Raw genomic sequence first — 144,179 nt, forward strand, 5'->3', positions numbered from 1 at the left:
AATGGCTTTGGTAACAATGAACAGGATATTTTACAGGGTGAATAGCCTGGAGCTAGGGAGACAAGCTAGGAATCTAAAGCAACCATCGAGGCCAGAGGGAAGAAATGTTGAATTCACATGCACTTGTGAAGTAAAATCTATAAGTCTTAGTAAATACTTAGGTGTGAGGGCAGGAGGAGAGAGTGAAGAAAGAGAGGGAATAATCTAACCTGAAAGACTAGATGAATAGCATAGTGCTAGTAAATGACATAATAGAATATAGGTAGAAATCCATGACTTATAAAATGAAAATCTGTTTTTTTCAAGGCAAATAAATAGGATTACTTTTGTATCTGTTGACTTTTTGGAGTCTACAGACCAACGGATTAGTGATGTCCAAAAGCCAGTTGAATGCATGACTCTGAAACTAAACAGAGAACTCAGAACTAAGTATGTAACTAAAAATATGGAAGTAAATCAGATTAGCACAACCCCAACAGTGTGTGAGAAAGTAGTAAAGTACTAAAAAAAAATCATGAGAGAAGAGCTGGGAGCACTTGAGAAGTCTGGGGAGTTGTGTGTCCCTCCTTCCCTTCAGTCCCTCACCATTCCCCAGATGAGTCTGTGGCTCAGATACACTGTTAAAATCAGTGAATATAAATAAACAAGGATAAATAATATTTAGCACTCACTCTGAGCTAACAAGACTATTCTAAGTACTTTATGTACATTGACTTATTTAATCCTCCTAACAACCATCTGTAGCATTTACTATGATTATTCCCAACATAAAGAAGAATCATAGCAAGACAAGTTACCAGACAGCAATCAGTGGAGCCAAATGAAAACAGAGATACTGGTGAGGTCTGGGGATAACAAGAGTCACATGATTGCAGTTAGTTCTTTTTAAGTTATGATTATTCCTCAGATTTTTAGAACCTCATTCCATTCCCATCTATCCCTGTTTGGGGGAGAAAAAGAAGGCTCATACACTTGTGTGGGTGACAATTCATACGTGAGTCAAACACTTGGCTGGATATAGAGAAGGCTATCAGGGTGAGTGTTCTAGCTTGCTAATGCTGCTGGACTGTAAAACACCAGAGATGGATTGGCTTTTATAAAAAGGGGGTTTATTTGGCTACACAGTTACAGTCTTAAGGCCATAAAGTGTCCAAGGTAACACATCAGTAATCGGGTACCTTCACTGGAGGATGGCCAATGGCGTCCGGAAAACCTCTGTTAGCTGGGAAGGCACGTTGCTGGCTTCTGCTCCAAAGTTCTGGTTTCAAAATGGCTTTCTCCCAGGACGTTCCTCTCTAGCAAGCTTACTCCTCTTCAAAACATCACTCACAGCTGCACTGAGTTCCTTCTCTTTGAGTCAGCGCATTCATACGGCTTCACTGATCAAGTCCCACCCTGAATGGGTGGGGCCATGCCTCCATGGGAATATCTCATCAGAGTCATCACCCACAGCTGGGTGGGGCTCATTCCAAGCAAATCTAATCAGCACCAAAACGTCTGCCCCACAAGACTACATCAAAGATAATGGCGTTTGGGGGACACAATACATTCAAACTGGCACAATGAGTATCTTTTTTTTTTGCATGATAGTATTGATGTTAATTCCTGAAAAGGATTCATTGAGTAAGGCTATTCATTTGAAATCTGAGAGAATGAACATCCAGGGACAAAAGTCTGTGAGTGTGTTTGGATGAGGATTTCTTCTCTTCAGCAAGTTCTAAGATTTAATCAGAACAGTTATGCCAGGGACATTTATGGACAAGGAGACCAAATTTTAATATTCCAATGGGTAATTTTGTGGCACAATTCCTTAAGTGTAGACATGCATTTATCATCACCAGATCAAAAAGAGCCATAGAGCTTATATATTGGGGCCAATGTAGAATTGATCTTAGGTGATTAAACCTGCAAGAAACAAAACAATCTCAGTTTCTCTCTCAAATAGTAGATGAAGGGCTGTAGGCCATTAGAGAAGAAATTGGCACAATGTCACAAAAACAGGATCAAAATTAAGTCTAATATATGATGCTAAGCTGTAGTAGAAACTACATTATAATGATTCTGTATCCATTCCACCTAATGCCTTGAAATTATGGTAAGTATTTTATGGATACACACACAAACATACATGCATACATTTTTCTGTGGGGAAGGTCCAATAGTATTGTGTTCTTAAAAGAGCGTTCAACTTTCAAAATGGCTAAGAACTATTCAACAAACTAGACAAAATAATACGTGTCCTCTATAATAGAACGGGTTAAAACTAAATGTAAAAAATTAAAATAAAACTCTGTTCATTTTCCATAAGGGACATGAAACATTTGTAACTACTCTAATTATTGCAAATGGTGAAATGAAAATAGTAAACACAAGATGTACAATGTGCAGAGAGGAGAAGCAAGAGGGATGGGAAAATACAAAAGGAAAGAGAGAGAGCAAAAAAGCAAAGTATGTAATAAAAAATGCATGCTCACACCCTTCATGTATACAGTGCTCTGGTTCAAGTCAAATGAAAGCTTATTTTCTTCTATTCTTCTGGTATTCCCTATGGATGATTTTCTGGGTCACCTTATTAGAAAGAACTCTACGGACTGGCTTGATCCTGGAACTTTTAGGCTTGTGGCGTTTCTATGTCTCTATCCTGAAACCAGTCAGGCTCTGTGCAAATAAACCCCCAAATTGGACCCCATTGATCTGCTGATCGTTTCTTCAGGCTCTAAAGCCTCCCACAGGAGTGAGTTTCAGAGTTTTATAGAGAGCTGTCCTGTTCCAAGGGACCGTATCCCCTGAAGTCTGCCTTGAGTGCCTACAGCTTAGGGGTTACATCATGTTCTCACTAGTTTGTAGAGATGAAAGTTTAATAAAATAATGGGACATAACCAATTAGTCCTTGTATACAAGGTGATGAAACTTTTGTCTAAGACTATTCTTGAGAAACAACCAGATACTGTGAAGAACATTCAATTGATCGTATCAACTGAAAATAGGCAATTCTACTTCGAAAATTTTTATTCCTGATATCAAAACTCACAATGATTAATTCCTCCTAAAACCAATCAGATGGTTCAGGATTTCTACATGTGCACCAGAGTATAATATTTCTTATACTAATTTTATTTACAGACACTCCTTATCCACCAAACATACTGTCCCTCTGACCCCTTTTCCCTATCCCCTGGTAAGCTCTACTCTTTTCTCTGTCCCTGTGGATTTTCTAATTATAGACATCTCTTATAGGAGACATCATACAATATTTGTCCTTTGTGCACTGCTTATTTCACTGAGAATAATTTGTTCAAGATTTTTCCATGTTACAGCATGTCTCAGAACTTCGTTAAAGCCAAATAATATTCCATAATGTGTATGTACCACATTTTGGTTATCCATTCATTTATTGATGGAGTCTTGAGTTGTTTCCAACATTTGGCTTTTGTGAATAATGCAGCTATAAATATTGGTGCACAAGTATCTGTGTGAGACCCTGTTTTCACTTTCTTTGGGGCTATAGCTAGAGTGGGATTGCTGGATCATATAGTAATTCTATATTTAACTTTTTGAGGATTCACCATATTGCTTTCAACAGTGGCTGCACCAATTTACATTCCACCAATATTGCATTAGAGTTCCAATTTCTCCTCATCCTCTCCAACACTTATTTTACATTTTTTTAAATGATCGCCCATCCTTGTGGGTGTGAAGTGGTATCTCAATGTGGTTTTGATTTGTACTTCCTTAATTGCTAATGATGTTGAGCATCTTTTCATATGCTTATTGGCCATCTGTATATCTTCTTTGGAAAAATGTCTACTCAAGTCCTTTGCCCATTTATAAATATAGGCTGTTTATCTTTTTGTTGTTGCATTGTAAAAGCTTATTATATATTTTGTTTATTAAGCCTTTACCCAATATGTGGCTTGCAACTATTTTCTCCCATTCTGTAGGTTGTCTTTTAACTTTCTTGATAATGTCCTTTGATGTACAAAAGTTTTTAATTTTGGTGAAGTCGAATTTGTCTATTGTTTCATTTTCTTTTGCTTGTGCTTTTGGTGTCATATCTAAGAATCCATTACCAGAGGATAGATTTTAAGTCATATGATCTTGGTTCAAATACTGACAATGCAATTAGTGATGTATGAGCATAGATAAGTTCCTTGAACTATCTGAGGATCATCAAATCTCTATCTATAAAATTGAGATGATATTACCTTTCACATAATGTTTTTATGAATTTGCAATGAGATACTATGCATGTAAAGAACTTTTTTGAAATATAAATCTCTGTAAATATGAGAAATTAATATTATTTTAATAGTTTTTATTTAATAGTAATTATTATTTTTTAAATGGCTGATAGACTATCTTGAAGAGACCTAGACAATTGATATAATATCAGCTCTATTGTGGTATAATTCACATACCATAAAACTCACCCTTTTAAATTGTACAATTCAATGATTTTTAGTAAATTTTCAAATCTGTGCACATTACTCAAGAGAACCACAACTGAATTTTAGAACATTTCCATTAATTAAAGAGAATCCCTCAACACCTTTGCAATCACCCTTGTTTCCACCCGAATTCCCAGGCATCCACAAATCTACTTTATGTCTTTATAGATTTGTCCTTTCTGGACATTACATATAAATGGAATCTTATAATATGTGATCTTTTGTGTCTGGCTTTGTTCATGTAACATAATGTTTTTCAAGGTTTTTACATCATGTGGCATATGTCAGTACTTCAGCCTGTTTTATGGTCAAATAGTATTCCATTGTATGGATATACTATATTCTGTTTAGTCCTTCATCAGGTGATGACATTTGGTTTGTTTCCACTTTTGGGTTATGAATAATGCTAATATGGACAATTTTGAAAGTTCTTCTGTGAGCATATGTCCTTAATTCCTTAATTCCCTTGGGTTTTATTCCTTGGAGTGGAGTTGCTAGATCTAAACTACTGGTATTTCAACTTGAATTACATAAAAAATTATTTTAAAAGAAAAATATTCATATATTTTTCTTATATTTTACTTTATTTACAAAAATAAGGCTACATGTAAACTCTTGTTTAGCTTTACTACAATAATAAAACAAAAATGGACTAAATGCAAAAAATATATAGAACCAACAAAATTCTAATAAACATTAATTTGTTCTTCCGAATTATATAGTTTTTCTGAAACCAAATAACTTATACTGACATTACTCAGAGAAACATTACTTATATTTATGAGTCTTAGGTTTACTTCTCAACATAATTTGTTAATTTGAAATGTATCCAACCATTTCATCATTCTTAACACAATTTCATCTTATTTTTTTTAAAAATGACCTTTTAAGTCATTATATATTATTTTACTGGCTAAATAATTAAATCGTGCAGTAATTGCAGCAATAATAATAACAGATAAAAGTTACTTTTTTAACTGTACTAAAGCTAATGAATTTTGGATTTTGCTATTCATTAGATGTGCATATGCTCTAATTATGCATAGTTATTGAACATTCTATCATAGTTTCTTTTAAATTTCACAGGCCTGCATTACAAGCCACATGACAACTCAATTTTTCTACCAATTTTCTTTATTTGATTACTTAGAAAACTCTTCATGTGTCATGTTCTGACAAGCATTTGGCATTTCCTAGTTTGACCAGATATTGGTACTAAATTTAAGAAGTTATTTCAGTTAGAAAGTAGCTATCTACATAATTTATACTACCATTATGTTATTCCTTAAGTTATCATCAAAATGAAATTTCCAAGTTCTCAGAGAAAATGTGGGCCCCAATTTTAAAAACACTGGCTACAATAAGAGTATTAGCATTTTGTTTCTTTGACTGAGTGGGCCTCTCATGAGTGTCAGTTTCTCTTAATTTAAGAAATGGACTTATAAATATGGTTGAATAACAATATCTTATAAATTTTAGAAAACTATATATGCTGAGTTGCAAATCAGTCAGGATGGACTGTTATGTGTGGTAATGAACATTTCAAAAATTGTAGTGCCTTTTAAACCCACACAGATATTTTTCCCCACTCATCCCTCATGGGCAGTGCTGGTGAGTGGGGTGGGGGTTGGGGTCACCTAGATACCTGGATTAACTGGGTCCCCATCTCAACAAGTGTTGCCATGGTCACCATGGCAGAAGGATGGGATATTGGGAGATGGTGAATTGTGCATTGGCTCTTTAGGGATTCTGCCCAGAAATAGCATATTATTTCTGCTTCCTTTCCGCTGGCCAAAACAAGCCTATGAACTTACCTAACTTTAAAGAGTAGAGAACTGAAAGTTAATAAACCAACTGAATGAATTTGAAAAAATAATGATAAAAAAAGGAAAAGAACACTTGAAAGAAAACAAAGAAAAGAAAACCTTAAAGGACAGTATATATATGCATATATATACTGCAATTAATATTTTTTGTGTGTCTGAGTGTTATTATCCAAAGTACATATTCAGTCTTCCATACTAAAGAATTGTGAAAACTTCTTTTATTGTTTTTAAACACTTTCATATTCTCCAAATGAAAATAAATACCGTAAGATATAAATTCACTCTCATTCTACTTCATATGTAAGAAGAAAATGGAAGATATTTAATTTTATCCATAACCAGGCTGAACTTTCCCAAGGCCTTTCATGTGCTGATTAACGAGGAAAATATTGGATTTGGTAAAATTCTACTTGAATCCCCAACACCCTGACTTCTCATTGGTAGTTATGAAGTCCTCATTTACAAGGGCTGAAGAAGGAATTCATAAGGATGTGTTAGAACAGCACATCACAATTCTGGATGCTTAAATTAAAAAACTCGACCAGATAAAGGACAGGAACGATAAGGTAAAAACACTAGCTGGGTAAGTTTTCCTTCTTTCCATGTTAAGTAAAACCTCTTGGCTGGGGGATAGGATGAGCTAAGAGGAGAGAAGGAGAAAAGAAGGATGAGGGCAGCTCATGTAAGCCCAATCAGTTTACAAGCACTGGCCTTATTGTTACTGTGAAGGTATTTCATGGATTTATGGCCGATTGCATTTATGGCTGATTACTTCTGCAATCAACAAAGGAGATTGCCTTCAGCAGTGAAAGGAATCACCGCATCCAATCAGTTAGAGACCTTAAAGCAAGAGCTGAGAATTTCAGCAAGCAGAAAGTATTTCTATCTCTACTTCTGCCAGCCACCTTCTCCTAGGAATTTCAATATCACTGAGTTCCCTAATTGTGGCTGCCCTATGAAATTCAGTCTTACCAATCCTCCGGGTCTCCAAACCAATTCCTGTAATAATAGTCTTTAAAATTGCATAGATAGATAGATAGATAGATGATAGATAGATACTGTTAATTCTGTTTTCCTTTAGAACACTAACTACACACTACACCTTCAATGAGTCTACAGGTGGGAAAAGAAAGTGACAGAACCATCCTCTAAGTTTAGGGATCCAAAGAAGAGGGAACCTGTGGCCCTTTTTCCATCTGCAACCCTGGGAACCAGAAGCCTTCCTGATATGTCCCAAGCCCAGTGTCATGGGTGGCAGCAGAGATGAAATATATAAGCAGACTGAACTTTCCCAAGGCCTTTAATGTGGTAATTAACAAGAAAAATATTGGATTTGGTAAAATCCTATTTGAAACCCAACACAGACAAGAAGTCAGGGAGGCCTTCAGGCAACCTTCCCAGGGTTTCATTGCCTGGGTTAATGTAGGAAAGCAGCAGAAATGTTCTTGTGTCATAAACAACGTACAGTGTTCCTGAGACAGACATCAATCCAAATAACAGGATAATGGTTAAGTGCTTCTCCAGGGGAGAGTGGTGGATGGATGACAATTTGGAGTCCATGGCAGAAATGGGTTAATCCCAGCAGATGTGGATGCAGGTATAGTTAACCAAGTGACAACAAGGGACATTGTGCTACCATAGGCGGGCAAAGGAAGGCCCAACAGTGGAGAAGTGGGCATTCCTCCCACCAGTGCTGTATTATTCAAGTTCTAGAGCTTTGAATCAATTCTAGGGAGATGGAGGATGAGGGGAGAAAGCTCAAAATTCACTGGGGTTATTTGATGAGTGTGATTATGTTAGTGTTTCCTACCATTTGGCAGAAACAGAAGCTTGAGACAATGGGGAAAAAGTCCAGATATGGAAAAATAAAGGAAGTTACATTTTGCACATCTGAGCTTGTGGCTTATGAAAAGTAGTTTACAATTATGTATCCTCTTATGTTTGAAATCATCTTAAATTGTGGTTCCCAAGAAGTACAACAGGGACATCAGTGATATATACATACCTGGGTGTGAATCAGGACCTGAGAATAAAATGGGTAGGAGTGGAATTCTGGGTGAAAACTAATAGACCTAATTACATTTAATGGACTTCAAAAATTATTTGCCCTTATGTTATTTCCCCTGTAACATTTTTCCTGACCGTGAAGCTTATACCTCATTACACGTGGCTCAGCTAACCAGCTTTGGCCTATTGCTGACTCACAGGGTCTTCTCTAGAAATGTCCCCATGGAAACCAGGTGCAGAGAGAAAGAAGAGGACAGAGAAATAGCCTAACAATTAATTTTAAGCCTGCTGTTTCCTTTTCTTCATAATAGAGCCAGTGCTTTTAGCAAAGCTTATGCCAATCAAATATAAATCTATACATAATACAGTATATGTTACTGAACATAAAAAAGCTAAAGAATAGAAAAGAAATTACAACGAATGGTATTTTTTTTCATTTTCTTGCCATTTATATATATTAGCTTCTCCTAGATCTTTCCACTAATTCCTACCCACGTTCCCAAACTTTCAAACCCTTTTAGCCAATAAGACTCAGTATATATGTCATCTCCTTCGTAAGACCTACCCTGGTATTCCCAGAGCCAGATCAAATTAACCTCAGTCAGGAACCACTTTAGATTTTAACTGTATCTTTCTTACAATAGGAATGTATAACCTATTTTATAGTTGCATAAATTCCTCTGTCTAAATTATCTTTTCATTCTCCATAGCAGCTAGTTAAGTGGCTTTGTAGATTCTCAGTGAATGCTTGCTACATTAATATGTCATTTAATTAGAATAGGAGGAAACCTACTAGGCCTCAGGTCCCTTGATGGAGAATAGAACTTCTAATTTCACACCCTCGTTTCCATGCCCTCATTGAGCTATGGAGACCTCTTTCCTCATTTTGTAGGGTCTATATGTATGAGTGATCATTGAGGTCTCTTCTAGATCAACGATTCTACTTAATAATCATGGTATAAAAGTAAAGTATGATTATGGTGCATTTAGATTAGCTTTTGTTGTGGGTCTGGTCTAAGTTTTCCCTTTAGTTCGTCTCACAATTGGCCTCCAAGGGCTTAGGCTCAGCTCTATAAATAACATCAGCTGAGGACTGCGGGCCACACTACATGAGGATTTCATTTACAAGGAGATGCACAATTCATTCCTACATATAAGTATAGAATTTCACCTATGTTCAGGCTCCCGTGCCTAAGGACTGAGGGGATATAAAGACAAAATTAGTAATAGAATATATATGGGGCATGCAATGCCTATAGTCAAGGAATTTGCAGTCTATGAAGTAGATAAGAAAAGTATGAAGATAATTATAAAACTTTATTCAAAAGCAGAAAAGATCAATACAAGTTTTAAATTCTGAATTAGATACCAATCCATTCCTTTGAACAGCAGTGAGCTTCATTTTGTACTCTGTGTAATTTTACATTTATAATTTGTCTTCTCTATGTCCTATTGTTTGTTCATATGTTAAATAAGGACATTGCTTTACATAACATTAAAGGTCCCATTCACCTCTAGCCCCTTTCATCTAAGCAGACATAAGCATTTCCCTCTTTATTTTGACAAAGATAGTTGGTTCATTGCTGACCTAAAAGAATTTTTATGATATTTAATTAAAAACAACAGATTTCATTCTACTGGTATAATATTAAAATCATCATTCTTCCTATTGACTATATGGTGGGTGTGTACCTGTCTATGTGTGTATTAAAGTGTTCAAAAATTCCTTAAGTCTCTGGAAATAACTAAGAAAGTATTTATTGCTTCTACATTTTGGGTTTCAGAGGGAGGGATGATATGAGTTATGGTAAGGCTTCACAACATGCACTGATGGAAAGAATCAGCAGGTATCTGGTTAATTTAAACCAAGAGGATCATCATGGGTGATAAATTGAACCCTCTGCATTCCCTCTTGAAATTCAGTGAGTCTCTAATTGCTTACCCTGGCCCTACTACTCTGTCCAACTGCCTGGTTTTTATCCTACTCTTCACCATGTGCGGGGCAAAGCCAGCTGTGAGCACTGAAATGGTACTGACAGATTGCGCTGATGCACCTTGGACAGTAAGAAATGAACACTCAGAATATGGAACCTTTTGAAGCCCTGACATGAAGTACTCCCTATTGTTGCTGTGCTCTCTTGTCAATTCCAGTCAAAGCTATTTAATTGCCCAGTGGCTGGTAAATGGCATTTTTAATACTAACTCTCACAAAACAGGTAGTTATAGGATCTGCTTTTACTTTGATGCAGTGATATAGGAAGAATCAGCCTTGTCTTGGAAACAATGGGAAAACTAAATGAAAATGTGCTTAAATATGTATGGGAAGGAGACTGTATGTTTGGAGGTGGGGTGGGGTAACACCCATGCTTAGTTTTGCCATGTGATAGCAATTGCAGAGAAAACACAAGACCATCGACATCTTAACAAGGCTTCTTGCATTGCCTAACCCAATTCCCAGTCTTATCAATTCACTTTGCCTGATGACACAGCTTACAAGTGACAATCAAAAATTAGGGCAGGGGGAAGTCAAAGTCTTAATGAGCATGAAAGACATCTCATAGGAATGAGTACCTTTGAGATTAATTAGCTAAAAGTTCTCTTCTCAATGGTTCCCTTAGAGACATCTTATAGATTGATATAAGTGGTAAGAAAAGTTTCTGTGATTGTGTCTCTTGCCTGGAGATTTCCATTACCTAATTAAAGAAACAAGGACCATTTTCTCAGTTTCAACAAATAGTGTTAACAGGAATGAAACTATTGTCAATAGACATGATAATTCATGTTATTATCATGAATAATATGTTGTTCGTGAGAAACATCATGGCAGAACTGGGGCTTGGGAATAAGACAAACATAGGGCTGACTGCTAACTGGACCACACATTACATGTGTGATTTTGAACAAGTTGCCTATACTCTTAATCTCATTTTTCTAATCTGTAAAATAGAGATAATAGCAATAAACACCTCACCATGTTATGATGATAATTAGTTTAGATAAGAATATAATGGACTTACTACAGTGCTTCGCATATGGCAAGAGCTTTATAAATCTTGGGTATTCACAAAAAAGTTTTACATTTTTTTTCATCTCAAACAATTTCCTAACGGTAGCTTTAGTAATTCCTTTTACAGATGCAGTTATAATGTCAATAAATTGATCAATTTGCTCTGCTAATCTAATTTCTTCTATTAAATCTAATATGCACTTTAATCTTGTATGTTTTGCCTCTTTAAATAGCTTTGACAAATTCTCAATGACTGGTAGTAATTACAAGTATCAGCATCACAATTTCTGATATTTCCTGAGAATTTTATTTCTTGTTCACTTCATTTGGGCAAATTGGTAACAGGGTCTTTTGTTCTGCTTATCCTCCTAACTAAACCTTTAATTGTGTCTGCCTATAATTTGTTAGTTATAGCTAAAACCTGAATAGATGTTGCATTAACATAAACTATAAACCCAACTGAATTTGAATATCTATCACTTTTGTGGGTCCGTATGTCCAAGGGGTCATCAGTTAGTGACTTTAGGTAAGTTATTAACACGTGAAGGAAAAGTAGTGAGAACTTAGGACAAGAGTCTTGCCCAATTTTGCTTCAATCCAACATATACAAAAGTATAAAATAATTTATAAAATGAATATGTTGAAATATTTTCTTATCAACAATTTTGGGTAACAGTTATTGACTCAAGCCCTGCACTAAGCTCTTTATGTATATAACAGCATTTAATCTTCAGAGTGACCATAAATATTAGGTTCCTTTTTCCTTTCCATAACAGATGTGAAAAAAAACTGCTTAGAGAACTTGCCCAAGGCCAGACAGATGGCAAGTGGCTGAGTAGGAACACAATCTGACTATAAAGTCCAGCACATTCTTACACACTGCTTTCTGCCACCAGTGTTCTTGAATGATATTTTCCAAATAAAAACTCTGGATGTTGAACACTACTTCTGTATGTGTTTCTTTTTTTTCTACTTAAAGAAAATGTGTTCCTTAAGAAAAAGAGAAGAGGGGAAGGTGACATATTTATCAGATCCCTATTATGTTCAAGATACAGGGTTGGGTACTTTAAAAGGGACTGTCTGAGTCAATCCTTACAAAAACCCATGAAATAGGTATAGATAGCTCTAATTTACCAATTAAAATATAGTGATTTAAATTAGCTAAGTAACTTGGTAAAAGCCATAGAACTCATATGTGAAGATCAAATTCAAACCCAATCGAATTTTTTTTACTTCTTGCAGCCTAATCTATTGCCATTCTTCTCAAAATAGAGTATACGCCTGTTCCTGGGAAATGCTTAATAGCATCTGACAAATGTGTAGACGGATGTCCTGGCCATCCATAAAATGTTATCCGGAAGTCATATTTTATTCATTCAAGAAATGAAAGGTGTAAGAACCCATCTGTTCTCTTTTCTTTACCTTCCCACGCCCAGTTAACTGTTACTCTTTGGAGTCCATTGCCAATCTTATTTGGACATAATGAAATGATGCTTTATGCTGTAGTGTAACATTTAAACACAGAGAAATAGGAACTTAATTTGGTCTGAGATAGAGAAATTTCACAAAGAAATTACTTTCAATTTGGATCTTGAAGAATGAGTAGGTGTTTATCCAGCAGAGGAATCAGGAAAGGGCATCCCAGGAAGAGAGAATAAAATTTTTAAAGGCATGGAATTGTGAATGATTCCATTTTAAAGTGTTTTAAAACTTTTTCCAACATCTGTGTAGGATTACTCATTTTGGCCTTCATCTTACTACTTTATATTTTATATATTTCCATTAAATATTCATTATATTGTGGGGTGGTTTGAAGCTGTATGTACCCCCAGAAAAGCATGTTCTTAGACATAAGCCATCCTGTGGGTGTGAACCCAATGTAAGTGGGACCCTTTCATGAGGTTACTTCAGTTAAGGTGTGGCTCACCTCAATCAGGATGGGTCTCAGTCCTATTACTGGGGTCCTTGATAGGAGAATGAACTTCAGACACAAAGAGAGAAAGCCGGAGGGAGCAGCTAGAAGCTGACCGTCAACAGAAGAGAAGGGAGAAACCAACAGACGCCAGCAGCCAGCCTTGGAACACGGGAGTCTTCAAGGAGAAAGCATCACCTTGATGATGACTTCATTTGGACTTCTGTCTTAACCTCAAAACCGTGAGCTAAGAAATTCCTATTGTTTAAGCTGACCCATTGCATGGTATTTGTTGAGCAGCCAAGGAAACAAAAACACCTTGTATTTTAATCATTTCTATATTTCCCTCCAGTACTTAATTATGAACTTCTTAAAGAAACATAGATCTTTATAAGCCAGTGCTGAGCATAGCAACTTACACATAGTAAGCACTCAATAAATAGTTGTTTATTGAAAGAAAGAGTTGATGACTAAATATAACCTGCAAATTGGTATCTTTAGGCAATGACAGGAAGGTCAATGTACCTAGATAGTAGATTATGTGTGAGAGAGATGTGGGTGTTCATGGGTGAGCATGAGGCTTTGCAGAGACTAACAAGGTAGGTTGAGTCTGATTAATAATTCCACCATACTATACTAAGTTACTGAGTTATTTTAATTCAATCTATGAACCACTATTTTTGAAGATCCTAAAGAAAGAGAGTAATATTATGTGGTTTGCATGTTGGAAAGGTACCAGCTTAGGAAGTGAATGGATTGTGACCGTAATATTTCTCAGGACACCTGTCCACATCCCCTCAGTCAACTCCAGCGCCCACCTACACAATGTCCTTATGTGCCGAAGGGTCCCCATGGCCTCTGGCTGAGTGTAGTCTCTGGCCAAGCAAGGTGGCTCAGGCTGCACAAATGGGGCTGGCTGAAAAACCTGGTAATTTATGCCCCCAAGAAAATCCACCAAACAATGAAGGACAGGAATTGGCAGAAAAGTACCCCAGCTCCCTTTGTACCCTAACTGGACATTTTGGAGGTTGTTACGCATTGTCTCTCAGAGGATCCCCAACAGGACCAAGACCCAGTTTTCCACAGTGGTGATCAGTTCTTTTACACCTGCTTAATTAGCTGTACATTATTGTTTCAATTTCCCACTCCTTTACCATGCCTCCTGGGATCATCCCCAAATACAAGCTATTGGGTAAATCCAAACTGAAATACAATTCTTTGTTTTCTCATTTCCATGGTAGAAGGAAGTCTTAAGAGGAAGCTGGCAATGATATCCTTGGGTGATATCTGTATATACTGATAGCTATGAAGAACCCAACAAACCACTGTGGCTGTTTAAAAAAAAAATATTTCTTACATTTTGGAAATTCGTACTTATGTATTTATAAAGAAAAATAGCAATAGCAAATAGATGTTGATATCTTCACACCCTAAATGTTACTGCACTTTGATAAGAGTACATTAATTTAATTTCAGATGCATGTGGTAACACGACTATCAAAAAAGAACATTTTAATGAAAAAAGCAAATTGCAATATATATTTTTCTAAGTACACAAACATATTAAATAAAATTCAGGGTGATGATAATTTTCAGTGGAAGTAAAGGAAATAGGATCAGGCTGGCTGGGGCCTAGAGAGAACTTCCAAGGCAAAAACACTACTCTTTTTCATTAAATGGGTAGTGGGATACAGGTGTTCATTGTATCACAGTTCTTTATACTTTACATTTCATTCCAAAATATTATTTTCTAACTTTATTACTTAACACAATTTTTTTAAAAGGCATCCAACAGGAGCAATGAAGGATGGATTTTTGATGTCATTATTGTAAGAAACTAATGGAATGAGCATTAAAATAATATTTTAAAACAATGGAATGTAAAATGAGTTGATAAATAATAGGCTAGACTATTTCTCACCAATTTGGCATTCCAGTAACCAAAGGCATCACCCTTCTTACTCTAGGTGAACTAGCACACCATATAACAATGCTATTATTCATTTAGCTTGGACAGTTATCTTTCTAAAGTCAGTATCCTGAAAAGAAAGTACAAATCAAGTGACTGAAGATATGAAATCATTTCAATCATTTTTTTTTAGAACAAATTCATAGGGTTCCAGGGAAAGCAGGGAAAAAGCAGCACAAGCCTCTATCCCTACGGAAACTCTTTGAAAACGTCTCTCCACGCTTCCCCCAAGCCAAGTCAGTAGTCATCATCTTCGGCTCCACCCATAGTGTCCATGTCCGAGGTGTCTGCCTCGGGGGCCCACATCATAGTTTCTCTCTCTGGGAGCTGTAGGGAAAACAAAATCCATAGGTAAAATTCAGAACAGGCATTGGTTAAGTGACAAAATTACGGAGGAATAAAAAGAAACAGTGACTAGAGACCACAATGGTATTTTACAGAAGTGTGGGGGTGAACAGAGAAGGCTTTAAAAAAATTAGAGTCCACCTGGGGTCAGGGCGAAGGTGCCCCTTCTCAACCATGCTTGAGGCCAGTGTCTCAGATGCTGCTGCTGCAGCTCACTCCACTCAAAACAAGCGCTGAACCTTGGCTTTAATGTTCTTGTGCTTGTCTGGCCTCCCTGCTCTCTGACCTTGATTCTCTGTTTTTACCCTGCTCCTATTCTGCTTGATGGTCTACCTGGTTTGGGTTTTCTCCCATAGACACTTTCTCTCAAATCTTCTTACACTGCCCCTTAAATTACAGAATCCAGAAAAGTCTTGTTCCACCATCAAGCCCAATCTGGCCTTCCACATCCTAGGCTAGACCAGACATTCTGGCCTCCTGTATAGGTGGAAAGAGAGCTCAGACTACCTAGAAATATAGGAACTTCCGGCACCTTTCAGAACTGCTGCTACAAGCAGAGAGGTTGGATTTTTCAAAGAGATAGAGGGTCCTTTTGGACATGGCATTCCTCCAATCCAGGAACAATGGGATGAGCTGGATAACAGAAGGTCAGGGGAATTTTGTTTTTCCAGGAACAATGGGATGAACTGGAGGAAGAAGCCTGGATAACAAAAGGTCGGGGGATTTTGATTTTCCTACAAACACAATCATTCATGGATGGCAGAGTTAAGTGATACCTACCTAAGAAATTTTCTTTCATCCCCAAACAAAAAAATTGAGGAACATGTTGCTTCTTCCTGGAAAACACTTCGTATCCCTTCCCACCTCTGTAAGGTCCCTCCTGTACACCACGAAAATGTGCTTCATAACTCCTGCCTTATTTCATACCTTGATGATATATTTATCATGATGTCCTGGTTAGTTGTGTGTCTGTTTATTTCCTCCAGAAGACTCTAAATTCCTTCCCAGATGAGGTCTATCTTCTTCATCTGTGTTTTCCTTATACCTAGCACAGAGTTATTCATCAAATGTCATCTGAATGAATGAAATGGAAGAGAATCGGATGCCATCTTTTATTCTTACAGTTATTCTATCTTGACCATCTGAGCAGCTACAGTCAGGAAACTGAGTGATGGGAAGAGAACTTCAGTGTGGACTCAGAGAAGTTTGGGAAAGTTTTGAGACATACCCAATTTGAAATATCTTGAGATATAATTCCAGATTCCCCTTTAGGCTCTGTCTTACTGAGAATCGTTTAGAAACAGCACCAACAGGCTCTTTAGGAGCTGAAGAGAAGTGATGCCACTCTAGGAACACGTGCCTGCTCACCCCACTGGCTGGAGGTGCGGACACAGGGACAAGATTACAACTGATCTCTGATTCTGAAAGGTCATACGGGAGAAAAAACTTGCTTCTGCCTTTCCCCTCCTCTTCCATTACCTTCTTCCCAGTGTCCTTCTCTCCCTCCATCTTTGTGGAAACAAACTACACAGCAGCTGAGTTCCCGAAATGTGATAGTGTTCTCAGTGCTAAATCATGAAAACAGTAGTTTACTGTATTGAGATAGCATGTTTCTTGTTCTTAGCCTATTTCACTCAAATGAATAGAGAAAGGTAGGAAGGAGCACCATTGTCAAACCACTGAGTAAACAGTGAAGTCAGAGACACAATACAATGCACATAAGCATCACAATACAGCCATATTGCCGTCAGGCTGAACGGAGCAATACAAGCCAAGTCCAGATTTTCTAGCACCAACTCACACAGCACAGTTACCTTCCACGGATTCGTCTTATCTGCCCTCTCCACATTCTCCTTCACATGCTGCCCTTGCACAGCCAGGGCTTCTTTTCAGGTATAAGCTCAAGAGACAAGACAGGTGGTGACAAAGCACATGAGTCCCTTTGCTCCATCCAAAGGAGATCTGCCACAGGAGCCGGTCAGAAGTCTCGCTCCTTTTTACAACTTCCTTATGGTCCATAAGTCACATCATGCTACTAGAAGCCATGGGGATGCACTGCTCCCTTTTGTTCACTAACTCCTAGACCAATCATGTGAGGTCTTATCCAATGCAGGTATGTGAGGAAATAATCACAGCACCCAAGATGAAGAAGTACCAGGGCAAAGGGGGACAGAGGAAGAGGGGATGCAGGAGGATAAAGAAAATAAATACTGAGAGGCATAAGGCCCAGGTCGTTCTGATGACTGGGAAAAGCCCCCTCTCCCTGAACACTTTGTGATATGCTCAAGAGATCACAGGTCCCAGAGTCAGAAGACCAGTGCTCAAGTCCTCACGCTGCCATTCTCACCTTATGTGTCCTTGGACAAGTCACTTTAGCTCTCCAAGTCTTAGTCCCCACCTTGTAAAATGGTGGTAATAATGTAACCTGTGCTTTCAAATTCAACCAAATGAAATTGCTTTATAAGCTATGATGTGCAGTTGAAGTGTTAGCTACTGCTCCCTCTGCAACTGCTCAGGAAGGAAGCCCAGGTGATGTAGGACCTTCCTCAAGGATGATTTCACCTCCTTATTCCTGAGGCTGTAGATCAAGGGGTTCAGCATGGGGGTGACCAGGTTGTTGAGGATCTGAACAGTTGCATCCAGCCAGGGACTGGGGGTTGGCCTTAGGTAGATGAGGACCACAGGCATACAGAAGAGGAGGATGGCTGTGAGGTGGGCACTGCAGGTGGAGAAGGCACGCCGGCGGCCCTCAGCCGAGTGGATCTGCAGGATGGAGTAGAGAATGCGACTGTAGGAGGTAAGGATGAGAAGGAAGCAACCGAGGGGCATGAGACCCACACTGATGAACCCCACCATGTCCAGGGCTGATGTGTCTGCACAAGCCAGCTTCAGCATCATTGGGATATCACAGAAGAAATAGTCCACCTCACTGGGGCCACAGTAGGGCAACTGGAAGGTGAGCGTGGTTAGAAAGGTGGCCTGAATACAGCCAAAAAATGAAGTCCCCATAGCCAGGAGGGCACACACTCTGTGGCTCATGGTAATCGTGTAGCGCAGAGGGAAACACATGGCAATGAAGCGGTCGTAGGCCATCACTGTGTACAGGAAACACTCAGTGCAGCCCAAGAAATGGTAGAAGAAGAGCTGGGACACACAGCCCACATAGGAGATGGCTCGGCTGTTCCCTGAGAGGTAGAGCAGCATCTTGGGGGAGCTCACAGAAGGGAAAAACATATCACACACAGACAGCTTGCACAGGAAGAAGTACATGGGAGTGTGAAGGAGTGTGGAGGAGACAATTGCCAGGAGAATGAGTAGGTTCCCCATGAGGGTGAAGATGTAGAAGGACAGAAAAAGGGCAAAGAGCAAGGTCTCCAGACCTTCTGTGTGCGGGATGCCCAGCAGGATAAATTCAGTCACCACTGAGAGATTCCTCATTTTGTGGTAAATCAGACCTTGAAAATGGACCCAAGTCATCAAAGTGGACACCTATCCCAAAGTGGACCCCTATATCAAATTATCAAGCTTCTTGCTGATGAGGGCATTGGCTATGTTTTTAACAAGCAAATACCAGATTTCTTATGCAGAGCCGGATCTAAAAAAATACATAAGATAATCTGAAATGATTATTTCAGAGCCACATCTATCCAAATCCTGGAAGGAATGTTTTGTAGACGTGGATTGTTCTCCTTTGTGACAAATTCAGAAAGTCAGAGACATATTCAAGACATTCTCATGTTAAGTTGGAGAACTTTGTATCGTTTAATTCATGGATTTATGTTCTTTGTGCATGTTTATATTTTCAACCCTCACTATCTGTTCAAATAACAATTCTCTCTATTCATTACCCTCTGAAAAATAACAGAAAAAAAAAATTGTATTAGAAATTTTAAAAACTCCTGATTTGAATCCTAGCCTTGCCACATATTAGCTATAGGAGTTACAACAATCTACAAATTGTCTTTCATAGACACAGTTTCATCATCTACAAAATGGAAATCATAATGGTTATAATATCAACAATTTTGGCAACAAAAATATCATTCAATTATGTGGTAAAGTGTATGAATCATCTGGGAAAGAAGTGTCTGGCAAAACTACAAATCATCATGAAAAGTGTTCCTATACTATATGTATTTCAAACTTAGTTTTTTGAGTGTCTTATTTTAATATCAGTATTCTATAATTGTTAGCAAATAAGCATTTTATTAATTCATTATTGAGTAGACTTAGACCATGTCCTCTTCAGATTACATCCTTCCGGACTGCGGAGTTTTAATATGCCCAACTCTATCAGGAGATGCTGCTCCGGTCCTTCTAGTTCTTTTAATATTTTCTAAATGGACTTGAGGGGACTCTGAAATATTAAGCAGAAGAAACCACAGGTAAAGCATCAAATTCATGTTATTGTGCTGCAGTAAAGAATACAGTGACCCATGCAGAAGAAAGGCAAAGAACAGGACTAAGTAGTTGTACAATTCAAGAACAGGGAATGACACCTGGAGGACCCACAGAACACTTCCTCTCATTACTCACACTAACAACAACAGTAATAGATATCATTTGGTGATTATTCACTGTATTCCGAGGACTAGGCTTGGCACTTTTGAAATACGATTTATTTTTTTAAATGAACTTATGAGGAGGCACTATCATGACTATTCTCATTTACAGATCAGGAAAATAAAGCTTAGGAAAAGTAAGTAAATTGCCCAAGGTCACAAAGCTAGTTTATGACAGAGCCAATGCAGAACTGTTTCATTCCACTGCCCATGCCCTTATTTTTTTCTTTTTTTTTTATGTTCATGATCATCCATCCATATCTCACATTATCACTTGTACAATCCTCATCATTCTCCATTTTAAACAATTTTCATAACTCAAAACACCCCATAGCTCTTCTCAACCCTTAATTATTTTGTCCCTAGTATTTGTGTGGTACTAGTAAGGTATTCCTATTAATTATAGTCTCTAGTATGCAATAGATAGAGTTTCCCATATACTGTTCTTTTGTCAACTCTCTGTACTAGTGTCATGCCTTAGAAGTATATCATGCAAGCACCTATCTATATTTGTAGTGGTGATCTGTGGGATACATGCCTTTAAACAACCTTTCAATCCTGTTCATCTTCAGTACAGCTCTGATACTTATAATCCCATCAAACAATCATCACCCCTATCTACTCCCATACTTTTGAATTCACCCTCATTAACATATCTGAACATATTAGATTATCATTCCCCTTCACTAGCTTCTGTCTATCACTAGGTCCACAATAGTCTACATTATAAGACATTGATTTTACTGTGTTCAGAGAGTTCATAGAAGTGCTTAAGATACAATGTATCTCCTTTTGTGTCTGACTTATTTCACTCAGCATTATATCTCAAGGTCCATGCCCTTATTTATTAGAAAAAACAGCTCGTGTTTACCTCTGCTTTCTTAGACTGCCTGGTCCACTGCCAGGCAATGGTGAACAACAGAAACCATTCAGGATGGGTTCATATCATTGTTCTGTAATAAGGTGGGAAAAGTCTTCATGTCTTAATCTTCCTGGTTGTTTCCCTTCTTGACTTTAGCACCACACCTGCTTAATATGTTAGTTAGTGTTAGAGATCATGTAACTGGCTTTTTCCATCACTTTGTCAATGGACCTCAGTGTCATGTCTAACATAGGAGCTTTCAAGTTCTAGAGCTGCATGTAAGAGTTACATTCCAATCACAGTTTATGGCAAGTGTCATTCGAAAACATCTCTAAAGAGAATGATCAAGTCAGAATGGGTCACCCACATACCACACAGGAAGAACTGTGTAGAAATGAAGATAGCAAAGAGAAAAACAGCAGCATACTGGCAGGGGCAATGCTGCTAACAGCCCACTCTTTATGACTAGTTCTAACCACACCTGCAGAGTCATTCTGAGCTACTCACATTTCTGTGAGCCCTGGATGCCCTGCCTTTGTCAGCAAAGACTCTCAGAGGTCTTGGCTCCTTGCCTACGTCAGACATCATGATATTCTGTGATTATGCAATCATGTTGGATTTTTAAGTCCATTTCAGAATAAAGACATCCCTGACCAGGAGGTCATTAGTGTGTAAAGGGCAAAGGCTAACAGGGAAACATGGGCAGAAGTTCAAATACTCACAGAGTCCCCTGGGAGCAAGGTTGGGTTTTCCAAGGCGTTATAACAAGACCTCACGTTTACTGTTTCCAGGCAGAGCACAGTGAGCTCCAGCCAAAAGATCTTTGATTCTTCTCCTACTGATAAAGAATTAAAACTCCTAGGGTTTTTAAATCAAGACCTGTACACACTCACTCTCCTGATTGCTTCCTTGCAACTTTCTTCCCATCCCCTGAAGCCCTTTTTGGGACTCAGTGATAGCTCTGAGGGAGCAATTAGTTTGTAAACCTTTTTCATCATCCAAAATGAAAAAAAATAGTAATCAGATCATTGGAAAAGAGTGCTTTGAAGTGGGAAACAACTGCACTCCTCCAAGACCAAGACCTCATGTATGATAGATTAGCACCAATTCTTACCCTAAGGTTACCTGCTCTGTTGTCCCTTTGTTTGCTTGCTTTTCAAACATCAAGCCTTTGCTTGTAATATCATTTGCCTCATCACTTTTTAAATTACCCCTACATTTCTGGGCCATATAATTACCTCTAATAGACACCACCATTCAGCACAGAAACCTAATCAGTTGGTGTGAAGGTTTGAAGTTGTATGTGCCCCAGAAAAGATTATGTTCTTCAAGCTAATCCATTCCTGTGAGTGTAGACCTATTGTAAGTAGGATCTTTTGGTGAGTACGATCTTTTTTTAACATAATTTTATTGAGATATAGTATATGCCATACAATCCATCCAAAGTATACGATTAACGGTTCACAGTGTCATCACATATTTGTGTATTCATCACCATGATCATTTTTAGGATATCTGCATTACTCCAGAAAATGAAATATAGAGAAAAAGGAAGACACCAAACATCCCATACCTCTTACCCTTCTGTCTTATTGATCACTATTATTGCACTCTACCCAATTTTAAGACTTACAATGGAGGTAGGTTAATTAAGGCAGTGTAGTATTGTCAGAGATATAGATCAGTGGAACAGAATATAATGAATCAGTATTGGCAGTCATTTGTTAAATCCAAATTTCTCAGTTATACTTTCTTCCTCTCATTTGAACTTTCTCTCAATCTTCGGGGATATCTGGGCAATGACCATTTTAACTTCTTCAGGCTAGAAAGGGGTATTGACCTTATGGGGTAGAGGCATGAAACTGATTGCTATTCTTCGAGTGATGGGTACCTCTGGGTTTCAGCACTTATCTGGCAGAGGATCAATCTGGAGGCCTTAAGTTTCTGAAAAAAAATCTTACTAAGAAAAACTTTTATAGAGACTTAGACAGAGCCCAGTGCACTCCCTAGGGTTTTCAGGAATACTGTTGGTTGGGGTTTGGCACACTGTGGTAGTTTGCAATATCTGGCTAAAGCTTGCTTAAGAGTAACCTCCAAAATGACCTCTTGACTCTATTTTAAATCTCTTTGCTGCTGAAATTTTATTTTGTTCCATTTATTTTCCCCCTTTTGGTCGAAAAGGCATTTTCAATCCCACAATGCCAAGGCCAGGCTCACCGTGGGAATTATGTCCCATGTAGGGGGGAGTATAGTGAGTTTATTTGCAGAGTTGGCTTGAAGAGAGGCCACATCTGAGTGAAAAAAGAGGCCCTCTGGGGGTAAATCTTAGGCATAATTACATGCAGACCTAGCTTTGCCATCACAGAAATAAGCTTTGTAAAGGCTAGCCTCAAGATCAAGGGATTGGCTTAAGCAATTGTGAGTCTCTAGTGCCTAAGTGAATATCAGGAATTCTCCAGGTGGGGAAGTCTAATATTTCCACATTTTCCCCTAGTCCCTCAAGTAGACTTTGCAAATACTTTTTTATTTTCTGCCCCAAATACTCCGGAATGTATCAGGGGTATTAACTTAACCTGTACAGAATAATAGGACCTCATTCCCTATTCTAGTTCCATGTATTTGGGTTGTTTAAATAAACTGAGCAGACAGGATAAATTAGATAGTGTGCCTCAGTAAATTTAAATTTTGGACCAAGTAAACATCTCTTCCTTTGGTCTCACACAGAAGTTGAAGTTTTAAAATATAGACAATATCATCCTTTACCCTGTATTCTGATTTACGTTAGTCTTAACAAGGTCTGTTTCATTCATATCTCTAATTGGAGTCTGATCTCTTATTCAGCTTCTTTAACAGTTGCTGTATGGAATAATGCTGACATTCAGAGCTGCAGAATTCTAACTCTGAGTCTCAGGTGTCACACAGATACCCAATGTTTCAGGGAATGGCCAGGTTATACACAAACAGCACAGCATCTCAGAATTTAGAAATAACAGTTAACACTCGGGAATAGATGGGACTACACTAAGAGCTTACAATCTAGGAACCTTTACAATGAGCCTCGTTTGAACATTCTGTACTCCTTAATCATCAATTGCCCATTCTCTGCCCATTCTCTATCCCCTGATAACCTGTGCACTCGAATTCAACTCTCAGAGTTTACTCATTATAGTTAGTTTCTATTAGTGGGACCATACATTATTTTTCCTTTTGTTTCTGGTTTATTTCACTCAACATAATGTCCTCAAGGTTCTTTCACCTTGCTGCATGCCACACGACTTCATTCCTTCCTGCTGCCACTCAATATTCTGCTGTATGTATACACCACAATTCATCTTCCAGTCATCAGGCAAAGTCTGTTAGGCCACCCCCATCCATTGCAAATCATGAATGCTCCTGCCATAAACACTAGTGTGCAAATGCCTACTCATGTCACTGCTTTTAGTTCTTCTACATATATACCAAATAACAGGGTTTCAGGATCATGTGGCAACCCTATACTTAGCTTCCTGTGGTACCACCACACTGCCCTCCACAGGGGCTGCACCATTTCACTCCCCACCCCTCAAAGTGAATCTCCCTCCACATATCTCTCTCCACATCTTCTCCAGTACTTGTATCCGTCTGTTTATTTTTTAAAGAATTTTTTTCACACATCATACAATCCATCCTAAGTGTACAATCTATGGTTCCTGGTATAATCACATAGTTATTCATTCACCACCACAATCTATTTGAGAACATTTCCATTTATTCTACAAGGAATGAAAAAGAAGAGAAAATAGAAAAAATAGACACAAACAACAAGAAGAATCCCCACACCTCTCCTTTAAGTCCCCCTCATACTGACACTTAGCTTTGGTAAATTGCCTTTGTCACAATTAATGAAAGAATGCTACAATGTTACTGTTAACTGTAGACCTTAGTTTTCATTAAATGTAGTTTTTCCATCTACCTTCCCATTTTAAATACCTTGCCATGGTTACATGCAATTGTTCTCCCTCAAGTCGGTGAGTAGGATCTTAAGTTGAGATTTGTCTCACCTCATTAGGGGTGGGTCTTAATTCACTTACTAGAGTCCTTTTGAAGAGGATAAAAGACAGAGTGAAGACACAGAAAAAAGCCCCAGAGAAGCTCAGAGAGAAAAGCCAGAAAACAGAGAAGAAGACACTGAAGCCAGAAGCTGGCAGCAGTGAACCTGGGAGAGAAGGGCGGGACTTGCAGATGTCACCATGCACTTGGCCATGGGACAGAGAAGTTGAGGATCAACAGTAGCCAGTCTTCGCGGAGAAAACATTGCCTGTTGATACCTTGATTTGGACATTTTCACGGCCTCAGAACTGTAAGTTGTAGGTTAATAAATCCCCATTGTAAAAACCAGTCCCTTTCTGGTATATTGCATTTCGTCAGCTTTAGCAAACCAAAATAGTTTGGTAAATATTTATTTTTCTATCTACTATCATCATGTATCCTTCAGGTCTGTATTCCTAAAAAGAAACATTGATATACTGGGTACATTCATCAGACTATGACAAGTTTAAATAAAAGGACTGCGAACTATCTCAGAAGAAAAGTAAATGACTAAAATAATAGTTAATATAATAGTGAAAAATTCATTGAAACTACCCTGTGCTAAGGGTTACACCAAATTCTTAAATTCCTTATTACATTTAATCTCCAAAAGAATCTTTATAAGTAAATCGGTATTATTTGACAGGCAAAGAAACTGAAATAGCTAAAATAACTTGAAGATTACGTGACTAGAAAGAGCTGGTATTCTTTCAAAGCCAATGCTTATTAACTGCAGTATAATAACTTCCAGCAATTTGGACTTTCCACCCAAAGAATAGAAACAGACATACTGTTGTCTTCATTGCTTGCAGGGCTGGTAGGTGGACATGTTCCATGCAGGAGACCCAGAAACACGGGCAGAAGTGATAGACCGCTACATGTTCAATGAAGAAAGGGACTGCTCAATGATTAGCAAGTGTCCATGTATGATATAAACAACCTTATGAGGTAATTAGTTCCTTGTCAATGGAAGTGATCAAGAAGATGTAAAGAGGACCATTTTTTCAGGTATGCCATGGAGGAGATTCTCTATTTGAATGAGTTGCTTGTTACTTAAAGTTCTTTCTAATTCTGAAATGTCCGGCGCTTCTCCGCCCCGCCTCGAGTCCTCGGTCGGCCGGCGATGGGGACCAGAGAGATAAGGGGAGAGAGGGTGCGGACAACGTCTTACCCGGAGCACTTGTGATCACTCAGGACTCGCGGTGGTAAAGCAGATAAACTTTTAATGGGACTAGGCAATCATCATCTTTACAGGTTCCACCCGGGGCGAGACACCTCGGGGGAGAACAACCTCGATGCGGCCGTCAGGTACGGCTCCTTGTGGGCTGTCTCCCCGAGCTTTGCCCGGGAACTTTCTTATAAACCTTGCGTGTATCCAATGGGCTAACGCCACGCACACAAGCATGATTGGTGAATACAGCGGGTGGTTACATACATCAGAAGCCGGAAGCAGGATGTGGGCGCCATCTTGGCACCACTCGATGGGCGGGGGGAACTCAAGGGCAGGCTGCAGCTTGTCTACTAGGCCAAATCCGGAAGGTGGCTGCTCACATCTCCCCCTTTTTTGTTTTTTATGCCCCAGTGTCTCCAGTGATGAATGTGCTCCCGTGGACCAAGATGGCCCACAACGTATTTTTTGGTGCTTTGGGGAGTCTGGACTAGGTCCCGGCCATACCAAGGTGGGACCTCTGGCACCGACCAGAATGCTCACTTCATATAGAGACCGGAGAACCCGTGAGCCGGAAACCACGTGGCCCTCCTTGCAGTACTCAGTCTCGCAACTGGGGGACAGGAGGATTAGGAGAAGGTAGCCAGTGCCGAGGGCGTCACTAGGAGCCTCTGTGCAAACGCCAAGGGTCCCGTCTGGCCACAACTAGGACTCTGCGTAAGAGGTCCACCTGAGACAAAAATTAGGGCCACTGGTACCGAATGTTTATATACGAGATTTTTTCATATACTTAGCTGCGAACCTTACCCCCGAATGCCCAGCTTCGAGTGGTTGGGATGGGTGCTGGGCAGAGGGACTATAGTTATCAGGAGGGTTACAGGCAGAGGACATGGCCATCATGGCGGTAACACGTAATTGCTGTTGTCTTTGAAACAAACGCTCCAGCAAACTCTTAACAATGATCAAACCTACTAATAACCCCACAGCAAGAAGAACCCAGTTGGTCAGATTAGGCCAAGAGAACCAGGAGGGAAAAAAGGTCAATATTCCTGGCCCTCTTTCCGGTCTGCTGGGGAGTGGTCGACACCGTCGACATCATTTGACCGCTCATCACGCGAGTTGAGGACTGGATCCAACAGGTCACGTTGGGGGTTTAACGACCCGTCAGGCTGCAGTTCTTTGGTGTTCTCAGGCGACTGCACGGTTCTCACCAATCTCTCCGGTACCCACACTGGTTGGCGTCCTGGTTCCTGGGGAAAGACACAAACAGAGCCTCTGGCCCAGCTGAGCACTGGGTCAGGACCTTTCCATTGCCCCGACAGAACATCCCTCCAACGGACCAGGCCTCTATGCGGAGGACCTGGGGTGGTATGTTGTAGGGCAGGCGTCATGGTTGATGCGTTTTCATTTAAATAATTGTATGTAAATAGGGCGGCAGACAATTGGGCCCTGGGGGACAGACCATGACCTATTCCCTCCTTTTGCTTTTGCAATAGTTCTTTAATGGTCCTATGCGCTCTCTCGATGACACCCTGCCCCTGAGGGTTGTATGGGATGCCGTGTTTTAGGTTAACTTCCATAACATCACAAAACTTTTGAAAAGCTTTGCTAACGTAAGCCGGGCCGTTGTCTGTCTTAAAGCAAATTTTGAGGCATCCTCAGGGTGAAGTGGGATAGAAAAGAAGCAATCTCTAATGTCTATGACAACAACAGGCCACCGCTCCGGCAGAGTTGAGAGAAGGGGCAACCCCATCTGGACAGGTCCTAGAGGCTCCATGCAACTATTTATGGCCCTCAAATCATGTAAAAGCCTCCACGCACCTGATTTCTTTTTGATGACGAAGATAGGGGTGTTCCAGGGTGACGTGGAAGGGACGATGTGCCCCCTCTCCAACTGATCTGACACCAAAGCATGCAATGCTGAAAGTTTTTCCTGAGGTAAGGGCCACTGAGGTACCCAGACTGGAGCCTTAACTTTCCATGTTAACTTTATAGGTGTAGGCGGGTATGCACCCTCAGTGGCCCCTAGGAAAAACCCAGGCCTTGTCTACCGGGGTTAGAGTCAGCCTGAATGGGCTTCACGCGCCCTTGCAAGGAGGCTCCCAGCCCCCTGCCCGGGACATATCCCATTCTATTCAGCAACTGTTTAGAAGTTGGAGAGTAACCAGTGGTTAAAGTCACGTCCATTTGAGCTAGAATATCTCTTCCCCATAACGAAACAGGCAGGGCCAGCACATAAGGCTGAAAACTGCCTTGATGCCCTTCCTCATCCTCCCAATGGAGAGTAATGGCGCTCACCATGGGCGCTGAGATTTGGCCGATCCCTCTGATGGTGTCTTCCGCTTGGTTCGTTGGCCAAGCGGGGGGCCAATCTTGCTGTCTTATAATCGACCTATCGGCTCCAGTATCTAACAGACCTAGGAAGGCTCGGCCTTGTACTTTAAGAGTCAGCATGGGTCGAGACTCTAGGGACATCTGAAGACCCTCAAAAACTTCTCCGGAGGACCCAAATCTTTTATTCCCCCTCTGTCCTGGCTTGCTTGGAAAGACTGAATGCAGGCTGGGCAAGAGCAGAAGCTGTGCCAACCTATCGCCCTCTGCAATGACCAGAGTGCCCTGCAGAGACTGCACCATAACCTGGACATTACCCGTGAAATCTGAGTCTACAACACCTGGCACAATTGTTAATCCTCTTAACGCTATGGATGCTCTCCCTAATATAAGCCCCACGGTTCCTACTGGAAGGGGCCCCCTGAAAGAGGTCCCCACCAATTGGACTCCCATAGCTGGGGTTAGCACGAGCCCGGAGGTGGCACGGAGGTCCAATCCTGCTGATCCGGGAGATGCGCGGGTCTGGATGGGGGCCGCATCGTCCGTTGGTGTGTTTGGGGGCCCACCGCAAGGGTGGACCCCCCCTGCCCGTTTTTTGAATCTTGCTCAGGACGACCAGAAAGGCGTACTCCTTGCGCATTGAAGACTGACTTACAGTCCTCGGCGCGGTGAGGCCCCTTGTGGCAGCGGCCACACAGCCTAGTGACTGCACGTGGCCCGTGGAGATGCTGAACGGCAGGCGGTTGATCTTTATTGGGGCAGTCTCTCTTAAAATGCCCAGACTGGCCACAGCCATAGCATCTTTTTGGCTTTACCTCTAAAGCTCTGGGGTCCTTTGTGTTTACTTGTAAGGAGCTGGCTAACATAGCAGCCAGCCCCGCATTAGTTAACGGGCTGCCAGCGTCCCTGCAAAGCCGAACCCACTCTGTCAAGCTCTTTCCCTTATTCTGTGCCAGGATAACCTTGCACTCCTTATTGCATTGCTCAAAAATCATCTGCTTAACCACAGTTTCTGCAACCATTGGATCTGAGAAAATCCTCTCAGCCGCAGTCTGCATTTTCGCTACAAAATCTACAAAAGGTTCTGTGGGACCCTGGTGTATGCCGCTAAGCGAAGCCTGCGCCTCTCCTTCCCCTGTCAATTTTTTCCAAGCCCCTATGAAACAGCGAAAAATTTGGGCATAAACCTCCTGGGGGTATCCTGTCTGATTCTGGGCGTGAGCACCTTTCCCTAAAAGCATATCCGCATTCCACCCGCCGTGCCTTGCCACAGCGTTTCTTGCGGCTTGTTCCTCAGCTAACTCCTCAAACCACGCCTTCCAATCGATAAACCTGCCAGGAGGCAAGCAAGAGCGAGCCAGCTGAAGGATATCTGCAGGTGTATGATTTAGGGCGGAGAGGTTTTCAACCATATTCAGGGTGTAAGGGGCGTTAGGGCCGTACTGATGGACGGCTTGCCTCAGCTCCTTCAAGAGCTTGTAATCATAGGGTTCATGATTACGAGCTTGCTGATTGATAATGACTGGGAACATCTCGGAGGCTGGTTCGGGTTCATTGAGCAGCGGTCGGTAGCCGCCAAGAACGCCAAAAGGTCTGAATGTGGTAAAAGGGCTCCACCTCCAAAAATGCCTCCTATTGGGTGAAGGGTGCGGAGGGTCCGCGTAGTCGGGTGGGGATTCTGGGCATTGCGCGGGAAGGTTAGGGTATGTACTCGGCATGTCCGCCAGAGGGAGCCCTCTATAAGGGCCCTTTACGGAACCGCTGAAACCATCCACCGGATGCAGGTGCATCCTCTGAGGCGCAGCAGCCGTTGCTGGTGGGGCGGAGGGCCGCGTGGGTGAGACAGGAGGCGGGAGCCCTCCGCAGATGAAACAGACTGAGCCTCTTGGAGTGCATGTCGCGCCTGCAACAAGGCGGTAGGCGTAGTTAGGCCTGTGGCTGATTCTAACTCAAGTACTGCACGAACAGTCTCCCATATAAGGACTAGAATCGGGTCCAAACAGACACCCGTTTGGCGCGCTCGGTCTATATCACGACCAAGTTTCATCCAAGAGGGCAGATTAAGGCTGCCAGAACAAGGAAACCAGGGGGCAAAAGTGGCCACATCATCAAAAAATCGCTGGAGAGAGCTTCTCTTAACTGAGATACCCCACTGTTTCAAAAGGGTCTTTAAGGGGGTTAGTAGGGGTGAACTCCCGGACTGCCCCATGCTTGCAGCCGGCACTGTCTTGTAATCACTCGGAGAGCTCTTCCGAGTCCCCGGGGCTACCTGAACGCCCACGGGCCCTAGTCCTCGTATGGAAAGGGGGTGCTTACCTTCTTGCGGTGATCAGTCGCGGAGGTCAAACCACGGATCCCGGGAGCACGTCTCCGTCGGGGCGAGGGGAACGCAAATGAGGTTGCGGGTTCGAAGTTCCCCGTACGGGCCACCACTTGTCCGGCGCTTCTCCGCCCCGCCTCGAGTCCTCGGTCGGCCGGCGATGGGGACCAGAGAGATAAGGGGAGAGAGGGTGCGGACAACGTCTTACCCGGAGCACTTGTGATCACTCAGGACTCGCGGTGGTAAAGCAGATAAACTTTTAATGGGACTAGGCAATCATCATCTTTACAGGTTCCACCCGGGGCGAGACACCTCGGGGGAGAACAACCTCGATGCGGCCGTCAGGTACGGCTCCTTGTGGGCTGTCTCCCCGAGCTTTGCCCGGGAACTTTCTTATAAACCTTGCGTGTATCCAATGGGCTAACGCCACGCACACAAGCATGATTGGTGAATACAGCGGGTGGTTACATACATCAGAAGCCGGAAGCAGGATGTGGGCGCCATCTTGGCACCACTCGATGGGCGGGGGGAACTCAAGGGCAGGCTGCAGCTTGTCTACTAGGCCAAATCTGGAAGGTGGCTGCTCACACTGAAATGCTTTGTTCTTATTTATGCCCTAAAACTTTTCAGGTGATACTGACCTAACACAAGTGGAAATCTAATTTAGTGATGAGAATTCTATTAACCCCATAGCCAAAACAATTATGAATATGGAGATAGTAGTTACAAAACTAATTATTGTGATACCAAACTCTTTTTTTTTTAATCATCATTTTATTGAGATATATTCACATACCACACAGTCATACAAAACAAATTGTACTTTCGATTGTTTACAGTACCATTACATAGTTGTACATTCATCACCTAAATCAATCCCTGACACCTTCATTAGCACACACACAAAAATAACAAGAATAATAATTAGAGTGAAAAAGAGCAATTGAAGTAAAAAAGAACACTGGGTACCTTTGTCTGTTTGTTTGCTTCCCCTACTTTTCTACACATCCATCCATAAACTAGACAAAGTGGAGTTTGGTCCTTATGGCATTCCCAATCCCACTGTCACCCCTCATAAGCTACATTTTTATACAACTGTCTTCGAGATTCATGGGTTCTGGGTTGTAGTTTAATAGTTTCAGGTATCCACCACCAGCTACCCCAATTCTTTAGAACCTAAAAAAGGTTGTCTAAAGTGTGCGTAAGAGTGCCCACCAGAGTGATCTCTCGGCTCGGTTTGGAATCTCTCTGCCACTGAAGCTTATTTCATTTCCTTTCACATCCCCCTTTTGGTCAAGAAGATGTTCTCCATCCCACGATGCCGGGTCTACATTCCTCCCCGGGAGTCATATTCCACGTTGCCAGGGAGATTCACTTCCCTGGGTGTCTGATCCCACGTAGGGGGGAGGGCAGTGATTTCACCTTTCAAGTTGGCTTAGCCAGAGAGAGAGGGCCACATATGAGCAACAAAGAGGCATTCAGGAGGAGACTCTTAGGCACAAATACAGGGAGGCCTAGCCTCTCCTTTGCAGCAACCGTCTTCCCAAGGGTAAAACTTATGGTAGAGGGCTCAACCCATCAAACCACCAGTCCCCTATGTCTGTGGATACCAAACTCTTGATAAAACATTTTTAAAGAGGAGAGGCACATGCCATGAAAGTAGTTCAAATGCTCTTTAAACAAGATCTCTGTAGCCTGTTGGTATGTCCTAGTGAATAGACCACAGTTTTAATAATAGCCGGCATTTGCTAGGCATCTCCTATATACTGGAATTCTGCTGGGTGCTGTAATGTATTATCTCTTTCAGTTCTCACCAGACATCTCAAGCATGTATTTTGCCCCTTTTTCAGTAGAAAATTTTCACTCCGAGAGTTGAAGCAACATAACCACAGTAATGCATTTGGTGGATATTATGACTCCTGTCTGAGTTATAAAGAAACAAATTTATTACTCATTCTGACTTTCAAATATTCATTCATTATTAATTTCACCTCACACTTGGGGTTGCCTTAGTTTTCTGATGCCCTTTTATGTTCTTTTAATTAATTATCACAAGAGCTTGGTAAGGTGGCTTTTATTAATCCCTTTTTGCAAATAAGGGCATTGGAACTCAAAGCAGTTGTGATTTTCCCAAAGTTAGACAGCAGAAGATCCAAGCATTCCCAAGCTTAGCTCTCTTTCCACTGCATCATCACTGCTTCCCTAAGAGATGCCATAGAAAAAGCAGCTGTCGCTGTGTGAGGGGAGAATTATTAATAGATTCATTTTAGAGATTTGGAGAAATGCACTTTACACCCTTATAGTTAGTCATTCCTGCCTGTACCTCATATTCCATGATGAGATCATGGCCTCAAAGTACAAACTAGGGAGAGAGAGACAGAAAGAGAGAGAGAAACCTGCTCAGCTCAGCTCATGTTCTGTTTCAGAGGGAATGAATCACAGAGCTGCAAAGAAAGTTATGTAGATAACTCTCAAGAGAGCTCTCTTCTATGGTATAATTTAAGGGGAAATTTGCCTTATATTTTCATCATCTTTGTTTCAATTAGATGAAACAGCCTGCCTCGTTTAACTCATTTTTCTCTCCTCCAGGTATTCAAGTTACTGGCATATTCCAGCAGCAATAGCCATCTGGTTTCTTAACTAATCTCTCAGCAGAACTTTCTGATTATAAATAGCAGGGCTAAGTCTGGGCAATTTTGATCCAGTGACAGGCGCTTTATTGTTTGTTGGCAGGGCTGTAGCCTGGGGCAGCGACCCACCAAACATAAATTCCTTCCTTTTATCTGCAATAATTCAGCAGGGGGAGAAATGGACTGTAAGCCCAAAATGGGAGAGAGTAGGGTGTTTATTTTCTGGGCAACAAATTTCTTAAGCTGCCATTTTATTTTGTTTTATTTTATTTTATTATCTTTCTTTCCTTCTTTTTTTCTTTCTTTTCCTTCCTTCCTTCCTCCCTCCCTCCCTCCCTTCCTTCCTTCTTTCCTTCCCTCCCTCCCTCCCTCCCTTCCTTCCTTCCTTCCTTCCTTTTGTTCTGGTTGGAATGTGCTCAGTTACATGGCTTCCTGAAAATTTAATAGTTTCTTTGGAAGATGTGCATTCCACATATGGAGGAGTTAAAGTAATAAAAACAGAAATAAAACCTATGAAACACGTATTTTCTGCATTTTTCCTAGGGTGAGATGGAATGAAAGAAATATCAGAAGCTTGAATCCCTGGAAATCCTCTTGAGTGACTTGGTATCCTCCATCAACACCCACTTCTACGTGAGCTCTCATCTGGTACCCACCCCCACTTTCCAAGTCTATAATCTGCTGGGATATGGCTCAGGTAACCACAGAAGAGTAGAATACAGGGGGTAGCAGCCCCTGGAATCCGATCTACTCACCAGAGCAGACCAAGTACCAGTGGAAAAAGCACCAACATAGCAGTTCTCAGATACAGTCCAGTCTGTCAAGCAAACTACAATATCCAATTTATACGGTACAAGCAGATCAAGGTCTGGGAAAAATAAAACTTTTTGTGTAAGCAACAGATATTCTAGAAGATGTAATTAGAGCATCCCTAGGAAATTAAAAACCATGCATTATATATATTTTTATAAATCACCATAAGACAGAGCATGGGAATGCCTCCTCTGAACTTAGATCCGGGGATGAGACGCAGGACTCCATAAAGGAGGACTGAAAAGGGTAAACAGAACCCAATTCTAGGAGGACCAAGGTCATGACCAGGTGACCCAAGGAGAGACTTGGGCCCAGACAACAATGGTAGGGCCCTAATACCAGAACTGCAAGTACAAGGAGAGAGTAATATAGCAGCAATGGAGACTTGAACCAAGGCCAGAAAAAGGAGCTTTAAAGCCCACTTAAGGTTGCTTTAATGTTTTCTCCCAAAAGATAGGATGGGTTCTCAAAACTGAGGCAGGGCTCGCCCTACCAAAACTGCTCCAAGAGATCCATCAGGGGCAAGAAGAAGGAAGCAGTTTGAGAATCAGAGTCAAAAATATGATGGAGCCCTAAGTGGAGTCTGTCCTGCTCCATTTTACTCCATTGAACTGAAGAGTAAATTCACCTTTGAAAGAAGTACTTCTGGAAAGCTATAAAATTAAAAATGACTATAATTATAACAGTAGCTAATCATTATTTATAAACTATATAACAATAAGATAGAATGTTATTATACCAATATGGGATGTCACAAGTGGTGATTATAATAAGATATAACATCTACCTATTAATAGATACTCATAATTTTGATGAATACTGTTAAGTTTGAAAATCATTTGAAATTACTTTATGCAAACCGATAAAATTGGAAAGAGATTAGAAAGAGGACTGCCTTTTAGTTTTTTGGCATTTTTTATCACCCTACCATTATACCATAAGTTCTTGATGTTCCAATCTATTTATAATTCCAAAATTCTTCATACTGTCTTACACCTTCTTGCCATTGCTCATCTTTTCTCCTCTACTGAAAATGTTTTCCTGCCATGATTTTGCCATAACTCTAGTCTAATTCAGGTATAATTTTCTTTGAATCCTTTTCTCCCCAAATGGATTGGGTAGACTAAATAATCTTTTTAGCATTGTGTTACCACCCTGTCCATAAGTGATGCAAATAATTTCCATGAAAAACTAGAATCATCTATTTCCTATTAATTACTGTACCTTTAACATCTTACATGATGCATTGTATATAGAAGTGTTTAATAACAGTAGTAAAAGAGTTCTCTTTTTATATAAAGCCTGTTTCCCAATATTTCTGGTTGTACTCTTTGCAAGTGCAAGGGAAGATTGCACTTACCTGCTCCTTGAAAGTGTGGCCATGTTTCGGCCGATGATGTAATAAAAATGGCATATATTCACTTCTAGGTGAAGGCATTGAAGCACCAGAATGAAACTCCCTATGCTCTCGCTTCCCCTGCATTGGTCGTCTTGATGTGTGTGTTATATTGGAGATCCCATTCCGTTTGAAGCAGCCTGCAAGGCTGACCATCACCAAGACCTACAAGGGTCATTGTGTGAGTGAGAATTAATCCTTTGGCACCTTAACCTTTGAGGCGTTTTGTGGTGGTGGTGGTGGTTGTTTAAACTGCAGCATAACCCAGCTTACCCTGTCTAAGACACAGTTCTCAGAGTTAGGTGGTAGAGATATTCAGGTGAACAAAACAAATTAAGTCCCTACTCTCACAGATATTAAAATCAGTGGGAAATATGAACTAGTTTATAGGAAATTAAAATTTAGTATAATAAGTTTTAAGATAAGTGCAATATGCTGTTCGGAGAAGGCTGTTCGGAGTAAAAAAACAAAAGACAAAAAGCAAAAACTCTAAGCTAAAAACTGAAGGATATTAGCCAGGACTAAATATATCCAACCCCAGCTAAATTAAATTTCCTCCTACTCTCCTCCTGCATTCAAGCAACTGAACACAGCTGGAAAAAAAGCCCAACTATGGTGATTGGTCTTAGTTTAAATTTTTGACCCCTAACAAGGGAGTGCTTGGCACTGCACCAAACTCACCTTTCCATGTCCACTCACACATTCATTCTCCTTTACAACCACTTCACCCTTTCAGTTTGTTCCTTAAGGCTCTAACATATCCTCCTCTGTCCTCTTTGCCTTGCTCCTACTTCACTGGAAAAATAGAAGTAGTCAGAGAAGAAGCTCTTGCCTCCACATCTTTCAACCTGCCCACATCTGCAGCCATGCCTTTCTTCTTGCTACTGGGAATGAATTTTGCATGCTCTTCTCCAAGGCCAGCCCCTTCACCTTGTGTACTCACTAAGTTGATTTAAAGTTGACCTGATAGTGATTTAACCAGAGTTTGATTTATAATAATTTAGCAGACCTCCACCAATAGCCACATGCCTTAATTCCATTTTTCCTAATGTAATTTTCTTTAGAGTTCTTATCATCATCTTGCATATTATCTATTTAGTTTTTATTTGCTTTTGTTTCCTCCTACTAGCAAGGAAGCTCCAGGAGGATAAGGGACATTTGTCTGTTTAGTTCACTATAGTTTCTTCCCCTTCTTAGACCAATGCCAGGTACAGGGTAAGTTCTTAAAAGATTGTTTAATTAATTAATTAATAAAAATGGGATGGACTAGATAGTATTTTCAAGGAAAAGGATATTATCCAAAGTTTCAGAGGAAAAGAAAACCAAACTTCATTCTAGGAACTTAAATTAGTTCTGAATAGCTAGAGAAAAGAGCATAGATCTCGAGTGGCATTTACAAAGCTGAGAAACAAAGCAGAGGATAAAACAATAATCATCTTGTAAAGCCTGGTTAGGAATTTCTCTCTGGATTTTTTTTCATAAGCGCTAAAGGGAAGCACTGATACTACATGATAGTATTTATTTTATTTATATACATAAAATTCAATGGTCACCATTATGTTTGGCTCTTTGATAACTGTTCCCACACACATAGCTTCAGGAATTTGAGTCAAAATTTGAGGTTAAGTCTAGAATTTGTTGGCTTAAAATATAAGTGGTGTGAGGTACTCAAAAGTCACTTTGGAAGTCATATTGGGATATCAATTTTTTTATCTTTCATCACAATTTAGATGAACGTGCTGTTAAAGATTCTGGGTAGTTGAGTTCATAAATTTACATTGTAAAGTTTCCCATTGTGTTATGGATCCAAATCATTGCTAATTTTCTAAGTATTAGAATCTGGTTGCATTTTCACCTTGGGCTACATCTGTTATCCCAGATAAAATGTGATCCTGAAGATGAAAATATTTGACCTAATCAGCAAGAGCTAGAAAATAAAATTTTGAGAGAATTAAAACATTGGTGTTAAAGGGATAATGCAGTCTAATAGAATATTGTGAAAGAGTATGTGTCTATGCTGTAGATAAAGCTGATTCTCCTGAACTACAACTTAGAGATCATACAAAATGCTCAATCAAACCAGAGAAGGTAAAGGGAAAAAAAAAGAGGGAAAATAGAGACAAAGAACAAAGGCAACAAATAGAAAACAGTTAACAAACACAGTAGATATTAATTCAACTATATCAATAACTACTTTAAATGTGCATGGTCTAAATACATCAAGTAAAAGAGATTTTGCATGGATAAAACAACAAGAAGCAACTCTATATGTTGTCTGAAAGAAACTCACTTTAAACATGAAGACTCAGATAGGTTAAAAGTGAAGGAGTAGAGAAAGATATACCACCTTAACACTAATCAAAAGAAAGCTAGAGTAGCTATATTAATTTCAGACAAAGCAGACTCAAAAACAAGGAAAATTATCAGGGATAAATGTTGGCATTACATAATGATAAAGGAATCAATTTTCCAAGAAGACATAAACCTAAATGTGTACGCACCTAAGAGGAGAACATCAACTTATATGAGGCAAAAACTGATAGAACTGAAGGAGAAGCAGAATAAATACATGGAGTTAGCTTTTGCCTGGGTTTTTTCTTGGTTTTCTTCTGGTCAATCAGATGGTTCAAGCAGATGGACTGTTTTAAGGAAGCCATTGACTGAGTTGGTAGCTTAATACCAGATGCTAAAAGAAACCGTAGTAACTGTTGGGGATAATAGGAAACGGGTTTTGTGACTAAGTCTGTCTGAACACCCTCCCCTGCAGGGCCTAGGCTCAGTTTGAGTGGAAAAATACTGAGGCAGGGTACCTTCCATCCTTCCTGTGGGCAAGTCGGCAACAACCAGGAAATAACTGCAAAGGGAGGACTATCCACGAGAAGTTGAAAGCAGCTTTTCTCCTGGGCTCCTTGCCCAGATCAATAGCTCCTGGGAACACAGATGGTGCTTTACATTTTACTAGAACACTGAAGTACCAGCCTTGAAAAGGGTGAATGAAATGTGTGAAAACACTAGTACACTCCAAAGTTGATTATGAAGACTGGCACTTGTTTAGATTTGAGGAATTTAGTTTGACACAACATTTCATTGCATGGAAACTCAAACGGAAAATTAAAACCATATTGGTTTAAAACTGTGTCTGTTTCTGCATTTTAAGGGAAGAAACCAAAGTAAGGCTGCTTTTTTTGCTTTAGAAGGCCCTGCACTGAGTCCCCAACCATATTCTAGTCTGGAAGCTGAAGGGTGAGAAAAAGGAGATGGAATAATAACTGCAAGAATTAATGCCCTGTATAATAAACATAAACGGCCATCTGCTTGGGGGAGTGGGTAGTTTTACAAGTTTCATGATTTTCAGGAAGCTGTCTCCTCCTGTTCCCTTTTTGATTGTTTTCTGTTATTCTAGGATATCATCACAATGAGTACTTTTTCAGATAGACGGTGGAGTAGGACAGTACTTCTCCTTGGCTAAAGTTAGCTACAGGTAATCAGATACTCTGCAAATTTCACTGTACTTTATTTTAAATACTTTATTTAAAAACCTTTGTTCTTTGAATTTAGAACTCTTTGAAAATCATGCCATCTCAACTAAACTACTGTATATCAAGAAAATATCTACCCCTCCTTCCTTTGCCTTTGGTCAGAGTTTTAAAGGGGAAATAGTATGATAGCAGCAGTGGGGTCAGGAAGATAGAATCCAAGGACAACTTTACAGTCAGGGGAAAAGGGCCTAGGGATTTTCCATTCAGCCATAAAGACCAAATTTTGGCACACATCAGAATCACCTGGAGGGCTTGTTAAAACACACCTTGCTGCCCTCGCAGTTGCTGATCCAGTAGGTTCAGGGTAGAGCCTGTAAATTTGCATTTCCAGTATGTTCCCAGGTGATATCAGGCAATTCTGCTTGTCCTGGGGCTATTCTTTGAGAGCCACTATTTTATTTTATTTGAAAAAATAATTAAAGAAGTTGTAGATTTATAGAAAGATCATGCACAAAATAGAGTTCCCATAAACCCACCCCCATTTTGAACATTTTGCTTTGACATGGTACCTTGTTTAAATTGATGAAAATATTATTCTAATGTACTCTTAGCTATAATCCATAGTTTACATTAGGGTTCACTGTTTGTGTTGTACAGTCCTATGTTTGTTTGTTTGTTGTTGTTCTAGCAACATATAAACCACTGAAAATTTCCCCTTTTAACAACTTTCAGATACATAACTTAGTGGTTTTAATTGCATTCACAATGCTGTTACCATCACCACTATACATTACCAAAACATATACACTCCAGAGACTCCACCAATTAAGAATTAACACCCCATTCCCTACCCCTGCCCCCGCCCCTGGTGACCTGAATTCTAGTTTCTGGCTCTATGAGTTAGTTTATTCTAATTATTTCATATCAGTGAGATCACACAATATTTGTCCTTTTGTGTCTGGCTAATTTTGCTCAACATGGTGTCTTCAGGGCTCATCCATGTTGTCACATGATTCAATGGAGCCGATCTAGCTGGCAGAGACTAGGTGTAAGCCTATTCACAGAAAGACTAAGTCTGTGCTTTAATATGCACACCAGCCACCTGGGGGCCTTGTTACAATGCAGATTCTAAGGCAGTTCTTGGGGTTGCCTAGAATTCTGCATTTCTAACAAGCTCCCAGGCGATGCCACAGCTCTGTTCCACAGGTTACATTCAGCCATAAACAAACTCAGAAGGAAGAAACTGGAGTCCGGGGAGGTTAGTTTCCACTGTGTGGAGAAAATCCTCCTGAACGCCAGCCAGAAAGCTCCGCAGCTTGAAGGAGCTCAAGGCCAGGCCATCTCCACCAGGTATTGAGTATGTTTTACTTGAGTGTTCAAAATTCTTGAGCATTTATGCTGAAATGGGTAACAGAGCTCTAATTCAACCCCAAATTTTGTTTCATAGATGGGTTAAACCATTTGCCCACCATCACATAACTATTAAGGTTTAGGACCAGGATTCTAATAGTGGTTTTCTGACTAGGGCTCTTTGCATGCCTCACATAAAAAAGGAAACCAGCGTACAACAGATTTGGGGTCAGGATACAGTGTGAGCAGTGGGGGCACGAGGAAAGTTGTGATGGAATATGAGGGATGATAAACCCAATGCAGGCTCAATGAATGAATCTATAAAAGACCAGATTTAACAAGGTGCAGTAGGGATAGTCATTTTTATATTGATACATCGTATTCTAGGGATTTTCATTAGGATACAATACATGGGACATAAGGGCCAGAAGAGTTCAGGAACGAAGAGCTCCTTTCTTCCAGATGGGGTGTGTGATCCAGCTTCAGCTCTCGGACAAAGCTGCATTTAAACTCATTCTCTTTATTTTGCTAGATCAGTCAGGCTTAGAGGATTCAGAAACTCTGGCTAGGCCTGAGGATACCATTATAGCCCCCTTACTGTGATGTTTACTGATTAAGAAGAAACATCTGTTGCCAACAGCTGTAACTCCACTCAACATGAGGAAAATCATATGGTTTAGGCTACGAAAGCCCACGTCAATACAGCCAAGAAGATCCTAAAAAGAGCCAGCTCTCACCATGGACCCCTTGAGTCTCTTTCCTCATGATCTTGAGTTCATATTGATCCTGATATTTGCTTTCAACCTCTCCTCCAAATTCTCCCTCTATTTAAAAATGGAAAACTTCAGGGATAGCCAGTCTGGTCTTGGTAAGTATTTAAGATAAACAGTAACTAGATAAATATGCCACAGAGAGTCCTCTAATTCAGGCATCCCCTAACATCTGTGCTGCTGCCTTCACTCTGGTGTCCCTGTCACCTGTTATGTCTCTTGTCACTCTGAAAAACCCAGGAGGAACATCACTGTCGATGAATGCTCTGAACTCCTCCAAGAAAGGGAACATATTCTGGGACCACTGACGCTGGCCTGAGGGGAATGCTTGGGGACAGGAAGAGAGGACAGAGAAGGAACGTCACTGGGCATCTTTTACATTCATGACAGAAAATTGATAGAATAGGTGTGAAACAAAAAAACACATCACAACAGAAGAGAGAGTAAAAGAAGGGTCAGAAGCAGAGAAGAGGCACTTGTGTTTCTGGAGGACATCCTCAGAGTCCAAGGATGGAGGGGTCCACAGTTGTCTTCAGGAGATCAATACCAGCTTTCACAAGCTCCCTCAGGGGGGTACCTTGAAGTGGGGGAAACAACGAATTAGGAGCTGAGGGGCAGCCATGAGAGGAGAGATCGTCCCTCCGTCTCCCTCACACCACCCTGACCGTCTCCCTCAAGTCCTGCCTCTATCTTTCCTCAATACCCCTGATTTTTCTCTTTCTCCTGCCCAGATTCTCTGACTCAGAAACACTCAGCAGCAGGGAGTTAATAAGCATCCAAGAAGTGAGTGCTCCAAGCCCAGTCTTCTATTTACCTAAGTACTGAGATGGTAAGGAGAATAAATTATATTGCTTGTCCTTCTCACAATTCACACCACCCATCTAAGCCCCTTTCCCTCTTTACTCACCCCCCAATTCTAAAATTTCACTCTCACACCCATGCCTGCCAAGGAACAAAGTGGCTCAGAGACCCAGAGAGCTCCCAAGCAGGATGGTGGTCGGGAGGTGTCTTTGGGGGGCTCTTTCTCCCGGTCACTCTCCCCCAGGCCTGGAGGCTCCATGGCTGGGAGCAGGGCCAGATTCCTAAAAGGGAAAGCATGGGGGTCTCAGGATTGTGCCCCCTACCTGCATGGATGCGAATCCAGTTCACAGCCTTCTGTTGCAGCAGCTCCCACTCACACTTCAGGTCCTCACCATTGGCATGCAGCCAGAGCACAGCCAGGATGGTGGCCCAGATTGAGGAATCATAATTCTGTACAGTCGGGAGAGAATTCCCTGAAGCCTCCAAGTTGGAGTTAGAAGCCCCTCAAGCTGATGCAGAAAGCCCCACTCCCTCCTCACTCACTGCCCCCTCCACCTACTAAATGAATCCCCTGGGGTCTCTTTACCTCCATCTACTGCTTGCAAGCATAAAGCCAGGCCCTGAACCTCAGGAAATGGTTCGTTAAGTCTTAGGGTAGAGAGACCTTAAGTATCAAATCCAGTGTTACTACTAGGACAGTGCTTGAAACCCCTTGAAACCTCTCAGCAAGTGGTTACCCAGCTGTGATAAGAAAAACATATGCACAGTTGCTTTATATTTTATAAGGTGCTTTCAAGGTTTTTCATTTGAACCCTAGCCAAACAACAACAAAAACAAACCAAAAAAAAAAAAAAAACAAAAAAAAACAATTCCATTAGGAATATCAACAACTACATTTTTTTTTTAAGAGAGAAAACAGATTCATACAGCAATGAAATGATTTGATTTGTCCAAAGACAACTTTCTAGCAAATGATGGAGCTGGGAATAGAGCCCAAATATTCTGAATCTAAAGTTTACATTACAATATTGCTCAATAGAAAGTCTCAGCCATAGAGCAGAAAACTGTCTCCTGTGAGTTTTCACCCTTTGCTCCTGGCTTCAGATTTTAGAATCAAATGTATTAAGGAAAATTCCTCTTTCATTTCATAGCCTTTAAAATTTGGAAATAGCTATCATATTCTCTCTGAGTAGTCTTTGTTCAGATAATTTTTCTTAATTCTTTCAATCCTTCCTCTTTTGTCTAAGTGGTAAGAATCCCCATGCTTGTTTTTCCAGTCTAAAAACAAATGTCACAGTGATTTTTTTTTCTAAATTGCCACATTTAGAAGCAAATGTACTTAAGAAATTCTATGACCACAGCCCAAGAATACAGCTTTTCAGACAATTTTGTTACTTTCTACTAATAAAGTTTCAAATTTGTTGATTGATACTAAGTTTGTATTCATATGAAAACTCTGGTTTTCACTTAACAACCGCTGTTATGTCATTTCACTTCTATTTTCTACTTTTATAGTTAGGAATTTAGAACCATAAAAAGGACTTTATTTTTATTCCTATTGAGTTTTTTATTTTCATGGAAAATTACAATTCATTTTTCAGAGGTCTTTTGGGATCCTGATTCTTTTGTCCAATGTTCTATCTTCCAGTTTTGTCACCCTGCAAATGGGAAATCATTGATCTATATCTTCTTCTAAAACTTCAAAGAAAATGTAGACCTCCAGAGAGATCAGGGCCTGATGGGTCTAAAAATCTGTTTCAGATTATAAATCACTTCATTATTTAGTGGTATGGGTTTTCAACTACTTGGTATGCAGTCAGTGTACTCATTGTTTTTTTAAAAAAAAAATCAAATTCTTTATTGAAATTCAGATACACCACGTCTCTCGATTCCCTTGATTTACTGGCCTGGTTATTACATCAAAGAAGAAAATGTTAGTCTGACATGTTTTGTCTCGGTAAATCAAAACTAGCGCTTCATGATTCTTGTGTCCTCTTCTGTCTTTACAAATTGTCCTTTTACTTTTTTGGTCTAGAACAGCATTGTCCAAAAGAAATATAATGCAAGGCACATAAATAATTTTTAATTTTCTAGAAGCTAGGTTTAAAAATATAAAAATAAAAAGGTGAAATTATTTTTGTAACATTTTATTTAACCCAAAATATTAAAAATATTATCATTTTAACATGTAATTAATATAAAAATAATTACTGAAATATTTTACATTTTTAAACTACTTGAAATTAGTACGTATTTTACACTTAACAGTACACTTCAATTCAATTAAAAATTTAGTTCCTCTGTTGCATTACCCACATTTCACACACTCAGTAGTCACATGTGACTAGTAGTTATTGTTAGACAACACAGTTTTAGAGTATCTGGAATTTATTTAATCACCTTCTTCCACATTTTAAAAATTCAGAATGACTCTTGTCCTTCAGACTTTTGGCACCTGTCCTATATTTAATAATTTCTCAGTGATTATTAGACAAAAGTTTTAGCAAGCTACCTAGAAATTCTGAAATGTAATGTTTCCTTATCAGCAGACTTCAACACATTTAAAATAACTAGGAGGTCCCTATTAATACTTCACCTCACCCGGCTTCAATTAATTTTTGATAATGCCAACATCACATTCTTTGGTACGAAGAGGAATAATAACATGGGCTCCGAAGAGAGTCCTAGATTTTCCAGCTTTGTCACACCAATAGTATCTACCTCATTTAATTGTTATGAGGATTAAAGATGATCTTCAGTGCCAAGGGCTTAGCACAGTGCCTGCCACAGAGTAACAGCTCAATAAATATTAACTCTTATAACAAGGATGATTGACAGGGGATATAAGTGGAAGACGGTTTTTGCTTTCTCTTTGTCATCCATCAACCCTAAACCATCAACTCATACTAACTGCCCATTAATTCCTTGTTCTTTCTTCTCTAATATAACTAGAAAAACCTTCAACCTCTATTTACCAGAAATTAATTTAGTCTATGACCCCCTATATTCTCTTCCCTCAGGTGGGTCTTGATTCATCCCCAATTCTCATTACTGACCCCACCCCTCAGAAACATACACACTCCTTTTTCTTCTTGGAACCACACCTTGAATGGAACTGCAGCCAGGAGGTCTTCCATGCTCCTACCTAGGACCAAGGCCAGACCTTCATTCAGATCCCAGGAACCATCTGCCTTTTGGAGGGAAATCAGCTGCACAAGATGATGCTCTCCAAAGACTTTGGGGAGAAAAGAGAGAAAGAATGGGAAGTCGTGAATCTACTGCTCCCTTAGCATACTTGAGAAAGGCTGCAGAATTCAGAGACAAGCTGTAGCAAGAGTGCAGCGCTAAGCCAATCCTACCAAGATCTCCTTCATTCCTTCCCCTAGAAGATCTGCATTTTCTCTGTGACAATGTAGGTAACCCAAGTGATGTACTGACTCCAAGGGAGCTGCACTTCAAAATGCAGCAATAAGGGAAAGCTATGGGATGCTATGGATATTCAAGGACCCACAGGATGATGCTGTGAAAAAGTCTTAGCCAGTTTATATAGGTTTTAAAACTTTATTTTATATTTAAAAATTCTAGACAAATAGAGATTGAGTCTAAATTATTAAAAATTTCAAAAGAAAGCAGACATAAAGGAAGCAGGCTTCCTCGGCAAGTAGTTTAGTGTCTAATCCTGGTGGTATGAACACTGCTTAAAGATCACATAATTCTCTAAGGAAGTATTTTGTATTTAACTATCACATGGGTGATGAAATCAGAGCAACTTAGAAATTAGTAGGCAAGATAAACTATAACTAAAGAAACTAAGGCTCTGAATTTCAACAATCTTAATTTGAATCTCAGTTCTGCTAACTTACTTGGAGTGTGAAGAAAATATTTAACCAATGGAAACTTCAGTGTCCTCATCCATAAATTAGAGACAATAAAGCCTAATGCGTGTGAAAGCATGTAAAGTACCTAGAAAAGAGGTTGGCCCCTTACAGGCTCTCTACAAATAGTAGTTGCTATTATTAATTCACAAAAATCAGCAGAAAATAATACTGCTGGTAACTTTTCTTTCTATGTTGCTGAGAGAAGAGAGGATTTATAAGTGAGAAGTCTCAGAGCAGGAATCTTCTGAGTTGCAGGGATATCAACACAGGGTAGAAAACCAACACAAATGAAGAAACTAATCTGTGGGCAAGAGTGTGAAGTTTCGCATGACAATGCTAGTTGGTGAGGAGCTGCATAGTTGAGGGAACTCAGCCTCTGAGAAGTGAATTAAATTGTCTGAACTCACAAAGTTAGTGGTAGCACAGAGAGCTGAATCTACCTTAGACCTTGAGCCCTCTCCTTAACTAGCAACCTGAAGGATGAATGAGTAAATCAAGGGTAAGCAGCAAAGAAAATTTTAAACAAGTAACAATTGTACACCACAAACTCTTGCTACAATGATCAGAGAAACCAGAAATAAGTTGCCTAAATGTAAGCCCATTTTAATAGACCAGGCCCCCATTAGTAGTGAAATGTACTTTCACAGTTTAGCATGCACGTAAGAAGCTTGGCTGCTTAGCACACAATGCAGGGACCAAGGACTAGCCTTTGCTGACCAAGTCATCAGACTGCATCATGACACTCCACCCTCAAACTCAACCTGTAAAAGGACGGCCAATGAGACAAGGCCCAATAAGGCAACAACAGAGTCCTGCAGGGGAAGGGCCCCAGTCTACAGGCACACTGCCTGAAGAAAGACAGCATAAGTGGCTGGTTTAACTAGTTCTCAACCCAGATTCCCCTGGGATCACAAGTTTCAGGGTCCTATACCATAGACTAATTAAGTTGGGCTGTCCCTGGCAAATTTAGGGCTGGAAATCTCACCCTCTGCCAGATGCACTTCAAATGAATTACCTCCTGGGTAGAGAAAGTCGCAAGAACAGCAGAAGGCTGCAGATTGGTTCTTCAGTCCCCACAGGTCAGAGAAGCAAATTCAGGACGCGCTCACCTGTATGGGGAGTTTCCAAGTCGGTCTCGTCCATGGAAGAATGAGTCCTTCCCATCTCTGGGGAGGTCTCTTTGGGAGACATGCATTTCTTCTTTTGTCTGACACCACGAGCATGGGGTGTGCCTACTCCTATGTGTGTGACAGACAAACACGGGTGAGAAAAGGCTGTTGGAAAGATGCTCACCTAGAGTGTATAGGTCCCTGTTACTCATCAGCCTACAACGAGCAGTTAAGTCTCCATCGTCACTCGGCGGGTAGATTTTTGGGGGAATAAGGAGTGCACCTCATGGGCTGTCCTGTAGGCAGAGAGTAGGTGAATGAGGCTTTTGCATAAGCTGAAAGACACCAGTACAGACACTGATACCGAAGCACCCCCTGCTCTCTGGAGTAGACAAAGAGCCCTGATAATCTGAGACACATACTCTCCTGTCCACATCTGCCTCATCACCACCCTTACTGTGTCATTCTTCTTCTCCCATCCACCAACCTCCTACATAACGACCTCACCCTCTGAGCTCCTTCTTCTGGAACCCTTGACATAAGCTAAACAATCTTCTCTGCCTCTTCAGTCTCATCATAGAATGCTTCTTACAGCTATTTGTCTTAAATATAACTTGTCCTCCAAAGAACTGTTCTCCCTATATTCCTTTCAAACTGTTGTTGCCCGATTTACCACATTCCAAATTCTCAGGACTGAGAGGTGGGGTTGGCAACCTCTTCTGTCCCTGCCCCACCCTCACCTGGGTTACCTCCCACGTCTTCACTGCTGTCACCTCCCTTTCTCTGTTACTTCCCATCATGCACTGAAGCATCTGAAAGCCCCACTGTAAGGCCTGTCATTGTCTTGAGTGATCTCAAGACTAAATCTAATCCCCATGCCTTTCCTTCATTTCCTGGCACGAGTGGGAAAATGTCACTCATCCTATTGAAGGCTAATCCCTCCAGTACTGCCTGAGATCTCATCCTCTCCACTTCAACAAATACTCTTCTCAATTGACTGTTATTTTCCCCCAATATTTTCAGTTCTCTCTGCTGGCACTTTCCAGTTAGCATTACGACTTACTCATATCTCTCCCATTCTGAATATTTTAAGAGAGAGAGAGAGACAGAGAGACGGAGAGGGAGAGAGAGAAAGAGAAGGAGATGGAGAGGGATAGGGAGACAGCAAGAGAGAGAGAGGGAGAGAGGGAGGGAGGGAAAGACATAGAGATAGAGAGAAAGAGAGAGAGAGAGAGAAATAACATGCAAAAACCCACCTCAACTCCGCAATCTCCTCTGTAGATACCACCCTCTATCCTTCCCGCTTTTGGGCCAAACATTTTTCTAAAGTGCCTGTGTAAGCTGTTCCCTCTCTCTCCACCCCATTTTCCTGCCTACCATTTACTCTTTAACATTCTCTAATGTGGATTCTCTGCTGACCACTATACAATGAAATTTCTCTTGATAAGATCCGTAAGGACTTCTTTCGTACTTAACCCAATAGTCCTTTCACAGTTTTTACTTTGACTTTTCTGCAATGTCTGATATTTTGATAACCCTCTTTGTTGTACCAGTTTCCTTTGGTTTTGAATATGTATTTCCTTCTTTTCTTCCTATGTCACTCCTTTTTTTCTTGTTTGTGGACTGCTCTGCTGCCCATCCCTCAGACACACTCTTCGTGGACTTCAAGCTTTTCTTCTCACTTTATGCATGCCCTCTGAATAATCTTACCCATTCTCCTGGCTTTAGTTATTACATCATGCTAATGATTGCTAGACACATCTCTTGATACGCGGTCTCTCTTCTGAACACCAGACACATCTATCTCCCTTCTATCAGACGTCTTCATGTGGACACTCCACAGGCATCCCAAGAACAAAATGCTTTAAAAAGAACTCAGTGTTCTCCCTCCTGAACTAGCTCCTCTTCTGTTGTTCTCCATTGAAATAAATGGTTTTGTCGTTCACCCAGTTGTCCAAACCACAAATCGGGGCATCATCCTTCATGACTTCCATCTCCACAATGAATCAGTCACTAAATCAACCTCCTTATAATCTGTCAAACATGGTCCTTTCTTTGTATATTCACTGATAGTGCCTCGGTTTAGACCACTTCTTCTTTCCCCAGTTTTATGTAGTAACTTGCTATCTAGTTTCCCTGGAAGTCTTGCTCCTTCAATCCATTCTTAACATTGGTACAGGAGTAATGCTTATAAAATACATTAATGACATCAATTCCCTGCTGATATTCACTCAGACTTCACCAAAATATGGCTCAAATTCTTTAGTACAGTTAAGTGTAAAATAGAGATAATGACTTTAACTAAAATATATTGTTGTTGTGACATGTAGTTAACTTAAGATATATAAAGTACATAGAACAAGGCCTGGCCATAGTAAGCCTACACAGTGTTAACTATCTTCATTTCATCAGCATCATTTACCAACCTCTTGGTCTTTTCTCACCATTCACTTAAGATTGTGACACCTGGCTCATGGGGCTTCTTCCAAAATCTCACTATCATTTTGAGTCCAGCATCCACATGGATGATCCTGTCAACATCTAACACACTGTTTGTCCACTGAACTCCTCATTTTCCAAAATCTAGTCCCTGCTTTCCTTCCGTTCCCTTTCCTCTTGCTCCATTTTGCATTGCAAAGGCAAATTAAAATTAAAACTAAACACCAGCCAAACTAAAACACCTACATCACCTATATCACTCCTTATTCTTTCTTATATCTGGTTTTTGCACATGCTGAGTCTGATATTTAACATTCTTTTGTTCTCCACTCCTTGCCAGGATAATCTATCTAAACTTCAGGTCTCAGTACAGATGTCACCTACTCTGGGAAGAATTCTTTGCTTTCCACTCCACTCTCCTATCTGCTCTTGCACATCCTGGTCTTACCTATATTATGGTACTTTTTATACTTCGTTGAAAATCTGTTCCTCTGTTTGCAGTCCTCTCCCTTCCTCCTCCACCCTCAGATTATAATATTTTGGGGGACAGGAATTGTATTTTTTTCACCACTGCATCTCCAATGAACAAGCATAGTAATTCATATATAATTGGTGCTAAAATAGTTAAATGTAATAAAATGAACATTGCATGAATGACATGGGACTCGTCCTGAAGCACCATTGTATATCTTCCCTCCAGCTGTGGAATCCCATCCAGAGAATTGCTTCACCTGATCCCAAACCTCTTCACCTGACCCCAAATCTCAATAATCAAGCCTGCTTGGCTTATGCCTGGGACAGTCCTGGCTGTCAGCACCCATCCATTCTCTACCCCTCTCGTGGTTCAAAGGCCATTGCATGATCCTTAACTGTCTTCATCCAGAGGATGCATCAGCTTCAGATATAGACTACTCAATGTTTATGTTCACTTTCTATGTTTTAATGTTTCCTTGTCTCTTCCTTTGGATTATTTTGAATCTCCTTGACAATGGGATATATTCTAGTTCCCTAGGATAGAACATTTTCTTAATACCAACCAGAAATCTTAGATGTGGAAGAACAAGGGGGGAAAAAAACAATGTAAGGACTTTTCAAAGCCTTTTCCTTTAAGTAATGTGCTTCAATATCCAGGCCCCCTTACTCATTTCACATGAGTTTGAATGGGATAAAACTCACCAGTTCCATAACATCTTGGTGTTGCACTGACAGAACCCAACAGAATTGGCCTCGGAATGTCCCTGCGAGCCATGGGACCCTGAACTGGCTGGTTGAGGGTGTTGTTGATGGCAATGAAAGCTGTGTGAGCACTTATAACTCCACACTCCATGCTGATATTCAACACTTCTTTTTTATCTTTTGCTGGAGTCTCCCTTAAGCCCATGTCCTTGACTTGGAGCAAGGACTTGGCAGCAAGGCGGTGAATGGTGAAGCTGAAATTAAAAAAAAAAAAAATCCTCTGACTTATGGAAAAATGCCCATGTGCCAGTCACCCAGGTTCCTCAAAAGTTATGGATGGCACAGGGGGAAAAAGCCAAGTAAGGGGAGAGATAAGACTTGGGTGGGTTAGAAGGGAGATGTGATGGTAGGGAAACAAGTAAGCCCAGAATTAAGAAAAGGAAACCAACCCTCTAGGACGGAAAGGAGGGTGGAGAAGGAAGGAGAAGGGAAGAGAAGAGAAGAAGAGGAGAGAAGAGAAGAGAAGAGAAGAGAAAATAAAGAAAGATGGAAGGAAGGAAGGAGGAAAGAAAGGAAGGAAGGGAAGGAGGGAAGAAGGAAGGAAATAGCAAAAGAAAACTGTAAATTCTCACTTGGCATCATGCTTGGGATGTAGGTAAAATGTCACCTTATTCTCATAACTCTTCTCCTGGAGTGTGTATCTGAGGCATACTTGTCCTGTTGCCTCTTCTGGCTACAAATTAAGGAAGAGTAAAAGTGACAGAAGGGCGAGTTCTCCAAGAGAAGAGTCAGACTAGACCTGCCCCCCCCCCAACCCTACCCATTAAAAATTCTGGCTAGGAATCTGGTATCCCAGAAAGTCAGAGATCTGAAATGATGGGGAAAGGGACAGGCTGGCTACCCCTGGAAAGTGTGATCCCTTGATGAGATCCAAATCCACTTATCAGATCTACTTAAATTGTCTGGGGTGGGGCTTGGGGGCAGCGGCTACTCTGACTAGAGAACAGACACAAATGGGAACTCACCGGCATTGTCCTGGTCAACTGGGCATAGATGATTAACCTCTGACCCTTAAAGATGACAGTCTGTTCTGGGGAAAGCCTTTGAGCAGACAGACCTTGAGGCAAAGCCCAGCTCAAAGAGACATTCTCTACCACAGGCTGTAGAGAACGCTTCAGGGCCAAAAGAGCCTGGCGGGGAGAGAGAAAAGGATAACCATAAAAACATTAATAGCAAAGATAACTACTATTGATTGACTTTTTATTATGAACCAGGTGCTAAGTGACACCATAAATCTCATGCATGACACTTAGTATAATCTAGGAGCTAGACATTATTACCCTTACTTTACACATGAAGAAGCTAAGGCTGAACACATAGTAACATAAATGTGAATGGAAGAAGTGTCTGAGACCCCTGGAGAAGTAAGGAAAAGAGATGGCATCAACTGGGAAGATGAACTTAGAAACATAACCAGAGGTGGAAGGTGCCTTCCTCTTGTGGTTACTGTTCACATGGACCATTGATTTCCCACCTCTTCCAATCTATTGAAACATACCACAATAGTTCTTTCTCTTTATCTTCATATCCTTGGCATGGAGAATAGGATATGGAACTGAAAGAGGTCCTAAAACTCAGCCCTGGAGTCTCAATTGTGACATTCAAAACTCTTAGCTTTTCTGTCTCTGGTCTAAAACAAAAAGCCACCACCCTCAATCAGCATTTCATCTCTGGGCTCCCAGCTACTAGAACCAGATACCGTTTCTCCAGAAACCACACTGGGCCCTTTTACATAAGGGCAACAATAGCCCCACTAAGTATACAGTCCAAGAGCCTGGGGATATACAAAATGAATCTTGGAGGCGCACTGTTGCTAGTGCCCTTGCCACCCTGCAAGGGTGGACAGACTCCCCTGGACACGGCCTGTCCCTCACCTTGGACTGCATCCTGTTCCTGCTGCTGATAAATTCTGAAGCGCCCCCGGCGACCCGGGCAATGCCTTTTATTAGGCTGGTGGAGGCACCTTCTCCAATTCCAAATGAGAAACATCTGCAATTATAAGAGGTTAGAGGCTAGAGATAGGCACTAAAGCGTGAAGTTATAAAATTAATGCATCATGTTAAAAAATGCATAATAGTCCAAAATACATAAAGACGTAGTCTACTTTCTTGACCAAAAGTTTAATAACTACCATTTACTGAGCAGATCCTATATTCCAGGAATTATGCTAACCATCTTAATGATATAATTTATCACAAGACTCCTAAGAGGCAGGCTTATGTCTCATTTGGCAAATAAAGAACAGAAGCCCAGAGAATTGAAGTAATCTGTCCAACATCACACATGCACTAAGTTTTACAGAGGGTGTTGTCTGTCTCACCACAGGAACCCCCTAGAAAACCACTGTATGTCTGATGACTTTAATGCTACATTTAAGGGGGGAAAAAAGGAAATAATAATAATAATAAAATAAATAATAATAAAAAAGTAATAATATAACTAAAAAAAAAATTTCAAGTGTACAATGTTGTTAATTACATTCGCAATAGCTTTTTTTTTTAATTCAGTTTTATTGAAATATATTCATAAACCATACAGTCATCCATTGTATACAATCAACTGTTCACAGTATGATCATATAGTTATGCGTTCATCACCACAATCTATTTCTGAACATTTTCCTTACATCAGAAAGAATCAGAATAAGAATAAAAAATAAAAGTGAAAAGAGAATACCCAAACCATCCCCCCATCCCACCCTATTTGTCATTTAGTTTTTACTCCCATTTTTCTACTGATTTTTTTTCAATTTTTTAACTTTGTTTATCAAAAAATTAAAAACAAACAAGCAAACAACAACCAAAAAAACCCCACAACATTTCAAACAAAGCAATGGATTAAGGAAAACAAATAACCTAAAATAACTACTTTGCTTCCAATATGTTCCTACCATACCCCAAGAAAATTAATAAACCATGTCCAAACAGAGGAGTAAGAAAAACAAATAATCTAAAATAACTACATTGCTTCCAACATGTTCCTACCATACCCCAAGAAAATTAACAACCCCTAAGAAAACAATGGAATAAGAGAAAAAAAAAACCTAAAATAACTCTATTGCTTCCAACATGATCTTACTATATCCAAGAAAGTTTACAAACCATAATCACGCAATAGCTTTTTGATCACAAGTTGGCTTCCAAAATAGAAATGTTTAAAAACAGAGAATGTGCTGTAAAACTAAAACCAGCATTTTAGAGGGTTTACAGGGAAATTTACAATTTCTCACTGAAAATTAATACACTGGAATTCTGGCTTACGCATTGGCCTCTTTTGGATTGGGTTAGTTTGAGTCACCCTCCCCAAGTCTAGCGACACCTGCATTAGGACTGATTCTCCAAACTTGTAGGTCTAAGGACCCAACATTCAACTGCAGTGACTGAACTGTGATCATGCTCTCTAAAGACCCCAGTCTGCCAGCAACTTGACACCACTATCTTGAAATTTCCAACACTATCGTTGAATGGTAGCTTATGTTCTTTATTGCTTACAAAGGGCATTTTTTTTTGCATATTTATAAATGTTTTTATATCTAAATACAAAACTAAACAATATTTACTAATTATTAAGTATATCCCTTGAGCTCACTTAAGTGCTTCATGTGGATGCTGACAATAAAGATAACAATTACAGTAACAGCAAAAATATATATAGCATTTATATTGTGTCAAGCACATTTCCTAATACTTTACATAAGTATGCTCTTTTAACCCTCATAGTAAATCTATAAGGTAAGAACTATTATTATCCCCATTTTCAAATGAGAAATTGAGGCTTAGAGAGTTCAGGAGATTTGATGAAACGCTGGCAAGCAGAAGAACTGGGACTGAAACGTAAGACCTCTAACTTAAAATAGAAAACCCTAGGGGAGTTCTGTTCACAGCAATGGCAGAGTAATTGTTTCAAATCAGTTGAGAACTAGAAGAGCTGTACACAATTTTCTAATAATCTGTTTAAAAATAGCAATGGGCTATCAAGACAATAAGGATCTATGGCTCAAGACGTGGGAGAGGAGGGAAGTCAAGAGAGTGAAACTGGCATTTGGTGTCCCTTTTCCCCATGAAGCAAGTGCTAAGTACAAAACAGATGATTGAAAGGTGGAAATGTCTTAAATTTAGTAGTTTTATTGTGGTTATTTAGCAAAAAGTCCTTTGTTCTTAGAAAATAAATGTGTAAGTAATGATAGATGAAGGGTTTTGATAGCTGTGGCTTGCTCTCAAAAGTTTCCGACAAAAAAAATAGTGATAAAATGTCAACTGGTAGACCTGGGTGAAGAGTATATCTGAGTATTAATTGTGCTATTCTTTCAAATTCTCTATAGGTTTAAATTTTTAAAATAAAATCCTGGGAACAAACATTATTTAGAGAAGACCTAATAAATGGAAGGATATATCATGTAAATAGATTGGAATATTCAGTACATCAGTACTGAATTTTTCCAAAATTGATCTATAAAATCAATGCAATTCTAATCAAAATCCCAACAGATTTTTTTTTCGTAGAAATTGACAAGCTATTTCTAAAATACCAATACCAAGAACCGAGAATAACTAAGGCAGTCTTGCAAAAGAACAGAGTTGAAGACTTACACTATTGTAAATCAAGATTTATCATCGAGCTACACTAATTTAGATGGTGTTTGTGGTAGTTTGGCACTGCTAGGTACCCCAGAAAAGGCCATGTTCTTTTAATCCATTCCTGTGGGGACAGACCTACTATGGGTGAGACCTTTTGATTAGGTTGTTTCAATTGAGATGTGACCCACCCAATTCAAGGTGGGTCTGAATCCTTTACTGGGGCCCTTTATGAAAGGATAAAAGCAGAAATACTGAGAGAGCTTGGAGAGAGAGAAACGCCCTGGAGATGCTAAGACAGAACCCATAAACACTCAGAGAGAAAGCCACTGCCACTGGAATTACAAGCTGAAAGCAACGAAACCCAGGAGCAAAGGACCAGCAGATGCTAGCCATGTATCTGGCTATCTGACAGTGGAACCCCAAATGCCAGCAGCCTTTCTTCAGAGAAGGTATCCTCTTGCTGGTGCCTTCATTTGGACATTTTCACAGCTTTAGATTGTAACTTGTAACTTAATAAATCTGCATTCTTAAAAGTCAAACCATTTCTAGCATATTGCATTCCAGAAGCTTTAGCAAACCGAAACAGTATTGTTCTGGCATAAGGCTAGATAAAGAAACCAAAGGAATGGACAGAGGATCCAAAAACAATCCACACAGGTACAAATGCTTATTTGTGACAAAAATGGCACTGCACATTAGTGAGGAAAGAACAAAGTTATCAATAATGGCACAGGGCCAATTTGATATCGAAAAGGAAAAGATAAATGAAAGCTAACCTCTACCTCACATGATGCACAGAAGTCAATTCCAGATGCACTGTGTATCACAATATAAAAGAAAAAATAACAAAACTTCTAGAACATAACAAAATAAACTATCTGCATGACCTCAGGTAGGGAAAGATTTTTCTATAGAACACAAAAAACACTAACCATAAAGGAAAAGATGTGGATAAGATTAAAATTAAGCATGACTATTAATAAAGAGGTACCATTTTGAAGATGAAAAGGCCAGTCATAGAATAGGAAAATATATTTCTGGCACATATAGTCAACAAAGTGATTGTATCTGGAATGAATTAAAATCAGTTAAAAAAAAAAATCAGTCTAACAGAAAAAAAAATAGGAAAGAGACTTGAAGGTGTATTACAAAAGAGTATCTCCAAATGTCCAATAAATATCAAAAGATGCCCAAATTCATTAGTTATCAGGAAAATACAAATTGAAACCATAATGAGATACTACTATACACCCATTGGGTTGACTACAATTTTAAAATACAAATAAAACCAAATTTTGCACAGGAAATGCGTCAACTGGAACCCTCATAAATGCTGGTATGAATTAAATTAGTATAATAACTTGGAAAACTGACATTCCCCAGAAACTCCACGACTATCAACAATTTCAACACAAAATAAATTCATATATATGCCAAAAATACATGTACCAGGATGTTCACAGCAGCATTATCCTTAACAGCCAAACCAAATGTCCATCAGCTATAGAATGGATAAATTATCATATAGACATTTGCTGGAATGCTATACAGCAATGAAAATTAACCATGGCTACATGCAAATATGTATGACTGAATATATTACCAAAGGAAGGAAGAGATACAGGAAAACAAATACTCTGTAACTCATTTATTTAATTTCAAAAATAAGCAAAAATAATCCAAGATGTTACAAATCAGGAAAGTCATTTCCTTTAGAGAGGAAGAAATAGGTAATGATTGGAGAGGAGTGTGATGCAAAGGGTTAGAGACAGAGGGTATAAGTAACTTTCTATTTCTTGAATTGTGTAGTGGTTTCACATGTGTGTTCACTCTGTGATAATCCTTGATCTGTATACGTATGGTTTGCTTAGTTCTCATACATTGTACTTTTATTAAAATATTGGTAGAAAAAAAGAAAAATCTGAAAACTTACATTCAATTCTTGTTTCCCTTGTGGTTTAGAGAGAATAAGAGGACAATGATTTTGCATTGTGTTGTTGATGTTACTTAGAAAATTGCTTTTATATTTTAGTAATGAGGGAAAAAATGGTATAAAAAATTTGTCAACTGGTAAAAACTAAAATTCTTGAATTATTCTGTCCTCTGCAAAGAATGTCAACACTGGTATAAAGACCACAAATGGCATTATATCTCTCTCTTGGGTCCAGTCACCCAGAAGCCACATTCTCTTCATACCTGTGCCTCTCTCTGTTGCTCCTCACTTCTTTAATGACAGTAAATGTATCAGTAACTTCTCCATCTGTGAAGACAAACAGCTGTAGAAAGAAAGGAGGCATTCATCAAGTTCATTTTTAAGATGCCAGGGTTTGCTCATAAAAAAACCCAACTAACTCATTCCGGAGGCTCTGTCTCCACTTCAGACAGGCATCAGAGCCCCTAAAGTGCCACTGTCATTTGGGCCATGTTCTTACATGTTCTGTTCTGAACCATCTTCCCTCTTAGCTTAATCCGAGTCCTCTATGGCACTCTATGAGGAACTTTCATTGACCATGGAACTCAAGACGCAGAATTCCATTAAATACCTCTTGTCCTTTTTCTTTACTATGTGATAGAAGGTTCTCTAAAGTAAATACCATATTTCAATACTCTAGCAATGAAGTTCAGGGCCATAGATTCTTGAGCAGAGATCTTCTGTATTCCTGTTCCAGTTCTTACCTGCAGGGGGTGGCCTGGGATGGGGGGTCCATTGAAAATGGTCTGGAGCGGTGACAAGATTTCAGTGCCCCCTAGGTTTGCCTGCATAACCTTCACTTTCCTCAAGGCCTCCTCCATCGTATCCTGGGTGTACCTCACACTATCGCTGAGGAAAACACATGCATCCAGTTACAAGAAGACTACTCAACATCACCCAGTACCAAGCCCCTGCATGGTAGTAATTGGCATTACTACACATATTTTTATCACAGTTAATCAACCTTATCTGAAATCCCCAATGCTGAAGTCAAGTCTGCAGTCAACAGTTGAACAAGCTAGTCCCCTTCTTTAAATTACCTTTTTGGGCTTTCTATGGCCTTTCTAGAAACTCACTGAAAGAATGCTTCATATTTAGATCCAAATCCAAAGATGTTGAAATAACAGCCTAAAGGCAAACTCTTCAGCAGCAAAACCAGTGTTTCCTGAAGGTAAGAGATCACGAGGAGACAGAGTGAGAGAGGATCCTCTCAGACACACAGACGCAGAGAAATCTAACTCTTGAGGGGATGATCCTTGACCTTCCTCCCTTGTGCCTTGAGGTCCTTCCACTCCAAGGCTAGCCTGAGACTGCCCACAGCTTCTGAGAAACCCTAACTCAACCTCTGAGATTCCTCCACACTTGAGCATGCGACCCTGAGGAAGAAAGAAACTAGTTGTACCTTGGCAATATCCATGCGCGTCCTTCCTTTCTCCCGTTTACTCATGGAGCACTGCATGCTTCCCGAGCAGTCCATGAGGAAGATGAATTCGCCACACGTAATTGGTGGCTGGGCTTCTGGGATGTTGGGATAGAAACTCACCATTGCAGATGGATCTCCCATCAAAGACTCTACTCAGAAAGGATAAGGACACTGTAAGACCAAAAGAACTCAAGAATCCTCAAGGCCCTCAAGAATTAACTGTAGTGAGTTGAATAGGGAGCTGAGAAAGATCTCAAATCTGAAACACCAAGTGTGATCCTTACACCAAATCTGCTTGCAAAGGGTTTGAAGGGAGTGGTAAACCTAAGTAAAAGTGGGCCGTAGGGAAAGATGCAGAATTGATATGAAAGAAGAAAGATGGAAGAGGTTACCAGGCACGAGCAATGATTAAAATGCTGTAACTGGCTGCTAGTTTTAACATTGTTTCTGGCAGCCAGGCAAATGCATGAAACACCTTAGGTTAAGTTTCCAGCACTTGCCAAAAGAATCAGGCAAATTTATTTGCAGAGACAGACTTTCTCTTCAAATCAACGCAAGAGAAAATTCACCACATGGGTCCTTGTTTAAGTCTTTAATTACAGGTTTGAAAAAGTGAGGCTCAGGGACAATTCTTATGTTGAAAAGTTACACGAGCTGAGAGTACAACAAGTGTCATAGAGCGTGTGGTTAATTCCATTTGTTTGGGAATGAAGCACTCACTGATACTGTCCAGAAAAAAGAAAGGGAAACATGGGGATGCAGGTTGGACCCCAATGCCACCATCCACACCACTGTAGAGAGACGGGCCTTTGTGGCAAAGTTATCAAATATTTAAATTTGTGATTTTAACTTGGTGAGCAAGTAAAAGCTGAGACAGGAATTGAAATGTTAGTGTTGAGAGCAAGAGATGAAATGAGAATGGCTGGGTTATATCAACTCTAGTTTTACATTTCAGAAAACATATGAGGATATAGAATTAAATTCCAATGCCCTAATTTTACAATTGATTCCAAGATTATAAGACCAAACTCTAGGCAGCTCTAGGATTCAGTGTGACCGCAGGATCTGGCTGCGTTAAATCTCTTATCCATGGGATACTCCAATAATGAAACTGTTTTCCAAATAAAATGGGTGTGGCCCAGCAAATATTTGATGGAATACTGATTCAAAAATAACTTTTATGCAACCCAGATGTCTGGATATGCAATGGAAGCGTAGTATTTTTTAATGGACAAGATAAATTTCTTTCCATTTTGAGAGACAGATGATTATAGTAAAAATGGCACTGAACTAGGAAGTCAGAAGGATTGCTATGAGAATTATGTGAGTTGATATAGTTAAACAATTTAGAATAGTATCAGGTACATGGTAAACATTATATATTGTATTATCTTCTATTATTCTCTAGACCTGGCTCAAATTATTTTCACCTCCACGAGTCTCAGCATCCTCATTTGTAAATGGACGTGTTTCAAATCTGAGCAATTCTGCTTTCCAGCTTCAGTTTCGTCATCTGAATTATCAAGGTAGTAACAGATGAAGTGATCTTATGCACATAAGGAACTCCGTTTAGGGTTTAATACAGATTAAGTTCTCAAAAATAATTTTTTAAATGAGTAATAAAATTTAATTTTTATAAAATGATTTTATTAAATTATAAATTTAATTTTTAAAAAATTAAACATATTCTTGATGTAATAAGAACTTTCTAAGTTTTTAAAACATAATATTTTGCATTTGCATCATGGAGTGGTATACCTCATTTGGCAAAAGTTAAAATGATTTTAGTGAGTGAACCTGCTTCTTAGAGTTGTCAGTTACTTCTCTGTGTAAATGGGAACAGTGAGTCATCTTGACCAAATATGTGTTCTGGGAAGCCAGACATGAGTGGCCCTTCTTGGAGACAATGTTGAAAGGGATTCAGAAGATGATGTAAAGGCTGCCCCTGTTGACCTCCTTTGGTCATGGGGAATAGAAGACAAAAATCTGCATAGCACCCCTTCCATGAGGGTCTCTTCAAAGAATAGGGGCCAGTTATAGCAAACCTGTGGTAGAAACTAGAAGCCCCTCTAACCTTAGCATGGGCAGCTTGCCCTGAGGAAAAATCACTGAACATGTGAAAGCAAACCTAAGAGTTCCATTCTGTGAGCTCGAATATGAAGCTACCTTGGCCAGACATTAATATGAGAGAGTGGACTGGCCTCCTATCAAGGACCAACTATAGGGATCTGTCTCTGCAACAGCTGTAGTGACAGACAAGCCTAACTCAAGCCAGGCAACTCTGAACATGACTGTCACCAAGGTACTTCCATTTCACCAATGTAGACAATGCTCCAGAAGTGGCAGCACCCTCAGGCCTGCGTCATGGGCTCTGCAATCTGGTGACACCAAAGCACTGGAAGGCCGGAAGAGAGCAGCAGACTGACATGGGTTATCCCAATTGTAATTATAAGAAAAAATGCATCTGTATTAGGGAAAATTTAGAAAATAAGGGAAATACTTGCAAATGAAACTAAACTTAGTCTTGATCTAATAACAATTATTGCTTACACACTTCCTATGTTTTAAAATCTTTTTTTTTTTCCTAATAGATGGGTTATTTTATACTGGCAACCAGTCTGTTTAACTTATTTTTCTTTTACTTAACATTTTTAGGAAGACTTTTTTCCATATTAGTTCAATTTTTCAATGTCTATTATTTTAGTAGCTGCATAGTAACTCATTAAGTATGCCTTCAATAGTGAATTTAGCCACTATAAGACATTTTGATTGCTTATTGATCCTTGATAACACTAACTGGCATGGAACATCTTGGTGGATGTTTTTCTATATATTTAGATTTCTTTCCTTAGCTAAGATTCCCAATACCAAATCATTTTGCCTCAAGCAATCTATGAAGCAGACTCATCTTTTAAAACATGAAGCAAAATCAGATTTGAAAATCTTTGATAATTTGAAAGGTAAAACTAGTACCTGATGATTTTTATTTGTGTTTCTGTCAAGACTGATCATTGCTGCACATGCTTGTAAACTGTTTCCTCTTGTGACTTATTTGTTCGTATCCTTTTCCCAGTTATCCACTGATGCACTTAAATTTGCCTCTAAGTAATAATGACATGATGTTCATTAAACCTAACCATTTCTGCTTGCCCTTGTGTAAGTGACCTTAATGTTTCACACTGATATGTTTTCTCTGCTTCTGGATGGGGGAAAGAAAAGTAATTTGAGGGGAAACCTTTGAATTACCTTCTGGATGACTACCAGCGGAGAAGGAGAATACCTGGCTTTGCTTTTGGTTTTCCCATCTCCACGGCCACACTGGGCTTGTGCACCTCACAGTAGTAGATCAGGAGCTCCACATCGCAATCAAACTTGTGTCCATCAGCCAGAGAAACCTGAGGAGAGGCGAGCAAAGGAGACAGGTCAGAACCATCCCTGCTTGCTGCCTGAGGCTGAGGTCAGGGCAGAGGGCAACAGGCCTCTTCCCCGAGGGAGCACGGTCAGAGCAGGGGTGAGAATGAAGAGAAGGTGCTGGACATTAAATGGGGATAAAGAGGGAGCAGCATGACTCCTGAGTTAACAGGGAAAATTAAAGAACAATTAGGAAGGGATAGGAATGGGGCACCAGCAACAATAGTGCTCTCTTTCTTATCACCTGAACTTTGGTCTTCTTATCTCCAAGGTACTCAAGAGGACTCAAGGAGCAGTTGGATTTCACCTTCTCGATGCCATGCTGGGAGCTGATGGTGGCGACCAGGCTGAGTGCGTAGGGCAGGCCCTTCAGAGGAACTACAGGAGTCTTCATTTGAAGGCAACTTCTCATAGACTGCCCTGCAAAAAGTTACCTTACTTCTGTTTTCCTTCCCGTACGTTTTAGCACCCCCGCAAGTTCAAGCAGGTTTCCCCAAATAAAAGTCACCCACCACGAGTATTCCAAAGGGGAAGATTCCTCACCAAAGAGATTATACCGAGGATTCAGGATAGCTGGGAGCACATAGCGCAGGGCCCCATTGGCTTGCAGGGGCAGCTCCTGCACGTAGTGCAGGGTGAGTGCCACCTTGGACCCTGGGTGGAGGTTTCCCACATTGCAACAGAAGACATCCCTGGAGCTGATGTCCTCCTCCAGGAGGAAGGCCTGGTGGCCCTGGGAAATGGCAGTCTCATAGTTGGTGTGAGCCTAAAGAGAACGGGGTGAGGGACAGGAAGGAAAGGTGACATCAAAGCTAATGGGTGATGAAGAGACGAGTGGTGCAGAAAAGAAAGACGGGTGGGAGGGATTGGAATCGGTCGTGCCAAGTTCCCAGCCATACTCTGAGTATCTCTGAATGAGTTCCCAAAATGGTTTTAGGAAAATAGCAGCTAGAAAGGAATGGAGGAACTTTCCAACATCAGCATTTTCAGTGATGTTCCCTTTGATGGTGATCCTAATGAGTATGTGGTAAGGAAATGAGCCAGGAGGAAGTACCTTCATCTTATCCTGTAATTCAGCCACAATTTTCTTCCCATCCACCAGGGCCTCGAAGCTATAGACAGCTGAGTCTTCATCCATCGGGAACACAAAGAAGGCCTCCATGGGAACGATATCCTCATTCTCATAGTTTAAAGTTGCAGACACACCAGCCACAAACTCACATATGGACAAGTTCACAGAGATGCTCTTCAGTGGCACTGGGGATAGACCAGAGATCAAAGAGTTCAAAAAAGCTTAACAGGATGCCTCCTGCAGGCCAGACATTGTGCTAGATGCCAAAGATACACCGGCAGGTGTAATTAGGTAACCAGGCTTACCTGGCTCCTCTCGGCAGGTGAGAAGGCCACAGGGGCGCACCATGGTGGCACAGGGTTTCTGTGGAAATGACACATCAAGAACACAGTGACATTTTGGGGAACATCTATTCAAACACCATTATCTTCTGTGTTGCTCTCTGGCATTAAGAATAGATTCAGGGAGCTAATAATGGAGGTAGGAGGCAAACAGAAGCCTGGAAAGAAAGAGACAAAGATTCTGATAGTAAGGTTTGTTCTAAATGCCAGCTCAGATGGAGAAGCTGTAATATGCCAAAGTACCCACTAAAGAGGAAATCTCTGAAACACCCTAAGGCTGGTTCAAATACTGGCTCAACTTTTTTCAAAGGCAAATTTAATACACCACTCCTTAAGTGTATTGCATAAGTGTAATCAACTTCACCCATCTGAACCTCGGGATTCTCTTTCTAACATGAGAACCACAAGCTCTATGCTTCGTATTGATTTAATATATGTATAGTCCCTGGCCTACATATGTGTAGTGCCTGGCCCATAGGAGGCATTTAACCAGTGATGGTAACCATGAGTATGGTTCTCGTTATGGTTATTGTTAAATAAAGCTCTGCTGCTACTCAGAAACCTCTGCAACTTAGATCATTATGACTTTTCAGTTGGGGCTCATAATTGAAACCACAGTTTGTTCTCTCTGATGAAGATACTCTGATATTTACAAATATCATATATGCAGCATGTCCTCTATTTTAAAGCAGACCCTCCTAAACACAGCTTCCAATTTTATTATAAGCTGGACAACCATTTTGTGGGATTTGGTAACAAAGAAAGAGATGAAGTTTCCATATCTAGATTATGCTTTACATTGATTCTTTTACCCAGAGAGTCAACAGGTGAGTTTGGGCCGAGTCTTCTGCCTTAGCACCCCTGGAAGCTGGTTTCAGACCATTCTGAACCAGATTGATCCAAGCTGGCCCCTCCCTGTGCTGTTAGTGTGGCCTGAGCTGCCATCGCCAACGAACAAGGGAGCTTCTCCCTAAAAACACACCTTAAGGAGCAAAAATGGCATTGCCTCCTGTGTAGAGAAGGCTGACGAGAAATGAACCCAAGTTGCTTGTTCAGATGCCCAGAGATGGATAAGACAAGGAGAACTTCAGCCTTCTCTAAGGAACTTACAGGCGGGTGAACTCTGAGGTTCACTGTAACAACCATCACCTCAATGATTCTACAGCCTTTGGCAGGACTATTTCCAGGCCTTTGACACCCACTAAATAAAACATCACACCCTACTGCATCCATCTGATATCCACAGTGTTTGTTATATACCCTGCCCCACTCCCACAAATCAGTGCCATTAAATTAGGCTTTGTGTTCCATATCTATTTTTATGTTGAGCAGTTGTGTAGTAAAATGGTTCACAATGTGACAGAAACACAGAGGGCAGTCACGGCTGCGGAGAGAGGAGAGAATGGTCAGGAAAAGGGCTTCCAGGCGGATTCCTTGATGGGGCGAGTTCTCTGGGAAAACAAGCTGGGCCTGGGGGAGGGAGGAATTTTTCATAATAAGAGGAGGAAGTGGAGTAAGGCAGGAGACTCACACAGGGGGTAAAACAGCTGGGGGAATTGTTAGGCAACCAAGGCTCACCAGCTATGCGTACTCACCAAGGGTGGCTGCCAGAGGAAGAGAGAGAAGCAGGTTTCTTCTACAAAGAAACCACCTTATTTCCTCATTCTTATTCTCATTCCGGGATCTCCCAGATCAAATCCCTCATTCAGAGAAATCTGCTGTACTCCACCCCTCTACTTCTACTCTTCCCCTTCAAAACTGCTCTGCCAGAATTAATTCTGTCCCTCGGGAGGGCACTTCAGAAATGCACCTAGCAACAGGTTTGCAAAGAGGGGCCACATCAGCTGACCAAGGTCAAAGACCTGAATCTCAGGCAGCTGAGAGAAGAGGCGCCATCTCGCAGACCCAGGGGGTCCCCGCACTGCCGGGCAGAGGCGGTAAAGCCGACAAGAAGCTGGCTGGCTCGGCGCTGGGGCAGCGGCCGCACCCCTCCCGCCTGTTGCAGCGCAGGAGCTGGGAAGCCGGACCCAGCCAAGGAGACCTGAGGGTGGGATGCAGAGGGGGGTTGCACAGAAACGGAGAGTGATTTAACCTTTATATTCCCAGTCTTAAATTTTCAGTCTTGAGGCATTTTCTGTTGAAGGGCTTAGGGGCTGCAACCCAATCGGGGACAGGGGAAGTGGGTTTTGAAGCTGCATTTTCACAGGATAAAATTACATAAAATTGAGAAAGCGCCTATTGTCCATATCAAAGAACGGGAATACATAAAGTGGGGAGGAAAAGGAAAAAAAAGGAAAGAAGGAACAGAAGAACAGGGCTCTTGACATGGCTAAATACCTCCCCCCCTCCCAAACCCCACAAGAGTCCCCAAAAGTGCCAAACCTGCAGAAACTCCCCTGGGATCGCACATTAGGACTAAATTCCCCATCCCTTGGGCTGACAGTTAAACAAGCCCCAACAGATTAGGGGCCAGGAGGAAAGGGAGTTAGAAGGGCAGGTCACCTACCTGCTCCAGCAGAAGAGATTCTCTCAGAGTCTCTGGAGAAAGGAAACAAGCACAGTCAAAATTTCCAAGAAGCCACGCCCCCTTCTAGGCACCGATGATAAAGAAGCGACCACATGATTAAGGGATCGACGGAAAATTCTTAAACACTCGAGCATTAGTTTTTCTCTACATCAAGGGAAAACTCTTAAACCCTGGGACATTTGCTTTTTTTCCTTTGCCTGCTCTTCGCTAAGGCACAATCAAAGGATCGACAAAGGGAAGAGAGTTGCGTTTATTTTGTTTTCAAATGAAAATGATGCACCAGTAACATCAACAAAGTGTTGCTCTAACCAAGGGTTTACTAAGCTGTTCGACAAGCATTCCTAATAAGGAGATGTTAGGCATTATATCACTGAATTTTACTTTCTACTTTAAATCATTTGTTTCAAGATGTTATCCTCCGCATATCTTGGAGTTGGGGGCGGGGAGCGGAGTAGATGGGGAGGTGGGAGAACTAGGAACCAGAGTGGCAGGCAGTGCACACACTTCTGCCTTAATGAGAGAATCTCAAGTCACTGAGAGTCAAGTTTCCTCAGGTATCACTAGTGGATATTTCATTAGGATCATAAAATCAAAATTATGGTTTAACAATCTAAGTAACTGAGACTATCCGGCTCATTTTCCTGGCTAAGGGCAGGAAGTGGCAAGGTTCCTGTGTTTTCTCTATTTCAGAATGAACCTATTAAATCTGAGGTTTAAAAAATAAGTCTTTATTCTCACTGTTGAGAGTCCATGCAGAGTAAGTATAAAATGCGGTGTCAAAGGCTCACCTTGATTTCAGTCTGTGACATGTTTGCTATGAGACGTTTGCTCTCCCTGAGTTTATTCTCTTGTCTGTAAAGTGGGAACGATGACAAACTCACCTCCCTAGGCTGTTGTGAACATCCAGAGGATCCTAGTGGATGTGAAAGAACTTTATATTATATATAGAAAAGCCAAATTATATCTGTCAGAACCACATCCTTTATTTACATGCATCAACCTGAAAGTGAGATTGTGAGAAGGAATGATCCTTTTGTCTGGGCAGAAATCACAGCTGCTAAATTTTTTCTTGGCTGTGTCTTTATTCTGTTGATTTAGTATTTGAGCAACAACAGGGAGAAGCTGAAAAAGTGGGCAGAATTTACCATCTGATCCAGGCTGGTCTAAAGACCAGATATGGCAGCTTGACTGGAAGGAACCGAATAAGGAAATGCATGTATGATGACGGTTATTGGAAAAGGATAATTACATTAAAAGTCCCTGAACCTAACACAATATACACAATTAAACAGATCTTTATAGCTATTTTAAAATATGAATATGTTTTATTTTGTTTAAACACAACTAGTAATTTCATTATTTTCATATAAAATATTTAATGAGTCCAATGATGAAACTTGAAAGAAAAATATGTAATTCATTATTTTATTCAACATACACTTGTTGAGCTTCTACTCTATTAAAGGCACTATTCTAGACATTGGCATTATGCAATAAGCAAGACAGAAAAAATCCTTTTCCCCATACAGCTATTTTGTAAAGGGAGGAGCTATTCAATAAACAAATAAGCAAATAAGTAAACAATATTTGGTAGTGAAAGTGCTTAAAGAAAACAAAATATGTAGTATAATAGAGGACAAACAGAGGCTAATGTCACAGGATAATATCTCTACTGAAGAATTTGATAATGAGGACACTGACTCCTCTCTATGCTGCTCTCATACACCACCTGATGCTTTCTATACTGATAGTGAAGAACTAATTATCCCTTCTGCTATAGAAGCATGTTTAACAGAACTTTTACCCCAGAGCACTCAAGCACAATTTCCAAATGATAAAAAGTGGAAAGGCCTTCCTATAATAACTGGGATAGATAATTCATATCCTTCAAGTCTGATATTAAAAGCTTACACTGAAGGAGAAGCTGAACAGTTAAAAACTGAAAATATTTTCAAGAAAGCAGAAATCCCTTCTCAACCTTTTTAGAGCTAGACAACATGTAATTATCTGGTCCTCTGTGTAAAAAACAGGACGGGGCTGTAACTTCAATCATAGATAAGTCATAAGTAATGTAACAAGGCTAAATACAGTTTTAATCAAATGTATGCTTATCAACATGATGTAATGGCTAAACGAATTATAGAATGAAATAAAAACTATATTAATAAGCTAGACATAAATAATAATCTCTTTTCTAATTTTTAGTTTTTCTGTAAGTAAAAAAGTATGTTATATTCCTCTTACAGAAGTCATAGCTTAATTTGTATTAATTAGTAGAAATATTTTCAATAGAGTTTTGCAGGCATTCATGGTTAGGTCTCTGAAAATGCTGCGGATACTCTCCTTTGATTTTTTTTTTAATTTTTATTTTGAAATAATTTCAAACATATAGGACTGTTGCAAATACAATACAAACCCCATACTGAGAACTCCAACACCTACCCCCACCCCAGATAGCCGTATCTACCAATTTTACATTTTGCTACTTTTGCAGTACCTTTCTTTCTCTTTCCTTCCTTCCTTCCTCTCTCCTTCCTTCCTTCCTCTCTCCCTTCCCCCTCTTTCAACTATATCCATTACCTTTCTATCAATATCTATCTACCCATTTATTATCTTCTGAACATTTGAGAGCAGGTTGCATATATCATACTCCTTGAACTCAACTCTTACATGTACATTTCCTATGAACAAAGATATTCACTTATGTCATTAAATTAACTGCAGTTAATTCAAGAAAATTAATATGGGTATAAAGCTTAAATTCTATATTCCAATTTTTCCTTATGCCCCCTTTGAGCTTTTCTCCTCCATTCTTAGATCCACTCCAGTATCACATATTGCATTGATTGTCATTAACTCTTAACTCTTATTTTTAATTAACTATATAAAAAAATTTCTTTTAAAAAAAGATATACTATTAAAAAAAGCATTTCAAACAAACCATAACAAGGGAGTAAGAAAAAGACAACTAACCTAAAATAACTACTTTACTTCCAACATGTTCCTACTCTACCCAAGAAAATAACCTAATATAGCAACATTTCTGTGAACTTGTTCCTACCGTACTTATCAGAAATTAACAAACCATAGTCATTCCTGGGCATTCCCAGAACATTAAATTTACCCATGATAGCTTATCTGTCCTTATTGGGTTATCATTCCCCCTTCATTTATTGCTCTCTATCGCTAGTTCCCCTACATTCTACATTATAAACCATTTATTTTAGGAGTGTGTTGTTTAACCTCCAGGTGTTTGTGAATTTTCTAAGTCTCTGGTGGTTATTGACTTCTAATTGTATTCCATTTTGGTCGGAGAATGTGCTTTGAATAATTTCAATTTTTTAAAATTTATTGAGGCTTGTTTTATGTCACAGCATATGGTCTATTCTGGAGAAAGTTCTGTCATCACTAGAGAAGAATGTGTATCCTGGTGATTTGGGATGTGATTTTCTATATATGTCTGTTAAATCAAATTCATTTATCAGCTTGTTTAGGTTTTCAATTTCCTTATTGGTCTTCTGTCTGGTTGATCTCTCTATAGGAGAGAGTGATGTGTTGAACTCTCCCACAATTATTGTGGAAACATCCATTGCTTCCTTTAGTTTTGCCAGTGTTCATCTCATGTATTTTGTGGCACCATGACTGGGTGCATAAACATTTATGATTCTTATTTCTTCTTGTTGAATTGCCTCTTTTATTAGTATATAGTGGCCTTCTTTGTCTCTCCCAACATCCTTGCATTTAAAGTCTATTTTATCTGAGATTAATATTGCTACTCCTGCTTTCTTTTGGCTGTAGCTTGCATGAAATATTTTTTTCCATCCTTTCACTTTCAATTTCTTTGTGTCCGTGTGTCTAAGATGAGTCTTTTGTAGGCAACATATTGATGGTTTGTTTTTTTTGATCCATTCTGCGAATCTATATCTTTTAATTCGGGAGTTAAATCCATTTACATTCAACGTTACAACTGTGAAGGCATTTCTTGAATCAGCCATTCTATCCTTTGGTTTATGTTTGTCAGATATATTTTTTCCTTCCCTCTTAATGTCCTGTAATGAACCAATATTGAATCTCTTTAGTACTGAACCTTTCTCCATATCTCTCTCTCCCTTCTTTGTCTCTCTGTTGGTAGGGCTCCCTTTAGTACCTGAAGTGGGGCAGGACTTTTATTAGCAAAATCTCTCAGCATTTGTTTGTGAAAGATTTAAGCTCTCCCTCAAATTTGAAGGAGAGCTTTGCTGGATAAAGTATTCTTGGTTGGAAATTTTTCTCTCTCAGAATTTTAAATATGTCATGGCACTGCCTTCTCACCTCCATGGTGGCTGCTGAGTAGTCACTACTTAGTCTTATGTTGTTTCCTTTGTATGTGATGAATTGCTTCTCTTGCTGCTTTCAGAACTTGCTCCTTCTCTTCAGTATTTGACAGTCTGATCAGAATTTGTCTTGGAGTGGGTTTATTTGGATTTATTCTATTTGGAGGTCGCTGGGCATTTATGCTTTGTGTATTCATATTGTGTAGAAGGTTTGGGAAGTTTTCCCCAACAATTTCTTTGAATACAGTTTCTGGACCTTTACCCTTCTCTTCCTCTTCTGGGACAGCAATGAGTCTTATATTTGAACGTTTTATTTTATCTATCATATCCCTAAGGTCGATTTTGATTTTTTCAATTTTTTTCCCCATACTTTCTTTTGTTCTTTCATTTTCTGTTCTGTGGTCCTTGAGGTCACTGATTCACTGTTCAGCTTCCACTAGTCTTGTACTGAGTATCCAGAATCTTTTTAATTTGGTCAACAGTTTCTTTTATTTCCATAAGATCATCTATTTTTTTATTTACTCTTGCAATTTCTTCTTTATGCTCTTCTAGGGTCTTCTTCATGTCCTTTATATCCTGTGCCATGCTCTCTTTGTTTGTCTTTAGTTCTTTGATTAATTGCTCCAAGTACTGTGTCTCCTCTGATCTTTTGATCTGGGTGTTTGGGTTTGGGTTATCCATATCGTCTGGTTTTATCATACGCTTTAAAATTTCTGTTGTTTTTGGCCTCTTGGCATTAGCTTTAGTAGATAGTGTTCTTTTAGGATATGTAGGATTATTCAAAGACGAATCTCTAATTTGTCAAATCTACAGCTTGGTGGCATATGCTTTCTCTAACTAACCAGCAGATGGCGTCCGTGAGTCACCTATTCCCTTCAAGTCAGTTCTCCCCAACTTTGTCTTTGTGGTGTATGGGGTCTGGTTCTTGTGGGATCCAATTGGTGCACCAAGTTTGGGTGTGTTGGTGGTGCTGTCCGCTCTGAATGTGGGGCATGTATCTGAGTGGTTAGGGAGGGAGGGTGGCTTTAATAATCAAACCTCCCAGGTGTTCCTGGAGATTTAAGGCTGTTGCAAGAGTCTAAACTTTCATTCCGGTCTCACCACAGATTGTCTCTGCCACTGACCCACAAGTCTTTGGTATTGGCATATGGTCCCTGGGATTTCCGAGTGGGTCCCTCTTCCAAGCCATGCCCTTCTAGGGCCTCTGCTGAGGGAAGGCTGTGCTATGTCACAAGTGCGCACCATCCTTCAAGGGAAGTTCTGGGCCACCGGACCATGTGGGGGTGTTCCCAGCCTGCTGTAAGGATGGCTGTATGGGGTGTGTTAATTTCCCCCTTTTCGCACAGCTCTGCATTCCCAGCTCTGGGACAATTAGCTGTGGGTGCGTGAAAGGCTATTGTCCATGCCTGATATTGTGGCATGTGTGCGTGTTGCTGGAAACACTTCCTGTCACATTGGGCTGTGGCTCCGGTGCTGGGCAGGAGCGTTCCCAGCCCGCTGGGAAGATGGCTGCAAGAGCCATGGTTTTTTTGCCCCTTTTGGCTAACCTCTGTCGTCCTTGCTCTGAGACAATTAGCAGCAGGTGCATGAAAGGCTATCTTCCATGCCAGATATTGAGGCCTTTGCACAGCCCGTTCCTGCTGTGCTTCACTGTGCGGTTCTCGCTGCTGTATCTGCAGACACTTTTGGGTTTTTTTAAAAAAGAACTAGTCCACCTCCAAACGCCAATCCTTGGTTTCCCCACACCACAGCGTGGCTGCCAGATATTCAGCAGGCTCACTCACTTGTTTCAGAATGCAGACTCCCAGTTTCACCAAGTGCATGGTCCCTGTGGATTTAGCAGAACTTGTCCAGCTGGTGCATCGCTGGAACTGGTGTTCTGGGTCACTTTCTGGCTTTTATCTAGTATTTTTCACAGAGGTGTTTTTTTTTGCCCTGTATCTCCTAGTCGCCATCTTCTCTCCTTTGATCTTGATTCACCCGTTCACCACACATCATTCGCCACTTGTAGTTCAAATATTAAAATAGAATATGACTTAACTGGATGTGCCTTAAATCAAAAGCTCTATAAATACTCTATAACTTTGACAGGAGGGGTCTTCTGATCTCATATCCAACTACATCTGTAAGGGATAGCAGTTCCCAGCCTTAGTAACATATTAATTTATTTTTACATTGTAAACATTCCTTTTACCTTAAGTGCTCCTTTAGTAAAAATGTGTTCAAGTTAAATTCTTGTCTTAAGTGCTCTTTACTTTTAAACTGTTGTCTGTCCCTATGCTCTTAATTAAATGGAAAATTACTTAATGAATTCCAAAGTAACTGAACCATGAACTGATAAGGCTCAGGCCTTTTCTAACAGAGATCACAGGTTTGAGGTATAAAAGTCAAACCCTTAACACTACTTTAGATTAGCTGTCTCCTGCCAAAAGCCTATCCTGGTGACTTAGTGTGGCTAGGTGTCCACCCAATATCCATTTTCACCCTCTTTTTCATAGTAACTGGAACCCAGAGTTTAGCCAGGTCTATGGCCATTCATAATACAGACATACCCCAGCCTCCCTGAAAGCTCGGTGTGACCTTGTGACCAAATTCTGGCCACTGGATACAGGAACTGCTGTGTGTCATGTCAGGATCAGGCCCTTTCAAAGAAAGGGTATGTCTTGCTCTTTGCTGTCTCCTCTACCTGCTCTCTGGTCAGAATGCAGATATATTCTAAGCCATCCTGGGCCATGAGGACCAGGGAAAAACACACAGGAACAGAGAAGCAACAGCATAGAAGGGTCTTAAATCCATGATGCATTTATAAAGCAGAACAACCATATCAGCTCAGACTTTTATATGAAAGAGTAATGAATTTCTCTGTGGTTTAGGAAAGTCACTTGGGTTCTGTGCCAGAGAACCCCTCCCTATCCTAACAATATTCTTGCTTATGACAAATGCAGAGTGAAGTTTTAAGGAAACTATCCTCTTTTGAATATGAAAAGCACAGCTGCATAAAATGGAAAGAGATAATCTGTGAATTGTGAGAACACTGTCCAATTCATTGCCATATCCTCCAATGTAACACGTGGGTCCTGAATTATGCTGGTGCAAGTTGATCATAACTTGCTGCTTATTTTCATCTAGTTCTTCTAGAGTCATTATCCATGTCAGAAATAAGAACTGTTTGTCTTACCATACAGGTAAGACTTCGATAAGTTGTTTTGTTCATCATCTCATTTCCTGTTGTTCTCTTTCTTCAATGTCCTCTGTCTATCTTTGTCACCACGAAGCTTCATTTCATTCCCCTTTTCTGTTTATTCTCTCTTCACTGATGCTATTAGGAATTCAACTAAGATTTTCTATTGTTCTCATCAATACTAGAGCCATTTATGTGCTCATACAACTTATAAACCTTTAAGTAAATAAATTCAATTCTTTGATAAAGGAACAAATATATAGGAATGCTGACAGTTGTATAAACATACTTAGGATCTGTGTCAATTTTTAAAAAGTGAATGCTTCCCACTGTAAGACAGATTTCAAAATGATCAAATGAAAAAATGCTCAGAAGTGTACACATGTCTTATAAGCATCTATTGCCTGACTTATTAGCAATAACAGTTACAATCAGTAGGTGTAGTCTTCATATGACTACTGGAAACTTGCAAATTTAGTGGTTGGAGACATCACATGAAAACTGCATCCAGCAGAAACTTATTGCAGATGGATCAGCAGATGGGTACATGGAAAAAAAAATACAGATCTAGGTACTACGTATTGAGTCCCCATTATAAACCAGGGTTCAGTTATTTTACATAGTAAGACAAGTGACTTTAATTTCAGACAGGAAAAAGAGTATCATCACAAAACCACTTAGTTGTTAATCAGAAATTCCTTAGAAGATGCTGATCATTGCTGAAGAGTATCATTTGTCCACAAATTACAATAAAATATGCTTTGAGCAAGCCAAAAGCACAAATAATTGTCCAAGGGGTAAGTATAGTTAGGAGGTGAAGACAAGCTCCAAGTATATTGTGTGAAGGATATACCGTGCCCATCCAGAAGATCAAAAATCTGAAGATAAAATCAGGAAGCAGATTTTATGCATTAAAAACATCTTGGATCTCCTTCAGAAGTAAGTCTGAGTGCTTTAGATTCAGATGGTCTGGGGATTGATTCCTACCCCTACTGTGTACAAATTGCGTAATTTTGGGAAAACAGTTTAATACTCTGAGTCCATGTCATCATTTGTAAGGTGGAACTGGTAATAACTGCCTCACACGAATTTGTACAAATTCAATAAAATAAGACTCTTTAAAGCATCCGTCACATTTTGGCACTCTCTATGTGTTAGTTCCACTTTCCCTTTATTGGGTTGGCCTGGATGACTCCAAGGAATCCAGAAAACCATGCGCCATATAGATTTCTATTGTTATTAAAAGGATCCTGTGATTTCTTGTATTTTTCTAACTCTAATAACATTATTTTTGCTATCATTATTTATTTCCTTGTAGTTGCTAGCAGTTAAAACAAACAAAACTAAAGAAAAAAAAAAAGAGAAAGTTTCTAGCAATGAACTTAAGAAGATGAGAAATCTAGGTTCCATCCAATCTTGAGAAATATAAAAATCATAGGAGGACATAGTATGTGCCAGGATGTTTATGAATATTTTCTCATTTAATCTTCACAACCAGCTTATGAAACACTATTATTACCCCATTTTACAAATAGCAATATTAAATTTCTTACAGAGGAGCATTTACTGCTCAAGGACGTGTAATAATAAGAAACAGACTGTTCTTCAGACCCAGAACTTTCTGCTTCAGGGTGGGTACTCTTTTCATTATGTTATAATTTCTTCCGTAACAATGAGAAGTAAGAGAATAGATAGAAACTAGAAAGATGAAAGATGAGCAGGCCAAATCCCTGAGGTCAACAGAGGAGAAGTGAAGCAAAGACTGAGATGATGTCTAACAAAAGGAGTCTATGGCACGTCCATCCAAAACAAACAAACAAAAAAAAACAGGGTTACCAGGAGGCAGCCGCAAGCGCTTTGATTCCTAATGCCTTTAAAGATTATCTTCACTATTATCTATTATTTCCTAATTGCTAAATTCCCTCAACATCTGCATTTAATTTCTCCCTGTGCTCTGAGATCCCCTGCTCCCTGAATCTCAGGATACCTCGTGGAAAGGATTCAGGAGGGACTATGAAACCATTTAAAAACCTACAAGGGTGGGAAATACTTTCACTTCTGCTGACTCTGCAGAAGTCACCTTAGGTGATATGGCAGCCATGTGATAAGAAGCATCCTCTCCATGTGTGCATCTAAATGAAAAAGACCTTTGGGGTCCTTGGCTAGAGAAGCCCGGCCCAATCCCATGGACCCTGAGGAAGAAAGAAGTTTGAGATGAAGAGACCACAATTCCATAGAACAAATTGAAGATAAAAGGGAGGAAAACCAACATTTGCTTTCCTTAGCTGAGCCTGTCATAAGCTTTTGACCACGTAAGTGCTCAGAGTTAATCCCTATTTTTCTCAATTTTTATTTTTTACACTCACTCGAGAGACCGAGGTAGCAAGAATTGTTGGAAGCCATCACCTTTAAAAGCATACTTCTCATTTTTGTAATGACCACAGTCCTTTCCTGCACTCAGCATCTATCACGTACCAAGCACCACACAGTTGCTTAGAATTCAAAAATCAGTTGTTATATTCCCTGATATGGAGAACATTATTCCTACGACATTGGGAAAATAATAATCTCTGTGAAGGAAAGTATATAAAATACATCCTCCTGGTTCTCTTCCTAATTCTCTGAAGAATATTGATAGAAATATAAATCTATAGCTTCTTAAATAGCTCCTTTTCCTTCTCCTTTTCTTAAAATGCAGTATTTCTCAAGATTTGACCTTCAGTCCTATTTGTTCTTATTTTATCTTCTGTCTCCTAGTGATCTCATACAGGCTCAAGACATAAACTATCATCACTATACAAATAACTTCCAAAATTCTTTTCAGCATTGAGCTCCCTATAGCAAAACTGTTAATAACGAACCATTATAGAGCATCTTATTATGAAAACCTTTCATAAGCACCATCATATTTGACCTTTACAGAAATTCTGAGATAAAAAATATCTCAGTTAATAAAAACTACATTATTGGGTACTCATTATATATCAATCACAATTATAAGAACATCCCACATTTTCAAAGATCATAATTATAGTGGTGGATGTCAAAGTACAGATTGTAGGACACAAATGAGGCGATTAATCAGTGGTTTGCCAAGAACTTTCCTATTTTATCCCTTTGTCCTGCCTTAATTATTAATAATGCCCCCGATCACTCTCAAATGTGTCCTAGTTGGAATGGTAAATTTTAACTTATTAGAGTTGAGGCTGCTGGTACAGATTTGAAATGTTTTTCACTACTTTACAGATGAGAAGCTCATGTTCAGAGAATGAAAGGTACTTGCCTAGAGTCACACCACCAAAAATCAGAACCTGAACTTGGGGCTTTAAACTTCTAATCAAGTTGTTTCTCATATACCACGTTGGTTTTTTCCTAGACAAATGTTAGACTCTGAGTTGAATCTTTCAGGAAAGCTGTATCTATTTATATTCATGGGTGCAACTCCCATGATCATTCCCAGTTCCATGTGTGCCTTTGATGCCTACAAACCCATCCAGTTATAGCTCTAGAAACAGTGAGCAGCTTGAATATTTAAGACATTTTAAAAATAATATTATGAGGTTACAAGAACAAACATTAAAAAGGAAAAAAAAAAACATGATAGAGAATAAGAAAGATTTCTCATAGCTTTTCATTGTTTTCCATTTTTATCTTAAAGAAAATAATGTTTATACTGCTTTAAAACCAACAGAAATGATATTTAGAAATATCATGATTCTGGATGAATAGAAAAATAGGGGAAGGAAACAAACAAACAGACAAAGGTACCCAGTGTTCTTTTTTACTTCAATTGCTCTTTTTCACTTTAATTATTATTCTTGTTATTTTTGTGTGTGTGCTAATGAAGGTGTCAGGGATTGATTTAGGTGATGAATGTACAACTATGTAATGGTACTGTAAACAATCGAATGTACGATTTGTTTTGTATTACTGCATGGTATGTGAATATATCTCAATAAAATGAAGATTAAAAAAAAAAGAAATATCATGATTCACCTTATATATCCTTGGCTTGATATATTAGCATGATTTATATTTTACTGTGTTTTGACTAGTTTGGAGGGGTGTTTGTGTGAGGGGATGAAGTAAATACTTGGGCCATGGTTTTCAATCTTCTCCACATGTTTTATTTTTATACCTCAGCATCATTCTGTGGAAACCTCCATGGGTATCCATGGGTAGGTTCTAAACAATTTCCCCAAATTTTGAATTATTTAGCATTAGCTATATTCATGCTAAATGAAGCCAGTATATTACAAGAGGGCTTTCACTCTTACCTGGCTACCTGTTATATGTCAGGAACCATATTAGAAGCCTGATATTACACTGTCCAATTTAATTCACTGAACAGTGCTTAGGAGATAATATCATGTCTACTTTGCAGGTAAGTCAGCTGAGGCATAGCAAGGTAAGGTGACTTAGCCTATATCACAAAATTAGTAAATAATAGAACCTGGATTTAAAACCAAATCTGTCTGACTCAAAAATCTTGCCTTTCTTTGTCACTTATCTCCCCATAGTCTCATTCCCTCCTCCAGACAGACAGCGAGAGAGTTCTCCATTTTTCCCACGGTTGCATTGCAGCAATATCTTCCCATTCACTTGATCTTGCTTGTCAACATCTAACCCCTTTTTCATGTTACATTCCATTTATTTTGAAATCTACTATGTTAAAGTAGTCTTTAAAAGTCTTTTCCTCGGAATGTGTTAAAATACCTTCAGAGCCATTATACTGTTAGCCTTCTCTGATCTTTGAGTCTAATTCCAGTTGTGAGAAACACACAGGGACCCTATGTAAAGCAGTGTGGGGTGGGGGACACCCCGCAGCCCTCACTCTTTCTTCAACAACTTCAGCACAAGCTTAAACTGGTTCCAGAGACTTCAGGACCATGTGCCCTTCCCTGAAGTCTGAAAAAAAAAGTGAAAAATACTAACTTTCCTCCAAAAAGATACCCCAAAGGATGGAAAGACTCAAAGATCACAATACAATAAATAGAATCTCTATAGACTTGATACCACAAAACAATAATGGCAAAGAAAATTAGTTGCAATGAGATTTTGTGACAATGTTCTTCCAGTTCTAGCTACTACATAAGCAGCCGAGAGGTGCTGTCTAAATCTAGTTTCTAGTTCCTATGGTTGAGTAATTAATGTTTGTGCTATTCCAGCATGTTACACTAATTCCTTCTTTCATCCTTTGTTACTGTTATGGAATTTTCCATCTCAGGGAGGTCCTACAGCAGCCCTCTCCCCTAACCCTCTCCCCTAAGTCCCATTTCAATTCTTCCTCCCAGGAAGAGGCATTTAGCAGATACCGGCAACTATGACGATGTTCAAGGCTCATCCTGTCTTTCCTAGTTCAGGAATTACTCTACCTTTCCATGAACATCTGAATTCTTTTCATTAGGCATGGAATCTCCAGCTAAAAGTATGCTCACTGCAAATATTGCTTTTGTATAAAAATCAAATGACTTAAAACAATTTAAGGGCAAAAGGAATCATTTCAAATCATTCGACATTCAATTCAAATAAAAAATTTACTGGGCATCATTATTTCCTAAATTCTATAGATATACTGGTGAACAAAACCAAACATGTTCTCTTCATGGAACTTACAGTCCAAGCATATCTATAATTGAATATCCAACTTTTCATATATTCATGCATTCATTCATTCATTCATTCATTCAACAAATATTTAAATGTCTTCTCTTCAAAGGCACAGTGTAAATGCTGCAAATTCAATGACAAAATTATAGAGTCTTTGTTCTCCAGGAACTTACTCAATTCCATCAGAATTTCTTGTGTGCATAGAGTTTATAAGTAAAATTATCAATCAGTAACCATATAAATCAAAGGAAGGTTCACAGAAATTCAGTAGGAACTACAATTAAAGCAAGGCAATTATAATTAGACAATTTTCATATACTTTGGATCTCAAAAAAACAGATCGACTGTAAGAGGAAAAAGAAAATGAAAATATCATCTCTTCTAGATGGAAGATTTACAAGTCTTTCAACTCTAGCATTGTAACAAAAAGCTCCACAGCGTATCCTAGTGGCAGTTTCATGTTCTTAGCCTATTCACTTCATATAATTTCATAGTCATTTTCTTTTCTTTAAAAGCTGTAAAATAAATAAATAAATAATTTTAAAAGTTTTGAAATAAAATGAAAGCAGGAAACATATCAAACAAACCGCATAATAAGAATATTTTAGTTCCACTGCTTTAAGGATTCAAACATACCAATTGTTAGCAAGGATTAAATGTACTATATCTGCATCTTTAAATTTGCACATGGGGTTTCATCACTAAAACCTACAACCTACATAATACAACTTAAGTGCTGACTTCTAAGTAACTTAAAATCCCAGGATGTTAACCAAATTTGTCACTGTTAGTTTATTTACACTTAAAGGAAAGCCTCTAAATAAGAAAATGGAAAAACTAAGGAAAATATCCATTCAAATGATATTACTACTACCCTAATCCTAAAGTTCTCTGCACTATGTAATAATCCGTGGTCCCGATCCTCGTTGGGGGCCCAAATTGCTCTTTCACGAGTGTTTCGAGTACTTGACCACATACTTCAGTAACTGCAGAAATGCTCAAAAAAAGGAGTCCAGTGAATTAGGCTGGTCTATTTTAGGGCATTCATTGTTGCAATTGGTTGTTGACATTAATTAGATAATGTTCACCTGGTTGGTATTGAAATCTATGGTCTCTTAGACAATCCAGTGCTTCACCATGCAAATGTGTCATGTTGCTTCATATCCAAGAACATTCCTGAAAGAGCAAGTTATCTCCAGATACAAGGGGCAAATTTCATTTACCAGTTGCTATGAGCCTTTGGTAGAATGTTGTCATCATGTTTAGCTTGAAGTATTCTTCTTGGGTCCATCATGATTGACACCCCGCCCCCCATGTTCACATTTTCACGACTTCTCTCTACCCAGATCACCCTTTAAGAACATGAGGAGAGGGAGGTGGGGCAAGATGGCAGACTGGTGAGCTGTAAGTTTTAGTTACTCCTCCAGGAAAGTAGGTAAAAAGCCAGGAACTGCGTGGACTGGACACCACAGAGCAATCTGTCTTTGGGCATACTTCATACAACACTCATGAAAATGTTGAACTGCTGAGATCAGCGAAATCTGTAAGTTTTTGCAGCCAGGGGACCTGCGCCCCTCCCTGCCAGGCTCAGTCCCGTGGGAGGAGGGGCTGCCAGCTCCGGGAAGGAGAAGGGAAAACTGCAGTGGTAGCCCTTCTCGGAAACTCATTCTACTGATCCATACTCCAACCATAGATAGACTGAGACCAGACACCAGAGAATATGAGAGCTGCCAGCCCAGCAGAGAGGACACAGGCATAGAAAAAAAAAAATAACACGAAAAACTCCAAAATAAAAGCAGAGGATTTTTGGAGTTCTGGTGAACACAGAAAGGGGAAGGGCGGAGCTCAGGCCTTGAGGCGCATATGCAAATCCCGAAGAAAAGCTGATCTCTCTACCCTGAGGACCTTTCCTTAATGGCCCTGGTTGCTTTGTCTATTAGCATTTCAATAACCCATTAGATCTCTGAGGAGGGCCCTTTTTTTTTTTTAATCCTTTTTCCTTTTTCTAAAACAATTACTCTAAGAAGCCCAATACAGAAAGCTTCAAGGAATTGCAATCTGGGGATGTCAAGTCAAGAGCAGAACTAAGAGAGCTCTGAGACAAGAGGCAATAATCCAGTGGCTGAGAAAATTCACTAAACACCACAACTTCCCAAGAAAAGGGGGGTGTCCGCTCACAGCCACCATCCTGGTGGACAGGAAACACTCCTGCCCATCTCCAGCCCCATAGCCCAGAGCTGCCCCAGACAACCCAGTGTGACGGAAGTGCTTCAAATAACAGGCACACACAACAAAACTGGGCGTGGACATTAGCCTTCCCTGCAACCTCAGCTGATTGTCCCAGAGCTGGGAAGGTGGAGCAGTGTGAATTAACAAAGCCCCATTCAGCCATCATTTCAGCAGACTGGGAGCCTCCCTACACAGCCCAGCAGCCCAGAACTGCCCTGGGGGGACGGCACTCACCTGTGACATAGCACAGTCATCCCTCAACAGAGGACCCGGGGTGCACAGCCTGGAAGAGGGGCCCACTTGCAAGTCTCAGGAGCCATACGCCAATACCAAAGACTTGTGGGTCAGTGGCAGAGACAAACTGTGGCAGGACTGAACTGAAGGATTAGAATATTGCAGCGGCTTTAAAACTCTAGGATCATCAGGGAGATTTGATTGTTAGGGCCACCCCCCCTCCCCGACTGCCCAGAAACACGCCCCACATACAGGGCAGGCAACACCAACTACACACGCAAGCTTGGTACACCAATTGGACCCCACAAGACTCACTCCCCCACTCACCAAAAAGGCTAAGCAGGGGAGAACTGGCTTGTGGAGAACAGGTGGCTCGTGCACGCCACCTGCTGGTTAGTTAGAGAAACTGTACTCCACGAAGCTGTAGATCTGAGAAATTAGAGATAAGGACTTCAATAGGTCTACAAACCCTAAAAGAACCCTATCAAGTTCAGCAAATGCCACGAGGCCAAAAACAACAGAAAATTATAAAGCATATTAAAAAACCAGATGATATGGATAACCCAAGCCCAAGCACCCAAATCAAAAGACCAGAAGAGACACAGCACCTAGAGCAGCTACTCAAAGAACTAAAGATGAACAATGAGACCATAGTACGGGATATGAAGGAAATCAAGAAGACTCTAGAAGAGCATAAAGAAGACATTGCAAGACTAAATAAAAAAAATGGATGATCTTATGGAAATTAAAGAAACTGTTGACCAAATTAAAAAGATTCTGGACACTCATACTACAAGACTAGAGGAAGTTGAACAACGAATCAGTGACCTGGAAGATGACAGAATGGAAAATGAAAGCATAAAAGAAAGAATGGGGAAAAAAATTGAAAAAATCGAAATGGACCTCAGGGATATGATAGATAATATGAAACGTCCAAATATAAGACTCATTGGTGTCCCAGAAGGGGAAGAAAAGGGTAAAGGTCTAGGAAGAGTATTCAAAGAAATTGTTGGGGAAAACTTCCCAAATCTTCAAAACAACATAAATACACAAATCATAAATGCTCAGCGAACTCCAAATAGAATAAATCCAAATAAACCCACTCCGAGACATATACTGATCACACTGTCAAACACAGAAGAGAAGGAGCAAGTTCTGAAAGCAGCAAGAGAAAAGCAATTCACCACATACAAAGGAAACAGCATAAGACTAAGTAATGACTACTCAGCAGCCACCATGGAGGCGAGAAGGCAGTGGCACGATATATTTAAAATTCTGAGTGAGAAAAATTTCCAGCCAAGAATACTTTATCCAGCAAAGCTCTCCTTCAAATTTGAGGGAGAGCTTAAATTTTTCACAGACAAAGAAATGCTGAGAGAATTTGCTAACAAGAGACCTGCCCTACTGGAGATACTAAAGGGAGCCCTACAGACAGAGAAACAAAGACAGGACAGAGAGACTTGGAGAAAGGTTCAGTACTAAAGAGATTCGGTATGGGTACAATAAAGGATATTAATAGAGAGAGGGAAAAATATGGCAAACATAAACCAAAGGACAAGATGGCCGATTCAAGAAATGCCTTCACGCTTATAACGTTGAATGTAAATGTATTAAACTCCCCAATTAAAAGATATAGATTCGCAGAATGGATAAAAAAAAATGAACCATCAATATGTTGCATACAAGAGACTCATCTTAGACACAGGGACACAAAGAAACTGAAAGTGAAAGGATGGAAAAAAATATTTCATGCAAGCTACAGCCAAAAGAAAGCAGGTGTAGCAATATTAATCTCAGATAAAATAGACTTCAAATGCAGGGATGTTTTGAGAGACAAAGAAGGCCACTACATACTAATAAAAGGGGCAATTCAGCAAGAAGAAATAACAATCGTAAATGTCTATGCACCCAATCAAGGTGCCACAAAATACATGAGAGAAACACTGGAAAAACTAAAGGAAGCAATTGATGTTTCCACAATAATTGTGGGAGACTTGAACACATCACTCTCTCCTATAGATAGATCAACCAGACAGAAGACCAATAAGGAAATTGAAAACCTAAACAATCTGATAAATGAATTAGATTTAACAGACATATACAGGACATTACATCCCAAATCACCAGGATACACATACTTTTCTAGTGCTCATGGAACTTTCTCCAGAATAGATCATATGCTGGGACATAAAACAAGCCTCAATAAATTTAAAAAGATTGAAATTATTCAAAGCACATTCTCTGACCACAATGGAATACAATTAGAAGTCAATAACCATCAGAGACTTAGAAAATTCACAAATACCTGGAGGTTAAACAACACACTCCTAAACAATCAGTGGGTAAAAGAAGAAATAGCAAGAGAAATTGCTAAATATATAGAGACGAATGAAAATGAGAACACAACATACCAAAACCTATGGGATGCAGCAAAAGCAGTGCTAAGGGGGAAATTTATAGCACTAAACGCATATATTAAAAAGGAAGAAAGAGCCAAAATCAAAGAACTAATGGATCAACTGAAGAAGCTAGAAAATGAACAGCAAACCAATCCTAAACCAAGTAGAAGAAAAGAAATAACAAGGATTAAAGCAGAAATAAATGACACAGAGAACAAAAAAACAATAGAGAGGATAAATATCACCAAAAGTTGGTTCTTTGAGAAGATCAACAAGATTGACAAGCCCCTAGCTAGACTGACAAAATCAAAAAGAGAGAAGACCCATATAAACAAAATAATGAATGAAAAAGGTGACATAACTGCAGATCCTGAAGAAATTAAAAAAATTGTAAGAGGATATTATGAACAACTGTATGGCAACAAACTGGATAATGTAGAAGAAATGGACAATTTCCTGGAAACATATGAACAACCTAGACTGACCAGAGAAGAAATAGAAGACCTCAACCAACCCATCACAAGCAAAGAGATCCAATCAGTCATCAAAAATCTTCCCACAAATAAATGCCCAGGGCCAGATGGCTTCACAGGGGAATTCTACCAAACTTTCCAGAAAGAACTGACACCAATCTTACTCAAACTCTTTCAAAACATTGAAAAAAATGGAACACTACCTAACTCATTTTATGAAGCTAACATCAATCTAATACCAAAACCAGGCAAAGATGCTACAAAAAAGGAAAACTACCGGCCAATCTCCCTAATGAATATAGATGCAAAAATTCTCAACAAAATACTTGCAAATCGAATCCAAAGACACATTAAAAAAATCATACACCATGACCAAGTGGGGTTCATTCCAGGCATGCAAGGATGGTTCAACGTAAGAAAATCAATCAATGTATTACAACACATTAACAAGTCAAAAGGGAAAAATCAATTGATCATCTCAATAGATGCTGAAAAAGCGTTTGACAAAATCCAACATCCCTTTTTGATAAAAACACTTCAAAAGGTAGGAATTGAAGGAAACTTCCTCAACATGATAAAGAGCATATATGAAAAACCCACAGCCAGCATAGTACTCAATGGTGAGAGACTGAAAGCCTTCCCTCTAAGATCAGGGACAAGACAAGGATGCACGCTGTCACCACTGTTATTCAACATTGTGCTGGAAGTGCTAGCCAGGGCAATCCGGCAAGACAAAGAAATAAAAGGCATCCAAATTGGAAAAGAAGAAGTAAAACTGTCAATGTTTGCAGATGGTATGATCTTATATCTAGAAAACCCTGAGAAATCAACGATACACCTACTAGAGCTAATAAACAAATTTAGCAAAGTAGCGGGATACAAGATTAATGCACATAAGTCAGTAATGTTTCTATATGCTAGAAATGAACAAACTGAAGAGACACTCAAGAAAACGATACCATTTTCAATAGCAACTAAAAAAATCAAGTACCTAGGAATAAACTTAACCAAAGATGTAAAAGACCTATACAAAGAAAACTACATAACTCTACTAAAAGAAATAGAAGGGGACCTTAAAAGATGGAAAAATATTCCATGTTCATGGATAGGAAGGCTAAATGTCATTAAGATGTCAATTCTACCCAAACTCATCTACAGATTCAATGCAATCCCAATCAAAATTCCAACAACCTACTTTGCAGACTTGGAAAAGCTAGTTATCAAATTTATTTGGAAAGGGAAGATGCCTCGAATTGCTAAAGACACTCTAAAAAAGAAAAACGAAGTGGGAGGACTTACACTCCCTGACTTTGAAGCTTATTATAAAGCCACAGTTGCCAAAACAGCATGGTACTGGCACAAAGATAGACATATAGATCAATGGAATCGAATTGAGAATTCAGAGATAGACCCTCAGATCTATGGCCGACTGATCTTTGATAAGGCCCCCAAAGTCACTGAACTGAGCCATAATGGTCTTTTCAACAAATGGGGCTGGGAGAGTTGGATATCCATATCCAAAAGAATGAAATAGGACCCCTACCTCACCCCCTACACAAAAATTAACTCAAAATGGACCAAAGATCTCAATATAAAAGAAAGTACCATAAAACTCCTAGAAGATAATGTAGGAAAACATCTTCAAGACCTTGTATTAGGCGGCCACTTCCTAGACTTTACACCCAAAGCACAAGCAACAAAAGAGAAAATAGATAAATGGGAACTCCTCAAGCTTAGAAGTTTCTGCACCTCAAAGGAATTTCTCAAAAAGGTAAAGAGGCAGCCAACTCAATGGGAAAAAATTTTTGGAAACCACGTATCTGACAAAAGACTGATATCTTGCATATACAAAGAAATCCTACAACTCAATGACAATAGTACAGATGGCCCAATTATAAAATGGGCAAAAGATATGAAAAGACAGTTCTCTGAAGAAGAAATACAAATGGCCAAGAAACACTTGAAAAAATGTTCAGCTTCACTAGCTATTAGAGAGATGCAAATTAAGACCACAATGAGATACCATCTAACACCGGTTAGAATGGCTGCCATTAAACAAACAGGAAACTACAAATGCTGGAGGGGATGTGGAGAAATTGGAACTCTTATTCATTGTTGGTGGGACTGTATAATGGTTCAGCCACTCTGGAAGTCAGTCTGGCAGTTCCTTAGAAAACTAGATATAGAGCTACCATTCGATCCAGCGATTGCACTTCTCGGTATATACCCGGAAGATCGGAAAGCAGTGACACGAACAGATATCTGCATGCCAATGTTCATAGCAGCATTATTCACCATTGCCAAGAGATGGAAACAACCCAAATGTCCTTCAACAGATGAGTGGATGAATAAAATGTGGTATATACACACGATGGAATACTACGCGGCAGTAAGAAGGAACGATCTGGTGAAACATATGACAACATGGATGAACCTTGAAGACATAATGCTGAGCGAAATAAGCCAGGCACAAAAAGAGAAATATTATATGCTACCACTAATGTGAACTTTGAAAAATGTAAAACAAATGGTTTATAATGTAGAATGTAGGGCAACTAGCAGTAGAGAGCAATTAAGGAAGGGGGAACAATAATCCAAGAAGAACAGATAAGCTATTTAACGTTCTGGGGATGCCCAGAAATGACTATGGTCTGTTAATTTCTGATGGATATAGTAGGAACAAGTTCACTGAAATGTTGCTATATTATGTAACTTTCTTGGGGTAAAGTAGGAACATGTTGGAAGTTAAGCAGTTATCTTAGGTTAGTTGTCTTTTTCTTACTCCATTGTTATGGTCTCTTTGAAATGTTCTTTTATTGTATGTTTGTTTTCTTTTTAACTTTTTTTTTCATACAGTTGATTTAAAAAAGAAGGGAAAGTTAAAAAAAAAAAAAAGAAAAACAAGGAAAAAAAAAAGATGTAGTGCCCCCTTGAGGAGCCTGTGGAGAATGCAGGGGTATTCGCCTACCCCACCTCCATGGTTGCTAACATGACCACAGACATAGGGGACTGGTGGTTTGATGGGTTGAGCCCTCTACCATAAGTTTAACCCTTGGGAAGACGGTTGCTGCAAAGGAGAGGCTAGGCCTCCCTATATTTGTGCCTAAGAGTCTCCTCCTGAATTCCTCTTTGTTGCTCAGATGTGGCCCTCTCTCTCTCTGGCTAAGCCAACTTGAAAGGTGAAATCACTGCCCTCCCCCCTATGTGGGATCAGACACCCAGGGGAGTGAATCTCCCTGGCAAAGTGGAATATGACTCCCGGGGAGGAATGTAGACCTGGCATCGTGGGACGGAGAACATCTTCTTGACCAAAAGGGGGATGTGAAAGGAAATGAAATAAGCTTCAGTGGCAGAGAGATTCCAAAACGAGCCGAGAGATCACTCTGGTGGGCACTCTTATGCACACTTTAGACAACCCTTTTTAGGTTCTAAAGAATTGGGGTAGCTGGTGGTGGATACCTGAAACTATCAAACTACAACCCAGAACCCATGAATCTCGAAGACAGTTGTATAAAAATGTAGCTTATGAGGGGTGACAAGGGGATTGGGAAAGCCATAAGGACCACACTCCACTTTGTCTAGTTTATGGATGGATGTGTAGAAAAGTAGGGGAAGGAAACAAACAGACAAAGGTACCCAGTGTTCTTTTTTACTTCAATTGCTCTTTTTCACTCTAATTATTATTCTTGTTATTTTTGTGTGTGTGCTAATGAAGGTGTCAGGGATTGATTTAGGTGATGAATGTACAACTATGTAATGGTACTGTAAACAATCGAAAGTACAATTTGTTTTGTATGACTGCGTGGTATGTGAATATATGTCAATAAAATGATGATTTAAAAAAAAAAAAAGACACATCAAAAAAAAAAAACAAAAAAAAGTGCTCAAAGGACCGTAGTATTTATGTAGTTCCAGCAGTGGGGTCAGAGATTCTGAGAGGGGATAGATATATCATGGGCATTCCTTTTGAGGTTGGATCTACATATCCCTATGTATAGTGGCAAAACTTAATATGAGGGTTGGTTTTTTTTTTTTTTTTAAGTGTATGTATGTGGTTTTTGTTTTTGGTGTTTTTTTTTTTTTTGCAAGTAATGCTGAATGAATCCAACTGTTTCTTTGTTGAATCAGCTTGGGGAAAACTCTGTAGGTTGTTCCCTTGCATCAAAAGCCCCACTGTGAAATTGGCTTTGGTTCTAAATTAATTATGTGCACACACGGGGATGTGTTAACCAAACAGGATTCCCTCCCCTCACTTTCCTGCTCAAGTCTCCACACAGCACGCCATCTTTGGCTCGCTCATCGGCAAGAGACAAGGTGAGATCCTTTGCCTGTCTGGTTTGTTCTGAAGTCTAGGGCTGATGTTGAATCGGTATAGAGGACTTCACTGCCAGGGTGTGCAGTGGGTAAACCTCCGGAGGCTGGGATCCAGATTCCATTCAGATCATTGCCTTCAAATATATCCAAATGCTGCAGAATGTCAGAGCTGGCCAGGCTGGTTTTGCCAACCTACCGCTTTGCAAGAATGGCTACACTTTAGCTCAAACTTCAAATGGCTATATGAAGGTGTCCCCAGACTGCACATTGAGGACACGTAACTCAACAAGATGCTCCAGAGAGTCCTTTGCTGCTTCCCTCATGTCCCTGCTCCTTTGATTCCAAAGAGCAGAGCTTTGACAACTGTGCCAACTATGGAGGGACATGGTCAAGAGCTATTTGATCTGTAGGCCTTCTTAGAAATTAATCCATACAAAGTACAAGTAAGGTGTAATTTTCTTGGCTGTGAATGGAAAGATTTTTTTTTTTTTTTGTCCTCAAACAGTCTAGCTGGGTTATGGAGTCAGGACAGAGGGAGATATGCAGACACAGTGTCTGTTGTGATGACAGCATTTTTGAGACTCGGCTGAAACCCAGATCTTCGGCTTTCCCAGGGATCAAGTGGTAGGGCCCAGAAGGGTTGCAGTATAATTGAGTCAATCCACAGATCCACAACCCATCACCTGCTTCTCACAACCAAGATAACTGTGTCAAAGAAGGATGGGTTTGCTCAATGCAATTATCAAAACATAGGTTCTGCATGATTTTTCCATAAACCTACAACTTCTCCAAGAAAAAAAAAAACATATGTCTAATGTGCAATCTATCAAAAGATTTTGGGTGCAGAAAGCAAATTCTGGAATAACAGTATGAAGGCAGAAAATGTGATCGAAGAAGATATATTTATTTAATGGTCATTTTTGAGATGCTCAGAAAATTAAATGAGGAGAAAGCTTGGACTGGATTATTGTGGAAAGAACACTGGAGCAGGAATTGGAACATTTGAATTCTAAAAATGATTTTGCAACTTACTCGTGTGTTCAAGTCTTTTGCTTCTCTAGCCTCAGTTCCCTATTTTGTAAAATGAAGTGACTGAACTTTCAGTGCTACCATTCTGTAACTATGATAATGACCTGATGAAAGCTGCCTATTGGTTAATGAGATGCATTTTCCCAAAGTGGAAAGGCTTTTTTTTAAATGTTGATCTAGGTGTAAAGGTTGGGCAGGCAAAAACCAAAGAGGCATCTTTTTCACATCCTTTATAAGAGTTAGCTGCACTGGGTGTTCGTGGCTTTTTTTGAAAATGTACCTTTGAAGTGATTTTGAAGGTGAATTGGGTGTTTGGGAAGCTGCAGCTGGGAAAGAAACAAGAACATCTGCCTTTATCTGTCTGACAGACTAAATTTAGGGTACAGCAAGTGGGTGCCTCTCTGGGCTTCCCAGGAGGCCCAAAGTCTCCCCGAAACCAACCTCTGAAGCCAAGTTTTGGTACTTTGAAGGACTTGGAGACTTAGGGGTTGGGACTCGGTTGTGGCGTTGAACAAATATACATTCATTGGAAAAAATTATGTAAAACAAGACAGGTACATCCAAAGAAAAAGTAAAAAGCACCTAAATTCTGATTGTCCAGAGAGAATGGCCTTTTAGTGGAAACACTTTTGAGGATTTTTCTAGGCATGTAAACATATACACTATATATTTGCACAAGTGGGATCATATGGTACACACTTCCTATTTTTTTAATTTCCAAGTTAAATGTGTGTTGTTAAAATTAATGCAAGGTTAGGTTTGTAAAGTATAAAATGGAACACCTGTTTTCTAACCTTTTTTCATTCAACAGTATATTTTGAACATATTGTGTCAATAAATACACTTTCAGAGCAAAAAAAAAAAAAAAAAAAAAAAAAAGAACATGAGGAACCACACGAAGCTGAAAGAGTTCATCCTGCTGGGAATACCTCAGGCAGAGGGACTGGAGACTGTGCTCTTTGTCATCTTCTCATTCATCTACTTCTTCACCCTGTTGGGCAACTTCCTCATCCTCTTCCACCCTCCACATCCCCATGTATTTCTTCCTGGGAATCCTATCTATTTTTGACATGTTGTTCCCCTCTGTCACCTGTCCCAAGATGCTATTCTACCTCTCTGGCCAGAGCCGAGCCATCTCTTATAAGGGATGTGCTGCACAGCTCTTCTATCATTTTCTTGGTTCCACGGAAGGCTGCCTCTATTCTGTGATGGCTTGTGATCGCTTTGTTGCCATCTGTCACCCACTGAGGTACATGCTCATCATGATACCCAGAGTCTGTGTGGGCTTGGTCATAGGGACCTGGCTGCTGGGTTGTCTTCACGCCTCCACGCTGACCTCCTTTACCTTCCAGTTAACTTACTGTGACCCAATCACGTGAACTACTATTTCTGTGACATTCCTGCTGTCTTACCCCTGGCTTGTACTGACAGTTCACTGGCCCAGAAGGTGGATTCCATGAATGTTAGCCTTCTGGCTTTAATGCTGTTGCTCAGTATTTGTGTCTTCTACACTGGCATTGGGATTGCCATTTTGAGAATCCGTTCAGCAGAGGGTTGGCAGAAAGCTTTCTCCACCTGCAGTGCCCACCTCACCGCCATACTCTGTGCCTACGGACCTGTAATCATCATCTACCTGCAGCCCACACCCAACCCCTTGCTTGGTGCCATGGTGCAAATACTAAATAATCTGGTCTCACCCATGCTGAACTCATTAATCTATTCCTTATGGAACAAGGAAGTGAAAAGTTCCCTGAAAAGAGTGTTCTGTAATGTAGTAATTACTGTCCTGGGAAAATTACATGTTCAACAATTGATTTTAGCAATACTGTATCTTACCACCATACTGCTATTTCTCCTCTTTAAAAAAAAAAAAACAAGCAGAAAATGGAGAACTCTTTCTCTGAATGTGTTATATTTTGTTGTCTAATAAGGTATCCCATGGTTATTTGTCTCTGTAATCCTTGTTACTCCAGAAAGAGCTGTACAATTAATATTTTTAGTGCCTCACCCCTGAGTAAGGAATCTGGGGGGTAGAGCAGGTAGCTGGAGCCAGATTTCTTGTCCTGGTAATGTGCAGCCATGACGTCTTGTCAGGGATGGTACGATTCTGTGGCAGTTCAAGAACCAGCCTTAATTAGGCCCTATGTGTGCCAAATCACCCTTCATTTCATTTTTTGGCTTCAGTTAGAATGCATTTGTGCCCCTTTTCTGCCATAAAATTTCACGTCCTCTATGTTGCTAAGTGTCTTAGTTTTCCAGGGCTGCTATGACAAACACCACAGACTGGCTGGCATAAAAACAGTAAGATATTGCTCAAATTTTGGAGACTAGAAATCCAAAATCATGGTATTGGCTGGTCATGCCTTCTCCAAAGTCTGTAGCATTGTGTTGGTGGCTTGTCAGCAATCCTTCATTGTATGGTGGACTCCTTCCTAGTGTAGCTATCCTTTGCTTATATGGACTACAGTCATATTGGAATAAAGCCAACCCTGATTCAATATGGAGTCATCTAAATAGGATCTTCAATGATTGTGTTTACAAAAGAGTCCATACCCACAGATCCAGGGGTTAAGACTTGAACAATCATGTGGGGGGTGCATGATTGAATCTACCACACTAATGGTAACAAATAACACTTAAAGAGCAGGCTCTGCCTTCAGGGCATCATACTGAATATTTCACATACATCATCTTACTTGATTTGAACAATACCCCTATAAGATAGTGATCTCATTTTGTAGAGGAGAGCTTTGAGGATTAGAGACTTTCAATAATGGACTCAAGGTCACACTTTACGTTAAGCAGCACACCAGGCCCAAAATGTCACAGGATACATTACCTCACTCCAGGACCTAGTACACTGCATGATATTTAGAAGGTATTCCACAAATAACTGGTGAAAGAAGCACTGACATAAGTTAATAAATTGAACTTACTATGATCTGCATTTATTCAGTTCTGCTACCTTTTGGTATACCAGATGGCAGCACTGAGATAAAGCATTAAGTGTCTGGCCCTATGGAGTACATCTAATTATGGTCAAACCAGGGCTAGACCCAAGGCCTCTTAATTCCTACCATCATGGTTTTCCTAGTGCACCAAGCTGTTACTATACCAGATTACCCCTTAGAGCTAAGAAGTGGGAAAGCCCGCCCTTCTCGTGTGTTTCGAAGAGAAAATGCTTTATTACGGGGTTCAGTTAAAAGGCCCATTTGATTCTCCCACCAAGTTACCAATTGTCCTCCAAAAACAAGGGAATTGATAACTAATTCTCAATGTTCTCTGGAACCCAATGGGAGAGTAGGGGTGCTATTTATTGGGGATGCCACAGGCATACCAGCCCTTAGATTTCAAGACATTTTAGTCATTAGTAGTTTTAAAATCCAAAACACTCTCAAAAGTTTTTATTCCATTTGAAATCATGAAAATGAAACAAATAAAAGGAAAAACCTCAAATAAAATCAATCGGTAACCTAACAAAAGGCATGAAGGTAAAACAAGAGAATGGTGTGAGGTACATGAGGGTTCTATGCACCCTCCTAAACTGACTGACAGAACCAAGACCACATAATCTTAATCCCACACTTTGGGAATCCTGTCCTAGATGATATGCAGGATCTAGGCAATTCCAGTATTATTTTGTTTTCCCATTGAAGCCAGATAATGACAGAAATGCCAACATGCCATGGTATCTGGAGGAGCCCAGAACATGTTTATGGATTGACACTCATCACCCTGATAATTATTTTTGCAATGGTTTCCTTTCCTAGCAGAAGAAAGTTCCGTAAGCACAGGGCTCATGTTGGTCTGATTCACTGTTGTATCCAATGATGGTAGCATCCAGTATACATTTGCTGACTGAATGGAACGCCACCTAGTAACACAAATCATGATGTAAATGCACATTTCTTGGCGTAGAAAGAGGAATACGAGTGAAATATTAGGGTACAGATCAACAATATGCCCTACTTTATATATATTCCCAAATTTGAATAAAACCGAAGACACATGAAACCCCAGATTTGAATGAACCTGAGAATGTTTTTGGTCCTTCTAAATCAGTGTTGTATAGATTGTCTCACATACAAAAATTAAAAAAAAAAAAGCTTTCCAAAGATTTTGTGTCTTTCCTTTATCTAACACTTTAGTAAAGCACCCAAAATAAGATATTAGATTTGCCATAAAACACACATGTACAGCATGCACACCCACATGCCACTTCTTAAAACATACCACAGCTTTTATCCTTTCAATGCCTCCAATGCATGACAGCAACCCCATGTTACTTCTTATTCCTTTCTTCAAGCCCTCCAAAAGCCCTCCTCTCAGTCAATGTTGACACTCATTTTTTCTCATCAGAACTCTTTCTGCAACTCTTCCTTTTATTTTCCCTGTTTTATTTTCCACATTATTTTATTTTTCTCTGCCGTTTCCATTTTCCATTTCGTTTCTAGCTTTTCCAGTTCTCTCCTTACCCCACACAGTGATTCTACAAAATAAAGGGCTGGGGAACAGGGCAATCAAAGACAGAATTCCCAAAGAAGATAGAAGCAGGGAAAAGATTGTGAATACTCATAGCTTACTTTTTTGATACCATGCAAGTGTGACTATATAAAAATGAATGATTAACCCAAGGGTAAAAAAAATGAGTAATACCATTTGGGGCAATTTTTACCTTTTTTTCATTACTTTTTCTATGCTGTTGTTCATTATTTTACAATGAGCTTGTAATATTCATTTTTTGAAAAGCTATTTTAAGAGAGAAAAATGGCATTTAATGTGGCGTCAAATGAAGTTGATTATCTGAACCAGGAAGTTTTAAGAAAAAAAAATCCAGGGCAATGCCTTAGGAGGAAAAATGTCAGGCATTTCAAAACCCAAAGGAATAATACAGTGTTTATGTTTTTATAAATTATGCCTAAACTAATTTATACTAGAATATTCTAATCCCACAGGGTCATGTGTTTTATTTTCCTTCTCACCTTGTTGCTGTCCTCTGTGGGTTCTAATCCTCTGGGTGTTCCAGGAACATATCTATGAGGAGCCCCCTCCCTGAGTATTAGAATCCAAGTCTGCTTCTGAGTGTACCTTCAGGTAGAGAACTAAGAAACCATTAAATGAAGCTCTATTCTGATGTCATCAGATTAGGCCAATGTGAGGCCTTAATCCACATATATTCCCCTAGCTTTTCTCTGACCTAGTGGCTACCACTTCTCCCTTATATTCTGACTGATTATCTGGAAATTCTCTAGTCCAGTGACCTTCCTTATGTCTCCCTGATGCTCCTGTGCTCCCCGCGCCTGCCTCCCCACTGGGGCTAGAATGGTCTCATCATATTCTCTGTCTCTCTCACATACGCAAACATAATGCTGTTTAAAATCCTCTGAAACTTCCCAATGTTCCTAATATAGAGACCATAGTCTTTAAAACTGGGCCCTGACTTGTCTTTTGATTTTCTGTATCTCAATCTTGATATCAAAACTCTGTCCCTCTCTTTCCCCAAGTTCTTCAAACACTCGGTGCACATTTCCACGGGGCTTTGCACAGGAGACGGTCCCTCCTAGACTGTTTGCACCTGCCCTTCCCTCTGCTCTTCCTTATTTTCAGACCCCAGCTCAGACATTTTCTCAGGGAAGCCCTCCCAGACCACTGGGGAACATGACCCAGCCATATGAATTATGATGTAAATAACATATTTATTAACATGGAAGAGGAACATGAGTATTTAGGGTGCAAATACTTTCATACTCTCCATTTTATTTTATTAATCCATAGAACTTTTCTTCCTAACATTTAACATATTCACTAGCTATATATTGATAAATGGCTCCCTTCTCCCACCAAGCTGTAAGCTCTTTGAAGGTACAGATCATGGCTAATTTCCATTCACCAGAACTTGGTACAGTTTTGGCACTTCATAGTAGCTGCTGATAAATTTTTGTAGAATGAGTAAATGACCTCTTTGAAACCTCTGATCAGTAACCACATCACTTTCTCTCCTTTGGCCAGCACTTTCTTGTCTTTACTTAGCTTCTTACTTCTTATCTGGCTTAGATTTTCTCACCATTATCATAACAAGTTCCAAATTGCTTAAATCCTTCCTCCAGTATGCCTCCGTCCAATCTCTATGAACCCCCTGCCTTCTCCATCCCTGCTCATCCAGTTAGGTCTTCTTAAAGACAGATCACAAACCAGCCTAGCTGACAGTGGTATGAAATCATTAGTACCTACCGTAGTTGCTTCCTGGGAATCCTGCTACTTTCCCCTGATGGAATTGCTCTCATGTCATTTTGCACTGGTACCGATAGGGTTTGGAACCTTAGACTTCTCAACTCCTGGGCTCTGACTCATAAAGAATGAAAACAGGATTCACCAGCAAATTGAGGACTAAGTGATCCGCAAGGTCTCAATATTCCCCATAACGGGTTCTATAGTAAGTTGACTGAAAAATGTGACTTAAACTTGAGACCCAGTGGTTACCCTCTCTCCTTATTGGCTGAATTGGAGATGGCAGGACCTGTAGTAAAGAGAAAGAGAGAAAGGCTTTCCCTCCACTATGTTCATTACTCCATACTCTTTCCTGTCCCATGCTGAGAGCCTGGATCAGGTGTACCTTTCTGTGTTTTAGTTTTTTCTACAATCTATGTTTGCATCACAGCCTTTCTGAATAAATGTTAATCTTCAGTAAATTAAATATCCTAAATGGTAAAATGCTTTGTTGCATGATCGTTTCTTTAATGCATCCTCCATATGTCGAGGAGAATAAAAATCCTGAGTATGTGGTTTTTGCTGAGTAGAATGTAAATAAGACACTACCTTAAAAAGTCAAATTTTATTAAATGTGAATATTTAATATATTCTCAACACCTGTGGAATCTACATTTAACACAAATAACTGATCAAACATTGAACCTTTGCCTATAAAGATGTAGATCAAATGTAACTTGTAATTATACTTCTGTTGCTTATAATAATTTTAGAAACCATACATTTTTACTCATACTCTCCATGGAGAAGGAACTGCAAACAGAAATAATAAACCATTTTTAGTTCTTTTATTAAACTGTACAATGTGATTTGATTCCTGACTTGCTTTGTAAAGGGTACCATCACTCAAAATATTTAATCATTGGGAATTTAGAATACAAGTGTTTTCACTGTGAGCATCAAATTAAATTAGCACATGCTGCCATGATTCTAAAAAGTTCTGGCTGTACATATAAAATAATCCATGGCATTTGCCTTCCCTGAGTAAATTTTTACCAAACCCAAGGTAAATTTAATGAGATTGTCTTTGCCAATCAAAAGTGCCTTTTGTGTCTTCTTTATTTGTAGAAAATGTTTTTTCAAGCCAGTCATCATGTTTCAAAGCATTAAGACAATCAAGGATAAATAGGATGGTGGGATTATAAACTTTTCATATCCTTTTAACATTAGTTGGATGGATGACACAAACACTGCTTTTTTTAACCAAAATTCCAGAAGTATTTGGAGTAGTGAAACTACCTAAATACTCCCTAAGCACTGAAACTTTGTGATCAGAAAGATCATAAAATTTGTGACCAAAAGGTAACTCTGATATTATTTGGTTGGTTTGTGTTGTTTTCGTGTGACTTTTCATACACGGAGAAGTCAGACTGAATCTGCTCTTTCTTCCGCAACTCAACACTGGATCCCAGTTTTGTGGAACATGAAAACTTATTCAATTTAGGAGAGGGCCCTTTTGAAGAAAAAGAATATAAAGACAACTTAACTTTCCAAAGCTGAAAGAAACATGCGGTCATGTGAACACACTGCTAGAAGCCCACCCCAGGACCTCAGAAGGGGCTGTCAGTGAGGTCTCTAAGGCTTAATCTTTAATCATTTCTTGGTGAACCCACACAGGCTTTCATTCTTTATACCATGAAATGGTACATGGTACCCTAGGCAGAAGTCTGGGAATCATCTGACAAGTACGTTCTGTTTTCTAAATAATTTCCCAAATATCTCTGCAATCCCTTCTCTGTCTCTTTCCTACTGCTTCATTGTTTTCAATATGTCATAATAGGACTTCCTATGTATAGTTTCCTAACCACATTCAGTCTCTTCCTTCTCAAATATGAGCTCGTTGGGACTTACAGTGTGATAGGATTAAGTGAAACTACAATCTCTAGCCCCCCATCACCAAACACACACCAGCTGATCAAGGCCCTAAGAATCAGAGGGAAACTGGGCAATTCCCTTTCCAGGCTCTCAAGTGTCAGCTCCCACCAGGCTGCCTCCCCCAGCCTGCCCCACCCCAAAGTGCAGTGTCCACTCAGCCCTGCACATCGTAACCCGCCCTTCCTGAATCCGATAAATCCCTTATGCTCTTCCCGTTGTGTTTTGAGAACGTCCCTACAAGCTCTTCAAGACTCTGTTGTGATATAACCTGTCTACGAAAGCAGTCACGATGCCTCCATAGCAGGGAAAGCTGATCAGTCCCTCCTCTGCATCAGCTGGATGCTCTTATCCCAGTCATGAGGTATTACAAAAGCAAGGACTTCAAGACTCCTAAGAATAAGGCCAAATCCCAGGTCCCTCCAGGGGGAGCTCCATGATTTCAGGAAAGTTATTTAACTTCTTTGATCCTTGCTTCCTTTGTTTGTGGAAGACCCCAATAGAGTTTTAAATAAGACTGAACAGAGGGTGTGTGTCTAATGTCTCCCACCACCTTTTTATTATCTGCAGGCAAATGATTAGTACCTGGAATAAAAGGTACTCAATATTTGTTGAATAAATGAGAGTACATATGCATAAACAAGCAAATTAATGCCTTCACTGAAGACTTTGTAATCCATTCCCCTGGAAAAAAAATATTTATTAGTATTCTAGGCTTGGAGGCTTTAACAGATACCAAGTAATATAAGACAGAGATATTTCTGATGGCCTCTCAGCCTATTACATCCCCCTTTCTTCCGGCAATAGCCCTTTCCCTTCCCTTTTGCAGAACTGCCCATCTCCAGTCTCCTGTACCCTGTACCCTGGTCTCAGGGGAGGCATGTGACTCAGCCTAGGAAGTGAGATGTGAATCTTGAGCAGGGCACAGGCACAGAAGGCAGTTGAGGCTGAGTCATCTGATGGTTGTGCACTGGGGCTGCCCCACACCTTAGGGCTAAGGTCCCCAGAGCTACCAAGCTCCCATCCTTCCTGCGCCTAGAGTTTCATTGGTTTCTCTTATTCTCTGAGCTACTCCAATTACTGTTGCTTGTGATAGATCAAGCCTCATTCATACAGTGTAGTAAAATAGCTTACAACTTACTTATTTATAAAGACAGCACATGTCTATGAATAATTAGGAAATATAAAAATGCACAAGAAATATGTATGATATGTGTGCCAAATGAATTTTCTTGAAAATGGTTATTCCACTGAAGTATATTTTTACAAAGATCACAAAAGATTTCACCTTTAATCAGGTTCTCTCTCTCTCTCTCTTTCCTCTTTTCTCTCTTTCTCTCTCCTTCTCATTTCTTAGGTCCAATTATACCAATCTGATTGCTCCCTTGCTCAATGAGGTTCCCAACTTGGAAGATTAATACCCAAAGGAAGACCAAGGTTATTTAAAATCTCCTGTGTTTGTGGATTGTTATAGTTTCCATTCTAGAGTTGGAGAGGACATCATTGTAAGGGAGCTGAAGCACATTTCGATTTGTTACACTCCATTTGAAAGTGATTGGAAAAAAAGAAGAATTCAGGATACTTGCCTGCAGTTTGCAGGTTGGTGGGGATTTAGGCAGGGGAAGACTCCTTCCTTCTGCCCAGAAAACAAAGAAAAACAACATTCAACAACACCAGCAGTTATGTCCCTGGTTTAACATGTAAGTGTCAAAATTTTGTCCTTCACTTTTCAGTTTTGCCATCATTCTCTGCTTCCCCTGACAACAGCAGGAAAGAAAATTATAGATATAGATTAGATATAGGTAAGTCATGAAGCAGTAGGATTCTTCCACAGAAATGAGAAACCACACGTTGGTGACGGAGTTCATCCTGCTGGGAATCCCTGGGACGGAGGGACTAGAGACTGTCCTTTTCACCCTGTTCTTCTCATTTTATTTGTGTGCCCTCCTGGGAAATGCACTCATCCTTACAGCTATCATCTCTTCCTCTCATCTTCACACCCCCATGTATTTTTTCTTGGGAAACCTCTCCATGTTTGACCTGGGTTTCTCTTCAACAACCACTCCCAAGATGCTATTATCCCTTTTGGGACAGAGTCCAGTTATCTCTTTCCAGGGCTGTGTGTCCCAGCTCTTCTTCTATCATTTCCTGGGCTGCACGGAGTGTTTCCTGTACACGGTGATGGCCTACGACCGCTTTGTTGCCATATGTCACCCTTTGAGATACACGGTCATCATGAACCGCAGAGTCTGCTCCACCCTGGCCACTGGGTCCTGGATGGGTGGCTGCGTCCACACTATTATCCTAACCTCCCTCACCTTCCGGTTACTCTACTGTGGCTCGAACGAGGTGGGCTATTACTTCTGTGACATACCTGCCGTCTTATCTCTAGCTTGTGAAGACACATCTCTAGCCCAGACGGTAGGTTTTACAAACGTTGGTCTTGTGTCTCTCATTTGCTTTTTTCTCGTCCTTGTTTCCTACACTCGCATTGGGATCACTATATCAAAAATTCACTCAGCAGCGGGCAGGCAACGAGCATTCTCCACCTGCAGTGCTCACATCACTGCCATCCTTTGTGCTTATGGGCCAGTGATCGTCATTTATCTACAGCCCAACCCCAGTCCCTTGCTTGGTGCTATTATTCCGATATTGAATAACCTTGTAAGCCCCATGTTAAACCCACTGATCTATAGCCTGAGGAATAAGGATGTAAAGTCAGCCCTGAGGAATGTATTTTCCAAAAGAGGATTCTCCCTGGAGAATAAATGAAAAACCTTAAGCTTTGTTGGATAAAGGTTGCTTCTCCATTTCTTAGGACAAATCTCATCTGCAGATTCCAAGGCATGCTGAAATGAAATGTACTTTGAATCAGACAACCACCTAAACTTGCAAAGTTTTAAAATACATGCCTGTTTTTATATTTTAGTGTGTTTTATAAACAGATAAATGCATAAAGTGACTTAGCAGACACGGGTTTTGACATTGAATTGATTGTTGTGTATGAACTGATTCTTGTGTATGGATTCTCTCCCAGCACCACTAACCCCCAAACATATGCCGTAGGTTTTTAAATCTTTGGAAAAATTAGGAGAGCACATATGCTTTCTCAGAATCTCAGTTAAAGTTCCTATGTATAAATCTAGAAGGAAGAGTGAATGGAAAGGAAAAAAATTCAATAAAGCTTTGCATAAATACAGAGTATCAGAATCCCAGATCCTGTATTTTTGGAGAGTATAACCTCCAATTTTCTGCCAACCAACACCAAAATTCAAACTGACTTAAGGTTCAAGGTAAGATTCTCCTAGTGTGCATATCACCTTTCCATTCCTTTGGAATGAATTGCAGAGATACTTTGTTATCTCACCTTGCATTACTAAACCACAGAAGGATATGAACGTGAATCATTTCCCATTAGCTCCTAAAATAATCAGCTTCCATTTGCTATCATGCCCTCGATTTTTATAAAAGGTGGGCAAAGAAATCAAGTTTAAATAAGTTACTGAATGTTTTTACAAGATGGGAACACTGATGTATCTCTGTGTCTCTCATAGAAAAGGCCATGTTAGAATTTTCATTTAAATTCAGATAGGAATAATAAATTTGCTTCCCCATAGGAAAGGATGTGTTTCTTCCTTTCTCATGATAAGATCTATATTTTGCTTCCTCTCTACTGTATGTTCCAGAATGCTGAGGGAAAAGATGTAATTTTTGTTTATGGAAACTGTTACATTTTACACACAAAAAAAATTTCTTCTTCTGACTCTGTTTTCTTTTTCTTTTCATATTTTACTACACTGTTGTTTAGTAAGGTTAGTAAATCTTAAGTTTATTAGGGAATGAAGCAGAGAATAAGTAATGCACTTAAAAAAAAAAGCTATATTTTGGAAGTAAAAGAACATTCTTCATAATGGAGTACTTACTATCTTCTCTTATGTTCAATTCTTGTCTATCAATGCAGGTGTGGAGGGAGTGTGGGGGGAGCTAATAGAAACTATTAAATTGGCTCCACTGACAGGAGATGCCCAATCATCAGTGTTCTGCGACTTGCTAGGTGAGAATCTCTAATGAGAGATACTGGAATTGCACCACACAGGCAGCTAAGTCATCATTTTCACTAGAAATCAAATGGACACAAATCCAATTCAAGCAACCTTAGTGGCACTTATGGCCCTTCCTGATAAGCAACAATTGGATTGAAAATTTAAACATGTCTAACATTAAAGGATGAAATCATGGTTCCATTTTCCTTCTCTCTCTAATATACTCATCAAATTAAGTATCCATTAAACAAGGTGACTTTCATTATAAGCATTCTTTAAACCAGGAAATACATCAGCCACTCCTGTTTTGTAGGCCCTGTCATGTCACTGTCAACCTGACTTGGTGACATTCACCTCTTGTTCTTCCAACAAACTCCAAGGATCTGTGCTAATTGCTTTCCGTCTTCCTAAATAGAAACACTCATGTTTCTTTCCTGCACTCCCCTTTTGGCAGGCAATTCTAAAATAGATATATATTTCACAACCTCCACTCTTCTGTCCTTTAAACACACACACACACGCACACACACACACTTTAGAAAACATTTTATATCCTGTCACTACAAAGAAACTGATGGCCACACTAAAAAATAATGAACACTTGGCAAGTTACAATGGTTTAGAAAATCTCTCCAAATTTTACCCTAACCCTTTTTCTAATGTGTATTAAAATATAAATCCAGCTAGTCCTATTTCCTTCTCTTTCCCAGCTTCCTTTCTTTCCACCTTCTACACCATCAAATTGACTTAAAAAAAATTGACTTATTTCAGACTTACAGAAATGTTGCAAAAATGGTACAAAGAATGTTTACCCAGATTCCCAAAATGTTGATGTATCATACTTGCTTTATCTTCTACTTCCCTCACCCTCTATGTATGTATGCATGTGTATATTTATATATGCTTTTTATCTGAAACTAAGTTTTAGACATGATGAGCTTCAAACATAATGTCCCTTTTCCTTGTAAACCTCACTTAGTGTATGTTAGAGTGTGTTTCCTAAAAACAAGGAAATCCTGGCTCCCCAACAATGGTGCAGTTATCAAATGCAAGAAGACATGGCAAATGGGAGATGATAATGGGGCAGAAACAAACATTTTCTTTTTTCTTGGCATGAAATCTTTGCTGAATTAGCCAACAAGTAAAACACAATTCTTCCTTCTACTTGCTTAGTGCTCGCCAGTTGCAAACATTAGATACAAAAGAGTAAACAGGACACCTGTCAGGCAAATAACAGGATTGGTTTATTTTAAGGATACAGAAAGGAAGTGGCACAATCAGGATATATTACAGAGAGATCAACAACTCTCTGTTGAAAGTATAAAGTTCCTGGACCTAAATTTCACCATTGGACATGAAGATGTTCATGATCCTGTAGGAATGAGTAAATTTGCATCAGAGCCTCTGGGAAAAACATTGATTCCTTTCAGACCCAGACTAATATAGCACATAGGCTATTCCTGTATAAGTGGGCTACTGACTGCCTCAGACTGTTCCATATTTACTCCATAAATCTCAGCATTGCACAAGTGCACAGCACAATTCAAGGCGAGAGTACGTGCTAAACTCTGACATACACAAACTCCTCAGATATTGCTCTCCGACTGCAGCCCATGGCTTCTGGTCTGACTTCATTCCTGGACTAGCTGCTGCTGAATTAGAAAAGGAATTAGTTTCCCAGAATTCCGGGGGAGTCACAAGAATCATCCTCAATATCATGCAACACTTGGTCTCAAGCTACACTCTTACACCACCCAATGCTGTTTCAGAATTTCACATTTTCTACAACACAAAATTTTCCTGTGCTCTGTAATTAGCCAGAAACCCTGAAGTCAGATGGTATGGGACAATGAAACACAGACTATATGGAAGACTTCTAAAACATGGTGGCTTGGCCCAAAAATGTCTCAATATTTAATCTCCACAGTTTTCCTCAAATCATCACCTTTGAGCACATGATATTAAATAACTTCTTCTGAAACTCACTTAAGTGTACAAGAAACTGTTAAATGCCAGACCTTAACTGTTTGGCAATGGCTGCAGGGGGTGGAAATTGAGCAGTGTGTGATCCACTGTTATGCAATCAACCATAGAGTAAATCACCTCTGTACAGATTTTGGCTGGGAATAATCCAAGGACATAAACATCACTTAGAGAGTTACAAATGTGGAATACCCTGATTATAAGGGGAGTTAGAAATGCTGTACTTAATTCACAGTTGGTGTGACAGGAACACAAGGCTCAAAAGGGAAATTAATAGATTAAACATCCATTGTATATTTCATTCAACACATATTTATTGATCTCTCATGTACAATGGTTAGATGCTAGGGGTGCAGAATTTAATAAAATGAGCATGTGCCTACTTTTAAGAAACGTATATTAAAAGAAGAAGGGAGCCTTAAATAAAACCTGGAGACTGCAAATATCTGAATCTTGCAAAAGACAGGAATATCTGAAATTTCTCTACCAAAGATAGGAAGAAGCACCTACAGCAGATTCTTTCCCAGGATATTGCAGCCTGATACAATAATAAACTTCCTCAAGGGATACTTCTCAATGTTGAATTTTCCTTCAAATTCATAGTTAATGGGTACCAGACAATCTGAATGACTGGCATCCAGACAGGGCTGACATAAAGATTTCTCCTTTCTCCCAGTTTTTCTCTGTCTACCCTCCTACCTCCAGAAACCAGTAAGTTGTTCATATGGTGTTTCGCTGCAACAGCAGTTGGTGTGAAATTGTATCATGTATTGGATCTTAGGAAGACTCTTTGGCTGGGGATTTGCTAGATGGCTAGGGATTTGCTTTTGTTATTAATTTTTTAGGTATTGGGCTGGTACTATGAAAATCGCATTTCCACTTGGAATGTAGAAATGAAGAGCCTCCATGTTGGAGTAATTCAAGTTTGGAGAATAGAGGGACTTCACCCCATTCTTTCAGGAAAGAGCCCATAATGTAGACCCAAAAAAAGGAAACGTGACCCTGAATAATGTACCTCAGCTTTAGAATAAGAGAAATATGAAATTCTGGAGGGTGGAATTTTGGACTCTTCATTTCTTGCAACTGTAATATACAAGAGGGTATATCATATTTGCATTTTAATATCTTTCTGAAAATTTAATAAGAAAGATTAGTGTTCAGAGTTGATACTCAAGTAGTTTCATTTTCTTGGCATCATATTATTTGGCATATTTTAACACTGTTGTGAGTGCTCATCTTATAGCTTCTTCTGTTGAGCTATATCGAATACTGAGGTCACACATAATTCATGATGAGAATAGACTACAGAATGCATTTTTGGCTGAGGTTGCTTTGTGACCTTTCTGGTCTGAAGGAAGACGAGCAGGGTTGCCGGATGGGTGATCCAGCAGCCCTCTCCGGGTCGCCTGGGAATGAGCTGACCAAAGCCCATCTTGCCCTCTCCTCCCAGCAGAATGTGGAGGCAAATACAGGTGCTGCTGGTTTCACAATTTTGGAGGAAGAGAAACAGGATATTCTCTTGCATTCTTAATCTAGCTTTATCAGTATTAAAAATCAATATCATACTTTGATCCACAATTGAAGCCTTATGTTTATTCATCAATTTTTAATACTCTGAGATGAGGAAATGGGTAGAATGGTGATCGATTAGGCTCCTTCGGTATACATTATTCCATTACCCTCTCCTTGATGTTATGATACTTCACACAGGCAATTTACTTACAGGTAAATGGAAGGATTTATGAAATATGATTCAATAACTTCATTGAAAATGCTTCCTATCCTCAGCCTAATATGTATAAATACATACCGTGAATACTCCCCAAGTGCATGTCAAGCTTAGTTCTACAGTGAACACACAACAGAGAGAGTAATTCTCCATCAGTCATCAGAGTCACCTTAAATGACTGGACACTGCCCAAGAGAGATCAGCACCTCCCTCCTCTCCTAGCAGCACATCACGTCACGATGCCCAAGTCAGAAACCAAGGGCACACCTTTACTCTCTCACACTCCCACTTAGAAGGTCATCCACTGAGTCTCACCTACTCTATTTCTTAACGATTTTTTTTCTAAACATCATCTGTTCTCCCTCTAAAGTACCACCCTCTCATTTCATACCCTACACACAACCTTATGGATCTCTAAATGGAATCTCTGCCACTAATCTTGATTCTAGCCTTCTGCCCACACTTATTCCTATTTCATTTTTTAGAACTCTATCTATGTTGCCTCCAGTGTGAAGTACAAACTTCATCACATATCCTAGAAGGCCCTTCCAATCCAAGGCCCTCTCCCCTCATGCTCTTATCTCCAAATGTGGGAAACTGAGTTCTGGTCTCTTACACACTGTACTGTGGATCCAGGAATGTTTGATAAACCACTGCTAAATTATTTGATCTAGAACTCCTCTCAAATTGTATCTCCTCCCTAATTTCAAACCTGGAGAAGCTGATTTCTCCTCTGTGTCTCTCTAGCTTGTTTATATTGTCAGTAATGGGTGTCCTTCAGCAGTGTATTTTAGACAGTGTGAGAAATTCAGACTTGACTTGAATTCCCAGAAATACTACTTACTCTCAGTTTCCTGTTGGGTCCATTACTTCCAGGGATTCATTCTGAAAAATAACACCTCCTTCATGTGAGTATCAGCAGGATTTGGTAATATTTGCTAAGCACCTATCATGTGTTGGGTCACGGAGCTAATACAGTAATTTTTAATTACTCATTCACTTTCCTCTCCTTCCCAGCTAGGTTGGGAGAATCTTGAGGGGATTGTACATCTTCAGCACAATGCCTACACATAATGGACATTCAACAAATAATTCATTTGGAAATCAGTGCAGTTTCAGAATACAAAGCAACTTAAAATTTGGCTGGAGAGACAAGATGGGATCATATAAAACAATCATACTTATTTTTTTTAATTTTTTTTTTTTAGTTTTTATTGAGATTGTTCACATACCATAAAACTATCCAAAGATCCAAAGTGTACAATCAGTTGTCCATGGTACCATCATACAGCTGTGCATCATCATAATTAATTTTTTTCAATTTTTAGAACATTTTTCATTACTCCAGAAAAGAAAGACAAAAAAAGGAAACTCCAGTCCTCCCATACCCCTAACCATTCCCCCCCTCCATTATTGATTCATAGTTTTGATATAGTACATTTGTTACTGTTGATGAAAGAATGTTAAAATACTACTAACTGTAGTATATAGTTTGCAATAGGCATATTTTTTCCTATATGCCCCTCTATTATTAACTTCTAGTTATAGTGTTATATATTTGTTAGAGAGATTTCTAATATTTGTATTAGACTCATGGACATTGTCTACCACAAGATGCACTGTTTTATATATTCCCATCTTTTAATCTCCACCTTTCCTTCTGGTGACATACGTGACTCTGAACTTACCCTTTCCACCACCTTCACACACCACACAGCACTGTCAGCTATTCTCACAACATGCTACCATCACCTCTGTCCATTTCCAAACATTTAAGTTCACCCTAGTCGAACATTCTGCTCACAATTGGCAACCACTCCCCATTTTTTAGCCTTGTTCTATATCCTGGTAACTTATATTTCATGTCTATGAGTTTACTTATTATAATTAGCTCATATCAGTGAGACCCTGCAATATTAGTCCTTATGTGTGTGTCTTATACCACTCAATATAGTGCCTTCATGGTTGCTTCATCAACCCATTTCTTTTTAAGATGGCTTTGTTCACACACCATACATTCTATCCTAAGTAAACAATCGTTGGTTTCCTGTATAGTCACGTATTTATGTATTCAGTACCATTGCCACCATCTATATAAGGACATCTCCATTTCTTCCACAGAGAAGGAGGAAGAGTCAAAGAAGGTAGAGAGAAAAAAGGAAAGAAAAAGGAAGAAAAAAATGACAGCTAGAAAGCAACAAAAGGAAAGACAGCATTAAATTAAAGTAGAATAAAGAGTCAGGAAACATCACCAATGCCAGGAGTCACATATCCTTCCCCTATGTGCCCCCATATGCACTTGGCTTTGTTATATTGCCTTCATTATTGCATAATACAATGTTTCTGTTAATTCTAGCCTCTAGTTTGCATTGATTGTATTTTCCCCCCAATCCCACCCTATTTTTAACATCTTGCAATGTTGACATTCATTTGTTCTACCTCATGTAAAAACACATTTGTACCTTTTATCACAATAGTTGAGCACCCTAGGTTTCCCTGAGTTACACAGTCCCAGTCTTTATCATTCATCTTTTGTTCTGGTGTCCCATGTGGTCCCAGCCTTCCTCTTTCAACCATATGCATAGTCATCTTTGTTCAGTGTACTTACATTGCTGTGTTATCATCTCCCAAAATTGTTTCCCAAACCTCTCACTCCTGTCTTTTCCTTTCTGTCTGCAGTGCTTCCTTTAGTGTTTCCTGTAGAGAAGGTAGCTTGTTCACAAACTCTGTCTGTCAGAGAATATTTTAAACTCTCTCTCATATTTGAAGGACAGTTTTGCTGAACATAGGATTCTTGGTTGGTGGGTTTTCTCTTTCAGTATCTTAAATATATCACCCCACTTCCTTCTTGCCTCCATGGTTTCTATTGAGAAATCCGCACATAGTCTTATCAAGCTTCATTTGTATGTGATGGATTGCTTTTCTCTTGCTACTTTCAGAATTCTCTCTTTATCTTTTACATTTGATAATCTGATTATTATGTGTCTTAGCATAGGCCTATTCAGATCTATTCTGTTTGGGGTACACTGCACTTCTTGGATCCACAATTTTATGTCTTTTGTAAGAGATGGGAAATTTTCATTGATTATTTCCTCTATTATTGCTTCTGCCCCTTTTCCCTTCTCTTCTCCTTCTGGGACACCAAAGACATGTACATTCCTGCATTTCATTTTATTCTTAAGTTCCCAGAGATGTTGCTCATATTTTTCCATTCTTTTCTCTGTCTGTTCTTTTGTGTGTAGTCTTTCAGGTGCCTTGTTCTCCAGTTCCTGAGTGTTTTCTTCTGCCTCTTGAGATCTGGTGTTGTATGTTTCCATTGTGTCTTTCATCTCTTGTGTTGTGCCTTTCATTTCCATAGATTCTGCCAGTTGGTTTTACGAAGTTTTGATTTCTTCCTTATGTACGCCCAGTGTTTTCATTTCATTATTCACTTCATCTCTTTTGCTATATCTTCCCTAAACTTTTTTAATTGATTTAGTATTAGTTGTTTCAATTCCTGTATCTCAGTTGAAGTGTAAGTTTGTTCCTTTGGACAATAACTTTGTTTTTCTTAGTGTAGGTTGTAGTTTCCTGTTGTCTAGGCATCTGATTTCCTTGGTTACCCCAATCAGGTTTTCCCAGACCAGAACAGGCTCAGTCTCACAGGAGGCAATAGTATCACATCTCCCTGAGCATTTGTCTTAGAAGATTGGTACACCGTGTGAGGCCTCAAGTCACTGTGCTTTTCTGCCCAGCAGGTGGCTCTTGTCAGCCTGTAGCTCCAGGCTGGTGTAAGGAGGTGTGGCCCATGGCTGTTTTCCCCCAGGCTCTGGGGTCTGGTTCTCAATGGAAGGTGGGTAGTAGAGCTTGGCACCACTTTCTTCCTCTTAGGAAAATTACACCTCCTAGGGCAAGGCCATTTACATTTGAATAGACTCTCTTTGCCTCTGCATCTCCACCCTTGTCTGGTCAGAGTGCTGGGAACTGAAAATGGCTGGGGCTTTCTACACTGAGCTGAAAAAGGGACAGAAAGCCCCCTTCAGGGCCAGTCACAGCCACCCTCTGGCTCTCCAAGGTCAGTCGTCACCCAAAGCCTCTGTCTGCTTTTTGGGCACTCATATCTTGTATTGAGCAGTCCACATTTGTTAATTAAATCCCTAGCTGGAGCTCAGCTGAGCTATACTCACTTGCTCAGATAGTGCTGCTCTCTAGCACCACGAGGCTTTGCAGTTCAGGCCATGAGAGGAGGGGGCTCCTAGTTTGGATCTGCAGTTTTTACTTACAGATTATATGCTGCGATCTTGGACATTCCTCCCAATTCAGGTTGGTATATGATTAGTGGACAGTTACGTTTGTCCCCCAGCAGTTATTTCAGATTATTTACTATTTGTTCCTGGTTGTGTATTAGTTGCTCCAGGGGAACAAACTAGCTTTCACTCCTCTATATGCTGCCATCTTCTTCCATCCACGATCATACTTATTATATGCCTATTAAATAGTTCTGACAACAACAGTCTGTCTCCAATTAAAATTGATATTCCAGGAAATTATCAGGTTTCCTCAAAAACTAAATGTCTTATTACTATAAAACTCCTAAAATAAGAAATAATCCATCTTTCCAAAATGAGGGCTGTGCCTATAGAGAAAACAAAATCTCCAAGGGAAGACCAAGTTTATTTAAACTCCGTTATACTTGGAGAGATTTCTTTCTTTTAAAGCAGAAATAATGAGAAGCTGGAATACTTATCAAAGACTACATGAGGTATTTTGTGAAGGACTTTTTCTGTTTTGCGAATCCAAATAATGACCCTTACTGGCCCTAACATGTTTTGTCTGCATCAGTGCTCTTTCTTGTCCTCCAACATCTCTGCTGCTTCTATATGAATTTAGAAGTAGGAAGAAATGAGCCTCTCCTCTTCCTGCGATTATGAGTATTTGTCTTCTGCTCTAAAGAAAACTGATAAGCAGGGAAAGCAGAGTGGTGCTGGGAGTCAAGGCAGAAACTAACGTACTAGGACTGACTGTGCTCCTTCAGGCTGGTAAAGGGAGGGAGGGAGAACAAGGAAGACTGCTACTTGTTGGTTTTCCCTTAGGGAAAGTGCTAATGGGGATCACCTGAAATTGGAATCCTCAGTTTAGAGACAGCTATTGTAAGGAAGAAGGACCTGTTGATGCAAAGTGAATAGCACTTTGTATGGCTTTTCTACTTCTCAGACCTACAAGACGTTTATTTCAAACTTCTGTTATGTTCTTTCACAGATGTGGACTCCAGCCTTGGCTCCCCTCTATAATGAGCGATGTCTGAATTTATCTTGCTGTAAATCACTAAGTTTGGAGATGGTATTTTATTTTTTGTTCTTATCTTTGTAATTATGTACTGTCTTGGGAAATGTTATTTTGGGGGTTATTACTTGTTCCTTTGAACTTCATACCCCATGCATTATTTTTGATTCTTGAAAAACTTCCATTTCTTATGTTTTCAATGGAAGTAACAGACCCCAAATTCTCAGCAGCAGACGAAATGCTTGGAGCTTCCTCCTCCTGCCTTGTCCCCCAGATTGCAATTCTTTGTGACCATGGACAGAAGCCCAACCCCAACCCCTTCCTTGAGTCTATGACTGGGATACTAAAAAATCACACGGACCTGTTATTGAGCACCCAAATCTGTAGCCTGAGAAACAAAGGTGTGAAACTATTTCCAAATAAAATACTGAAAGAAACATCTTCATTCATGAAAATAAGTCAGAAGGCTCAGTACTTTCTAGAGGAAATGTGAATATTCTTAACAGCTTCAAGGAACTGTGCTTTCTAGAAATTTGATAATTAGTTATATGACAGAGAAGAATAATTTTCAGAAAAAAAATGTGAGCCTGAAGGGAGTGAAGCAAGATTGAGAACTAGAAACATCCAAAAGGAGGAGACTCTTCTGCAAAGCGTTTAACCTCTTGGGTACATTTCTATGAAGAAACTAACATGGAAGCACACATCTGATAAATAGTACCCATCTTATATTATAAATCTCCTTATCCCCCTCATTCAAATGTCTGATTTGCCTTCACAGTTTAGGGGGTGACATTGAATTTCAAATGAATTGGAATAGCTAGCAGTAAATACCTGAAACTATCAAACTACAACCCAGAACCCTTGAATCTTGAAGATGATTATATAACAATGCAGCTTATGAGGTGTGACAATGTGATTGGGAAAGCCATGTGGATCACACTCCCCTATGTCCAGTGTATGGAAGGATGAGTAGAAAAACGTGGGAGGAAAAAAAACAACTAAAGGAAGAATGGCAGGGTGGGCGGAGGGACAATTTGGGTGTTCTGTTTTTACTCTTTTTTTTATTCTTGCTTTCACTTTCTCTGCTAAAAGGAAAATGTTAAAAAAAAGAGAGATTGAGGTGATGAATGAACAACTATACGATGGTAATGTTATCAATGGTTTATATACTTTGGATGAGTGTATGGTATGTGAATAAATCGTAATTAAAAAAATTTTAAAAACAGCATTATAAAACAGGAACAGCAAACGCTGAAAAAGGGGCAAGCAAAATTTATAAATAGAAACCTGATAAAAAATAAAGTTATTGAATTAGGAAACACAATATATGATAGATAATCGAATAGCAGACTAAAGAGAACTATTTACTGAACCAGAAGATTTAACTGGGAAAATCACCCAAAATGTAGCAAAGCTGATAATTTTCAACATTTTCTCTTAGAAGTTATTTCCTGGTTTTATGGAATTCTATAGAGCTTGGCATGGCATTGTTCCCACAACCTCAATTCCTATTTTATATCATCCCTTGGGAGTCTTTGTATTAAAAGAAAGAATATAATCTTTATTTTGAGAGCTCATCGAGCTTCCCTCTTGAGATGTTCTAATGATGCACTTGTAAAGATAAAATCGATAAATAATCAATAAAGAAAAATACAAAGAAGAATTTTTTTTCAGATCCACTGAAAATCCCACTATGCAGGCCCTCTCTCTCTGGCTAAGCCAACTTGAAAGGTGAAATCACTGCCCTCCCCCCTACGTGGGATCAGACACCCAGGGGAGTGAATCTCCCTGGCAACGTGGAATATGACTCCCGGGGAGGAATGTAGACCCGGCATCGTGGGACGGAGAACATCTTCTTGACCAAAAGGGGGATGTGAAAGGAAATGAAATAAGCTTCAGTGGCAGAGAGATTCCAAAAGGAGCCGAGAGGTCACTCTGGTGGGCACTCTTACGCACACTTTAGACAACCCTTTTTAGGTTCCAAAGAATTGGGGTAGCTGGTGGTGGATACCTGAAACTATCAAACTACAACCCAGAACCCATGAATCTCGAAGACAATTGTATAAAAATGTAGCTTATGAGGGGTGACAATGGGATTGGGAAAGCCATAAGGACCACACTCCACTTTGTCTAGTTTATGGATGGATGAGTAGAAAAATAGGGGAAGGAAACAAACAGACAAAGGTACCCTTTTTTACTTCAATTGCTCTTTTTCACTCTAATTATTATTCTTGTTATTTTTGTGTGCGTGCTAAGGAAGGTGTCAGGGATTGATTTAGGTGATGAATGTACAACTATGTAACGGTACTGTGAACAATCAAAAGTGCGATTTGTTTTGTATGACTGCGTGGTATGTGAATATATCTCAATAAAATGATTAAAAAAAAATGAACCGTTATAAAGAATCTTACTATGTCTCAATATCTTTCATAAACAACATCATATTTAATCTTTACAGCAATTCTGAGGTAAATATTATCTCTGTTGAATCTAAACCAAACATTTATTCAGTACTCATTATTTATGAATCACAATTATAAGAACATCCCACATTTTCATAGACTGTAACTATAGTGGTGGATGGCCAAGTACAGATTGTGGGACACAAATGAGGGGCATATACGCAAGGAGATTATTGAGTGGCTTGCCAAGAACTTGGTAGTTTTATGCCGGTTGTCCTGTCTTGATTATAATAATGTCCCCTGACTACTCTCAAAGGTGTCCTAGTTGGAATGATTAATTTTAACTAATTAGGGCTGAGGCTCCTGGAGCAGGAAATGCTTTCTGCTACTGTACAGGTGAGAATAAAAGGTACTTTCCCAGAATCAATCCACTAAAACTTGGGACTTTAATCCTCTAAAACAAGTTGTTTCTCATATGCCATGTTGGCTCTTTCCTAGACAAATATTTGAGTTTGAATTGACTATTTGAGTCTTCAAGGAGAGCTGTATCCGTTTCTATTCTGTGTGCAACCCTAATTTACTATTTTAATTATCATTCTCATTTCCATGTGTATCATTATACCTAAAAACATGCATAGCTATAGCTCTAGAAATAGTGAAGAAGGAGGTTAGAGGTGTAAAATTGAAAAAAACAACAATAAATTCAAAAGAGCAAACAATCACCCTGAAGAAAATTCCAGTCTGAGATTGTATATTCATTATATATTTCTTATTACTTTTCTTTGATTTCAGTTTTTGTGAAAGAAAATAATGCCCATACTGTTTTGGAACCACAGAAATGTGACTTGTGTTTCACCTGGTGTGTCGCCAACATCATGAAAACATGCAGAGAAAGCTGCAGAATAACAATATTCTAGTTCCACTGCACATGTGTAACTGTAGAAGTGCTCTGAAAAGGAATCTCATGGATCAGGCTGCCAGGTTGGTCTATTTTAGGGCATATAGTTGTAATAATTGGTTGTTGACATTAATTAGATTATATTTACCTGTTCAGTATTGAGATCTTTGTTCTCTTGGCCAATCCAGCATTTCAGCATGTAAATATTTCATTTTGCTTCATATCCAAGAACATTACTCAAGGTAACCCTCCAGATACGAAGCAAAAATTTCCTTTATCAGCCCCTTTGGTAGAATATCATCATCATGTTTAGGTTGATGTATTCTTCTTGGGTGCATGATGATTGCCACACAACCTCCCCCCACATATTCATATTCTCACGACTTCTCTCTCTACCCAGATCACCCCTTTAAGAACATGAGGAATCACACGGAGATCAAAGAGTTCATCCTGCTGGGAATACCTCAGACAGAGGGACTGGAGACTCTGCTCTTTGTCATCTTCTCATTCATCTACTTCTTCACCCTGTTGGGCAACTCCCTCATCCTCATAGCCATTTATTCCTCTTCCACCCTCCACACCCCCATGTATTTCTTCCTAGGAATCCTATCCATTTCTGACATGTTGTTCCCCTCTGTCACCTGTCCCAAGATGCTATTCTGCCTCTCTGGCCAGAGCCGAGCCATCTCTTATAAGGGATGTGCTGCACAGCTCTTCTTCCATCATTTTCTCGGTTCCACCGAAGGCTGCCTCTATTCTGGGATGGATTGTGATCGCTTTGTTGCCATCTGTCACCCACTGAGGTACACGCTCATCATGATACCCAGGGTCTGTGTGGGCTTGGTCATAGGGACCTGGCTGCTGGGTTGTCTTCATGCCAGCACGCTGACCTCTTTTACCTTCCGGTTAACTTACTGTGGCTCCAATCACGTGAACTATTACTTCTGTGACATTCCTGCGTCTTACCCCTGACTTGTACTGACAGTTCACTGGCCCAGAAGGTGGGTTCCACGAATGTTAGCCTTCTGGCTTTAATGCTGTTGCTCAGTATTTGTGTCTTCTACACTGGCATTGGGATTGCCATTTTGAGAATCCGTTCAGCAGAGGGTCGACAGAAAGCTTTCTCCACCTGCAGTGCCCACCTCACCACCATACTCTGTGCCTACGGACCTGTAATCATCATCTACCTGCAGCCCACACCCAACCCCTTGCTTGGTGCCATGGTGCAAATACTAAATAATCTGGTCTCGCCCATGCTGAACTCATTAATCTATTCCTTACAGAACAAGGAAGTGAAGAGGTCCCTGAAAAGGGTGTTCCACAATGTAATAATTACTGTCCTGGGATAAATTATGGGTTTAAAAGTTAATGCTTGAAATATTATATCTTATCATCATACTACAATGTCTCCTCTTTAAAATACGAAGCAAAAAAAAAAAAAAAAGAGAGAGAATTCTTTCTCTTACATTTTTATATTTTATTTTCCTAATAAAAATTCTTTGTTTCTGTGTCCCTGTAATCCCTGTTATTCCATAAAGACCTCTATAACTAATATTATTTTTGGTGCCTCACTCCTGTGTAAGGTATCCAAGCAGCAGAACAAGCAACTGAAGACAGATATCTTATCCTTGTAATGGGCATCCAATGATGCCTGGTTGAGAACAGTGAAGTTTTGTGGCAGAGCAAGGAGCAGCCTTCAATAGGCTCTCTCTAGGCTGAATCACCCTTCTTTTCATTTTTTGGCTCCACTTAGAAGTCCTTTTCTGCCATAAAGATTCAGTTCCTACATGCTGCTGAAATTAGAATTAACATTTACATAGCATGAGATTTCTTCCACTCACTGTGATAAACCTTTGACACATGTCATCTTTTTTTTTTTTTTTTTTTTTTGACTTGGGAAAGTATCTTTTTATTTTTATTTTTGCTTTTTAGTCTTTAAATTCAATTTTATTGAGATATATTCATGTACCATACAATCATCCATGGTGTACGATCAAATGTTCACAGTACCTTCATATAGTTGTGCCTTCATCACCCCAATCCATTTTTGAACATTTTCTTTAAAATCTTAACTATAGTTTTTTTTTTTACATTTTATTTTGAAATAAATTCAAAGTTATAGGAACAGTTGCAAAAACAATACAAACCCCATGCACAGAACTCCAGCATTCCCTGACCCCCCCGATACCCCGATCCACTAACTTTAACATGTTGTCAGACCGCTATTTCTTTCCCTCTCTCCCTCCCTCCCTTCCTCCGTCTCTCCCTAGCTATCATCCATCATCTATTGCTCTGTCTTCTGAACATATGAGAGCTAGCTGCACACATCCTTGAACAAACACTATAATTCACAAACACAATTCCCATGAACAAGAACATTCTTTTATGCAATCCCATTAAGCACAGCTAAGAAGTACAAGAGATTCAACAATGATACAAAGCTTACATTTTATATTTCCTTTTCCTCATGTCTCAACTGTGTCCCTTTGAGCCTCCTGTCCTCCATCCTCAGATCCCATCCAGGGTAATCCTTGGCATTCAATTGTCATCTATTTAGACTTTGTTTTTTTCCTCAATTGTGGAAACATATTACAGCCTAAATCTTCCCATTCCACCCCCTCCCTAGCCTTCCATTAGTGGGATTAATCACATTTAGAATGTTGCAATGCTATCGCGTTCCCACTATCCATTACTAGAAATTTCCTTTCACCTCAAACAGCAACCCTACACTCATTTCTTAACTCCCCATTGCCCCTTCCCCCATTTCTCTTAACCCATACTTTACTTTTCATCTCTATGGTCATATTCTCTGATAATTTCTTTGTGTTTACTGTGGGGCTTAAAATTAAACTCCTAAATCCATAACAATCTTGTTTTTCTTTGACACCAACTTAATTTCAATAGGACACATAAACTATGTACCTTTACTCCTCCATTCCCCAACCTTTATATATTTCTTGTCAAAAAGTACATATTTTACATTGAGTTCAAAACCACTGATTTGTCATTAGAGTTTGTGTATTTTATATCATGTAGGAAGTAAATAGTGGAGTTACAATTCAAAAATTATTGACTTCTATTTGTATTCCATTGTGGTCAGAGATTGTACTTTGAATATGTTCAATTGTTTGTTTTTTTTTAATTTATTGAGGCTTGTTTTATGTCCCAGCATATGGTCCATTCCGGAGAAAGATCTGTGATCTCTAGAGAAAAATGAGTGCCTTGGTGATTTCGGATGTAAGGTTCTATATATGTCTGTAAAATTTCTCTATATATCTCTCTCCTTTCTTTGTTTCTCTGTCGGTAGGGCTCCCTTTAGTATCTGAAATAGGGCAGGTCTTTTATTGGCAAAGTCTCTCAGCATTTGTTTGTCTGTGAAAAATTTAAGCTCTCCCTCAAATGTGAAGGAGAGTTTTGCTGGATAAAGTATTCTTGGTTGGAAATTTTTCTCTCTCAGAATTTTAAATATGTCATGTCACTGCCTTCTCGCCTCCATGGTGGCCGCTGAGTAGTCACTACTTAGTCTTATGTTGTTTCCTTTGTATGTGGTGAATTGCTTTTCTCTTGCTGCTTTCAGAACTTGCTCCTTCTCTTCAGTATTTGACAGTCTGATCAGAATATGTCTCAGAGTGGGTTTATTTGGATTTATTCTATTTGGAGTTCACTGGGCATTTATGCTTTGTGTATTTATATTGTGTAGAAGGTTTGGGAAGTTTTCCCAAACAATTTCTTTGAATACTCTTTCTAGACCTTTACCCTTCTCTTCCCCTTCTGGGACACCAATGAGTCTTAAATTTGGACGGTTTATTTTATCTATCGTATCCCTGAGATCCTTTTCGATTTTTTTCTCCATTCTTTCTTTTGCTCTTTCATTTTCTGTTCTGTGGACCTCTAGGACACTGAGTCATTGTTCAAGTTGCTCTAATCTTGTATTATGAGTATCCAGAGTATTTTTAATTCGGCCAAAAATTTCTTTTATTTCCATAAGATCTTCTATTTTTTTATTTAATCTTGCAATTTCTTCTTTATGCTCTTCTAGGGTCTTCTTTATGTCCTTTTTATCCTGTTCCATGGTCTTCTTCATGTCTTTTATATCCTGTGGCATGTTTTTGCTCCTTGATTGTGATTGTTTGATTAATTGTGCCAAGTACCATGTCTCTTTTGATATTTTGATTTGGGTGTTTGGGATTGAGTTCTCCATATCGTCTGGTTTGATCATATGCATTAAGATTTTCTGTTGTTTTTGGCCTCTTGGCATATGCTTTGCTTGATAGGGTTCTTTCAAGTTTAAAAAAAAATACCAATCTAATTTTTCAGAAATACAAGTTGGTGGCATACACTTTCTCCAACTAACCAGCAGAGGGCGTCTGCGAGTCACTTATACCCCTCAAGTCAGTTGTCCCCAACTCTATCTCTGTGTTGTGTGGGGAAATTATTTTTGTGGGGTTCAGTTGGTGAACTCAGTTTGGGCTTGTTGTTGGAGCTGTATGCCCTGAACATGGTGCATATGTCTGGGTGATCAGGGAGGCAGGGCAGCTTTAATATTCAAACCTCCCAAGTGTTCCCGGAGATTCAAGGCCACTGCAAGAGTCTAAGACTTCATTTCAGTTCTGCCCCAGACCCTCTCTGTCGCTGACCCACAAACCACCAGCATTGACGTAGCGTCCCTGGGTTTTCCGAGCGGGCCCTCCTTCTCAGCTATGATCTTCCAGGACCTCTGCCGAGGGAAGCTGTGCTTCATCACTAGTGTGCGCCGTCCCTCAAGGGAAGCCCCAGGTTGCCAGGCCATGCAGGGGCACTCCCAGCCTGATGCAAAGATTAGCCTATAATTCTTGACTGGTATAAGTTCTGAATGAAAGGCAGGTAGTGGAGCTGGGGCCCCTCCTTTCCTCTTAGAGACGATAGATGACTTAGGGGGAGGTCATTAGCATTTCAAGGGTCTCTCTCTGCCTCTGCCACACCCGTCTGGATCACAGAACTGGGAACTGCAAATGGCCGAGGCTTTCTCCACTGAGTCGAAAAAGGAACAGAGCTAGTCCGAGGTGACCCTCTGGCTCTCCAAGGTCAGTTGTCACCCAAAGCCCCTGTCTACTTGTTGGGGATTCATACCTCGTAGTGAGCAGTTCACACTCACTAATTAAAACCCCCAGTTGGAGCTCAGCTGAGCTATATTCGCTTGCTGGGAGAAAGCTTCTTTCTGTCACCACGAGGCTTTGTAGCTCAGGCTGTGGGGGAGTGGTCAACTGATTTGGATCCGCAGTTCTTACTTACAGATTTTATGCTGTGATCTCAGGCATTCCTCCCAATTCAGGTTAGTGTATGATGACTGGACGGTCACGTTTGTCCCCCTGCAGTTATTCCGGATTATTTACTAGTTGTTTCTGGTGTTTTTTTAGTTGTTCCAGGGGGAATACTTAGCTTCCACTCCTCTCTATGCTGCCACCTTAGATCAGCTCTGACACACGTCTTCTTATTTCATCTTCGCACTATTCCCCATAAGATAGTGTCCATGTTTTAAGAACAGAGTTTGAGGATTAAAGTTGTTCAATACCGCACCCAAGTCACAGATTACATTAAACAGCATACCAGGTCCTCAGGTCCCAGAATCCATCACCTCTCTCCAGAGCCTAGCACGGTTCATGATACCTAGAAGGTATTCCATAAATAACTGGTAGAAGAAGCACTGACATGGGTCATGTTTGTATATTGACTTTACTATTATGTACATTTATTCTATTACAATACCCATGGCACAGACAGCAGTGCTGAGATAGAGCATTAAGGTACATCTAGATATGATAAAGCCATGGCCAAACCCAGGGCCTCTTAACTCCTCAACTCCTCCTGTCATGAATTTCCTACAGCACCAAGTGGCCAATAGTCCAAATTACCCCATAGAGTTAAAGGTGTGGGAAAGCCTGCCCATCCCTTGTAGTTTGAAGAGAAGATGGCTCTTTTTAGAGTTCAGTTGAACGGCCCATTTGGATCTCCCACCAAGTTAAATTTCCAATTGGCCCCCCAAAACAATGAAAATGATAACTAACTTTCAGTTTTCTCCAGAATCCAGTGTGAAATTAGGGGTGCTATTTATTGGGGATCCCATAGGCACACCAGCCCTTAGATTTCAAGACATTTTTGGTCATTACTATTTTTTATTCCACTCTACTCCCCAAAGTTTCCATTCCATTTAAACCATGAAAACAAAACAGAAAAAAAAGGAGAAAATCTCAAATAAAATCAATTACTAACTTAACAAAAGACATGAAGCAAAAAGAAGAGAATGGAGCTCTTTCAAGCATAAATGGTATATGTTACCTGAGGGTTCTATGCACCCTCCTAAGCTGACTGACAGAATCAAGATCACACAATCGTATTCTTCAACTTTGGAAACGTTGTCCTAGATGATATGCAAGTTCTAGGCAATTCTAGTATCAGTTGGTTGCCGAATAATGCTAGATATTGCCAGAAAAACCCATTTGCCATGATATCTGGAACAGGCAGAAGGTGTTTATGGACAGATGTTCTTCACACTTACAATAATTTATTTTATGGTTTTCTTTGCTAGTGTATGAAAATTCCATGAGAACAGGAATCATGTTGTCCAATTCACTGTTGTATAAAATGACATAGTAGCATCCAGTTTATGCTTTTGAATCAAATATGGAATAAATGGAATAGCACCTACCCATGCAACTTACCTATTTGTTAATACGGAAAGAGAAACAGGAATGAAATCATTAGGGTACAGACCAACAGCATACCCTAATGTAAGTATATTTCTGCATTTGAGTAAATTTGAAGACACACGAAACCCAAAATTTGAATGAACCTGAGCCTCTTTTTAGCCCTTCTAAACCAGTGTTGCCTGGCATATTAAATAATTTTTAATACCTGAATCTTTCCTATACCTAAAACTTCTGTTAAGCGCCCAAAATAAGATATAAGATTTTATTTAAAAACACATACACAGTCACACACCATTTTAAAAATATACTCCAGCTATTTGCCTTTTAATATCCCATATTATTTCTTGTTCCTGTCTTCTAGCCCTCCAAAATCTCTCCTCTTAGTCCACATTGATTCTAATTTTTCATCATCAGCACCCTTTTTGTAACTCTTCTGCTGACTTTTCACAAGTCATTGTCTGCCTTTTCTACTTTATATTAATCTTTCCTCCCTAGCTTTTCCAGTTCTCTCCTTACCCAAAACACTGAGTCTATGAAATAAAGGCCTTGAGAACTTCACAAAGATAGAATCCCCAAAGCAGCTGGAAACAGAAAAAAAAAAAAAAAAACAGGATACTGACATCTTATTTTCTGTTAGCATTTGTGAATATGCTCATTTATAAACAATTGAAAGACTATCCCCTCAAAGGTTAAAAATGTGTAATCAAATTTTGGGTGTTTTTTTTCACATTCTTAATTATATCTTTCTGTATTACTTTCATTATTTTACAGTGAGCTCATAACATTTATTTTTTCATAGATATTTTGAAGAAAAAGTAAGGATATCTCAGTATGGGATGAAATGACTCAGATTATCTGAACCATGAAGTTTAAAATAAAATCCAGAGCAATTCCTTATTAGGATAAATGGCACAATCATTTCTAAACCCTATAGTGTGGTTTATTTGTTTATGATGTGTATAAATTATGTCCAAACTAATCAATAATAAAATGTTCTAATCCCTCAAAGTCAATTGTTCTTATTTTCAGTCTCACTTTGTTACTATCCTGTGAATTCTAGTCCTCTTGGTGTTTGAATCAAACTGGTTCTCAGTGTACATTCAGAATGAAGATCTATTCTGATGTAGATTAGGCTAAAGCAGGACCTTAATCTGCATATATTCTTACAGATTTTTTATGATCTAGTGACTACCATTTCTCCTTTTTTCTGACCAATTATCTCAAAATTCTATAGTCCAACAATCTTCCTTGTGTCTCCCTGATGGTGCTGTGCTTCCCCCACCTCTCTCCCCACCAGGGCTAGAATTGTGTGTTCATATTCTCATCCAGACACACACACACTCAAACATAATGCTGTTAAAAACCCTCTTAATGTTCCCATTGCTCCTAAACTAGAGGCCATATTCTTCAAAATGACCTTCTGGACTCTGGGTCACCTTTGGCTTTTGTGCCTCTCGTCCTTGAAATCACAGTTCTTTTCCTCTCTTTCCTCAAGCTTTCATATTTCCATAGAGCTTTGCACATGTGGCTGCCCTGCCTGGAAGGTTTCTCACCTTGCCTGGCATCCACTCTTCCCCTTCAGATCTCAGCTTTCCTGTCATTCTAGGGAAGGCCTGCTTGACTCCTTGGAATACCACAGCCATACACATTGTGATGTAAAAACATTTATTGACATGAGGGGAAAACATGAGTGAAATATTTAGGATACAAATATTCTCCCTTTATGTATATTGAATCCACAGAACTTTTTCTACCTAGCACTTACCACAGAGTTTATCATTATAATTTATATGTATAGGTTTTTGAACAGTGTCTCTCTCTTCCTGTACCAGGGTGTAAGCTCCTTGGGAGCACAGATTTGGGCCTGCATAGTAGCTGCTGGTAAATTTTTGTAGAGTGAACAAATGACTTCATTAAAACCTCTAACTCATTAACCACATCGCTTTCTCTCCTTCTGCCAGCACTTCCTTGTCTTTACTTAGCTTTTTATTTACTTCAGATTGTCTGACCACTATTATAATTAATTCCAAGAGTTTTGCAGAAGAGAATAGAAAGGATGGGAGGGAGGTCGTTGGTGCATGGGGAATTTAGGGATGGAGTTAGAGGAGGGCCTGCATTTATGGTGGTGATAGACGTTAACCTACATGAGAGGCATGGTATGATGAATCAACCTAAGGTTTTAGGCTGGTGCAAGCAGGTGGTACTGGAGGCTTGGTAAGAGTAAGAGAAAACAGTCAAGCCACTGAATTACCTAGGTTAACAGATGCTGAAGTTTCTGGAGAATCAAAGGCCAGGTGAAATCTCCCTTTCATGCATGAATACCAAGGAGAATAATTTTTATTCAAATTGCTAAAAGTATCAGTTACTTTTAATATCATTTATAAAAAAGAGCTCAGCCTTGAAAAGTTGAGGCTTTTTGGAAGCTTTTGGCTTCAGGAAAGCCAAATATGTACATGAATAGTGTACACAGAACAGAATGTACACGAATAGTGTGCATAGAATATATATACAAGAGATCTGGTCGTGAGCTCAGAAAGGCTACCCTCCAAATATTAGCAATAACAAGCTTTCTACATTCTGGTAGTAAAAAATTAGCATCTTCCCCAACAAAACCAAGACAGTGTAAGTCAAAAATTGGGACTCCATGAAGAGGAAGTATATTTCCAATAACATGTTTCTATTTTGATGTTATATTAAAGTTGAGCTCTTCTGGTGACATACTAGCAATGATCATATAATCTCTCCTAATTAAAATGGTTTTTCAAAACTTATGATCACATCAGAAACCAATAATCTAAAAGTAAATTTCCAAAAGATATCTCAAAATATGGGGAAATTTTCCAATAAAAGGAATGCATATGGGAACGATTAAAAACAAAAGTACAAACTACAGAGTAGAGAAAGGAGATGGGGACAAAGGGGAGAAAGAGAATAATGATCTAAGCACAAACTCCTGATCAAATATGAAGGTTGAGGAGAAAGGAAGAGTAAGGAAAAGTAAGTCCATCTCTCTCCATCATTGTCTATACCCAACCCCCCCCCCCCAAGACTATGCCATCCTCCTCCTCTGCACACACTTCTTCAGCAGTGTTCCTTTCTGCAGTCCTTTGAAGAAAGCAACATAGCTGGATAGCCATAGAAGAAAGAGAAAGGTGGTTCTTTAGGCATATAAGACAAATAGAGAGAAAACACCTGAAAATAATACACTACAAGCAGTAAGGTAAGAAACACAGGGTCTTTAAATAACAGGAAAAAGGAGTCAGAGAGAGAATAGGTTTGGAGAAAAAAGGAGTTAGTTAAGACATAAAAGAATGGACATCTAGAAATACAATAGGAAAATATAAAGGCTTTTTTCTTCTTCAGTGAAATTATAAAGGCTCATAATTCCTATGCCCCAAATTACATATTGTCAAAATATAAGAAGCTAAAATAAATGACAGAACAATGGGCAATAAAGACTCTTTCTTCCCCGAAAGTATTGCTGTAACACATCCCAAAGTAATTTGGACAGAGAATAAATATATATATGCAGGGGCCCCCTGAGGAGTTGGCGGAAAATGCAGAGGTGTTGGGCTTCCTCACCTGGATTGTTGCTGATGTTCTCACAAATATTGAGGACTGGTGGTTTGATGTGGCAAGTCCTCTATCATGGGACTTGCCCTTGTGAAGCTCATTGCTGCAAAGGAGAGGCTAAACCTGCTTATAACTGTGCCTAAGAGTCTCCCCTGAGTGCCTCTTTGTTGCTCTGATGTGGCCCTCTCTCTCTAGCTAAGCCAACTTGGCAGGTGAACTCACTGCCCTCCCCACTACCTGGGACCTGACTCCCAGGGGTGTAAATCTCCCCGGAAATGTGGGATATGACTCCTGGAAATGAATCTGGACTCACATCGTGGGCCTGAGAACATCTTCTTGACCAAAAGGGGGATGAGAAATGAAATAGAATAAAGCTTCAGTGGCTTAGAGATCTGAAATGGAGTTGAGAGGTAACTCTGGTGAACATTCTTATGCACTATATAGATAACTCTTTTTAGGTTTTAATGCATTGGAATAGCTAAAAGTAAATACCTGAAACTATCAAACTCCAACCCAGTAGCCTTGACTCTTGAAGACAATTGTATAAAAATGTAGATTACAAGGGGTGACAGTGTGATTGTGAAAACTTGTGGATAACACTCCCTTTATTCAGTGTATGGATGGATAAGTAGAAAAATGGGGACAAAAACTAAATGGAAAATATGGTGGGAGAGGGGAGTTGATTTGAGTGCTCTTTTTTACTTTTATTTTTTATTCTTATTTTCACTTTTTCTGGTACAAGGAAAATGTTCAAAAAATAGATTGGGGTGATGAATGCACAAGTATATGATGGTAATGTGAACAATTGATTGTACACTTTGGATGATTGTATGGTACGTGAATGTATCTCAATAATATTGAATTAAAAAAAAATCTTTTTGTAACAGTATTGCTTGCCACACACATCAGGCAATGAGTCCTATCTTGGTAATAGGTACCACAAAAGAAATTGCCCACTTCATTGGGGCCACAGTAGAGCAACTGAAAGATGAGGCCTGTGAGACAGATGCAAGCAGACAGCTCCTCAGACAGGTGCTCAGGTTCAGGACAGCACACGCCTGGTGGGTCATGATTGTATACCACAGCAGGGCGACAGATGGCCACAAAGTGGTCACAGGCCATCACGGTGTACAGGAAGCACTCGGTGCCACCCAGGGTGTGGTAGAAGAAGAGCTGGGATGCGCAGCCCCAGTAAGAGATGACGCAGCTTTGTCCCATGAGGTAACGCATCATTTTGGGGGAACTCACAGAAGGGAAAAATATGTCAAAAATACGTCAAACATATGTCAAATATGTGGGGGTGTGAAGATTAGAGGAAGCCAGAATGGTGAGGAAGATGAGCAGGTTCCCCAGCAAGGTGACGAAGCAGAAGGCCAGAAACAGGACAAAGAGCACGTTCTCCAGCCCTTCAGTGTTAGGAATTCCCAACAGCATGAACTCAGTGATAAGTGTGATGCCTCCTCTTCATGTCTAGTTAGTCTTGGAAGATCAAAGAATGGTCTCATTGAGATGAGTTTTCCTGAAAAACTAATACCTTCCTAGGACCCATTGGAAACTGAAAAGGCCTACGTAGTGTAAAGAAATTCTAAGTAGGAGTCAGTTTAATTCTGTCACTAAGCAGTGTGTGGCATTAGTAAAGTCATTTAATTATTTTCTAATTCCTCTTAAATAAAATATAACAGTGGAGGCAGTATAGAATAGAGGGCAGAAAGTAAACTTCATTGTCGGATATATCTGAGGGTAAATGCCACACCTGCTCCCCACTCTGAATTCAGATAACTCTGATAAATTTCTGAATCTCCTCTGTATCTGTATAAATACTGATAATAATCTCTATCATGTTCTTCTAAGGATTAATGCTTCCATGGTATAATAATTAATTAATTATTATACTTAATTATACTTATAATAATTAACATGTATAATACCTAGAGCAATGCCTGTTCCTACCCACCCTTGGTAAAAATTCATTCAGGGTATTAATATTCTGCTTTTAATGAGTCTTTATTCCACATTATTTCTCTTAGGTTGGCTTGAACAATTCCATGTGTCTGGAAATACCTACTGATTTGAGTGATCCACAAACCTGCTTTTTCTGTCATCAGCTGGAACAATTAAAAACTGAGAATTCTTCAGCAGACATATATTAAAACAAAATGAAAAATATATTCATGTAGTAAAAATAAGTCAGTTACCAATATTAAAGACAACCATCACTTTTCAGTACAAAATTTACTCTCCCAGTATGTCTGCAATCTGCCTGAACACCTGCAATCATCACTGAGGTTTTTAAGGTTGAGTTCCACTCATCAGGGAATATCTTAAGACTCATGGAGTCAACTTTAGTATCAGCCCAAATGCAAATAGGGCCAGTTCTCACATTCTTCCCACCCTCCTCTAGTTGAAAATCTAGACCAAGAGTGTCTGAAGCCCCCGAGTGAAGAGCAGTGATTATCTCCTCAACAGAGAACAAATGTCTCTGGAGTTCCTTTGGGGCCTCTCCCCAGTGGGCTCTGACTAGAAAAGTCTGTAAAACATGGGGGGGCAATTAGAATGGAGACTCTCCTTGCTTCCCTCCTTCCTTCTTTCTCCCCTTTGCTTCTGCCTCCTTACTTCTCGGACTAAAATGCAGTTACGTTGCAGCATTAGTTATTCAGTCAGTATTTTAAACCTCTTTGATTAACAATAACTCTCGGGCATGTTTTTCTCCTACAAGAGAACCATCCACTGGGTTCAGTTACAGTTTTGAATCTTTCTCTTTTAATTTAAATTTAATTTATAATTTTTTCAAAATATTTTTCACCATTATTCAATCATCACAGCTATCATTTTGAGTTTTCATTTTGTTTTTTCCTTGTATTTAGCAAAATAAATGCTAGAGCAAAGACTATGAATATAAGGGTTTTGAGTATTATTGACAAATTACTTTGTTAGCAGCAGCATTTGTAAAGGGCCGACTTTACCAACATTATGTATTAACATATTTAAGAGTTTTAAAGTTTTTTCATAAGCAATTGACATCCAACTATTTTTTAATATTCATTTCTGCTTATTCTTAAGGCTAAATATTTTTCCAAATGTATGTTGCTGTTTTTCTTAATAGCAATTCAAACAATGTGTGTTGGTGTAGAGACAGACAGAGAAATGGAGTAGAATACAGAGCATAAAAGCACACCCCTTGCATATATCAATAATGGATTTAAGACAAAAGTGGCACGGAAGATCATGGGGACATATATTTTTATACCAATCAATTATGTTTGGGTGACTGGATCAACAGGGAAAGAATAAAAATTAATCTTTTACTACATACCATACACAAAATCAATTCCAGGGATAAAATAAACTTAAATTTGTGAGGCAAAATAACATAGCATTTACAAATTAAATCAGAGGCAATCTTTTTGACTAGATATAGAAATAATAACAATAAGGGAAACAGTGATTTTTTCGTTATATTAAAATAGAGAATACTATCAAAGGAGTAAAACTGAAAAGAAGAAAAGTGAAAGTTGGAGAAGTTATTTACAACACATTCATAACAAGGACTCATATCCAAAATATATAAAGCATCCCTAATGTTTATAAGGAAAACTAATCAATCCAATAGGAAAAAAGGCAAACTATTTGAGCAGACTTCATAAAAGAGGAAATACAAAAGCCAATACTCAAAAGAAAATATGCCCAATCATTTTAAAAAATTAGTGAGATTGAAATTAAAATTTCAATAAATTGCTAATGGTAAATGTCAAAATCATTAATTTATGAGCATGTGGAACTTTTATATATTGCTTAAAGGAGACTAAATTTAAATGAACACTTTAGAAAATGGTTTATTGCTTTCCAATAAAATGGAAGATGTTTTCCTCATAATAACAGAAATTTCCATGGAGAAAATGATGGGCATGTTTACTAGGGTAAATGTGTAATATTCAGAGATAGTTTCTGTTATAACCAAATATTTGAACACATTAATGTCTATCATTAGTATGTTTTACAATGGAACAATATAAATCAATAAAAATAATACATTTATGGCTATGCATATCAATATGTACAAGTCTTAAAAACATAAAATAGGGAACTGCTTCAACTAAAGAACAGATAGAAAAAATCTACAACCAACATCATACTTGATGGTGAGAAACTAGCGCTTTGCCCTACGATTGGAACAAGACAAAGATGTATCCTCTTACAACTCCTACTCAACATCATAATGGAAGTCCTAACTAATGCAATATGATAAGAAAAGGAAATAAAATATATAAAGATTCAGAAGAAAGAAATAAAAGCCCCTTGGTCTGCAGATGATATGATTGTCCATGTAGAAAATTCCAAAGAATTGCAAAAATACTCCTGGAACTAAGGATACAAGGTTAATATACAAAAGTCAATTGCTTTCCCACGTACCAGCACGAACAACTGGAGTTTGAAATTAAAAGCAATACCATTTACATTAGCACTAAAAGAAGAAATGCTCAGTGTTCTATTTTGCTAATGTTGCCCTTTTGCAAAACACCATAAATGGATTGACTTTTATAAAGGGGGGTTATTTGGTTACACAGTTACATACTTAAGGTCATAAAATGTCCAAGATAATGCATCAACAATCAGGTACCTTCACTGAAGGATGCCCAATGGCACCCAGAAAACTTCTGTTAGCTGGGAAGGCATGTGGATGGTGTCTGCTTCAAGTTCTGGTTTCAAAATGGCTTTCTCCCAGGATGTTCCTCTCTAGGTTGCAGCTTCTCTTCAAAATGTCACTCTCAGTTGCTCTTGGGGCATTTTTCCTCTCTGAACTTCTCCAGAGCAAGAATCTCCTTTCAACAGCCATCTTCAAATTGTCTCTCATCTGCAGCTCCTCTCTCAGCTCCTGTGCTTTCTTCAAAGTGTCCCTCTTGGCTGTAGCAAGCTTGCTCCTGCTGTCTGAGCTTTCATAGGGCTCCAGTGAACTAACAAATGCCCACACTGAATGGGCAGGGCCATGCCACAACGGAAATTATCTAATCAGAGTTATCACCTACAGTTTGGTGGGTCACATCTCCATGGAAACACTCAATCATAGAATTACAATCTAATCAAAACTAATATGTCTGCCCACACAAGACTGCATCAAAAATAATGGTGTTTTGGGGACATAATACATTCAAACTGGGACAATCAGGTAAAGTCCAAATAAATATATACAAGCTCTAGATGAAGAACACTGTACAACTCTGATTACGGAAATCAGAGAAGATCTAAATAAATGAGGAGACATTCCATGTCATGGATATGAACACTAAATATCATTTATATTATTTTTAATAAGATGTCAATTTCCCCACAACTTGATGTATAGATTCAATGCAATCCCAATGAAATTCCTAGCAAGTTATGTTGTAGATATTGATGAACTGATCCTAAAAGTTTATCTGGAAAGGCCAAAGTTCAGGACAGCCAACAAAATCCTGAGGAAGAACAAAGCCAGAGGACTGACACTACCCAATTTTAAGACTTACTGTATAGCTACAGTGATCAATACAGCATGGTATTAGAGAAATAATAGACAAATGGATCAATGCAACAGAATGGAGAGACCAGAACTAGCCCCACACAAATATAGTCAACTGATCTTTGACAAAGGAGCAAAGGCATTTCAATGTAGAATGACAGTCTTTTCAAAAAATGGTGCTGGAACACTTGGATATCCATATGCAAAAGAAGGATTTACATCCAGGCCTTACAGCTTTAATAAAAGTCAACTCAAACTGTATCACACACCTGTGGTCTCAGAAGGAAAAGCAGAAAAAATGCTGGATGAAATGGTGAACAAAAATTTTTCCAAAATTTGTTGATTAAGACAAACCAAAAGGCCCAAAGAGTGCAACAAATCTGAAGCAGGATAAAACAAAGAAAACCACACACTAAGTCATAACATAATAAAATCACCAAAAGAGAAAAATATCTTACTAGCAGCCAGGTAAAAGACACATGAGTACAGAATGATGGTAAGAATGAAGGCATAATTCTCATCAAGCTATGCAAGACAGAAGGCAATAGAATGACACGTTTAAAGAGCTGAAAATAAAACGTCAGCCAAGATTTCTATATTCACAAAATATATCCTTCTAAAATGAAGGTAAAATCAGATTAATTAATGAAAACAAAATTTGGAAGATTTTGTAAAGAGCAGACCTGAACTACAATAAATGTTAACTGAAGGTCATCAGACAGAAGTAGAATTGAACCAGATGGTAAACTGAATCCATAGACAAGAATAAGATAAATAAAAAACTTTTTCATGCTTGAAACAAAAATTGTGGTTTATTCCAGGAATAAAAATTTGGTTTAATATGTGAAACTCAATCAGCATGACTCATCATCAACCTGAAAATGAAAACCATATGATCATTTCATAGATGCAGGAAATGTATTTGACAAACTCCAAACACTATACTAGTTAAAAACTCACAGTTACCTAGGAAATAGAAGGGAATAAAAAAATCTATGAAAAACTTATAGCTAACATAAAACTTGACAGTGAGAGACTCAATAAATACCCCCTAAGATCAGGAATAAATCAAGGATTTATGCTCTCACAACTTCTATTAAACATTATACTGGTGGAGTCATTTAGTGCAATAGGGTAAGAAAAAGAAATTAAATGCATCCAGATTGGAAAGGAAGAAATCAACTGTATTCACAGGCAACATGGTCATCTCTGTAGAAAATGAATCTTCAAAAAGCTACAAGAACTAAGAAGGTTACAGGATGTAACATCAATTTTCCAAAAAGTCAGCTGTATTTCTACACACCAGGAATCAATAATCAGAAATTGAAGTAAAAACACACCATTCACAATAGCAACAAAAATAGCAAACAGTAATAACTTTGACAAAAAAATGTGCCAGACCTGAACAATGAATACTATTACAACATGGGAGAAATTAAAAGGATATTGAGAGTGAGACTCACTATTGTTAAGATGTTAATTCTTCTCAAGTTGATCTATAGAGTCCATACAATTCTAAACAAAATCTTGGTGTGCTCTTTTGTAGAAATTGACAAGCTATTTTTAAAATCCATATGGAACTGCAAAAGGACTTTCAGTATCAAAAACAATTTTGGGGAAAAAATGTTGGAGAACAGCTTCACTAGCAGATCAGGTCCAGTTGGAAATCAGTGTCAGAAACAAGTGCACAGAGAATATTCTAAGAGTGAGAAAGACCCTCCATTGCTGAAGTTGGAGGGAGGCACATGGAAAACAGAGGTTAATTCTGCCAACAACCAGTGAGGTTGGAAGAGGCCCAAGTACTACCCCAAGTCATTAGATTACTTCAAGCCCCAAATGGTAGAGGCTGTTAGAATTGAATGCATTCCAAGAGTGACATCATCAACATGGTGACGCAAACAGCCACCGAAAACTTCTCCCCAGAGATTTAGTCGGAAAAAAGGACTATTCTCACTTGTTCAGAACTTTGGAGAAAGGTATAGAATGGAGAAGGATTCTACAATGCTGAATCAAAGAAAGAGAAAAATATCAGGTAGGAAACTTCCATCCTGGACTGGCCAGTCCTCTCTCCTCCCAGACACCTCAGGAAGTGAACAGAGTGGTAGCTGGGATCCCTCCCAACTCCCAGCAAGGACAGAGACTATAAAATCTCTCACAGCAGTGAGACAGAGTCCCAGCTACATCCAGACACAGAGAACCAAGCCCACAAAGTCCCATGGCAGGACTTAAGCTCTTCCGGAGGGCAGAATACAAAAGGGCAACAAGGAGGATTTTCTAAAATGGAGGAATAGAGAGGAAACCACAAAATCTTCCCGAAAAACAGGAAGCAAGCAGGCAGAGACTACCTAAATCAACTGTGTTGACACAGGGGAGTACATTTCAAGGCTCAGGTCAGTGAGGGACAAAGAGTCTAAGAAAACATGGACAGAGACTGTGTTTCCAGCCCTAGATCTTGGTGCCCATCCCCTACCCATGAGGGAAGTAGCAGCAGGAGGCCCAATCCTTGCCTGGGGGAAGGTTGCAGACTGGGGTGGCTAGAGGAATCTGCTACCATGAGTAAAGTTAGGGATACAGACCACATTGATCCAGATTTGGGCTGGAAAAGTGAGAGCATAGGAAGTGTGCTGGTTTGAATGTATTATGTCCCCCCAAAAGCCATGTTCTTTGATGCACTCTTGTGGGGGCAGACTATTAGTGCTGATTAGTTTGGAATCTTTGAATTAGGCTGTTTCCATGGAGATGTGACCCACCCAGCTGTAAGTAATGCCTTTGATTAGGTTGTTTCCATGGAGGTGTGGCCCACCCATACAGTATGGGTCTTAATTAAATCACTGGAGCCCTACATAAGAACTCAGACAGAAGGAGCTTGTTGCTGCAGCTAAGAGAGACATTTTGGAGACACTGTTGAAAACAGACTTTTGCTGACACTTTGGAGATACTAGCCCAGAGTTTGCCCCAAGAAGCTAAGTCCAGACATTCTGGATAATGAATTTTGAAACACAACCTGGGATTAAGCAGACACCAGCCACATGCCTTCTGAGCTAACAGAGCTTTTCCAGACACCATCAGTGTTCTTCAGTGAAGCAACCCTATTGCTGATGCCTTTGTATGGATATTTTTATGGCCTTAGGGCTACAACTTTGTAACCAAATAAATCCCCTTTATAAAAGCCAATCCATTTCTGGTGTTTTGCAAATGGCAGTATTTGCAAACTGGAATAGAACTCTGCAGTTTCAACCCTACCCAGTCAGACACTGAGTAGCTCCAGGAGCTAAAGAGCTTTTGAGGACAATTAAGTCACAGACCAGAGCCATCTTTTGGGCAGGCAGGAAAATGCAGGGGAACTGAAAGCTCTTCGGAGCCTCGCCAGACCCTATTCCAGGCCCATCAGAGCTGGTCTACACCTCCTGCATGGGAAACAGGCCCTCTTTTAGCTGAGAGACATTGACAACCAAACTGTCAATGCCATGCCCTAATACAAACCCAGGTCTTAACTGGATGGTGAAAAGCAGATCACTCCTGGGCCAGCTGTTGGCTGGGGAAGTGGTAACTCAGTCCCGTAGCCCAAGACCCTTCCACACAGAAACCTGGGAATCACCAGACACACTGTGCCAACAGGAAGGGGCCTCATTCAAGGTGCAAAGTGTCCAACCCCTACCCCAGAGTCAGCAGCTTCCAGGGCACATAGAGAATGGTGGCCTTGACTGAACTGTTGCCTGGTTGGGGCCCAGTCCACTGCAATGCCACAGTTGGGGAAAGGCAGGGCTGTGGGGAAGAGGTGGCCCAAGAGCACCATCTGCTGGGAAGTCAGGGAAAGTACACTCTGGCAAACTGCTTTTCTGACCTTCAATGAAAACCCAAGCAACTACAAAATCTTAGACAAGTGGGGGAAGTCAACTTTCATAATAACCTTATGAAGATAATCAAATGTGTAGAAAGCAACAACAACAAAAAACACTAAGCATATGAAGATGCAAGAAGATACGGCCAAGGCAAATGAACAAATTAATAAAGCCAGAGGAGTCACAGAATTTGGAACAACTAATCAAAGACAGTCATACAAATCTCCTAAATAACTTCAGTGGGTTGGCTAAAGGAATAAAAGATGTAGAGAAGACACTAGAAGAGCATAAAGAACTTGAAAGAATAAACAGAAAAATAGCAGATTTTATGGAAATGAAAGATATATATGAAATTAAAAATTTTCTAGAGACACCACAGCAGATTTGAAGAGGCAGAAGAGAGAATAAGTGAACTAGAGGACAAACAACTGAATTCAAATGTAAAAAGAACAAATGGTGGAAAAGATGGAAAAGTTTGAATTGGATCTCAGGGAAACGATGGACAACACGAAGCACACATATATAAGAATCACTGGTGTCCCAGAAGGAGAAGAGTAAAAGTCTAGGAAGGTTATTTTGAGGAAATAATTGGGAAAAATTTCCCAACCCTTATAAAAGACATAAATATACAAATGAAAGAAGCCCAATGAACTCCAAATAGAATAAATCAAATAGACCCACTCCAAGATAAATACAAATCAGACTGTCAAATGCTGAAGAGAAGCATAAAGTCCTGAAAGCAGCAAGAGAAAAGTGATCCACCACATACAAGAGAAGTCACATAAGACCAAGTTCTGACTACTCAGTGGCACCATGGAGAGGAGAAGGCAGTGGTACGATATATTTAAGGTTCTGAAAGAGAAAAATTGCCAGCCAGAAATTCTTTATCCAATGAAGTTCTCCTTCAAACTGAGGAAGAGTTTAAAATTTTCACAGAAAAACAAATGCTGAGAGAATTTGTTAACAAGACACCTGCCCTGCAAGAAACACTAACAGGAATTCTGTCAGCTGAAAACAAACAAACAAAAAAAGACAGGAGAGAGAGGTCTGGAGGAGGACACAAATTCAAAAATATTAATAAGAGTAACAAATAATAAAGAGAGAGGAGAAAAAATAGATCTGGCAAATGGCAACAATGAATGACATGGTAGATTCAAGAATTGCCTTTACAGTAAAAACTGTGAATGTTAATGGAATAAACTCCCCAATTAAAAGATACAGATTGGCAGAATGGATTAAAAAATATGATCCATCTATATGCTGTTTACAAGCGATTCATCTTAGACCCAAAGACACAAATAGATCGAAAGTGAAAGGATGGAAAAATATATTCTATGCAAGCTGTAAACAAAAGAAAGCAGGGGTAGCTATACTAATATCAGACAAAATAGACTTTAAATGCAAAGATGTCATAAGAGACAAGGAAGGACATTACATATTAATAAAAGGGACAATTCACCCAGAAGACGTAACAGTCATAAATGTTTATGCCCCCAACCAAGGAGCTCTAAAGTATGTGAGACAAACACTGGCACAACTGAAGGGAGCAATAGCCATTTCTACAATAATAGTGGGAGACTTCAATACACCACTCTCTTCAATAGATAGAACAACCAGAGGATCAATAAGGAAATAGAGAACATAAAAATGTGATAAATGAATTAGACCTCACAGACATATATAGATCATTACACCCCCAAACACCAGAATATATAGTCTTCTCTAGTGCTCCTGGAACATTCTTCAGGATAGATCATATGCTGGGGCACAAAACAGGTCTTAATAAATTTCAAAAGACTGAAATATTCACAGCACTTTCTCTGACCACAATGGAATGAAGCTGGAAATCAAGAACCACCAAAGAACCAGAACCTTAACAAATATATGAAGATTAAATAACACATTCTTAAACAATCAGTGGGTCAAAGAAAAAATTGGAAGAGAAATCAATAAACATCTGGAGATGATTGAAAACAAGAATACAACATATCAAAACTTCTAGGATGCAGCAAAGGTAGTCCTGAGAGGGAAATTTATTGCCCAAATGCCTACATTAAAAAAGAAGAAAGAGCAAAAATTTAAGACTTAAGTGCTCCCCTGGAGGAACTACAGAAAGAACAGCAAAGTAACCCTAAAGCAAGTAGAAGAAGACAAATAACAAAGATTAAAGCAGAAATGAATGAATTGGAGAACAAAAACAATAGAGAGAATCAATAAAACCAAAAGTTGGTTCTTTGAGAAAATCAATAAAATTGATGGACCCTTAGCTAGGCTGACAAAGGAAAAAGAGAGGGGATGCAAATAAACAAAATCAGAAATGAGAGAGAGGTCATTGCCATGGATCCTGAAAAAGGAACAAATCCTAAGACAATACTACAAAAAAACTGTATGCCAACAAACCAGACAACTCAGATGAAATGGACAATTCCCTAAAAACACTTGAGCAATCTCTACTGACTTGGGAAGAAATAGAAGACCTCAACAAACCAATCACAAATCAAGAGATTCAATCAGTCATGAAAAACCTTCCTACAAAGAAAAGCCCAGGGCCAGATGGCTTCACAGGGGAATTTTATCAAACATGTCAAAAAGAACTAACACCACTCCTGCTCAAACTCCGCCAAAAAAATGAAGAAACAGTAACACAACCTAACTCATTTTTATGAAACTATCATTCTAATACCAAAACTTGCTAAAGATATACAAGAAAGGAAAACTACAGGCAAATCTCCCTAATGAGTATAGATGCAAAAATTCTTGACAAAATACTTGCAAATTGAATCCAATGGCACATAAAAAGAATTATATACCACGACCAAGTGGGGTTTATTCCAGGCATGCAAGGGTGGTTTAACACAAGAAAATCAATGAATGTTATAAAACACATTTAAAAATTTAAAGGGAAAAATCACATGATCATCTTGATTGACGCTGAAAAAAAAAGCATTTGACAAAATTCAGCATCCTTTTCTGATAAAAACACTTCAAAAAGTAAGAAACAAAGGAAGCTTCCTCAATACGTAAAAGGCATATATGAAAATCCCACAGCCAGCATCTTACTCAATGGCAAGAGACTGAAAGCCTTCCCCCTAAGATGGGGAATGAGATAAGGATGTCACTGTCACCACCATAATTCAACATTATGCTAGAAGTTCTAGCTAGAGCAAGAAAAAGAAATAACATGCATCCAAATCAGAAAGGAAAATGTAAAACTCTCCTTATTTGCAGATGACATGATCCTATACTTGGAAAATCCCAAGAAATCTATGACAAAGCTACTTGGGCTAACATACAAATTCAGCAAACTGGCAGGATACAAGATTAAAGCACAAAAATCAGTAGTTTTTTCATACACTAGTAATAACCTAACTGAGGAGGCAATTAAAAAAAATTCCATTCACAATAACAACTAAAAAGATCAAGTACCTAGGAATAAACCTAACCAAGGATTGAAAGGGCCAGTACACAGGAAACTACAAACCACTGCTAAAAGAAATCATGGGTAGGAAGGCTAAATGTCAATAAGATGTCAATTCTACCCAAATCGATCTACAGACTCACCGCAGTACCAATCAAAATTCCAACAACCTACTTTTCAGACTTGGAAAAGCTAGTTATCAAATTTATTTGGAAGGAAAAAAGGCCTCAAATAGCCACAAACATCCTAAAAGAGAAGAATGAAGTGGTAACTAAAGCTTCCTGACTTTAAAGCTTATTATAAAGCCACAGTGGTCAAAACAGATTAGTACTGGCAAAAGACAGTCATACTGATGAATGGAATTGAATTGAGAGTTCAGAAATAGACCCTCAGATCTACAGTCAACTGATTATTGACAAAGCCTCCAAATCCACTGAACTGGGACGGAATAACTCTTCAATAAATGGGGCTGGGAGAATTGAATATTCCTAACCAAAGGAATTGAAAAAGTACCCCTATCTCATTCCCTATGCAAAAATTAACTCCAGGTGGATTAAAGACTTAATTATAAGAGCCAGTGCCATAAAACTCCTAGAAAAAATTAAAGAGAAACATCTTCAAGACCTAGCAATGGGAGGTAGCTCCTTAGATCTTATACCCAAAGCACAAGAAATGAAAGAAAACATAGATAAATGGGAACACCTCAAGATTGAACACTTCAAAAAACTTTGTCAAAACAGTGAAGAGGCACGAACTCAATGGGAGGAAATATTTGGAAACCATATCTCTGATAAGGGTTTGTTATCCAGTATATATAAAGAAATCCTACAACTCAACAACAAAGGACAAATGACCCAATTATAAAATGGGAAAAAATATGTGAATAGACATATTTTCTGAAGAGGAAATACAAATGGCTAAATAGCATAGGAAAAGATGTTCATCTTTACTAGCTATTAGGGAAAAGCAAATCAAAACCACAATGAGATATCATCTCTTGCCTATAAGAATGGCCACTCTAAACAATCAGGAAGCCACAAACGTTAGGGAGGATGTGGAGAAAATGGAACACTTATTCACTGCTGGTGGGAATGCAAAATGGTACAGCCACTGTGGGAAACAGTTTGGCGATTTCTCAGAAAACTAAACATTGAGTTGCCCCCATCACTTGGCAATTCCACACTCATTATGTACCCAGAAGATATGAAAACAGTGACACAAAAAGACATTTGCACACCAATGTTCATAGCAGCATTGTTCACAATTGCCAAAAGTTGGAAACAATCCAAGTATCCATTAACAGATGGATGGATAAGCAAAATGTGGCACATACACATGATGGAATATTATGCAGTAATAAGGAAAAAGTATGTGACAACATAATGCTTAGGGAAATAAGCCAGACACAAAAGGATACATATTGTATAATTTCAATAATATGAACCACCTAGAAAATGTAAACTCAGAGTCTTAAAATACAGAATATAGGAGATCTAGAGATAGAAGCTAGAGAAGGGGGAGCAGTTACCTAATATGTACAGATTTGTTAAAAGAGTTGATCTTAAATGTTTGGAAATGGATAGAGGTGATGGTAGTTCATTGTTGGAATTATAAGTAGTAGTGCCTGTTGAAGGTGAATATGATTGAAAGGGGTTGCCTAAAATCATGTTTCTCACTGATTAATATGGCAAATATCAATAAGTTCTTGCATGAACTACTTCAAATGTATGACACTTGTACAAAGAGTTAATAATAGAATGGTGATATGGGAAAAATTACCTATTGCATGCTATGGACTATATTTAACAGCAATACCTTACTAGTACCACACCAGTACTAGAGGTAAATAATTGGGGGGTTGGGGGGAGGTAAGGGATATGGGGTGTTTGGAGTTTTCTTTCATGTGTGGCTGTGTATATCTGTTATTTTTTGGTAATGGTGAAGCTAAGCCTGCTTATAAACATGCCTAAGAGTCACCCCCAAAGAACCTCTTTTATTGCTCAGATGTGGCCTCTCTCTCTAAGCCAAACTGTGCAAATAAACTCATTATCCTCCCTCCTCATCACCCCCCCCCCCATGGGGGACATGATTTTCAGGGATGTAAGTCTCCCTGTTAACATGGGACATGACTCCCAGGGATAAGTCTGGCCCTGGCTAGCATCACAGTATTGACAATGCCTCCCTGAACAAAAGGGAGAGAAAAAAAGTAACAAAATAAGGTTTTAGTGGCTAAGAGATTTCAAATAGAGTCAAGAGGTTATGTCCAGAGGTTACTCTTACGCAAGCTTCGGCCAGATATTACAAATTGCCACCGTATATCAAGCCCCAACCAACAGTATTCCTGAAAATCCTAAAGAAAACCCAGGGCTCTAAGACTCTATAAATGTTTTACTTATTAAGTTTATTTTCCAGAAACTTAAAACCTCCAGATTGTTCTTATGCCAGATAAGCCCTGAGTGTAGTGGTACCAGTCTCTCCTAGAACATCAACCAGTTGCATTCCCCTGCCCCATAATGTTGACACCCCTTTTCAATATGAAGAAGTTAGAATAGTCATTGCCCAATATCCCTGAAGACTGAGAAAATGATCAAATGAGAGGGAGGAGTTGTAACCGAGAAGTTAGGATTTAACAAATGATTATGACTACTATAGACATTTCTTTTTAATTTCTAGTATGTAAGAACAGCCAGAGGGAAATACCTGAAATTGTGGAACTGTAACCCAGACTATACTTTGAAATATGTTCTATAACTACCTGTTAAAATGTATTTTGAAATTTGTCACTTTTCTGTATATTTCAAAATGAAAATGTCTAAAAATAAAATAAAAAATAAAAACAAGTACTTGGAGTTCTACCTTTCTCTACTCTTTATTAGAGTATCAACAAAAGACACCAGAAAGTATAGGTGGACTCAGCTTTGCCTCTTTCCTTACACAAAGGACGAACAGTGCAAAAATTTTTATGATGATGGGAGGGTTGGAGCATTCATCTCATAGAACCTGACTATTTTTTATAAAATACAGCCTGAAAAGCTAGGTCATTGTTTTTAGCTCCTAAGGAAAGTAAAACTCAGTAAATGGCATCACTGGCCTCCTCATGATGCAGAAGGTCAACACACAAGTTGTACAGCTCTCTTAGAAACCTAAGTAGTCCCTGGGTAGACTAGATAGCTGGGTAACAATTGTGTTTTTTATGCCAAAACAGTAAGACAGAAATTAAAATTATGGGCATGTACTTTTGCAAAGAAGAGAAAATTAGTATTTTATAAAGATAATATGAGTTTATAACTAAATAATCCAAGAGAATCAAATGGGACTTAATAGCTTTTGTAAAAATTATATAAAAGAAGCTGGATAGAAGTTTAATCTGCAAAATTAGTAGCATATATTCCATAAAGAGATTTTGAAATATACTAACTGGAGCTAAATTGCAAATAATTATTGAAATAGCTTCTAAGATAGCACTTATATTTTACATTAATTATATTCAATATGCCTTATCCTGTATTAATAAAACAATGTGAGAAAATCGGGTAATGCGATAGGTTAATGGGAGAAATATTTATTTGGGGAGAGCTTCAGTTCCTCAAAATCCACCATATACAGGTGAGAGCTTTTCTGTTAGCACAAAAGGCCAGTAAAGCTGCTACTTTTCCTTCTTCAAGACCAACAGTGCTTTTATACTTCTGCTGCAGCAGACCAATTTTACCCTTGTTTTCATAAAACTCTTTCCTAATAGTTAAGTCATCTGTGAACTCTGGGAAAAAGTGTACTTTCCCTCTCTTTAGTTATATTAATTTAATTTTAAATAGAATCTAAAAGTGTTCTAAGTCTAGAGGATAGAAGGCACAAGGCAGAGGTCTCTGAGCAGGAGAGAGAATCCCCAAGCCAGGCAAGGCTGGGAACTTGCATAGCACATCTGCTGAGGCCCAGAGGAAGGAAGTTTAATTAGCAAGATATTTTATCAGGGAGGAGTAAAACTCTGATCATCCCTGGAGCATACAAGATGCAGAGCTCCGTTTTTAGCTGGCCATAATCACCCGAGTTAAAGGTTTATCAAAAATCTATGAGCCCCACCAGAGAATTCTCCCTTTGGGGATGAAGGCCATATTTTCTATCCTTGAGTTTAAAGGAAAAAAATTGAGGAAAAAAACCCTAAATCATTCCTGCATGAGGAATTTTCAAACCCAGAGTTATTTATTTTGGAAATTAATTTTGACTGAATAAAATGCCATATAGAAAGATGGGTCATCAAATGCAGAAATGAGTGAAACAGGTACATTTGGAAGAAATTTCTGAATTTTTATCACAATGTTTTGCTCCTTCATCCATGAGGACCCTGGGGCCGAGGCAGTTATCTCCTGAGACAAACCAATTTTAAGCTCTGATATTTAAAAAGAGCTTATTTCTATAGCTCATTCTTCTTGTGGTTTCATCTTTGTAAGACAAAAGAACTATACTACTCACCAGACAGTTTCTTAAAACCTTTAATTTTGCCTTACAAAACAAAAACCTACTTGAAAAAAATTGGTAAGTAGTAAAAACTGGCAAAACCTCAGCATTTTTCATTATTATGTACATTTGGCATTTATGGTTGCAGTTAATTTTCCTTTATTCTTCTTGAGCTTTGGTTTAGGTCACCTTAGTCATGTCCTCAAAATGCTAGAAAACCTCCAATTAATAAAATGTTTTCTCTATGAACCTTACTTGGCATTATGACTCTGAGTTGGAACCAATGGAAACATACCATTTCTCTCAGAGGCTCAAAGCTGGAAATGCCTTGTTTCTTGGGCAGAAGCATCTTAGAAATTAGTGAAGAAATGCTCTTATTCTGTCAGAGATGTCTAGTCTTCCAGCCAGAGTTTTCTTCAGTTCTTCATACCTTTTTATTTCTTTTCCCTTTGAATATATAATTTAAGGAACATCCAATCCACTCTAAAAGAAAAAAAGAATACTTTGAGTCTGTGCTCATGAATAATTAAAAGACTAGAAACAATTAAAAATTCTTTCATATCCCATATTTTTCTCTATTTTTTTAGAAATATACTTTATTGTATTTGTTTTATAACAAATGTAAGTACCTAGTTCTAGGACTCTTGGGTGTCTGAAAATATGTTGTGAGGTGATTTGGTCATGGTTTAGAGGGCAGATGATTACTTAAAATCCTTGATAAGGAAATAATAAAATAAATAAAATAAATAAGGAATAATTTCTATAAATAGAAATGAACACAGGAGTAAGGAGTTAAGGAAAGTGATTGTTACTCTGCCTATTATAACATTAATTTGATCAGATTTCAAGTATGACTAGGGAGTACAGACCAGGGTAGACCAGGGTAGAACAGAGGAACAGATGGCTGGCAATGGCACTCAGCAGGCTCCAAGGAAGGCTGGAACATTACTGGAACCCAAACTTGACATTTCTGCTGCTGACAGAAGAGCTTTAGGAAGGCCATTTTTGTCTCAGCCATCCAAGTTGAAGATTTCTTAAGAAATTTATAGTGTTTAATTCTGAGGATCATAAAGACATTCTTTATGTTTGAAGATCTGTCTTACTGTGCATGTCTATATGTGTGTCAGAGAGATGCTTGAATAAAAAGCTTGTCCATGTGAGAAGTTGGCTGCCTTCTGAATAGTTGCTACTTTAGGGATATCTTTTCTAACTCTAAAGAATACAAAATTTATTCCTCTTCTCCAGCTGGCCGATTTTATATCATACTGGAATACAAAAATGCCACCATTCCTTTTCAATGTCCCACATTGATGCAACAGGGCTATGTAAAACATAAAAGACAACAAACCGCTTGTGTTTGCCATCAAGAAAATGTGCTTACACGATTCATATGAACTATGTTCCGAGTAGACACTAGACCTGCTTTTCTTCCCTTAGAGACAGGGCCCATCTAGAAGAAGAAATGAAGAACCTGAGCCTCGTGACCACGTTCGTCCTCATGGGCATTCCCCACGCCCCCGCGCTGGACACCGCCCTCTTGGGGGTCTTCCTGCTGGTTTACATACTCACGGTGGTGGGGAACCTCCTCATCCTGCTGGTGATCCGGGTGGATTCCCACCTCCACACCCCCATGTACTACTTCCTGGCCAACCTGTCCTCCATCGACATGTGGCTCTCCACTGTCACTGCGCCCACCATGCTCATGACCCTCGGCTCCCCAGGAGGCGGGGCCGTCTCCCTCGGCGGCTGCGCGGCGCAGCTCTATTCCTTCCACTTCCTGGGGAGCACCGAGTGCTTCCTCTACACCGTCATGGCCTATGACCGCTACCTGGCCATCAGCCACCCGCTCAGGTACTCGGGCCTGATGAGCGCGAGAACGTGCGCCCGCCTGGCCGCCGGCACTTGGCTCAGCGGCGCCCTGCACTCCGGGGTCCAGACGGCCTTGACCTTCCGCTTGCCCTACTGCGGGCCCCACCGCATCCAGCATTACTTCTGCGACGCGCCGCCCGTCCTCCAGCTGGCCTGTGCGGACACCTCAGCCAACGAGATGGTGATCCTTGTCAGCATCGGGGTGGTGGCCTCGGGCTGCTTTCTGCTCATAGCGCTGTCCTACGCGTGCATTGGCTGCTGCATCCTGCAGATCCGCACCGCGGAGGGGAGACGCAGAGCCTTTCAGACCTGCACTTCCCACTGCATCGTGGTCCTGTGTTTCTTTGGTCCCTGTGCTTTCATTTACCTGAGGCCAAGCTCCAAAGATGCTGTGGACGGGGTAGTGGCAGTTTTCTACACTGTACTGACACCTCTTCTGAACCCGCTTGTGTACACCCTGAGGAACAAGGAAGTGAAGAAAGCTCTGTTGAAGCTGAGAAGTGGGTCAGTATTCACCCAAAGTAAATAGTCAAGAAAGGGCAGATATGACCAACTTCT

At 39.5% G+C, this 144,179-nt stretch overlaps 4 protein-coding genes and 2 pseudogenes across 7 annotated transcripts; 4 read left to right on the forward strand and 2 right to left on the reverse strand.

Annotated features, from left to right (window-relative positions):
- Window positions 1-18,004: 18,004 nt before the first annotated feature.
- On the reverse strand, window positions 18,005-18,952 carry LOC119537363 (olfactory receptor 149-like). Its single transcript, XM_037839850.1, has one exon. It carries the CDS (start codon window positions 18,950-18,952, stop codon window positions 18,005-18,007), a length of 948 nt encoding a protein of 315 aa, XP_037695778.1.
- Window positions 18,953-40,836: 21,884 nt separating this feature from the next.
- On the reverse strand, window positions 40,837-66,047 carry LOC119538677 (von Willebrand factor A domain-containing protein 5A-like). Of its 4 annotated transcripts, XM_037841817.1 has the most exons (18): window positions 66,029-66,047; window positions 63,487-63,544; window positions 63,164-63,366; window positions 62,653-62,875; window positions 62,354-62,529; window positions 61,979-62,093; window positions 58,678-58,847; window positions 58,352-58,440; window positions 57,980-58,124; window positions 57,500-57,579; window positions 52,601-52,715; window positions 51,692-51,856; window positions 51,299-51,399; window positions 50,667-50,920; window positions 47,052-47,180; window positions 45,169-45,299; window positions 42,388-42,514; window positions 40,837-41,840 (listed from the first exon to the last, which is right to left on the reverse strand). In XM_037841817.1, exons 2-18 carry the CDS (start codon window positions 63,527-63,529, stop codon window positions 41,761-41,763), a joined length of 2,346 nt encoding a protein of 781 aa, XP_037697745.1. In that variant the 5' UTR covers window positions 63,530-63,544; window positions 66,029-66,047; the 3' UTR covers window positions 40,837-41,760. The 4 variants fall into 4 exon arrangements, 2 of the variants coding, with proteins under 2 accessions (XP_037697745.1, XP_037697746.1); XR_005217620.1 differs by lacking the exons at window positions 40,837-41,840; window positions 42,388-42,514; window positions 47,052-47,180 and adding exons at window positions 46,958-47,051; window positions 47,236-47,347 and having other exon boundaries at window positions 45,253-45,299; XR_005217619.1 differs by lacking the exons at window positions 40,837-41,840; window positions 42,388-42,514 and having other exon boundaries at window positions 45,179-45,299; window positions 46,958-47,180.
- A 24,667-nt stretch (window positions 66,048-90,714) lies between these two features.
- On the forward strand, window positions 90,715-95,506 carry LOC119537364 (annotated as a pseudogene).
- Window positions 95,507-99,806: 4,300 nt separating this feature from the next.
- On the forward strand, window positions 99,807-100,742 carry LOC119537797 (putative olfactory receptor 10D4). The gene has a single exon (XM_037840362.1). The coding sequence runs from the start codon at window positions 99,807-99,809 to the stop codon at window positions 100,740-100,742; it is 936 nt and encodes a 311-aa protein (XP_037696290.1).
- A 13,962-nt stretch (window positions 100,743-114,704) lies between these two features.
- Window positions 114,705-115,636, forward strand: LOC119537365 (annotated as a pseudogene).
- A 27,578-nt stretch (window positions 115,637-143,214) lies between these two features.
- On the forward strand, window positions 143,215-144,150 carry LOC119537804 (olfactory receptor 10G7-like). The gene has a single exon (XM_037840371.1). It carries the CDS (start codon window positions 143,215-143,217, stop codon window positions 144,148-144,150), a length of 936 nt encoding a protein of 311 aa, XP_037696299.1.
- The last annotated feature ends 29 nt before the right edge of the window (window positions 144,151-144,179 follow it).

Source organism: Choloepus didactylus, chromosome 6 (assembly GCF_015220235.1).
Source record: "Choloepus didactylus isolate mChoDid1 chromosome 6, mChoDid1.pri, whole genome shotgun sequence".
NCBI classification, from domain to species: domain Eukaryota; kingdom Metazoa; phylum Chordata; class Mammalia; order Pilosa; family Megalonychidae; genus Choloepus; species Choloepus didactylus.

Coding starts and splice junctions, on each gene's coding strand:
- LOC119537797 (XM_037840362.1), top strand. CDS start 99,807: ATGAGAAACCACACGTTGGTGACGGAGTTCATCCTGCTGGGAATCCCT.
- LOC119537804 (XM_037840371.1), top strand. CDS start 143,215: ATGAAGAACCTGAGCCTCGTGACCACGTTCGTCCTCATGGGCATTCCC.
- LOC119537363 (XM_037839850.1), bottom strand. CDS start 18,952: ATGAGGAATCTCTCAGTGGTGACTGAATTTATCCTGCTGGGCATCCCG.
- LOC119538677 (XM_037841817.1), bottom strand. CDS start 63,529: ATGGTGCGCCCCTGTGGCCTTCTCACCTGCCGAGAGGAGCCAG. Junction 62,094..62,353: donor ATAAGAAGACCAAAGTTCAG/GTGATAAGAAAG, acceptor GCCTCTCCTCAG/GTTTCTCTGGCTGATGGACA. Junction 51,400..51,691: donor AGTTGACCAGGACAATGCCG/GTGAGTTCCCAT, acceptor CTTAATTTGTAG/CCAGAAGAGGCAACAGGACA.